Source organism: Notolepis coatsorum (assembly GCF_963971535.1).
Source record: "Notolepis coatsorum genome assembly, chromosome: 14".
NCBI classification, from domain to species: Eukaryota; Metazoa; Chordata; class Actinopteri; order Aulopiformes; family Paralepididae; genus Notolepis; species Notolepis coatsorum.
The window spans coordinates 66,461,650-66,605,828 of NC_140178.1; the positions used below are offsets into that span (position 1 = coordinate 66,461,650).

The 144,179-nt window shown below is 42.6% G+C and overlaps 1 protein-coding gene across 2 annotated transcripts; it reads right to left on the reverse strand.

The window, feature by feature from the left end:
- Positions 1-12,501: 12,501 nt before the first annotated feature.
- Positions 12,502-118,818, reverse strand: abca3b (ATP-binding cassette, sub-family A (ABC1), member 3b). Of its 2 annotated transcripts, none has more exons than XM_084329446.1 (31): positions 118,582-118,818; positions 117,013-117,111; positions 103,899-104,157; positions 99,302-99,429; positions 95,940-96,105; positions 88,479-88,738; positions 87,996-88,112; positions 86,856-86,976; positions 70,587-70,760; positions 65,393-65,574; positions 55,227-55,373; positions 54,951-55,080; positions 54,014-54,168; positions 53,750-53,905; positions 52,997-53,207; positions 52,361-52,511; positions 51,417-51,515; positions 47,761-47,959; positions 45,586-45,892; positions 44,220-44,493; positions 36,972-37,176; positions 36,162-36,381; positions 35,311-35,469; positions 33,435-33,607; positions 31,040-31,174; positions 18,856-19,050; positions 18,402-18,589; positions 17,851-18,021; positions 16,604-16,800; positions 15,344-15,417; positions 12,502-15,107 (listed from the first exon to the last, which is right to left on the reverse strand). In XM_084329446.1, exons 2-31 carry the CDS (start codon positions 117,064-117,066, stop codon positions 14,976-14,978), a joined length of 5,139 nt encoding a protein of 1,712 aa, XP_084185572.1. In that variant the 5' UTR covers positions 117,067-117,111; positions 118,582-118,818; the 3' UTR covers positions 12,502-14,975. The 2 variants fall into 2 exon arrangements, with proteins under 2 accessions (XP_084185572.1, XP_084185571.1); XM_084329445.1 differs by having other exon boundaries at positions 118,577-118,818.
- Positions 118,819-144,179: the final 25,361 nt, after the last annotated feature.

Below are 144,179 nucleotides of genomic sequence, written 5' to 3' on the forward strand. Positions count from 1 at the left end.
ATAAAATCACAGACATGTTTGCTGCTTCAACGTCGTCATCCACAATAATACTAGTGCAGGTGCAGCAACAAGTTAAACACAGCCTCAGGTAGCCAGCCAGGCAGAAGGGCCGAGGAGGGACGGTGAGCTGGAGGAGGAACCTGAGGTAGTTTGTGTGTGCCATCTCTGCCATGGTGATGTCGATAATAATATTAATTATAATGTTATTTGGTCAGCATCGCGTTGGCTAAAATAAGCCCACGTACTGTGAGTGACCGTCACATCTAAGCTGATCAGCACTACTAATGAGACGCTGCCCCCTAGTGGCCGACTGTAACAAACAAGCACACCATTGATTTAATTGCCATATAAATTATACAAAGATCTAACTATTACTCCTCTCTGAGCATGAATATAAAACAAACAGGTGATAACTGTGTAAACCTTATGCAATATTCATCATTGATATTTGGATACTTGAAATCTGTATGAACTGAGTAGTTAGTACCAAATGAATGAATTAATGAATGAATGAAGTTAGTATAAAATGGAACAGCTCCATGCATTAATTGAATAAACAACTATTTGCTCATTACCAGTATGGTATTGTTTAAATTGTACAGCTTTTTGCACATCTTTGTCAGGGAATTCCAGCAATTCTGGACCTGAATGTACCAGTTCATTGTAATCATCTCTCTCTCTCCTTAATGTCTAGTCAAGCCAGAAATGGACCTCCCTAATTTCTAAACCCTGGCTGGGTGGTGTCCGACCGATTATAGTGGGCCGGTCTGGGCCAAAAAAAATAAATGGACCTCCCTAATTTCTAAACCCTGGCTACGGCCCTGCCGGTACTCACCTATCACCTAGACCTAGTCTTTGCATAACAATAGCATAACAAAGAAATACAAGCCCTGTACCAATTGGTGGGGGTTTGCTTGAGCTGTGGAACCTCTCACTATGTGACAAATGGTCCCGACTGGAAGGATGAGACATTTCGTTGTGCTTCAGAAGGAAACTGTCCTTCTGTAAACTGTAAGTTACATTGTTAATTTAGTTTGTATTTACTTTTCTAGTTTAAGTTAATTCAATTAAAGAAATTGTAACTACAATATTGTATCTACAATTACATTTAAAACATTGTTTGTTTTTCAACCATATCTGTTGACAATATAATTACTTTATGAATGAATGAATGAATGAATGAAAACTTTATTAACAGATTGCAGAATGGGTACAGTGCAGTACAGCTCAATACATACAATTGTTAAGGGGATGCAGACCAGAGAAAGACTTTCGTCTTGTTTCCACCAGGGTCCCCCATTTCCAATTCATCGTAACATATATGACATACATGACATACAGATAGACAGTACTGCTACATCTATACATTTATGACATACCAGATTTGCAATTACAGTACTGTATTTGTGATACAAAAAGAGTCCAGAAAGAAAAGAGTATATACATTAGGCGTAGAAACTGTACATTGGATTGGGTAGGTGGGGGTGGGACTGTACATTGGAGGTGGTTGGGGGGGGGGGGGGGGGGGGGGGGGGAGGGGTAGGAGTGGGGGGGGGGGGGGGGTGTTGGGTAGGAGTGGGGGGGGGGGGGGTTGGGTAGGAGGGGTGGGTGGGGGACACTGTACAACTGTACAAACAACACTGTACATTGGATTATGGGACTGTACATTGGACTGTACATTGGAGGTGGTTGGGTGGGGGGGGGGGGGGTGGGTAGGAGGGGTGGGTGGGGGACACTGTACAACTGTACAAACAACACTGTACATTGGATTATTGACAAGACCATACTTGGTAATTTACTGTACATTGGCGGGGGTTGTGTTCGGACATTTACAGGGGCCAGTTTCGAGTTGCAGTCTCCCTTAGGTGTTTTTTGAGAGTGTTTTTGAAAGTGGGTAGTGATTCACATTCCTTTACAGCTTTGGGTAGGGCGTTCCACATTGATGTGGCATAATTGCGAAACGTGTTTAGTCCCTTGTTTGAGCCGAATCTGGGTTTAACATGATTTGTGGAGCTCCCTCTGGTGTTGTGATCGTGGTATTCACTGACCTTTGGGAAGTATTTAGTCATGTACATGGGTACCTTGGTCGTGTAGTGTATCTTGTAGACCAGGCCCATTGCAAGTTGCTGTACTCTGTCGTCTACTCTAAGCCATCCTAGGTTGTCAAAGTGGGCAGGGGTGAGGTGGGTTCTAGGAGTAAGGTCAAGCAGTAGTCTGACCAGTTTGTTTTGAGATGTTTGTAATTTTGTTTTTAGCGCCTTTGAGGTGCTTTGGTACCATGAGGTGCAAGCATAGTCGTAGTACCCTTGAATGAGTGCTCCTGCTAGAGTCTTCAGGGTATTCTTGTTTACCAGTGAGGAGATCCGGTACAAGAAACGAGTTCGTTGGTTGACTTTTTTTATTACATTGGATGCCATTTTGTCACAGGAAAGATTTGCCTCTAGGATGGAACCCAGGTAGGTAATATCTTCTTTCCTTGTGACAATATTGTCACCCACTGTAACTGAGAAGCCGTCGGTCTTGCTGAGTTTGTTATTTGAGCCGAAGAGAATGGACTCTGTTTTGCCCATGTGTAATGATAGTTTGTTATCAGCGAGCCATATGCAGATTTTGCTTAGTTCTGAGCTGAGGGTTTTTTCAACCTGTAATTTGTTCTTGTCAGAGACCAGCAGGGCTGAGTCGTCCGCAAACAGGAACAAGTTGCAGTCACAAGCTGACGACATGTCATTTGCATAAATTAGGAACAGTAGCGGACCTAGTATGCTTCCTTGTGGAACACCACAGTTTACTGTGAGGGGGGGGGATAGGGTACCGTTTACCTCCACCATCTGCTCTCTCCCCTCCAGGTAGGATTGCATCCAGCTCACTGATAGACTATCAAAACCAATTGCTTTTAGCTTGTCAATCAGAATGGTGTGATTGACAGTGTCGAAGGCCTTTTGTAGGTCCAGCATGACCATGCCGCAGTATTTGCCCGCGTCCACCTCTTGTTTGATGTGGTCGTTTAAATAGAGAAGGCATGTGTCAGTGGAGTGGGATGTTCTGAAGCCAGATTGGAATTCGTAGATTAGATTTTTTTCCGCAAGGTATTTTTCGACCTGTTCGTATACAATTTTTTCCATGACTTTCGAGATGGAGGTAAGGATAGAAACAGGGCGGTAGTTGCCTGGGTCTAATTTACTGCCTTTTTTGTGCAGAGGGGTCACTCTCGCAATTTTGAAGTCCTTGGGGACGTGTCCCTGTTTTATAGAGAGGTTTATTATGTGTGTGATGACTGGGGTGATGGCGGCTGCTGAGTCTCTGAGGAATTTGGAGGGGATGTTGTCATGGCCAGTGGCCTTGTTAGGTTGGAGGGCGCTCAGTTTTTTGAGTACCTCATCTGTTGTTACCATTTCCAGTTTGAAGTCGTCTTTGTGGACCCCTAGGTTTTTGTAGTAAGCTACTATGTGTTCTACCCCATAATGCCCTGAGTGGGAGGGTAGTTTGTTTACCAGTGTTGTGGCTATGTTTGTGAAGAAACTATTTAAGTAATTGGCTACATCCAGCTTTTCTGTGATGAGCGTGTTGTCCGTCTTTATGTTTATGTTTGAGAATCTGGTTTTAAGTTTTTTACTGCAGCCTAGTTGGTTATTGAGTAATTTCCAAAGTTCACGCGGTTTGTTTTTGTTTTCCTCGGTTTTGTCATTGATGAATTTTTTCTTTGCTGTTTTGATCATGGAGTTTACATCATTTCTTAGTCTGTTTCTTTGCAGTTTGAGTTCAGTCACGTGGGCTTGGAGTTCACTGCTCGTGCTTATGTTAAGCTTTGACTGACTTTTACGAAACTCAGAGCATTTTTTGTCTCTGGTTTTCATAGCGGTCAGTATTTCAGCGTGCATCCACGGCTCAGCGCGATTTTTTACCCTGGTGGTTCTTAGGGGGGCCATGTTGTTTAGTATCGTTGAAAATTTGGTTTTGAAGCCAAGCCATGTTTCTTCAACCAGTGTACCATTGAGCTCATCTGACCAGTCCAGACCCTCCAGTTCAAGGTTAAAGGCCTCGCTAGAGTAGGTTTTTAGGTCTCTAGATGTGACTGTTTTGTGACAGCCAGCCTTTTGTTTTAGCTTTTTGCGGGTACAGAATATCATATAATGATCACTTAACCCGCATGCTATAACCCCTTTATTGGCGATCTTGGACTTGTCAGAGGTCAGGATGAGGTCAATGGTAGTCTGAGTTGACTCACACACACGTGTGGGTTGTGTGATTAGTTGGCTGAGGCCGTGCAGATCACAAAACCTATTGTAGGATTTGAAGACGGGTGCATCTTTTTGTTGCATATCCGTGTTCCAATCCCCAATAAGAATCATTTCTGTATCCTCAACTCCAGCTAAGCACTCATCCAACACGTCATAAAAGCCATTTTGGTCTGGCGGTCTGTAAATTGTGCCGACTAGAACAGATTTAGCCCTTTCAAATAGAATTTCTACAAAAACAGTTTCAATAGCCTCATGATCTAGGTCTGTACGGTTAATATATATTGAATGCTACATCCTGCTACCTTTTTCAGCATCTCTATTTCAAGGCAATATTTACAAAAACTAAACTAAAACTAGTAATTTCCTATACAAACATGTTTACTACTATTTAAGCATAATAATCATCTGTTCTGTGCGCACGCAAGGGAACATGTATGCACACGGGAGCGCGCATGCATGTGGCGTCATTAAAACAGAGTACAACCACTTCTGATATTACCACTGCATTGAAGGATTGAACACCCCTCCAGTCAGCCCTGCTGCTCCAGTCAGTCCAGAAGTTCCAGTCAGACCAGAATCTCGAGTCAGCTCTCAACCTGGGACTTCAAGGTCAGGACATAAATTTAGGTCATTGAGGATTATATTTAAGTAAAGAAAGGTGAATTAACTTCATCTGTAGAATTTTTATTTAACCTTTATTTTATAAAATATCAAATATCTCTTTTTCGAGCAAGACCTGGCCAAAATGGCAGCAAAACAAAAACAAACATACAAATACACAAAACACAGACAGAGACATAAAAGGCAAAGTGGGGCATGGGGATGCATTTGAGCTGCAGCAAACTAGATTGAATGGGATTGGGGGAGATTGGAGAGTAGGGTAAAAAGGCAGAAAGAGGATGGAAGGTGAATATCTTTCTTTTAGGCAACTTTCAGAGGGAGAAGAAAATTGAGGGCTACCAAAGCAAAGTTAAACAGGGAGTTCCAGAAAGTACAGGATATGTTGAGGAAAGCTGAACAGAGGGCAGCAAAATACAGAAAGCGACTCCAACGTTTGAAAAAGAACAATCCATCTCCAAGATCCAAAGTCAACAAGTTGATTCGGCACATCTCGGGCACAACCCTAAGGAGAACCCTGTTGTTCCACACAGCTGTAGCTGAGGAAGTACGTGACAAGTATGCACATTCAAAGAGAGAGAGTGACAAACAGGTCATTGCAGGAATCATCATCAATCATCAAACCTTTATTTGAATAGGCAGGTTAATTAAGAACAAGTTCTTATTTTCAATAACGGCCTATTTGGGGGTAAAAAGCCCCCTAGGGGAAAGGGGATGGGGGATCAAATAAAATAAATAAAAATAAAACACAAAGGAACATTATTAAAAAGGCAGGACATACATACAGAGCAACAACTGAACTGAACAACAACTGGCGGACAACAGAAAAATAGTGGCAGCATGGTAATAGTCACCAACAAAGTCCTGAAGAAATACAGGCTGCACAGGAGGTTTATGGTTTTTCAAGGAGGTGGTGGACAAAACTGGCAAATGAAAATGTCTGCAAGTACCAGAGTAAGAAACACAAGGGTAAAGCTGCCACACTGAGGTCAACGGTGCGATTGTTCTTTTCACGTGACGATGTCAGCTGGAAAAAAGCAAACGCTGACAAAAGAAAAAAAGAAAATGCAGAAAAGGTTACTGATGGATTCAATGAAGAACCTCCATTTGAAGTTCCTGGCTGAGCACACCAACCTCTGTCTATCATATTCACTGTTCTGCACGCTGGATTGTGCATCCAACATTGGCAGATCGTGAAACCTGCATGTGCAAACAACATGAAAATCTAGGCTTTATTGCCAAAAGGCTTCACCAGATGCACATCATTGACACATTCAATTTGGAGAGCCTGACACAAGCCATCACGTGTGACACCACAAGCAAGCAATGTATGTATGGGGAATGTGAGAACTGCAGCAACAATACCTATACACTCACAAGCCACTCCAGAGCTACCAATCATGTCTCCTACCTTCAGTGGGCCACTGTGGACAAAAAGCACAAAAATGATCCTGGAGCAGATTCAAAGGTGACTTTGAAAAAATAATTTGAATGCTCACAAGAAGAGCTGGTGGAACATTTTCAGATTTTGCTCCAGAAGTTCAGGCGCCATCTCTACAACATCAGGCAGCAATATGTTTTCTTACGGGCCCTGAAGCTGAACCTCCCTGCAAATGAATGTGCAGTCCATATCGACTTCTCTGAGAACTACAGCTGCAAGTACAGCACTGAAGTACAGGCTGTCCATTTTGGTGCATCACACCAAACCGGCCACTTTGCACACTGGGGTTTACTATGTGGGGGAGGCATCTGCCCCTACCTCCTTCTGCACTGTATCAACATCCACCTGCCATATGGCAACACCTGCAGCCCATCCTGAGGGAAATCAGAGAGAAACTCCCAGATGTGACAACCATCGATTTCTTTAGCGACAGACCCTGCACACAGTACAAGCAGCGTGGTCATTTCGACCTCTTGTACTGAAATCTTCAAAAGGGGGTTTACAAGAGGATCATGGAACTACTTTGAAGCCAGACATGGAAAAGGTGCCCCAGATGGTGTGGGTGGCACAGTGGCACATTGAAGAGGGCCGACAGGCTTGTCGCCCAAGGAGTTGATATCCCAACGGCACTGTCCCTGTACCAAGCTCTGAGTAAGGAACAATCAAAAGTGAAATTGTTTTACATTCAGGAGCAAGCTGTGGATAATGCAGTGAAAGAAATGCCAGCGGACCTTCCAGCCGTACCGTCCACTATGAGGCTCCACCAGGTGGTCACTCTTTCACCTGGGAAAATGCTCTAGCGCGATGTCAGCTGCATATGTTCTGCAACAGGGAATCTGGTGTGATTGCCAAAAAACCAAGAGCTTCAGCTTTAATCCCACAGATGACCACACAGAAGACCCCATACACAGCACACGTGTATGTGAAGAAGTGCAGTGGCTCAGTCCAGGCGTTGTGGGGAAATGGTGTGCCCTGCTGTACGATCACACTATCTACCCTGGGATCATCCAGGAGGTGACTGAGACCCACTGCCAGGTGAAATGTATGCATAGAGTGGGGGCAAACCGTTTTTTCTGGCCATTGAGGGATGATCTCCACTGGTATCCCTCAAGAGGATATGCTGACCCTCATTCCTCCCCCAGAGAACGTTACCTCGCGCCACATGCCTATAGCAAGAGAGGTAGGAGAGCAGTAATAGAGGCAAAACGGCGTTACAGGGATAAAGTTGAACTTCAGTTTGAACAGGCTGACTCTAGAGGCATGTGGCAGGGCCTCAGAACAATGACAGACTACAAAGGCACCCCCCTCAAACTGAACAGTGACATCTCCTTAGCAAATGATCTCAATTCCTTCTATGCGAGGTTTGAGGCTGTGAATAACAACACCAGCCTACAAACCACGGCAATGGGGGGGGGGGGGGTCTGCTGATGGAGACTCAGTGTTCAGGGTAACAGAGCATGAGGTGAGACGGATCTTTAAAAAAGTGAATATCAGGAAGGCAGCAGGACCGGACGGCATCCCCGGCCGCGTCCTAAAAGTCTGTGCCGACCAACTGGCCCCGGTATTCACTGACATCTTCAACCTGTCCTTGGAACAGGCTGTCATCCCCACCTGTCTGAAGAAGTCCACCATCATCCCTGTACCCAAAAAATCTACACCCGCTTGCCTCAACGACTACCGCCCTGTAGCCCTCACCTCCATAGCCATGAAGTGCTTTGAGAAGCTAGTGAAGGGCTACATCTGTTCCTCCCTCCCCATCAACCTGGACCCTCTGCAATTTGCATATCGCCCCAACAGGTCCACGGAGGACGCCATAGCCCATGTGCTGCACACAGCAGCATCACACCTGGACAAGAGGAAGGGGAACTATGTGAGAATGCTGTTCATCGACTACAGCTCAGCATTCAATACCATAGTCCCCTCCAAACTCATAGCCAAGCTCAGGGACCTGGGCTTGAACTATGACCTCTGCCAGTGGGTCTTGGACTTCCTGACGGGCAGACCCCAGGTGGTAAGAGCCGGCAACTGCACCTCCTCATCCATCACGCTCAACATAGGGGCCCCCCAGGGCTGTGTTCTGAGCCCCCTCCTCTACTCCCTGTACACACATGACTGCGTAGCACAGCGGAACAACAACACCATCATCAAATTTGCTGATGACACAGTAGTGGTGGGCCTGATCTCTGCCAACGACGAAAGGGCCTACCTGGAAGAGGTAGAGAACCTGTCACAGTGGTGTCAGGAGAACTGCCTCTCCCTGAATGTCAGCAAAACAAAAGAGATGATTGTGGACTTCAGGAGGTCGGGGGTCAAGGACTACAGCCCCCTCAGCATCGACGGGGCACCGGTTGAGAGAGTGAACAGTTTCAAGTACCTCGGAGCCCACATATCCGAGGACTTGACATGGACCACACACATTGACAGTGTTGTGAAGAAGGCACGACAACGCCTCTACTTCCTCAGGCGCCTGAGGAAGTTCCAAGTCAGTCAGAAGATCCTTAGGAACTTCTACTCATGTACAATAGAGAGCATCCTGACCGGCAACATCACCTCCTGGTTTGGGAATAGCACTGCACAAGACCGTAGCAGACTACAAAGAGTGACACGTTCAGCCGAACGCACAATTGGAGGGGGGCTTCCCACCCTCCAGAACATTTACAACAAGCGGTGCAAGGGGAAGGCTAAGAGAATTATTAAGGACTCGAGCCACCCGAACAACTGCCTCTTTGAACTGCTGCGGTCAGGCAAGCGATACCGGAGTCTTAAGGCGAGCACAGAAAGACTCAGAAGAAGCTTCTATCCCCAGGCCATCAGGCTGCTAAACGAACAATAATCGCTAAACGAACAATAATCACTATGCAACAACCATCAAATGCACACAGCACACACACCCACACTCACTCAAACAAACAACACACTGCAGCACCCACTCTCCACACTTTAGATCACACAAACACACTTACACTTTATATTTATTGATAAAGGATTTGCACTACAACTCGTACACCTACTGTGAATTGTACCTAAATTGCACCTCGTCCCATTTCTCCATTTCTGCCTTGCACTATATAGTATTGCATTAGTACACTGCACAGTATTGTATATTGTATGGTAACTATGTCTATTCTGCATCGAACATTGTACATATGTCTAAACTGAACACTGTGACCTCATTTTTTTACTTCTAATTTTACTATGTTATTTTATTTCATACTTATCTTGTCTTGCACAGTCTCTGGAGCGCAACAGTAAGAAGCATTTTGTATAAAAGTATTCTGTACTTCTGTATGACAACTATTAAAGAAACTTGAAACAACTTGAAACTTGTATGGGATACTCTGGCCAGCCACGAAAAATGAAATCTGAACATAAAATCAGCTTTCTAAAAGATTGATCAGTTCATTACTATTTTTGATATTATCATTCAAGTGAGGACTGCAGCAAGAATGCCAGGTTGTTGGCCTGTTCTGATCCAGTTTGTGGTTTTGTTGACATGTTTATTTTGTATCATTCCTACTCATCCTGTTGAGTCCAAATATAAAATAATATTAAACAACATTCCGGTGGTCCTGAGTATGTATTTGTCACATATATGTCATGATCTACAATCAAAAGTAATGTATCCATTCAACTGTTACTTAGCGCAACCCTGTTACTCTAATTTGAAGGCTAACCGTCTGTAGTGTGGTAGTGGAAGGGTTAACCTTCTGTAGTGCGGTTGTGAAAGGGTTGACCTGTTGTCACGTGGCAGTGAAAGGGTTAACCTTCTGTATTGTCGCAGTGAAAGGGTTAACCATTTGGTACTGTGGTACAGTGGTAGTGAAAGGGGTAAAACAAGTCACAGAGCCGAACTGTTTACTCTGGTCAGTATAATTCATCAATGCAATAAACACTGGCCTGGAACTATGTGATGTGACAACAATTGCTTCAGAAGTAGTTCTGGTTCAAGTAGACTGGAAGCAATGGCTGTCACCACATAAAGTAGTTCTGGGAAAAGGTACACTGCCTGTGTTCATCACAATGATAGAGTACAATGACCAAAGCAAATGGTACGGCTCTGACGTTTTTATCCGTATTTGGACAACAATGGAGTTCTATAACTTCTGGATATGAGCTATACTCTGGTGTTAGCTGGATGGACCATGCTTGTAAGCAGAAGAAATGCATGGTTAAAAAAAATAATAATTATAAGCTATGTTGACAATAAGAAGAAAATGACACCAGCCTCATCCTTTATCCACACATAGCCCAGAACAAATAGACTGTAAGGTGAACAGTGCATCAGTTCCCCACAGAAATGGGTAATTAATTGGTAAGCAGAATTATCTATATAATATACTGTAAGAAAATAAGACACTAGTTATGTTGTATGCTACTGTTGGTTGTTGTAGCCTGACTGGACTAAAAGTCTAAGTTGTGATTTCTGCTTGATATCGTTAGGTGGATCATATTGCCATCTGTGTACCATAGCAGTAGGGTACAGCCTATTATGCCTATCATTGACACAAGATGGCTTAGCAAGTTCTGTGCAAAGAATTTAATTATATATCGGGTTCTGTCTTGCTTCCAAGATGAGCCCCACACTGGAGGGTGCAGTTGACATGACTCAGGAAAAGCAAGGATGTGGCCAGGTTGCTGGGAATGGGATCATAACTCCATTTTACATGCAATTAAAACTGGAAAATTATCATCATAACAAAATGTTAGGTATTTAAAAAGAAAATCTCCTAAATGTCTATATGGCTGCTGCTCACCTGCAGCATGAATCTCCACCAGGAGCTCCACGGGAATGCAGCTCTCGACTAGGTGGTTTATATAATGTTGAAATATACATTTGACTATGTGTATACTAGTAAACTACCCTAGACAATACAATTATCATGTTCTTGCTTTCTCTATCCATTACTCTATCACATACTCTCCCTTCCCTTCTGCCTCTCTCTTTAACCATGTAGCTCCAAGATTCTATTCTGCCATCTGTCTGTCCACAGTAAATCTGCATGCTCCTCAAAGTGAGTTACTCATTCACACATTGGTTTTGAAATACAAGTTATACTTTGTTTACACTAGCATAGTAGCATAATTAACACGATTGCCATGTTCTCTCTCCCTCCCTTCCCTTCGGTCTGTTCCTCCTTAGCCGTGTAGTTCTGGAATTGTACAATTCTGCAGTCATAAATCTCTTCTCAAAGTGAGTGAGTCAGATTTCACATGTTGGTTTGGTCAGTATAATTCATCACTGTGATGAACACAAGCATCATAGTTTTTCCCATAATTACTTTACGAGGTGACAGTGATTGCCTCGGAAGTAGTTCCGGTTCATGTAGACTCAATGCAATCACTGTTACTTTATACAGTTGTGACGGAAATGTTATCCATGTCCATCTGTGTTAAATCTCTGTACAGCTTTGACTAGGTGACAGTCTTAACAGTCTCTTAAACAGCCAAGACGGCCAGGAGATATGAGAGGTCCAAGGTTATTTTCCCCTCCAGTTCATGTGTGAAGACATAACAAACCCATAGACCCATTCTTTGTTTTCATTTCTGTCATATCTGGTATCTTATGTATGTCATCTCGATTATGTATTTAATGTATGTCTGACCAAAGTTCTTTCTCACTTTCTGGTCAGACATTTAGTATGTCTGATTGTAAACTGAGCTCTGTTGGCCGCAGAAATAAACTATGTTCTATATTTTATATATACAAATTGACTCGTCTGAAATTCCTACAGCTTACTGTCTTGGCTCATTTGAATATTCCACAACACAGTAATTCAGTAAAGTACAGCTCTATGACTCGTTTAATTTTTTTTGTTTGTTCTGGAAATAAAATGACACTGGTCTTATCCTTTTAATGTGATATGATCTTATGTTGAGTAACATTATAATTGACTGCATTTTGAGGGGGGGGGGGGTGCATGTTCATATTTTACTTGGTGGCACTAGTGAGAGTGGGGAGAGAATTGCATGATTAATTTAAACAAAGCTGCAGTCTTTTAATCTATTTTATTGTCAGATTATGGAGGCTACTGGCTAATTTACGTAGTCTTAAAAAAAGGTTGTCCTCAGTCGAGGAAACAGAACACGCGGATCAGAGCTGAAATTACTCATAGTAGTCTCATTGTGAAGACTATCACCTACTCAACTCATTCAAGCAATCAGGTGCCAAAAGTAAGCGGTCTACATTTTCAGAAGAAAAATAAGGGAGGGGGCTGTATAAAGGATGCATCCGTGTAATCTGACAACATCGGGTCTAGTTTAAATATAATACATAGTATTTCATAACCATTATTAATTATCATCAGCACAAACTTTTCAGATGTCTTTTTACTCAATCTCAGAATGACATTTTCATTGATTCTCCTGTCGTAAGCGGTATGAGACATGAATTGTGCAAATACATTTACAAATGTAACAGAGTTCAAGAGGTCAGATAGCTGTTAGATAGCCAATAAGCCCCATTACGGTGTGTGAGGGCCTCCTGACCTGAACCAGCTGTCTCTTCCAACTGCTAGTGCCGATAAACTCTCTAGAGTGCTTTTTGCTTATGTCAAAAATAATAAATACATTCAACTCACTTCAATGCGGGTGGGCCTTGTGGGTAGGAATATCACTTAACCTTGTACACTGGAGTCAGGTAACAATCCACATGTTCGCTGATCAACGATTACAGATGGCGACTCTTATACAGGGATAAAAGGACAAGGATGAAGGAGTATTGTCATGTTCCCCAAGGTATGTGGGGCTGTTGTGTTGATCAATTATCAATAATCAGGAACATTCCTTTACAAAGCATGTCAGTCTTCTTGTGGGTTCCCCAAACAAAATATACATCATTATAGCATTGACCATATTCACACAGTGGCCATTTTGCTCTTATGTCATGCTCAGGTTGGAATTATTTTCCACAGGAATCCCAACCTGAGCATGACATAAGAGAAAATGGCCACCGTGTGAATATAGTCAATTGGTTTGGGTAAATAAACATTAAAATAAAAAAAGATTCCACATACAAGAAAATCGAACATTGCACTAATCATTTTCCATAGAACATGGCATGTCTTTTTAAGCAGAGGGTTTTTGTCTCAATTAAGGTGTCACAATTAGGCCTTACATTTCTGACCGAGTTTAGTTAACTTGATTAGACCTGCTATGATCTAAGTAACTTAGTGACAGAGTGATGAATGGCTTTCCTTGATGTAAAAGCACCACAGTGAAAATAAGATACCCGTCCATTGGTCCATAGCTGTAGTAGTGCATCTTCATGATATGACAATTTCTAGCTATGTATTTAATGAACATCGCAGCACAGTTGTAGAATAGTCCAGATGAGTTCCAGGATGACACACGCTCATGTACCGTGTGAAATTATTAGCTCCAACAAAAATAGTAAGTAACAGTACTTAAACATAATATTGTGCCATGAACACAGAAACACATTTAAATAAATTTAAAAAGAAATCTGCACTGATGATGACATTTCTCAATATATTCCATATAAACTGGACAAACACATTCTGATGGCTGGGTATGGTAACATGACCACGCACTGTTGTTGTGAGTTGTTTGACAGCAAGAACATAGGAGATGCAAACAATTGTTGCGTCATTAGACAAACAATCAGACATCCTGTAATGCTTTACTTAATGCTTTGGATCAATCTTCAGGATGGTCTACAAATGTTCTGTATGTATGTAGCTTCATATGTTTTGCCTATGTCATGCAACACTAGGAATTGGAATTCAGGCATGTGTTGGTTAATGCACCCATGAATAAGTGGTTTTAGTACCATGAATACATTACATTATTTACATCTAGCAAAAAAAGATTTAGTGGAATAACCAGGCATTTGGGCAATGAAGAAAAACAAAAACCTCAGCAGTTAGATAAGGCTATAAGGTGTGCAACTGTTTCACAATCATAACTGTATGAATTGGAGCGGTTCATTCTTGGTTATGTCAACAATTCTCGGGAACAAACTTATCAAGTGATGAAACAAAAATAATAAATAATGAAAAATATACACACACGACATAATGCACACACAGATAAACCCTGTCCATCACACACACACACACACACAATCAATCAATCAAACAAACAAATGATAACAAAGCAAAGTAGGATGTACTTCTTTTCATATCCAGTGGCATGTGCAGTGGTCTTCTAACACACATTAAAAAGGTGCAACATTTAGGACGTCTTACTTGGTTCATCAAACCCATCTCCACCCAATCCAGATCCTAAGTGCCATACTTTGTCTCACAAACAAGAATGGCCCAACAAAGACACACCAAAATGATGTAAGAGAGGAAGGGGTGGAGGCCCAGGTTTGGGTACTGGCCCAGTGTGTACAGGGCGGTCCGAGTCCCAGCAGAGGTTAGATGGAGGCTGGGGAAACATGGCCGCCCAACAGCCTGAGGACTGCGCCTGTGCTCCTGCCCCGCACAGTGGTGGAGGCCTCTGCATGTCCATACCTGCATGTGAGTAGTATATACTATATATATATATATATATATATATATATATATATATATATTTACAGCATGTTGAGGGGTTATGTACATAACCCCCATCCCACCCTGTATCACTGCAGGCTGTCCCACAAACAGTGGAAGATTTGACATTGGATGGACGACAGATGGATGGACGGATGGACAGAGACCCAACTCTTCCTCTCATTTTCTCCTGCTCTCTGAACAGTGCTGGAACTGAGCAAAGCTGAGGAACACTTGCTCCAGTGAGATCTGGCTCACACAGTAGTCTTCAATACAATACTTCTCTTTGGCCGCCTCCAGAGTGCCAAACACCTGAGTGGTAACGGAACAAGAGATAGGTGTGGCGTGAATCAGTCTTAGGCATTACCCAAAGCTTTGAGGCAAAGGCAGAATTTATGGCAAATAAATACACACTTTCTCCACTAGAGGGGGATGTGACTCAGGACAGAAGAGGGGATGTGCGTACATGGTTGATTTGGTTCCCCCTCTACTGTATAATATAGCCTGGCAAATATCATGGAGAAGAGATGTGTGTGAAACTCAGTTACCTGTGCCCAGGTGAGAGTCTTGTCAGTCAAGTGGTAGTGCACCATGCCCTGGTGCTCATCTTTCAGTAGACTTCCTGTGAAGAGAGAAAGGTAATTTAGTTAAAGCAGCAATAATTATTTTCTGACAGTATTTCACTTTTTAATTGTATTCAATGCAGCAAGATTACATACAAAATACATTAAATAAAGTTCACTTTTATTAAAATTAAAATGAAAAAACAAACAATAATTCAAAATATACAATACAGACATACATAAGTAGAGGGGAAAAAGAAGAACCCACTGAGAACCCATCCTCCACCCACCCCCCTGAGGTCCAAGCTACCACCACTATCTTATCTTAACTTTATTACAGATTATTACATATAATAATTGACTCCTTTTCTCCATGTACGCAAGCTGTCAAAAATGGCTGCTTATTTTGTTCTTTTTCTTCATTATATACTTCATATGTTATTCTCCTCTCCTTTGCCTTGTACTCTTTCAAATATCTTTTCTTGTTATTGGCTCTTGTTTCTGTGTTTTGAATCCATCTGTGTCTATCTTCCATTTTATCGTTATAGTGTTTGCCATATATCTCTGATCTTGTTTTGAGTTTATTTTCTAGACCATGTTTACATGTATTTCATTCATATATGATTATGGACATTGATGGGATGGGAGTGGAACTTTGTACAAGCCCTTTGGGCTTCGTTCCCTCCTAGCACTGTTTTTTTTTTTTTTAATAATGTGCTAAATAAATAATAATAATAATAATATAATAATAATTCATTTATTTTGTATAGCGCTTTTCAAAGACCCAAAGTCGCTGACAATAGGCAAAAAAGAAACAAAGAAAACAAAGAAACATAGAACCACAGGGAAACGGAGAACAATAAGAATACACAGGAACATAAAACCATGAGTAACGGATAACAAATACGGGAGTGAGTAGGGGAGACAGTCGGGAAGAGAGTAAGGGGAAACCAAGGGGCGTGGGGGGGGCAGGAGAGGAGAGAACATAGGGCAGGGTAAAATGGTGGTGGGTTGGAGGAGGGTGGTTATGGGTAAGGAAGGTTGAATGCTAGGGAGAACAGGTAGGTTTTGAGTCTGGATTTGAAGGTGGAGAGTGAGGAAGAGTCTCTGATGAAATAAACTAAACACTCATAGTACTGTAAGGTGATTTAAATAAAAGCACCCACTGTCAAAACTCTACATCTTGCATTGAAAACTGGGTTGGAACATTAGACTATTAATCTTCCCGAATGATGCGTCTCTGACCTGGGAAAGTGCTTTCGATGAAGTCTTTGAAGAGCTGCAGATCGCTGTCCTCCAATTCAGCCTCTACGTGTACTTTAGCCAGCAGGGTGTAGCCGCTGCCAAATTTACTCTTGAGGTGTTGTGGGCTGCCCAGGCACTTAAACTGACCATTGACCATCACAGCCAGCCTGGTGCACAGAGCCTCACACTCCTCCATACTGGAAAAGTGAGTGAGTGAAAGAGAGACAGAGAGAGATATTATAATTGAGAGTGGGGAAAGTGAAAACAAGTCTTATGTTAAAAGGGCAAAATACAATGCTGCTTTATTTTGCACATAATCTCACACACATCCGAAAACTGTAAAACTGTTTTGCACACATGAATTTTGTTTTACAGTTATTGAGAGTAAATTACTTTGAATATGGCCACTAGTAACATCCTCTGGGACATTGAATCCTTGTGTTGCGTTAATTACAGCTCCATTAAATAGCAATATCTTGCCTTAGGGACTGCTTGGAGTGTTTGGTGTGTGTGATATTACGTGCAAAATAAAGCAGCATTGTTTATTGGTGAAATGCCCCTTTAAGAGTATCCTTCTCGCTCTTCCTTCTATAGGGAGCTGTAGTCTGACGTCACTTTAGTTTCCCGCGCGGTCCACCCGTATTAGGTCCACAGAATCAGTCTCCCATTCATTGTCAATGGAGCAGCTCCAGACTTTATACCTGATGACATCACAAGTTGGATTCTTACTTCTCTGGTTTAAGGAGAGAGAGTAGCTCATGTTCAAATATAGTCTTTGACCATGGAAATAACATATTATAATTTTTCATTTGAGTGTTGTTCGCCTTTAAGCTGGGCTGGAACTCATGGGACTCTAGTACAAGGGTTCTCAAACTTTTTCATACCGCAACCCCATTTTATTTAGGATTTTTTTTGGGGACCCCACACTTAACTCATTCTGCGCCAAACCCGAGATTTGTCGTGTTTCAAATCCAAGCGTTGAGCGCCAAACCCGAGATTTCTCGGGTTTAGATCCTTTTTTCTTTTTTTTTCTTTTCCCATTCTAAACACTCACACGGACCTGCCTGTATCTCCCTGGCACCACTGCCTACGTTATAATTGCAATGACGATCGAATCCCGACAGGTGGAAGTATCGCCAATACGCGAACCCCCTGTCCCCTGACCCCAATTTGGTTTTGAGAACCACTGCTCTAGTAAATTGACTGTTTTCCAGGCACGTACAACAGTCCACACACTCAATACTGACCTATGTGAGGTGATAATTATGGCCTTGCCAGACTCCCTGGTGCGTGTGACGGCATCCCACAGCAGCCGTCTGGCAACAGGGTCCATTCCAGTGGACGGTTCATCCAGAAAGATGACCGGAGGCCCACCAATCAGTGCCATACCTGCACTCAGCTTCCTCTTGTTGCCTCCACTGTCAACCAATCACAGGGAGAAGAGAGACAGACGGATATAAACTGACACTCGAAAAGTGATAAATTTTTTATAAAGGAGACAAAACTACCCAGGAAAATATGCCTGTGACGTAATTAGGGCTGACCCCGATTAGTCGACTAATCGATCGAAAGGAGACGTAGTCGAATGCAAATTATTATTTTTTTAAATAAAATAAATAAATTATACTTTATTTTTTTCATTCAGGGGGGTAGTCGACTATCTGCAAATTTTGGCCAATCAAAGTAGACTATCCAAATCCTTAGTCGGGGACAGCCCTAGACGTAATACAATATCAGCTGGAGAATGAGATGGTCCTCTAATTTCACTCTGCGCACACACACACCTCTCCCTGCCTACCTGTAGCTGCGCACCAGTTTATCAGCGTGTGGCTCCAGCAGCAGTGACCTCAGGACGTTTTCCACACAGCCAGACACATACTTCTCTGGGATTCCTCTTAGCCGCGCGTACATACTTAAAGTCTCTCTTCCTGTCATGTGATCCAACAGTGCATCAAACTGGGGACAGTAGCCAATACGCTGCTGTACCTACAGTGCAGAGAATAAAATGGGGGGGGGGGGGGGGGGGTGTATTGCTTTTTAAAACTGTTATATAAAATGTGTCTTTAACTGGTATTTGTGTATGGTCACTGGAGCCAGTCTCAAAGAATAGATTTATGTTTGAATTTATGTTTTTTTTCTGAAATACCTGCTATGGACAATAGAGGGTTGCCAGGTGCCCAAGATTTGAATGCCGAATTTGGAGGAGCAACTGCAGGTATGCTGGGAAAGAAAGACATAAAGAGTGTATCTACCTTCTTGATGTCCCTCAGGATGCTGTATCCGTCAATGTAGGCATCCCCGGAGGTTACGCTCTCGTCCCCGGTCAGCATTTTAAAAGTGGTGGTCTTCCCGGCTCCGTTGAAACCCAGGAGCCCAAAACACTCTCCTTTACCCACAGCTAGAGACAGCCGGTCCACAGCCAGCAGAGTCTCACCGCTGCTATACACCTGGAAGACACAGATAATAATTAATCTGCACCTTTGATTACACCGTTTACTTTCTCATATTCAGTTAATTATATTGTTTACACTGTTTATTTGTATCTTTACTATAATTGTATTGCCTATATTTATGTCTTTCTACTATTACCCTGCCCATACCTGTACATCCCCTCCCCCTCCCCCAGCTGCTATGATGCCCGAATTTCCAGAAAGGGGATCAATAAATGAATATCTTATCTTAAAGGTCCACTATCTTATAAATGGCCTTTTCCAGTGGTTTGCATTGTTTTCTAGCAATGTGGGGTTGTACCAACACTGACTAGATGTGAAATCTCTAGCCAGTCCTGTTTCTTCAGTTCAGCTCAGACAAGAACCTCCCCCACTGAACCAAGCCATTCAGAATTTACTCGCTCTCCTACGTAGCAAGGCGCTGATCTGCCACCGCCCGCCCACAATCAACTGTGATACGTTGAAATTATGATCAAAACGGAGCGAGTGGAAATAATGCAGAAGCGGTTTCCCTGTCAGTCGGCACTTCCTCAAAAGAGAGAAAAAGAGAGAGAGGGAGAGAGAGAGAGACAGATAGAGAGTCTCGGAGCGCACTGCATTGAGAGAGGGGATGTATGTCTCTCTCTCTCTGTCAAGAGAGCACTTGCTGTATCACTGTCAACCTGTTGCAAAATATCATAGCGCACGCTCCTACGTGCGTGCCCGTATTCCGATTCGTGCAATAATATTCACGGAGGTATATCTTGTCATGCGAAACTGGGATTATGCCCCCCCCCCCCCCCCCCCCCCGCGGCAAAATGTATTAGTCCCACAGAACCATGCGTCAGCACACACACACACACACACACACACACACTGGTCAGGCCTTTAATGAACACCAACACTACATGTATTCAAGTAATTTATTCTTGTCAAGCTTCCCCCTTACTGCACCTACTCATTTGCATTTCCTCTAGACTAGGCTGCGGTTACACCTTAGTTTCGTTTTCTGATGAGTTTCGCTTTTCCAGGTCGCAACGTAGCGGTAGCCGAGTGAGACATACGTTTTGCAACCTGAGTACAGTGATGTAGTACACTGCCAAAGCAGTAGGTGGCGAACATGAAGGCAATTTTCAACCAATCAGAACTTGAATGTGCCAATACACTTCCTGCAAAGAAAATGTCAACAAGGCGGGCGCCGCCATCTTTAAATGCCTATTTACCCAATGCAGCACTTATTTTTCAGCAAAGTGTAATAAAAGTGCAATAAACAAAACGGATACATTCACTGTGTGTTCTGCCTCTCATTTGTTGATGAAACAAAACTAACATCAACACAAGTGACCACCAAGAGCGGATAGTTTAGTCTCAAAAAGGATCGGCAATGTTGTTAGCTACATTGTTAGCTACATGCTAACTTGACTGGAATATGCCAGTATAACAGTATAGCATTGTGGCTAGAAGCTAACGCTAGCTCACGTTAACCAGCCAGCACCAAACTGATGATATCGGGAGCTATCAGTAGCTAGATAACATTAGAGACAACGCTGTGTGTATTAAACAAAGGTGAATAGATGACTGGGCCATTTTGTTTAATGCTTGTTAAGATTGAAAGAGGAGCTTGAGCTAACAGGGTCTGATAGCTAACGCTAGCTCACGTTAGCCAGCGGCAGTGCTCATGCAATCGGTAATGCTAGCAGAATGAATGGATGTAAACTTTATTTAACATATTGCATAATGGATACAATACAATACGGCTCAATACAAACAATTGTTAAGGGAATGCAGACTGTTGTAGCTTGGACTGGGGTCCTTATAACAATAACTTGACAACACATGGTAGCTGCAGCTATTTGGGACAGCTCTGTTGTCACCGGAAGGGCACGCAGATGGTATCTACTGCGCATGGGCGTTGAGCAACAACGGCTCTGCGCAGATTACACGACATGTTGTCGGCGAGTTTTGGCGCTACTCCAAAACGGAAAACACGATTTAGCGTTTTCAGTAGGGCCACAACGTATCCGGTAAAAACGGCATTTCTATGTAATACTAATAGGGACAGCAAACGTATTCAAAAACGTATAAAAACGAGTACAAAAACACTGTGTGTAACAAGGGCCTAAATGACTGGTTTGAATGCATACAGTGTAGCTCAAAGATGAGAATGTGGTTAGTTAACTTTATATTTAATGGTTCCATGTCAAATATGGTAACACTCCAGTGTGGTATTCCCCAAGGAAGTTGTCTTGGACCCCTCCTTTACTCTATATTTGTAAATGATATGCCTTATGTATTGGAAAGTGCAGGTACAGCGATTTATGCTTATGATACAACTATATATGCATCCGCTGAGAGCACAGAACAAGTGAATAAGATACTTCATTTTTTTTTTTTTTATACTTTATTGTGTCAAACAAAAACATTTTACATTTAGGTATAGTAAGTGTACCCACATACACATCTGCACCTGTCCATACTTACATACGTACATACCCACACAAATGTACATACGCATATTCCAAATCTTGACACTTTTTTTTTTTTTTTAACCCATCACCCATACAAAAAACAGGAGACGAAAACACAAACAAAGGGGCGAGCACCAGCATAGATCCCGGACCGGCACACATCCAACATCCATCCCTACCCGTCCCCACACACACACAAGAAAAACAACAAACAACAACAACAATAATAGCAAACAAATAAGAAATTAATAGAAAAAAGAAACCAACCAAAAAACTAAAAATTTAAATAAAATAATAATAATAAGTAAAAAGGCTTGAATTTTCATTGTAGGTATACAGTAGCTGTAGGCCTAAGGGGTGTTCCCCAACAATTGATCAGTAGATCATCACTGTTTCCTGTTACTTAAAATCTTCCTTAAAGACTGATCTGTCTGTCAACTAGTACCCCTCCATAGTTTAAAGAGACCCCATCTTTTTCCCAGCATATTTTCATTCTTATTGATTTTGTAGGTTACCTTTTCCATACTATATATGTCCTCTACAGTTTCTAACCATTTGTTTACTTTCGGGGGTTCAAGTTTTTTCCAAGCTCTTGTAATTTGTTTAAGTGCTGCAGCTCTCAAAATAAAAAAAAAGGGTATAGTTCTTCTTTTTGTAGGTTTTTGGGGCGTGTTCCTAAGAGTATATCATGTTTTTCTATACCCACTTCCTTAAACATCTGTTCCATTATGTCTAGAATATCTGACCAGTAGATTTGAATTTTTTTACATGTAAAGAAAATATGTGTATGGTCTGCATTCTTCTCCCCACACTCCCTCCAGCAGCCGGGATCATTTTGTGCGTATTTGGACATACTCGATGGTGTTCTAAAGTACCTCATATTTATTTTCCAAGCATACTCCTGCCAAAAGGGTGATTTTATGTAATGGAAGATATCTTTAAAGCTTTGATTCCACTCCTTATCTGGTATGTTTGTTTTCAGTTCCTTCTCCCATTTATTTTTAATATAGCTTAAATCTTCAATTTTGTTTTCTTGGAGCATTTTGTAAATTTGTCCAGTTGTATTTTTGAGGTTATGGCTTTGTTGAGTCTTTATCATGTATTTCAGTAGGGGGTGGAGATCTTCAAGAGTTTTAATTTGGACTTTTTCTCTTAAGTAGCTTCTTACTTGCAGGTATCGGTGAAAGTGATTACTAGGACAGGCATATTTATTAGCTACATTTTCAAAAGAATCCACTCCTTCATTGTACATTTGATAGAAACGTATGAGGCCCTTAGCTTCCCATGTCTTAAAAAAACCGTCAATACTGTTTGGAGAAAAATCTGGGTCCCATGCTATTTGTCTTAAGCAGATCATTTCTTGTTCCTTAATTTTATTTATTTTACATATTTCCCTCCAGATTTTAAATGTGTTATATATAGAGTAATTGTGTATTTTGATCTGTGCTTTTTTATATCTGGAGAAGATCAATGTGCTGAGTGATTCCACTAGATTCAACTCAATTGACTTCCATTTGGGTCTCATCTCGTTTTTCATCCATATTAGAATCGGTTTTACCTGTGCTGCGTAATAATAATTAATTAAATTTGGTAATGCTAGTCCCCCTCCTTCTTTTTTTTGTTGCAAGATTTTGAGTTTGACTCTAGGTTTCTTTTCATCCCATATAAATTTTCTCAGCAGCCCCTCCCAAACGTTGAAACATTTAGGTGTTATGTATAATGGCATGTTTTGGAATAAAAATAGAAAACGTGGCAAGATGTTCATTTTAATAATATTAATTTTTTCAAATAAAGTGAGGTACAATTTTCCACCTATTCAGATCTTCCTTTACAGAGTTCTCCAAACTTCCATAATTACACTGATGTAGATTGTCTAGGTTATTAGGTATAGTTATTCCCAGATATCTCACTTTGTTTCGGTCCCATTTAAAGTTAAACTGTTTTTTGAAGTCTTTCTCCAAGTGGTCACCTACTTCCATAGCTTCAGTTTTATTTAAATTAAGCTTATATCCAGACAGAACTCCATAGTTTGTAATTTCATCGAGTAACTCCGGTAGTGAAATATATATATCTGTAAGATACACTATGATGTCGTCCGCGTACAGTGCTAGTTTATGTTCATCTTCCTTTATTGTGAGACCTTTTATCCTCATATTTTTCCTTATGCTTTCGGCTAAGGGTTCTATGCATAAGGCAAATATTTGGGGCGATAATGGGTCCCCTTGTCTTGTCCCCCTTTTTAAAATAAATTTCGTAGAGAGTGTCCCATTCACTCTTACTCTTGCGTTAGGTTCTTTATATATTCCCTTAATCAATTTAATAAAAGTTTGGTGGAATCCAAAATTCTCACATACTCCAAATATGAAGGGCCATGACACCCGATCAAAGGCTTTTTCAGCATCTAATGTCAATGTCAGCATTTGTTGCTTTGTTTGTACTGCATAATCAATGATATTAAGAGTACGCCGCACATTGTCGCTTAGGAGACGATCTTTAACGAATCCTGTTTGGTCCAAGTTAATTATATTAGGTAGTATATGTGAGAGTCTGGTTGCTATAATTGATGTGAATAATTTTTGATCTACATTTAAGAGCGATATTGGTCTATACGATGCACAGTCTGTCGGGTCTTTTCCTTCTTTAGGTATAACAGTAATGATGGCAGAATTCCATGTGTCCGGCCAGTTTCCTGTTTGTAGGATCTCATTAAAAACTCTACATAAGATGGGAGTAACTAGGTATCTAAACTCCCTGTAGAATTCGTAAGTAAATCCATCACTTCCAGGACTTTTTCCCGGTTTACCCTTCTGGATGACCTTTAGGATTTCTGTCTCTACTATTGGTTGTACTAATTCATTATTTTGTTTAACGGACACTGTGGGAAGGTTTAAAATATCTAGGTATTGTTTAATTTTCTGTGGGTCCACACCTATTACTTCTGGAGTGTAGAGGTTTTGATAATAATCCTTAAAACATAATGCTATTTTCGATTTCCCCCTCTTATATGTGGAGTTGTTATCCATAATAGTGGCTATTGCAGTTTTTTCTTTCTGTTTCTTTAGTTTAAATGCTAATATTTTCAGTGCTTTTGGGCTGTTGTCATAATATGTTTGCCTACAGAGCATGAGATTCTTTTCAATGTCATGTATTTCTATAGTTTCCAATGCTTTTTTAGCTATGTTCAATTTTATCTGTACTTCTTTGTTCCTCCCTTTCTCATGTTCTTCTTGTAGTTTTTTTACTTTGTTTTCCAGTACCATCTTTTCTCTATCTCTTTGCTTCTTTTTCCAGGATGAATATGCTATGATTTCTCCTCGTATTGTTGCTTTTGCAGCTTCCCACAGTATTGTGGATGTCACTTCTCCATTGTCATTGATCTCAAAGTAAGACTTCATGCTATGTTTTATTTTCTCCTTGAAGTCCTGGTCGCCAAATAGGGAGTTGTTTAACCTCCAAATCGTTTCCCCTCGTTCCATCTTCAAGTTTAATTCCATTATGATTGGTGCATGGTCTGCTATAGTTATAGGTAATATTTCACATTTTGTGACCTTTGAAATCTCATTTTTAAACATAAAGAAGTAATCTAGTCTTGAATAGACCTTATGTGCATTGGAATAAAAGGTGAAGGCCTTGCCTTGGGGATGTAGACAACGCCAAACATCCAAAAGTCCCAACTCTATTTGGGTTTTTCTTAATAACACTGCTGCTTGTTCCGATTTATGTTTTATTCTACTTTGGGTGTCTACCTTCTGATTCATCACCAAGTTGAGGTCTCCCCCCATTATGAGTGTTCCCTTCACCTCTGTCATTATCAAGGATACGATTATTTTCATTAGATCTGCTCCTTTTCCAGGCGGATTGTAGACATTAATCAAAGTTATTTGTTGTTCTTCTATTTCCCCCGTAACCAAAACATATCTTCCTTCCTTATCTCTAATACATTTTTCTTTATTAAAAGTGAGGTTATTTTTTATGAGGATTGCCACTCCTCTTTTTGCTGATGTGTGAGAGGAGAAGAATACTTGGGCTGAGGCTAATTTCTCCAACTTTGCATGTTCCACTTTGGTCAAGTGTGTTTCCTGAAGGAAGATTATTTCTCCTCCTTCCTTCTTAAGTTTTTGCAGTATCCTCTTCCTTTTTATTGGGTTATTTAGGCCATTTGTATTGAGAGAGATTAATTTAAGTGTCCCCATTGCACTGCTTTTGAGGCTCTTTTCTTATATATGTATTCAAAACCTTTAACCAAAAAAATAAAAATAAAAAAAACATAGATAACTGAAACTTTGTGTACAAGAACACAAACATAAAACACAAACATAACACCCAACAGTGAACTTCCAATTTCTGCAACCTCTAACCGGTTACAGGAGATATTCCACATTATTAAGGTTATGTGGAAAGAGGGGTTATCATTAAGTAACCCCTGCCACAAGGTGGTGAGTGTGGCTATAGTTATGGGACAAAAGGTTGCCCATATCTGCATGGTAGACGGCATGCGGGTGCACAGTCCCTCCAATAATTTCTCTATAGCTAATTTGTGTAACTCAAGTATATCTCCAATACAATTCAAAGAATAGATTATAATAATAGTCATAGTATATGCAGGTATGCATACATATACACGATACTACGCATACATACATACATACACACACAACAATCAACAGCACCCTCCCCTCCAGACATGTCTCTAATCTCTATAGCTCACATAGATCTCTAATACCATTCAAAGCATAGATTATAATAATAGTCGTAGTATATACCGGCATGCATACATATACACAAAACTACATACATACCGACTCACACACACACACACAGCAACTAACACCAATACGGGGAAGGGTAACCATATGTCATACCTACACTCATATGTGCATATGCTCACATGCATTGCACCCACATGTGAGCACACATAACACATACCCCCCATACCAACACCAATCACTATTATGTGCATGTATAGTGTCCCTAAACTGCCGTTTTAGCCTCTTTTTTTTTTTTTTTTTTTTTTTTTTTATTAAAATGACAAGTCTCTATTGGTAGCCAAGCACTCTTGTGCGTTGAGTGAAAGTACCTATATGCTCAAGAAAAGAAGAGAGAAGGAAAAACAATAATAGTATAAATATATCTTCTTAACGTTCAGGGGGCCCCATACAACTTTTTTTTTAGGGCCCCCAAAAAGCCAGAACCGGCCCTGTCTGCTTGCATGCATGCAGGTATGCATGCCCACACACCACGCACGTATGACAATGCTACACACATCACCACACTATACCCACATAAACCTGTGCATATATATACACATACATATGCATGCACACATGCACCCATTCCTAATTATAAAAATGTAATAAAAAAAGATATATATACATAAACATGCCTACACACACTACTCATACTCAAGAGAATAATGAGGACTTTTCTTTTCTTTTTTCATAATAATAATAATAATAATAATAATAATAATAATAATAATAATAATAATAATAATAATAATAATAATAATAATAATAATAATAATAATAATATAACTTGTATTTGTTATCATCCATAGATCATTTCTCATCCTTCTGGCTCTTAGTTTAATATTTAATAATAAAAAAAAAAAAAAAAAAAGAAAAAACACTGTTTGCGGTCTACAAGGTATAGGCTATTAATTAAATAATACATCATTCATAATAATAATAATAATAATAATAATAATAATAATAATAATAATAATAATAATAATATATATATATATATATTGTATTTGTTATCATCCATAGATCATTTAAGCCTTCACCTTGTTCTCATCCTTCTGGCTCTTAGTTTAATATTTAATAATTGAGAAAAATAAAAAATTAAAATAAACACCGTTTGCGGTCTACAAGGTATAGGCTAATAATTAAATAATACATCATTTTTAGAGTAACAAAACGAAAATCCCTTCACAATAATTTTTCGTTTGTTGTCCGTGTGTATACAAGTTCACATCTTCTAATGAGAGTCGGGGAAGGTAGACGCAAGAGAGAGGGCTGGGGGGGGGAAACTACAATTGTCTTATAAAGTTCAATATTCCATATTGCCCGGATAATCATGAAAAAAAGGAGAGGGAGATGTGGTGGGAATTGTCACTGGATTCCAGTAGATCTATTCTCTTATGTAGTCGTCTCATTTACAGTACCTTAGTCTCTCAGAGGTGAGCCAACAGTCTCACCGTCTGCTCCGTGCCTCTGGTCGCGCGCCCTCTGGAAAGCGGTGGATTGGGCATCTGCGCTGCGCACCGGGGCCTGATATATCCTCGGGTGTGTAGTAAAGATAATTCCCTGCTCCCTTAAGCGCGCATCTGCCTCTTCTGGAGAGTCATACGTTGTAGTTGTTCCACCATCTCCAAACACCTTAAGTTTGGCTGGGTATATGATGTGTGATTTCACTCCTTTTTCTTTCAGTTGTTTTCTTATTGGGGCGTACCTGCTTCTTTCGTTTTGAATCTTGCTTGAGAAATCCTGAGAGAAGTAGATTCGATTGTCTCCTACTTTTATCTCTTTCTTAGACCAGGCTGCTTGTAGGACTTGTCGCCGGGTGTTCCACTGTAGGAAACTCACCACAAAGGACCGAGGGGGGGCATTTTCTTGTGTCGGCTTCTTACTGAGCGCGCGGTGCGCTGCGACAATATGCAGTGTATCCGCGGGGATCTGCAGCTTTTCCAAAAGTAGTGCACTAATGAAATCCACTGCATTGTCCCCCTCTGCGCCTTCTTTTACTTGGTAAATCCGTATGTTGTTCTGCCGAGATTTATTTTCTAGGTATTCTACTTTTTCGTTAGTCTTTTTTTGTTCTTGTAGCAGGTGTTTCAGGGCCGCGTTTGTAGTCGACTCTCTCTCTTCAAGCTGATGTATTCTTTGCTCGGCCTCTATAATTTTAGTTGCAGCCTCTCCTACTTCAGAGTGGATTTCGTTAACTTCCTTTTTTATTTGTTTAATCTCCGACGTAAAATTCCCAAACTCGGATCGGAGATCCCCAATTTGTTTGGAAATGTCTTCTTTGAAGTCTGTCAACATCATCTTGATACTTTGTTCGAGCTTTTCCATTTCTGGTTCTGATTTGTTTGTCCCGTGAGCCGGCTTCTTTGTCTTGCTCTTTGTCGTGTTCGTCTGAGTAACCGCTCCTGATCTCAGATCCATTGGCACGACATGATTTGATTTATATTTATATTTCGAGTTGAGTTACGTTAATTTCAACACATTTTGGAGGTTTGTGAGGAGACACTCACAGCGACATGAACACGCGTGCCGTCAACCGGAAGTGAGAATCACAGATAACCGAATAAGATACTTCAGAGTGAATTATTTATGATTTCGAATTGGATAACTGAAAACAGACTAAAACTAAATGTAGCAAAAACAAAATGTCTTATACTCGGCTCTAAATATGCCTTAAGGTCGGAGCATAGACTGAGTCTCTCATTACAAGACGCTGGTATTGAACAAGTGAAGGAGGCCAAATTGTTGGGTGTAACTATTGACGAGGCACTACTTTGGTCTACCCAGATTAACAATATGGTTACCAGGATGAGTAGAAACATCTCCATAATAAGAAGAAATGCCTACCTCCTAACGAATACAACAATTAAAATGGTAGTACAATCTTTAGTCTTGTCCCATCTTGACTACTGCCCAGCAATTTGGTCTAGCGCGTCAAAGCAAGAGCTTAGTAAACTCCAGCTCACTCAAAATAGAGCTGCCCGACTCACTCTTCACTGCTCTATAAGGAATAGTGTGGAGGGAATGCATGCTAGACTGTCGTGGATGAGGGTGGAGGAGAGACTAGCATGCAGTTTGATTAGGTTTTTAAAGAACATTTGTACCTTGGGTAAACCCACTCAATTGTATTCTATGCTTTTATCCACCAATGATAGACATGACCATAATACCAGACATGCTTCAAGTAGTCGCTTCACCCTACCTCTGCCTAGAACCAACGCTCTAAAGAAAACTGCAATGTATAGAGCCATAACATACTGGAATAGGATCCCATTACATATTATACGGACGGAAAACAAGGACAGTTTCAAAAAGAGACTCAAAGGAGCCATAATCCGGAAGGAGATTAATATATGTCATGCATGAGTGTAGCTGCAGCCATGTTATCCAAAACTTCTTCTGATTACTTTGTGTTTTCTTTTCTTTTTAAAGGTATGGTGAAATTGATGTTTTAGTAACACAACATGAGCATTCTAAAAGCAATTCTTAAAAATATTCAATTTTAAAAACAATCTTAAATTGTATTTAACACTGTATTTTGTAATTTGTTTTGTTTTTTTGTTTTCTGTTTCTTTGCTTGCATGTAATTTTAGCCATCTTAATTGTTAGTTTCATTGTGTATTGTATGTGGAGTACTGGCTTTTAATAATTAGTAACATTGATGAGCATTCTAAAAGCAATTCTAAAAAATACTCAATTTTAAAAACAATCTTAAATTGTATTCAACACTGTATTTTGTATTTTGTGTTGTTTTGTTTTTTTTGTTTTCTGTTTCTTTGCTTGCATGTAATTTTAGCCATCTTAATTGTTAGTTTTATTGTGTATTGTATGTTGAGTACTGGCTTTTAATAATTCTGTTTTGCAATAATTGTTTTGTATGTTTTTTTGTGTGGACCCCAGGAAGATTAGCTGGTTGCCATGGCACCAGCTAATGGGGATCCGTAATAAAATAAAATCAAACTCACGTTACCATGGAGCTTTTACATGAGGAACTCCATCTGTCCCTCCTGGATTCCCAACTCAATCAAAGACTGCAAGGAGTTGAGATAACTGACTGCTGGTCACTTTTGCCCTGTCTGCTTTGATTCCTGGACAATGCTGTGGTTTTCTAAGACGATTTGGGTGAGTGAGATTAACATCTTTGTTCTCAGTACTCTTTGTTTACAGCTACTGCCTGCTAACTGTATGCATGAAGAGTAGCTACACATGATGCTGGCAGTGGCTAACTTCACCTAAACTACCTTCAGTTCCCTCTCTCATCTCTCTGGTGTGACAAGCAGTATTGTGGCGATTTGTAGTTTATTGACATTGACATTGAATGTTTAGTTAGGCCACTTCTACATTAGGCCCCTTCTCTAGCTTTACCAAGTGGGGTAAAAACAATTCTATGGCAGTGCAGTGGCTAGAATACATTGCAGATGGAGACAGCATTGTGTGTGGTGTGTGATTAAAGCCTCGGGTCTCATTCATGGCTCAGTAATACAGTCTAACACTATAGCCCAATATGTTTTTACAGCACATATATATATATAGTTCCAACGTGCCTGCAAAGGAGTGAGACTATTTTGTTTGTTTCAATACATTCAGCATTTCAAGAATTTTTTGACAAGTGGAGTGATTTGGCTCACAAAGTTGATTGAGTTCAACTGCACTGAAACATGTGGAATTGTGTCGCCCCTTACACCCACACACACCCCCACCCCCACCCCCACACCCACACCCACACACACACACACACCTCCTATCACATCAAAATACATGCAGTCCTCCCAGGGGCCACACACAGTGTACCTTGCTCAGCTCCTGCAGTATGAGCGGGCTGCCCACCATGGACTCCACTATGGGCTGACACTCCACAACCCTCTTCCTCTCATCAGCCACGTCCCAGTCCTCTGGAAGCAACGCTGCATCCCCCACCACAGGGAGCTAACACACACGCGCACACACACACACACACACACACTCAAAGTGAGTGAGTTACACACACCGTTTTTGGAAACTCAACAGAATGTGAAATAGGTTGCCATTTGATCTATCAAGGCTATTCCCTGATGAAGGAAACAAAGAATCGCTTTGCTGGTGAGTCTTCCATCTCTACAGCAGCATGGTCTGGTAGTGAGAGAGATGTTACGTAAACTGGAAGGTCACAGATTCGTATGATACAAGTTTCAAGTTTCTTTAATAGTTGTCATACAGAAGTACAGAATACTTTCATACAAAATGCTTCTTACTGTTACACTCCAGAGACTGTGCTAGACAAGATAGTATCAAATAACATAGTATAGCATGTAAATTAGAAGTAGAAAAAGGTCACAGTGTTCAGTATAGACATATGTACAATGTTCGATGCAGAATAGACGTAACTGAGTTACCATATAATATACAATACTATGCAGTGTACTAATGTACAATACTATATAGTGCAAAGCAGAAATGGGATGAGGTACAATTTAGGTACAATTTACAGTAAGGTGTACGAGTTGTAGTGCAATCCTTCATCAATAAATATAAAGTGTGGGGAGTGGGTGCTACAGTGTGTTTGTTTAAAGTGAGTGTGTGCTATAAAGTGTGTGGAGTGGGTGCTACAGTGTGTTTGTTTAAAGTGAGTGTGTGCGTGTGGATGTGTGTGCTATGTGCGTTTGATGGTTGTTGTTGTGTAGTGTTCATTGTTCGTTGAGCAGCCTGATGGCCTGGGGATAGAAGCTTCTTCTGAGTCTTTCTGTGCTCGATAGTATGTAAAATAGTGCTGTATATACATATATATATACGTTCATATATTTACATTTACAGCATATATATATATATATATCTGAATATACCTGCATATAATCCTTCTATATACCTACTTATACACCCACATATAACCCATAACTCTGTATGATAGCATGTACAATAATGCTGTATATACCGCATATATATTTATCCACATCTGTCTGTACATACCTGCATATAGGCTTAGCCCTTATTACATATCTGTGGATACTAAATCTATATCTGTACAGTACATCACCCTTATCTACTCTTACTAGTTACACCGCTGGCCACTATGACTTATTACCATAGTGTCTTTATACCTGTATCACTGGACAAAATACTACAACTCTATACATACATCTGATTAGCACTATTACTCAGTAGTAGTAGTAGGGGCAACAGTGGCTCTGGAGGTAGAGCAGTCGTCTGGTAATCCGGAGGTTCCCGGTTCGATTCCCGCTCCTCCCGGGCAACGTGTCGATGTGTCCTTGAGCAAGACACTTAACCCCTAATTGCTCCCGATCAGCAGGTTGGCACCTTGCATGGTTGCCTCCGCCATCGGTGTGTGAATGTGTGAGTGAATGGGTAAAATGTGAGTAACAAATTGTAAAGCGATGATGATGATGATGGATTCAATTTGTACCGCGCTCTACATTCGTGAGAATCTCAGAGTGCTACAGGAGATAGACAAAAGTTAAATGAATAAAACAATTTAAAATGAATAAAAACAATTAAAAAGACTAACAACCAGTGAAATGGAAGAACCTAAGAGTAAAATAAAAAAAAAATAATAGTAAAATGAATAGAAGTAAAAAGAAAAGTAAAAGAAAATTCAGGCAAAAGCCTTGTTAAAAAGAAATGTTTTTAGGCCCCTTTTAAAAACCTCGACGGATTGTGGTGCTCTCAGGTGGATGGGGAGAGCATTCCACAGTCTGGGTGCGGCAGAGCAGAAGGCTCGATCGCCCATGGAGTGCAGCTTAGTCCTGGGGGCTTTGAGGAGGTAGGCTGTGCCGGAGCGGAGGGAACGTGAGGAGGACTGGGGGGTGAGGAGTTTTGGATGAAAGCGCTTTGGATAAAAGCGCTATATAAAAAAGAAAGCAGCCATTTACCATTTAGTAGTACTAATTTACATATTTTATACCAAGTTTAATCATCTGTACATTGTATATTACTATTGCACTTTACTCTTACATTTGTTGTATTTTGTATGTCCTATTGTTTTAATGTATTTTCGTGGAAATAAACACAATCATTAAAAAAGGCGCTAAGTGTCCTTGAACTGAACCCCTACCTGCTCCAGGGAGCACCACAATGGCCAACCCTGTGCTCTAAGCCCTCTGGTGAGACGTCTAACGTTACTTGTCTAAATGTATGTTGTTCTCGATTCACATGGCAACATCAGGGATCTAAAGGTAAATCCAAAGCCGCTCACCTTTTTGTGTCTCCTGCCCAGGGACCCGAGGAATCGGCGAAGGGTGCGGACACACTGCAGCTCGATGACGAAGAGCAGCACGATGAAGACCACGCCCTGCACAGAGAAGGCCACCAGGTAGCGGCCGATGCCTGGTTCCGACATGGAGAAGTAGTTCTCCTGAAATGTAATATCTGAGGAATACAGATCAACATGAATATAGACACTGACATTCACCTTCCTACAGAACTCTGCATCATAATGAGCACCGTCTTCCTCTGTACGTCTCTCGGACCTCGTCCCCAGGCCAATGTCTCTCGAACCTCGTCCCCAGGCCAATGTCTCTCTAACCTCGTCCCCAGGCGAATGTCTCTCGAACCTCGTCCCCAGGCAAATGTCTCTCTAACCTCGTCCCCAGGCAAATGTCTCTCGAACCTCGTCCCCAGGCGAATGTCTCTCTATCCTCGTCCCCAGGCAAATCTCTCTAACCTCGTCTCCAGGCAAATGTCTCTCTAACCTCGTCCCCAGGCGAATGTCACTCTAACCTCGTCCCCAGGCCAATGTCTCTTTAACCTCGTCCCCAGGCAAATGTTCAACGCTGCACAAAAAGAACAGTGTGTCCCACGTTAGTCTTCACCATTTTTTGTGAATTCCTATTATTTTGTACCACTTTCACAACTAATGTACAGCAACTACTACTTCCTCAATAGTTAGTCGACAACCCAAGAATTGAGGATTTTCCACTGAAGGTCTGACTCGCCACTGTGGTGTAACATCTTTGTTGCGTTAACACTTTGGATGCCACGCCCGAGATTTCTCTGGTTTACCCCCCGACCGTTAAATGCCCATCACGAGATTTCTCAGGTTTTTATTTTTATTTTTTTTATTAGCGATCTGAAATCATATTGCATCAAGCGAGCCTACCGTTGGATATCCAGTCACCCCACGCTCTCAGATGTGAAAAAAGCGCCCCCTATCGTCTCCCAGATGGTAAATCACCCTTTTGGATTGGACTCAATGAAAGTGAATGGGAGAAAGGATTTCTGACTCCACATTTTACATCTCACTGATGCAGCCGGGGTTACCAGAGTTCATTCTGGAGCCGCTGAGCCGCGGGGAATCATGTGTTCTACTGTATACACCGTTTTTTTTTTTTTATCCTTTATTTATCCAGGAATGTCCCATTGAGATACAAGATCTCTTCTTCCAGGGAGTCCTTGACCGTTGATCAATACAATTATTGATTTTTTCGAATGGTGATCAGGAATTGGAATATACCATTTGGATACCATCTGATGTCAGGTAAGGAATCTATGTTATCAGTCTTAGGATAATCAGACTCGTTTTCACGGATATATAAGCGTTTCCACTATATGTGATATTGCTGTTTCACTGTAAAAGCCATCAGGAAATAAGAGCAGCGATTATCAGCGCGCGGCACGATCGTGCGTGCGCACACATATACTATCGATCATCTAGCGTTTATTTGAAAACGATTCATAAATAGGCAGACAAATGACAACGTTCTGGAATATTCCAGTAAAAGGCGATTATCATAGAATGGGTAGTTTTTTCCACGAAAACTAGTGATTTTCAAAATGCTATCAAACGGAAATGAAGCGATAAAAAAACAATCTGCCTTGACAATGTTGACTGGAAAATGAGTCTTTGATAAGCGACGGGCAGATTAGACACATAGCCATAATTTAAAACATAGATTAGGCGATATTAAGTTAACATTGGAGTGGGTTTGGGCATCAAGGGGGTAAAAAGGAAAACACGGCGTGGCATCCAAAGTGTTAATATACCTAGTGGCTCAACAGTGGAAATATTGAGAACAAAATAATAAAAGCTAAGTAAATGATCTTATCTTAGTCACATGCAGTAGGCTACTCACTGTAGATCTTGCAGATGGTCTCCGCGATGGGGTTGGAGGTGCAGAAGGTGATGAGTTCATAGTTCTGGTAGAACTGGCTGAAGGACATGCCCAGACAGTAGTTAGGGAAGATGAGGAACACCTTGTCCAGCAGGTGAGACAGCTCCTGGAGCTTCAGCTCTGGAGGGAGGAGACAAGAGAAGGACCTGGGAGATTAGTTCATAGATGAGTGGATATAGAGGATGAAAGCTAGGGAAGGTTGGTGTTAAGAGTTAAAGAGGATGACCAACATTGGTGTGGTGTGAGTTGCTGGTTTTAACTGCTATCTATGGTATCCATTGTCTCCACTAAAGTCCCCATGTCACCTGGTGCTCTGACCTCTCTGATGAAATGTATACAGATTATGTGTAAACAGGCGGGATATGCGTCAAGAAGAATTTCAGAATTTTAAAATCTTGATGATTCTATGACCTACAGTCTAATTTGAACGCGGTGCAGGAAAGTCTACCGGCACGGCATCATTCGTTTTCACAACCCTGCCTATTCCAGGCACTTTAAGATACCCAGGGGTGCTACACATGTTCCATAAAAACATTCCAGACCTTCATTTCTTGAGCAGAACGAAGAATTTTTGTGTTCCATATGCGGTGTGCCAATTGAAGCTGGGTAACAGTTGACTATAGGCCACATCACTCTAGCTGAGCATTGTTCATTATGTAAGGATTGAGACTGAACAACAATATTATTCTGCACTACTCCATTTGTATTTGAGCAATTCCCAAACGTTTGCCCATTTCAAATCCATTTCTAGATACTTCCCAAACCTGCACAAGAACCCTGTATACCCCAAGCTAACACCCCCCTCACCTCACCTGGGATGGTCATAATGGTAACGGCCAGGAAGGTGGCAGTGCCGGAGATGATGTTGAAGACGGTGAGGCGTGTGTAGGCGGTGGCGGCGGTAGAGAACAGGAAGCTCAGCAGGTACATGAGAGGCACTACGGCCCAGCCGTACAGCAGGAGGATCAGCAGCACGTCCACCAGGTGGTTGTCCACCACAAAGGCCTTGACCGCAAACGCTTGGAACACCACCTGAGAGGCAAGTGGGGAGGAGTAGAGGGAGGATGGTGAGGGAGGGACGTTAAATTTATCAAAGCCTATCATTGTTGAGTTGAGTTGAGTTTATTTTATCTCGAACAATCAACCATATAAAAACACAATAAAAATGATAAACTAAAGAAACAAATTTAAAATGAAATCTTATTCTTCATTAAATGATAAACAAATGAGTTTGAGAAGGAGCAGAAGGAAGAACATGCTTATCTAGTCCTGCCCCTTCTCACAATATCATACATAAACAAAATCTCTTACAAACCTAAAACAACAAACAAATATTTAAAAAAGAACCCAAATAGAAATTAAAATATATAAAATTAAGATTTTAGAGCTCCTCATTTTTGTACTGATCAATGAGAGTTTTCCTATATCTATTTTTGAACTGTACAATGTTCTTGCTCATTTTTGTTTCTTCATCTAAGCTATTCCACAGGAATACACCACAAACTGAAATACACAAACCTTTAAGAGTAGTGTGGACTTAAGTTTCATGAGTTATTAATTGGCTTGAAGGCGCTAGAATAAATACATTCTGTATGTAATATATAACCAGATGTCTCACTGACCAGCATGAGCAGACAGGGCAGCAGGAAGTTGACCAGGTCCCAGAGCAGGGCAGAGAACCAGAAGTTGGAGAGATAGACCCCGCTGACCTGCTGCACATGTTTGGACTTGACGGAGCGCTCCGTGACCAGCAGCAGGGCAAAGGTGCTGGACAGGGAGGCCATGCCGTACATCAGGTTGATGGCTATGGCGAAGCCCGTCTGACCCCTGGGGACGGGAGGAGGGCAGGAGTGAAGGTTCAGAATTAGGCAAAGTCACATATTTTTAACACTACACACTAGCACATGTCCTTGTAGTAATGACGGTAGTCTTGCATTAACTAATTTAATGTCAGTATGTCACCAAGCCATGTGAGGCCGAGGCAAATTCCTTATACTAGGTACCTCATACCAGGCAGTAAAATGTTTCTAATTCTGGGGGAAGAGGAGAGGTTGAAATAATAATAATAAACTTTATTTGTATAGCACCTTTCACGCAAGAATTGCAGCCCACTGTGTATTCAGGAGTTAATTCAATGTGGTGCACAAATAAAGGACAAGTTGTGGAGCAGCTGATATTCTGACTTATTATCCAGCATTCATTTAGTTCCATTGTGTATTATTACCCTGTTCTTTTCGCCAACCCTTTTCTAACGCATAACAGGAATAATTAATCATTGACTGGGAAAAACAGTACAAAAGGGAGGATGAGTAAGAGGGAAAAGACACAAGAGTGAGAGTGAGCAAGAGAGGGAGAGAGAATTGAGAGAGTGAACACCATTGTGGTCCTTAGTAGCTAAATGTATAGAGAGCAATGCTGTAACACTGACAGGGTTAAGAGTTGATTTCCACCCATACAAAACCTCAAGCACTCGTGGTACTGTAAGACGCGTTTGATTAAGTCTTGGATGGATCTGGTTAAAGGAAGTGTGATGTAATATAACATATGTTACATCACACTTCCTTTAACCAGATCCATCCAAGTACACCCACTGAGTCACCTGTGCCCGCCGTGGCTGGATGAGCCTCCACCGCCAAAGTGGGCGTGTTGGACTAGCCAAATGTAATTATGGATATTAGTGCAGATGGTCCATAATGTTGTTGAAGGAAGACTCAGACTGTTGCCTGTGTTGTTGAGTCCAGTTAAATAAATATATAGCTATATCCGATTCAGTCTTTGTTTTTGTATAAGTGAATGTTCTTAAGAGAGCGGGAAATTACACTTTTTTTGTATCCATTTTTTCTCCTTATTTTTTTTTCTATTTTTCTCCCATCCCAATTTCATAATTCCAATTCTCCCCTCCCCTGTCTTGAACGTTGCTAGACTATGCCTCCCACTGGTCGGCTGTAGTGAGGATAGAAGCCTTGCATCACGTGTCCCCTCCGGTACACGAGGAGGCAGCCTGTCGCATCTTTTCACCAGACAGCGCGGACTCTCAGTGGCGAGGAGTAACGCATGGGAGGCTCACACTACCCCCGATACACTTCCTGTTTCCACCGCACCGGCGTCACCCAACCGACCTGTAGGAGTCGCTGTCCACAACTTCCAATCCCCACCCACCAGCTTTCCCACCCTCTAACACTGCCAATTGTAATAATAAATAATAGATTGAATTTGTAAAGCACTTTTTGTTCGCTGGGATCCCAAAGTGCTACACTACAGGGTTAAATTTAAAAGTTAAAAAAATAAAATAGTTATTAGTAAAACAAATAAAATAAAATACAGAATAAAAATAAGATAAAAATAGAACATAGTTAATTAAAAACATAGTATAAACAGAACATTTTAAAACAACAGCACAAGAAAATAAAAATAAAAAGCTAACAGTCAAAGGCCTTTTTGAACAGGTAGGTTTTCAGGCCTGCTTTAAAAGAGTCCAGGCTCTGTGGTGCACTCAGCTGGATGGGGAGGCTGTTCCACAGGTGTGGTGCAGCCGTGCAGAAGGCTCGGTCACCCATGGTGCAGAGCCGGGTATTTGGGACCTGAAGGAGCAGGCTACCTGAATTTCCCCAAGGGGATCAATAAAGGAATATCTTATCTTACCTGCGGATCCGAGGGTGCGGGTGGAGGATTGTGGAGTGATGAGTTCCTGAAGGTAGAGGGGTGCGTGTCCGTTTATGCAGTTATGGGTGAGCATCAGGATTTTGTAATTGGTCCGGGATGAGACGGGGAGCCAGTGTAGTGAGTGGAGGATGGGGGTTATGTGATCGTGTTTACGGACTCTCATCAGGATCCTGGCAGCGCTGTTCTGGATGTATTGCAGCTTTTGGATGCTCTTGCCAGGAATCCCGATGAAGAGTCCGTTGCAGTAGTCCAGTCTTGAGGAGATAAAGGCAAGCTTCTCTGCATCTGACAGGGTTAGAGTGGGACAGAGTTTTGATATATTTTTTAGGTGATAGAATGAGGTCTTGCAGAGGTGTTTTATGTGGTGAGGGGTGCCAATTAGAAGTGCCTCGGTTTTCTTGCTGTTTAGTTGGAGGAAGTTGCTGTTCATCCATGCCTTTATCTCCCCAAGACAGGTGGTGAGGCATGACAGAGCTGTGTGTCATCGGCATAACAGTGGAAGGACATTCCATGTCTGCCGATGACACGACCGAGGGGGAGCATGAAGGTGATGAATAGGATGGGACCAAGAACCGACCCCTGCGGAACACCACAGGTGACATCGAGCAGCCTGGACTTGTGTCCTCCCAGTGAGACATATTCAGTCCTGCCTAAGAGGTAGGACTGGAACCACTGTAGTGCATGGTCCGACAGTCCAACAGTGTTGTGGAGGCGCTCCAGGAGGATGGTGTGGTCCACAGTGTCAAACGCCGCTGTCAGATCGAGGAGGCTGAGGAGTGATGGTGATCCTGCGTCAGCGGTCATTAGAAGGTCATTCGTCACCCTGAGCAGAGCTGTTTCCGTGCTGTGGGATGAGCGAAAGCCTGAGTGGAACTTCTCGAACAAGGTGTTATTTTTGAGGTGGTCCTGGAGCTGGGAGGCAACTACCTTTTCCAAAACCTTGGATAGGAAGGCAAGGTTTGAAATAGGCCTGTAGTTGGCAAGAACCTCCGGGTCCAGGGTGGGCTTCTTTAGGAGGGGGCGGATGATGGCAACTTTGAGGGCAGATGGGATATGGCCAGTTTGAAGGGAGAGGTTAACAGCTTGGGTGATGATTGGGCTGATGCTGGGGATGTTTGACTTGAGCAGGGCAGTTGGAATGGGATCCAGGGTGCAGGTGGATGGTTTCATTCCTCTGAGGGTTTTTTCAATGTGGCTCTGCTGAACCTCAGTGAAACATGGGAGAGATGGCAAGCTCTCAGGTGGTGGGTTAGAGGCAGGGGGAAACAGAGAGGAAGAGCTGGGCATCAAAGAGCGGATGTTGTTTACCTTAGATCTGAAGAAATTAGGGATGCTCGATATTGGCTTTTTTACCGATACCGATATTCCGATATTGTCCAACTCTTAATTTCCGATACCGATATCAACCGATACCGATATATGCAGGGTTTCCCCCCCAAAAAACTGAATAATTTCAGGTAACTAATAATTTCACTGGATATATATATAACAAATATTGTTATTGTTTTTTTCTTTTTTTAAACCGATACCGATATTTTCCGATATCACATTTTACTGCCGATATCGGCCGATAATATCGGTCGGCCGATAATATCGGACATCCCTAGAAGAAATCTATAAAGTTATTACATCGCTGTTCTGTAGCTTTAGTGGATGAGGATGGTTGTGGCTTCAGTAGGTGATTTATGGTGGAAAAAAGCTGCTTAGAGTTGCCAGTGTTTTTATTGATGAGGTGAGAGTAGAAGTTTGACCGAGCATCTTTCAGGGACTTGCAGTACGCCTTTTGATGGTCACGGAAAGCCAGTTTGTGGACAGTGAGTCCAGAGTGTCTGAGTCGACGTTCCAGGGCACGGCCAGCTCTTTTCATTTTCCGCAGTTCCTGTGTGAACCAGGGGGCGGAGCGTTCAAAATTGACCTCACGTGTCTTGACAGGGGCATGAAGGTCAAAGACACTGCTCAGGGATGAGTTGTAGTGCTCCACTAGTTCATCCATTGTTGCAGAGGCTGGGCAGGCGATGTGTTGGAGGTCTGTGGTCATGGTGGCTGGGTCAATGGATTTCCGATTTCGGAAGGACATTTGACGTTTTTGTCTAGTAGAGGGCAGCATCGATGACAGGGTCATTGAGACCCTTATGGTCGGACACACCGAGGCCATAGACCTCTAGGCTGTTTAAGGGGGCTGATATAATGACCAGATCTAGGGTGTGGCCCCTGTTGTGCGTGGGAACCTCAACATGCTTGTTGTGAAGGGCCAGATTAAAGCTGAGAATCTACATTTATTGTTTTATATACCTTGTATATTATTTATATATACACGTTATATCCCTTTAAGCCTGCGTGTAAATCCTAGTAATATTCACTTTCCTTATGCCCCCTGACAGCAGCGCCAGGCAGTCTCGTCCTCAAGACAGGTTCAAGGGCGAGTCTGGGCTAGTCAGGACATGCCCTTGGCAGCGCATTGATTCCGGGCAAGTGGTTAGGTTTGGGCACTAGAAAGCCACTTAAGTATATATAGCGCGGCAGGTGCGAACACCAGTAGAGTTGTTCATCACGTTCAGTGTGATTCTAGTGAAGTGAGAAGCAGTGCGTCTAACAGAGCGTTGAGAACCACGTGCGTAGTGAATAGTAAAAGTGTCAGATTTAATGCAGTAACGTCAAGTTCGACTTAGCTTAATGTGAAGTAAAGAGTCGTTAATTATTGTGTATCGTGCCAACAGCAGTTCGTTCGTGTGTAGCATTACCCAGCAGTTCGTTCGTTTAGCTAGTGGACCTTAGCCAGTGCGCGTGGACTAAATACATTGGTACCAGCACACGAGGAGGCCTAGTCGGAGAACCTACTGGACATGTGCACAGGAGAACCGATGGCGGCGATTGCAGAACCAGTATTGGTTGGATTATATTGATTGTGGAACGTACTACCCGGAGAAGAGCATCGTTAATCTCCACTGTCGTTTGGATTTAACACCGTGAGGATCTACATTCGGGCTGGCCTCATGGACCGAGGCTAGCTGGCTATTATCATTGCTATTGGGCAATTGGATTACAGTTATTGCTTTTGATGCTGAGCTTTGGATTACAAGGACTGGCTTCTGTACGTGAATCCCCTTCTTCTTCAATTGATCAGACTGAGTATCCGAACATTCCTCTCTCCTCCAGACCTTACAACTCTGGGAGGAACCCATTGTCTCCAAGCGGTACCAGCGTTGCCCTCTATAATTGCCATTCTACGCCAGGCGGCGTTAGCCTAGTACCCCATCGTAGGAATTATTCTATTCCCATTGACTTATGCTACTGACTGACTTTATGCCTATTCTTCGCCATACAAGCGCAACCCTAATTCTCATATCTGTAACCAATTACTGCATAATAATAAATACCCTCAAATGATATTTCTTTGTCAGTGCCGTGTTATTATGAGTGTCTACCATATATTAGATTAGATATTTTGTAACCCCTCAGTTACATGCTGCTGCAGGCCAAGACACTCAAGCAGACTCAGGAACTCTGTTGCAAGGTGACAGGAGGGGTTGTCAACATGGATATTTAAATCACCAATGATGACAATATTGGCTGACATAGCGGAGAGTGATGTGAGTAGATCGTGTATTTCAGGGAGGAATGAGGGATTTGATTTTGGGGGCCGGTATATGAGAAGCACTGTCATGGGGTAAGGAGGTTTGCATTTGAAGGCCAGACACTCCATGGAGGTAAAATCAGGCATCGGTAAGGAAGAGAGCTTCAGCTCAGCCCGATGGATGATGGCTAGGCCACCACCAGCATGGCCAGAGCTGCAAGCTTTCTCCATGTAATTATAGCCAGGGGGGCAGGCCTCATTTAGAACAAAGTAATCCCCTGATTTGTGCCAAGTTTCAACTAGACACATAAAATCAAGTCCTTTGTCCAGAATATGGCGGGGAATGAGGAGGGATTTGTTTGTGAGGGATTGTGTGTTGAAGAGTTCCATAGTGGCAGGAGATAGAGCTAATGGTGGAGGTCTCAGCACACTCCGCAGTACACTGTGATCCACTCCACGTTTCCCATCTGTCCTAGTGCCGTTTTCTCAGGGGGGAGGGGTAACTACAAATCCCAGGTGCGCCAGTGCCCTGATGACGTTGCACAGGTCAAAACGCCCCTTTTCATGATATTTGACGGCTCTGATTGGCTAAATGTTGTTTCAATCTGTATGCATCTACAAATCATATTATACCAGGTAGCCAATTCCGTCAGACTCCAAATCAAATTGACAAAAAAAAGAGAAAAAAATACTGAAATCCGTACTGAACGCTTTAATGCATGCACATAGGGCACACGTTGATATCTCTGTGAAAAAAGATCTGATTATCCTAAGACTGGTCAAATAGATTCCTTACCTCAGATCAGATGCTGGATTGCACCCCCCCCCCCCCCCCCCCCCCCCCCATGTGTTTAGTTTCAATCCATTCCAAAGGGGTGCAGTACCACAGGGAGACGGTAGGGGCGGTATTTTCCCAATGGAGCTCAGAGAGAGTTTGCAGCACTAACGTGAGACTAGATTGATGAAATATGAATTAAAATCGCTAATAAAAAAAAAGCGAGATCTCTCGTCGTTGGCAATGAACGGTCGGCATGAACAAACGACATATCTCGTTGTTGGCATTGAAAGTGTTAAACAGAAGGTTTTGTAGATACAGTACTGAATTCTGCCATCCGGACACATGCAATTTGAAATATGATTATAGAATATCAGGCATAAAATGGTTATGTGATTAAAATGCGATTAATTTAAAAAAAAATTATATCGCCAAACAGCCCTACCCCCTTCCTCTCCCTAGTGGCAGAAAAACACTACTAAACCTGCTTGTGATTATTCACCATGGAGTGCTAGGCAGAAACGGGCATGAGTCGGGCACTCATCTCAACTCATCTGTGAGTTTGTCTGAACTAACTCACACATTTTGACTTTATGTGAAAAAGCTCGCCGGCTTCTGGCCAGAGTTGACCAACTACCGATGCCAATTCTACACGTTGAAATCAGATATTGAGCGCTGAAAGAACTACCCATGGTACAGACTGGCCGAGATGGATGACCACAAACTGTTGGTGACATTTTGACCAACTGTTGGGAGCGGAATGGCGAGTGTTTTCTTCTCTACACACTCAGTGTTTCCTTCTCTACACACTCTTCTTCTTCTTCTTCTTCTTCCCACTACTCCCTTCCCATCACTCACTCAGTCAGCTGGCTCTGGGCGATCTCGGAGAGGTTGCGTGGCATGGGGTTGTTGCCGATCTGGATGGAAGCGTTGGGGCCCGCCAGGAGCTTGAACAGGGCATTGTCGATCATCATCAGGGAAATGGCCGGGGTGTGGTAGCCCTGGTTGTTGAAGTAGGCTGTGGCTTCTGCAAAGTGCCTGCCGCGGCCACGGAAGGCAGCGCCTACTACACAGTGTTCGTTGAAGGCCCCGCCCTCCTTCTCAGCCTGGGTCAGGACGTAGTCAGTAAAGTCTAAAGTGAGAGAAGAGAGGAAAAGAAGTGGTCATCCTCAGTAGTTGATCATGGTTTCCTCCAAGAAATCCCACCTGACCTACTATAATATAACAACAATAATAATAATATTTGTACAGCATTCATCTAAACACTGTTCACAAAGTTCTTCAAACTAAATCAAGAATAAATAGTACATTTATTTTAGTAAAAGGATTTTATGAGGATAGAAATGTTAATATAAAAGGCAGACTTCCATACACAGATCCATGGAACCGGCATTTACGGCATCATAAGTTTCCACGATTTAGCGTGTTTCCAAATGCAAATGCAGGTCGATTTGATTGACGTTTTTTTTTTTTTTTTGCTTTTTTTGTATCCTCTCTTTCTCCGATTTTTCTCTGTTTTCTCCCCGTCCCAATTTTTTGTCGTTGTGCCAATTCCCCCCCTCCCCTACCTGGTTGTTGTGCGCATCTACTGGTCGGTACAAGGGAACCCTTAAGTCATCCGCACGCTTCCTCCGACACGCTCGGCGACAGCCAGTGACTCTTTTTTCACCTGGCAGCGAGGACTCTCATTGGTGAAGTGTAACGCGTGGGAGGTCACACTGCCTTCATCAAGTCCTGCCTCCGCTGAGCAAGCGTCCACAACGCCAGATTCCCACCCATGACTTGCCCTCCCCCTAACCCAGCCAAACGGGTTAGTATAGCGATCAGCCCAAGCAATGCTGACTCCGGGAGTCGAGACCGCAGCCTCTTGCATTGGTGACGAGCGCAATCTCCGCTACGCGACCTGACCGCTCGATTTGATTGACATCCTAAAGTACCAGTGCAATGAAGGGTGTGGTTCAAAATCGAATTGGACATATTTTTTGGTGTTCTCCCTCCAGTGCAGTGACATCACTCACAGATTAGGTACTTTTTCCAGGAAGAGAAAACAATGAATTTCTTTATTTTTGTGAATTTTTTGGCACATAAGATAACATAGACCTAGGTGGAGACAAAAGGGGTAAATTGGAGGGGAATTTTTTATTTTTTTTTTCATGGGATCTCTAAAAATAGGAGTTTTAAAAGATAGAAATAAAAAAAGGCAGGCAAATGTCATTAGACTTGCCGGTGATGTTGATGAGCTGGGCGAGCTGGGAGGAGAGCTGGGAGCTGTACGCCTCCGCCAGGACCGCAGCCAGGGGACCGGCCCCCGGCTCCAGGGCCACAGGCACCCTGGTGTGGCCATAGCGACTGAGCGCCAGCCTGAGCTGGGGAGCACTTTTGTGGCCGGGGAAGGAGCGGGCCACCGCCAGGGACACCACGGTGAAAACCAGAGGCACCAGGAACTGAGCCACCATCACCTTCCAGTTCCTCCAGCTGTACAGCGCCCTCTTCAGGAACATGGCGTAGAACTGCTGCATGTACAGTCTCGCCTGGAGGGGGGAAGAGGGGGATGGGAATATTAGCAAGAACACTGCTTTTCAGAATGGAATTTTACATCCTTCCATACCACTGCAAATATATCTCCTCTACTTTTACCCTTTCACTATCACACTACCAAAGGGTTAACCCTTTCACTGCGACAATACAGAAGGTTTTCACTGCCACACGACAACCTTTTACAACAACACTACACGATTACAGTGTGGTTTCTCCTGTTGCACCGAAGTCACCCTAACTTTGTAGCTATCTATTGGATTCAGGACCCCCCCCCCTTTTTTTCTGAGCCCTTGATACCTATGATACCGAGTTTGTAAAAGGTTTGCTTGAATTTTATAAAACTGAATAGTGGAGTAAAACAGAACAATAGTTTATGTTATGATGGATTATGGAAAGGGTTTATTTATTATTATTTATATGTACAAGTCAAACAAAAGATTAAATGTGAATATACCACAAACTTAGATACCTAAAATGTACAGATGGTACCTTTAAAGGCGCTATAGATAAACTAATATTTATTTTTTAAATAATACATCCACAGAGCTTTTAGAAAGGTTCAGAATAAAAATATTGCTTTCCCCCAAAGACATTATTGATTTATGGATTTATCATTTAAACATCTTAAGCCCTAGCATTATTTTCAGAACATTTGCCTAAAAGTACATACCCAAGTAAATGGAAGATTGCTCCACTTCTACAAGGTCATTTGCATGTTCTTGTATCTATGGACCTCAGGGAATATATTCCCAGTGTCAGAAATATTGTGTCTGTTATTACTATGCTTGAGTAAATTGTAATGAACCAAAAGAGAATATACATTTTCTTTTTCATCTTTGACGGTGAATATCACCATGCTAACATTGACCAGTCATGAAAAAATCTAAGCAAATGAATAAAGGGAAGATGATTTACAGGTGGTTTTGTAGATACAGTACTGAATTTTGCCATCCGGACACATGCTATTTTAAATGAATATAGAATATCAGGCCTATAAATGACCTTATTATGGCCAAGTCATAAATCTATGGATCGGGCCAAATTTCCTGTTTCCAATGGAAAGTTAAATCTGGATTTAGTACCACCAGGCGCCCGTTACAGGGCAGCAAAGACCGTGAATGAATGTCTACTGTAAGTACAGTTACTTTTGTATAATGTCCATAGCTCCGCCATCTTTCACCAAATTGTGACGTGTTTTTTCAGTTCACCGAAAGGTAAAGAAACAATATATGTTGTATTTTATGGCAATAGCGTTAAGGTTTGTTCGACCCGTGAGATATAATCACAAAAATAACGTCAATATTATTTTCCATGTCAGCCGGCTGCAGCTTTGACAGCGGCTGGTGTGAGCTGGGTAGTGTAGTTTTATGGAATTTCGACGTCCATCGTAAGCCCCGGGTCTCCTCTTTCTTAGGACTACAACGATTTCATGATGGCATCATTTCCTCGCGTCTAAATCATCCGGTTTCCGATGCAATGCGCAGAGATTTCATATTTAGCTAAAAACACTTAAAAACAAACGGTGCTGAAAATATACACGTTGACTGCTGTTTTGATAGGGTTAGGGTCTTTACTCTTGGCCACATTTGAAAAAGAAACGCAACATTAATTAATACAGACTGTATTGATCCATTTATAACGTGAAATAAATCTCAATCCGTTACCGGGCCGATCGGGCTTAAACATTTTGGTGGGTCCAAAATAAATGTTATTTACTTCTCATTCCCCCACATGGAATGCACCCGATTGTATAAGCATGCTGCTAGTTGAGACATTCCGACATGCTGGTGCTCTAGTGGGACATCTAGTGGCTGAATGTTACCTGTAGAACCTTTTAAAACACCTCCTCTCCCTGTCTTACCCCGGTGTTGAGCTTGATGTTGGAGCAGTCCTCCGAGATCAGGGTGCCGCTGTCGGTGAAGTCGGTGATGTCGGTCATGCCGCTGATGCTGCTGGCGTCGTCGGTGGTCCAGTCGTGGGAGCGTCTCTCATGTTGGTACTGCAGAGCCGGCAGCTGGATGGCCTGGATGTCCAGACTGGAATCTACCAGCTTCCCCACTCTAAACACATACACAAAGTAACCTACAGTTAAGCCATGGCACAGGCTACTGAACACATACGGTGTAAGTTTGGTATGACCAATGACTTCTTTTCTCTTATTTTTTTTTGTTTTTCTACTTTCTCTCCCATTCCCCAATTTAGTTGTTACGCCAATTCCTTTCCTGGTGGTTGTTGCGCTGCCCTACTATCGGTCTTGGGTGAGTGTAGAACTACCACATGCTTCCTCCGATACATGTGGAGTCGCCAGCCGTTTCTTTTCACCGAAGAGTTTCACTGGGAGGGTGTAACGTGCACAGAGGTTCACACTTATCTCCCCCGGATCTCAACAGGCTCCCTGACCGACCAGTAGGAGTCGCTATTGCAATGACCACAACACATACTTAATGTGATGCGGATTAATTATGCTCATAATTTCATACATATCCCATATCCCCTTCTAAAAATGCATTTGGTTTGATAGTTGTTGAATTCAACAGTGTGATGTCATTATAATTATTATTTGTTATTATTATAGTATTCCAACAAGTAATAGATACACCTCAGTGAAATGATGAAAATGAAAGAATATATAGTATATCAAGGACTCTGCAAGGTATTTCCAGGAAATGTTAATCACTCCTTGATATTCTTAATTTTAATCATTTCCCTGACATCCATTTATTACTTCCTGGAATAATATACATCATAACGACATCATACATCTTTAACTCAATAACTTAAATGTATAAGCATTGAGGTTATGGGTCTTTTGAAGTTGGCAATGCTGTTTGGGGGCCATTATGCAATACATTGGTAGTGTGGAATTCCATGGTATAAGTATTTATAGGCATGTTCGACTTTCTTTTGGCAATGGGAGTGGGTTTCTTCATTTAATGAAAACTTTCTTTTAGCTACAAGAACATCCTTACTATTTGTGCGTTTTGATCTCACACAAGGCTAGTGCACAATGTTCTTGCACAGCATGTGTGGACTCCTTCACTGGAATACACCCCACAAGGTCATCCCAATACAAAGAACCCTGTCTGACAAATAGAGTCGATTTCTGGGTAAGGAAATCCATGTGCAGTTCCTGTCCTCGACTCCTCGCCATCCTTCCCTCCCTCGGCCCTTTGTCTTGAGGTGAAGAAACTCAACTGTGAGAGAGACATCGCTGGCATTTCTATAGTCAATGGAACTTTCCACTCAGACCCACCCCAGGAGGCCACTTCCACCCACATTCAGCCCCATTCATACCGCTAGATGGAAGTCTGATCTTTCAATGGCTCACAAAGAAACCAGCCTTTTGGAAATCGATGGCAGAAAATATGATTGCGTCTAAAAAATTCTGAAGTGGAGATAATGCCTTTTATGTTAGGCTATTTGTGTTTGAGCTCCAATTGACAGAGTGGCCAAGGGAAGCAACTATGGCAACGAAATAATTCTAGAATTAGTCTAATGCTCGATGGCCACCTGATGTTATGTGGACCTATGAAAAAGACCAACTTGATGCTGGCAATAACCATGAAAATGGACGCCCTTCATCAGGGACTGAACAGAAGAGGAACATTTGCTTTTAAATGGTATTCATTTTAATACTGTATCCCAGCAGTGTGTATCCTTATGTTTTAGTTGGGCACAAATGAATAACTTAAAAGCCTTAAAAGGCAGAGACTGAAAGGGCAGTCAGTCACGATCTGTAAAACTTTCTTTGTATAAAGAATATTAATATGGTGCACTGATGGATTCTCAGTGTGATGTGAAGATAATGATGCTGAAACACGTGTTTTCTTGGTGGTAACGTCAGTGTAGCACAACGCAAGGCCCCGAGCGGTGTCTGCTCTCTCTAATGGAAGCAACACACAGTCAGTCCACACTCACATACCCACAGTCCACAAGGAGGCGGAGCTAACTGCTCTGGAAGCAGCAGGCAGCTCGGTGGAGATGGGGAGTAATTGAGCGAAGATAGATGAGGATAAGATTTGCTTGTGTGTGTGTGTGTGGGGGGGGGGGCTGCTTCTTTAGAGAAAAGCTTTCTCATGCTAATTAAAGTGATTCGTTTTACTTGTCGTGGTGGGCGATGTTACCGGTGTTACTAGTTCACCGTTCACCACCCCCACCGTTGCTGTTTTTTTATATAGAGAAATAAAACCCATTTAGTACATTTTGATATATATCAAAATCAGTTTCATTAATGATGCGAATGACGTGCGTTGAGATGTCAGTGAGCACATCGCTACCCATTCATTTTCCCACCCATCTTCCCTCTTCCTATATCCAGCTTATTTTTTTTATCAATTTTTTCTCCCATTTTCTATTTTTCTCCCATCCCAATTTCGTATCGTCCAATTCAACCCTCCCCTGTCTCGAACGCTGTTTCTTGCCTCCCACAAGCCGGCTGCAATGTGGACGAAGCCATACATAGCACGAGTCCCCTCCGATACTCGAGGTAGCAGCCGTCGCATCTTTTCACCTGCACGGCGTGATCTTTCAGAGTCAGGGGTCTGCGCTTTGGAGGGGCGCCGCCCCCATAGCTTCTTGATTCTACTGCGCAGGCGCACCAACCGACCTGTAGGAGTCGCTGTCCACAACGTCCGATCCCCACCCCTCAGTTTTCCCTCCCCCTAATACTGCCAATTGTATTAGTACGGACGACCAGCCAAACTGAAAACAATGTGGAGAGCTGGGCTCGAACCCAGCGTCTCCAGCATTGGTGGTGAGTGCCTTGCCCACTGCACCACCTAGCCGCCCTTATATCGAGCTTATTTGAAATAGCTACTAGCTACAATTCAGGAAGTGCATGCCACTTCTAAACTACAGTGGCTCTATAGTGTCAGACAGAACGGCCAGTAAAAAAGGCACACCCCCACTGTAAATTTTGCATTTAACAAATGTGATCAACACTTGTGGACATTCAGTTCCTGATCTATTAGGTACCAAGTATGTGGTGGAACCAGAGAGGTTAATCATGTGTGTGGTCAAATCTGCATAGTTGATACACATTTATTGTTAAAACAATACATCAAGTACAATTTAGGTTAGGAGTTCAGTAGAGGACTCGACTTTCTCTGGCCAGGAAAAAGGGTCACGCACACGTCACTTTCTTGGTTCTTAAGGCATTACTGGGGAAAGGGGGAGGGATGACCAGGTAAGGGGAGTAGACAAGGAGGATACAGGGGGGGGGGGGGGGGGGGGTGAATAAAAGGCATTGAAGTGATACTAAACTTGGTATTGGTATTAAAATAAAAATGTTGGTCACTAGTCTTAGGCCACCTGAGAAAATTAGGTTTAAAGCTACAGTAGTCATCTAGGCAGTAAGTGCTTTTGAGCAAGGCAATTATACCCCAACACAGTGGCCAACAGTGTCAGTCCTGGGTTGTTTCCAGGTGTGAATGTGTGTAACATTGCGAGTGTGAAGCAGAGCATTACTTCAGAAAGAGCATACATGCTTTGTTGCTCAGTGGATCTGGTAAACAGTACCTGAGGAAGACTTCTTCCATGGTGGTGACTGAAGCGCCATAGCTGGCGATGCCCAACTCCTCTCTATTCATCTCTAGCTCTGAAAACAGTAGCTCAAACCTGGAAACACACCAAAACAAACATGAATTTTACACAACTTTCCCACAGAAGGTTAAAAGAATCAGTCAGTTTGTAAACATTTGTATAAATAAAATACCAAAGCGATGTAATCTCACTCACTGGGGCACCATTGTTTCAAAATAGAAAAATCTATATTCATATAATGCCTGATATTTTAACCCGGCTTGAGGCTCATATCAAACCATGTTGCAGTAATAAGTGTCCGATGTGGATGATGCCAAGTCCTATTTGGGAAAAATATAATTCAGTATTGATTTCTAGGACAGAAGAGAGAAGGTCAAGGGGTGACAGGGGGTCAAGGGGGGTGACAGAGTGTGAGAAAGAAAGAGAGAGTAGGAAAAAGATGGGATGAAGAGGGCAATAGCAGGCAGTATGAGGGAGTGATCATGAGAATGATGAAGCGAGAGGGAGAGAGAGAGAGAGAGACAGAGAAAGGGAAACAGATAGAGACAGAGAGACAAAGAGAGAGAGGCATTGATTCCAGCCTCCCTGTAACAGCAGATTGTGTATCAATCTGTCTCAGACGCAACACGTAATTCTATGAAGTGTGTGTGTGTGTGTTTCTAGGCACCACATTTTATTTGTAGCTACTTATTCTTAGGCTACTTACTGGACCCTGTTAATTTACCTCAGTACTCATATTTGGCTACTTGCTATACTGACAATTTGGGCTGAAAGATTTGGATTCTTTATAGTGTTGGACTTGTTGCAATTCGATCTCTGGATAACAGTGTTTGCTAAAAGCCTGAAATAGATGTGATGTAATGTAATGTTAGTGCATCCTGTATTCATGAATGCCCTATATTTACTCGAGTGCCCCTCACCGGCTGGTGCTCTCCTTGGGCAGAATGTAGGCCAGCTCCGCCCCTGCGCTGCTCTCCAGCGTGGCGTTGGGAACGTACATGTGGACCAGACGGGTGATCTCGGACACGTTACACAGAGCATCCTTCACTATCACCATGTGGTAGCCGGCACCTGGTGGGAGGGAGAGGGACCAGCGAGGGGACGGGAGGGTTAGAGCCTTGAACCTGCACACAATTCATCACACTGTAGTGTCCATTGATGAGCTTTGTATGCATTACATATATACAACGCTTTATAATGTTATACTGTATTTAGCAGCACCTTGTGTTTTCACTCCACCAGTCTCTGTCGAGACTCTTTGAGCTTTATGTTGATCCCTTCGAAAACACAATGCAAACTTGCAATAATTAGTTAGAACGAGTTTTGACTTAACCCTCAGAATCCGTTATAGAGCTTATGTAACGCAGTCAAAGCTTGTCAATAGAGCTAACTGTAGTGTAGTCTCTCTCTCTCTTTCTCTCCTCCCTCATTCTATTAACCCCTCCATTTCCTTCCTCTTATTGCTATTTTCCACCCCATCTCTCCTTCACAACTCCTCCTCCACCACCTCTCTTTCTCTATCTTTCTCTCTTTCTCACTCCCTCTCTTTTTCTCACCATATTTATTCTTGAGGAAGAGAGGCGACCCGCAGCACTGCAGCTCTCCCCCGGCCATGATGGCGATGCGGTCTCCCAGCAGGTCGGCCTCGTCCATGAAGTGTGTGGTGAGCAGGATGGTGCGGCCTCGCTTCTCGCCCTGCAGCAGGTCCCAGGTGGCGCGGCGCGCAGACGGATCCATGCCCGACGTGGGCTCATCCAGAATCACCACCTGGCCATGAAGAGAGATCCAGGGAGGGAGGGAGGGAGGGAATGGTGGGTGGATGGGCGGGAGGAGGGCAGGGATGGATAGGCAAGAGGGGATGGGGGTGGAGGATCGTGGGCAGATGACACATTACAACGCATGAAAATGGTCACAGTTCCTGTACCGTAAGCATGCATGATCTACATGACGTGGGCACTGCCCTGGATGCTCTGAGAGAGCTCTCACTTTATGAAAGGTCTCTGGTCTTGATAAAGGCTCAGATATAAATATGTTGGTGGGTGTCCTTGTGGCTAAGCAGACTAGGGTGCATACCACAGAAGGGATGAAATCAAACCATATGCACCCTGTTAATATGAATCAATCCATAAATCAACAACCTTTGTTATACAGCCATATTCATACTGCTGTAACCATGATTCATCACCTTTTCTTCCAAATTACTAAACTACTAGATTTGACTAGAATCAACAAGTAAAAAATTAAAAAATAAAACGGAACTATAAAATATGAGAAAAACATTTAAAGAGGATTTAATGTGTAATCCTGACCTTGCAGTCCCCGATGAGGGCAATGCCAATAGATAATTTCCTCTTCATGCCACCAGAGAGGGTCTTGGAAAGGGCCTGGCGCTTGTCCTCCAGGTTCAAAATCCTGATGATCCGGTCCACCTCGGCTGGTATCTTGTCCCGGGAGAAACCTTTCAGCTGGACGCAACGAATGGGAAGAAATGAGGGGCGACAAGATCAAGCAGAAGAAAAAAGAATGGACGTCATCAGAACAACATGAACAAGAAGAATAATGCATGCGTGTACCTGCGCATAGAAGAGCAGGTGTTCCCGTACGGTGAGGTTATCAAACAGTACGTCGTGCTGCGGACAGAGGCCCAGACTGCGGCGGATCAGAACCATATCCTGGCAGATGTCGTAGCCATTGATGTAGGCCCTGCCGCTGGAGGGCGGAAACAGACCTGGAGGATGGAAAGAGACCGGCTTTTTTTGTACATGCTCAAGCTAGAATTCAGTGTGTAAAAGTCAGTGCAACAGTGTGTGTTTGTGTGTGTGCTAGGCCTGTCCCCGACTAAGGATTTGTATAGTCGACTTTGATTGGCCAAAATGTTCCGATCCCCCCCAAATGCAAAAAAAAACTAAATATATATATATATATATATATATTTTTTTTTTGAATCATTACATTTGGGCTGTGGGGGGTGCTTAATGTCTGAAGGAGTTGACTGAAGGCTTCTGCGAAAGCATGCAATTAGTCCACTGATAGATACATCTTGATATTTGTGTAGTGTGTTCATTAGACGGGTGAAATCCTCTTTCAGTGCCTGTTTTCTTAGGCAGTTAGCCCCGCTGGTATGCCATTAGCGCCAGCCACGCTTTTAGGCCTCTTTGCTTTTGGAAAGAATGATACAAATTTTTTATTAAAAAAATATATATATTATACTTAATTTTTTTTAGCATTCGGCTCCTTTTGATCGATTAGTCGATTATTCGACTAGTCGAGGTCAGTCCTAGTGCGCGCAAATGAGAATAGGAAATATACAGAGCCAAAAGGGAAAGATTTACCATATATTGTCCTCACATTTGTAGGGACAAGGGCAAGATATAATTCAGTCATATCTTGCAAACCGAATAACCCATTAGACAAACCATAACGACATCCCAATGTCGTTGTTCATATAGTATTCTATTGCAGACATCTTGGCCAGCAAACAGGTGATTGCGATACGTTTATATCAGTCACCTGTCAGCATGGACAATGTGGTGGTCTTCCCAGCCCCGTTATGTCCCAGCAACACAGTGATCTGTCCCTCAAACATGTTCACTGTCAGGTCCCGGACAGCCTGCCGCGTCTTGTTGCCAACTTTGAATTCCTGCAAGGCGGAGTGACAACCACAACCAAAAAAAACTCAAACAATCAACATCCAATTTCCTGTGACAAAACAGGTACAGGGTCAGATTGACCTTGGTGAAGAAGCACGTTGACCTTCTGGGTCTTAGTGACCGCCCCGGTTCCCACCTTGTTCAGATGTTTGATCTTGACCCCAGAGACAAGACCAGATGGCTCCTCCTCTATAAACTCTCCCTTCAGAGCCTTCTCTGCGTCCTCCTCCTCCTCCTTCTCATTGACCAGGGCCATGCGAGGGCTGCTGCACCAGTAGGAAGGCTTGGTAGACAGAGGGAGGGGAGTGGGAAGAAAGGTATATGAGCGCTTTGTGAAACAGCTGTACGAGTTCAAACAACAGAGAACACGATCAAAGACCTTTAACTGAAACATATGACCATTGTTTAAAGCTCAAGACAAGACAAGGCAAGTGATGACTGTCAGCAAGCGTGCAATCAATACCTACTAGTATGGAGCTTTGAGTGGATGAAACATGAATCCTCCTAACTCACCATAACAGGTTAATTTAAGGCCTCATTACTGTAACATCAACAAAGCTGCACATCTTGCTGCACAACAGCTCTTGTGAGCCTGCAGCTGTGACACAGAGGAAAAGTTGCATAATAATAATAATAATAATAATAATAATAATAATAATAATAATAATAATAATAATAATAATAATAATAATAATAATAATAATAATATTTGTATAGCACCTTTCATACAAGGATTGCAGCGCCGATCACATGATTTTCAGAAGATCGGGGGGGGGGAATCGGGAGTAAAGAAAAAATAATTTTTATTTTTATTTTATTCAACAAACATGACCATGTTCACGTCTTAAACTCATACTGAGGCCTTAGTTTTGGTTTTAAATTACATATCATCATTCATTTATTTATTGTCGCACAGAGCAGAAGAATTTGCCAAAACAAACGCATTTCCTTTGATTTACACCGTCGCACGACAGTGACGTATGCCGAAAATAGCAGACCTACAAGCTCACAACGCGTCGCTCCCGCAACACCGGCAGGTTATGTCCACCTGATGACTCGGAGCAGCTAGACAAAATGTCAGAAGTTTGGAAGCATTTTAAAATTGAAACCGAAGCCAGTCCAATAGCCAGTTGCAATGTTTGCAAGGCGGACGTGCCGGTTTATGGCTCGATCATCACACATAATATAGACAATTTAAAAAGAATAGAAGCAAAATAGTGCGACTTCCGGTTTGACAGCAATATGTAGCAGGCGCGTTTGGTTACAGCTCCGCTCCCGTCAACGTTAATTTCGTTTAAAAACCTTATTTGAACAACACTAATGAAATTAAACCACATCGTATATTAAATAAGACCTTCTACTAACTATATCAAAAGAAACAAAGATTCAACATGGAACCTAAGGACAAGAAAAAGAGTGGAAAGAGACTCGGAATAGACAGTACAACGGCGCAAGTCATGACACGCTCTCATGATACAGCAGCCGCCAGTACAACAGTACCGTTGTTGACTAGCCCCGTCGGGGAGACAGTAGCGGATAACATACCGGTACCGACGACGACTAGCCCCGAGAGGGTGACAGCAGACGACGATATAACGGTAACGACGGGGAAAAACAACGTGAGAGAGAAAGCAGTAGAATTTGAGAAGAACATTTCCGTTAAATCCACCGTGACCCCCAATGCTCCTACAACCTCAACTGATACAAGCAGGGAAGTTACACAACCCGACTTCAGGTCTCTGACTAGCCTGATAAAGGATCAGATGGACGCTTTCAAATGACACATCGACGAATTCAAAGTACACATCGATGCTAAATTCGAAGAGGTTAAAAAAGCGGCCGCGGAACAGGCCGGGCGAATCACTGCAGTGGAGAACACGGTGCTAGGAATTACATTGAAAGTACAAGAGAACGAGAAGACTGTTAACGATGGATTCACAGAGGTAGCGGAGGAGATACAACAGGTGGAAAAAGCGCTTCTGAAGAAAATACAAGACATGGAAAAGGAAGCAATGGAGAGGCGGCTAGAGATCGAACGCTACTACCGTAGAAATAATATCCGTATTGTGGGATTGGATGAATCAGTCAATTGCACAGACGACTTATTTCCAACGGTGTTAGCAGGAATTCTAGGTACACATATCCTACCCGCAGCGCCGTTAGTGGACCAATGTTACAGAGACCAAAAAGGCAACGGGCCGAGGGTTATCATTGCTACTCTGCACAAGACAGAAATAAGAGATGCGATCATCAGAGGGGCACGCAATCAATGGGGGAAACTGAAATATGGTGACAAACCAGTGTTTTTCTACGAGGATCTATGCAAGGAGGCCATCGCTCTACGTGTCCCCTACAAAGATGTGCTGCAGAGATTATACAAGAGAAATCTTAAGCCAAGCCTTCGGTACCCGGCCCTCCTATCCATCTTGGGGGGAAATGGTAATAGGCTCGGATTACACTCGCCTAAAGACGCAGATGAATACATGAAGAAACATGAAACTGGTTCCCCGGGGCCGGTCGCAACATAGGCTCGAATCAGAAGATAAACCTAATCATCTCTCTCTTTTTCTCAATTTTCTTACTCTTTGTATTTTATTATTTTTATTAGAATGACTATCACGGCTCAACAAAAGCAACAGCTGATATGCATGTTGGCAACACTGAGGCACAAAGTGTTTAATACGGATCGATAGGCATTATATTTATAGACTTCTGGTCTCTGAGGAGGCAATAATCCAATATTGACATTGGGAACACTGGAATATTCTGGACTCTTCTCTCGACTACTCTGGGCACAATGGAATATGCTGGAAAACACTAGTAGGTCATAACTCCTGGGTAGGAAGATCATTCTGGAACATAACAGCAGTGGTTACGAATTTACAAGGGTATTCTACAACCTTCTAGAATATACTGCACTCATACAAATGAAGGCCTGTAACTTTAACATCCGGTATTTATATGCATATGATCCAGTGACGGAAGCTCAATAAGGTTTTAACAACATCAGCCACATCTAAAGGTATAAGCATGACAAGGTTATTCTAATATTTTAAACAATTACTCCACTGCTTTAAGGATTTGCATAATTTAGCTCTAAATTTTTTTTTTCTTACTTATTTTTTCTCTGTTGAGTCTTATTTTAATTCTCACTTTTTTATGGTGTTAGTATTTTTCTCCACTCTTTTCTCTTTTCTGATGGTTCCAACATAAGTTAGTAGAAGGTTCAAATGAATATATCAATGAAGGTATATTTTTCATTTTTCACACTATTGTTATTACATTAATGGGAAGGCGCAAGACCAAAAGTGTCTATTGAATTAGAATGAAAGTTTTAGATCCTATGGCAATTAGCATAGGAAGATTAGGGTTAGTAAGCTCATTTTGGGCAACCCGGTGGCTTAAGGGAGGGAGTCATACGCGTAGGATGCGTCTATGGAACACAGTCCTGTACGACTCCTGGAGGGAGGGGGAATTAGGGGATTATCATTTGTATATATGCATGTTTTTAAGCTCGGCTCTCAACGGGACCTCAATAGTTGAATGTATATCTATTGTAGCTTCGCACTCCAGAAGCATTACCAACAACTACACAACAACATGTATAGATTATGGCTAGTTTGAATATAATGATCTGGAACACTGGGGGAATAAATAATCAACACAAACGCAAAAGCGTGCTCACACTGATGAAAAAAGAACAGGTTGACGTGGCTCTGCTAAGCGAAACGCACATTTTAGAGAAAGACATAGATACGTTAGCGGACAACACATATCATAACATTAGTCACTCTTCCTTTGGAACGAGAACTCGTGGAGTTGCCATAGTCGTTAGACGAAGTTGAATATTGAATTGAAGGGAGTATGGTCTGATGCAGATGGTCGGATAACTATAGCTAAGATTGTACACAAGAACAGGAAAATAGCGTTGGTAGCGGTATACGCCCCAAATTTGTACGAAGTTAGTTTCTTCACTACACTTACCAGAGCAATGTTAGACCTTCCTGAATACTCATTTATAATTGGTGCGGATTTTAATGCCATTTGGAATCCAAGGATGGACAAATCTTACCCCTCCTTTTCCAACGAACAAAAAAATTCATCTAATGCTTTAAAGGATTGGTCGAAGATTACAGGTGTAAATCACTTATGGCGATCACTCAACCCCACGACCGGGAAGTACTCTTGTCGATCTGCGAGACATAACACATTATCCAGAATAGATTATGTTTTTGCATCCCCGAGACTATTTGATAACTATGATGTGGAAATGATACCCAATGCATTATCAGATCACTGTTACTTACTCCTAGAAGGAACATTTGGTATACTATCATCCCGAGCCCCAAGATGGCGATTTAACTCGATGCTGCTTAATAACAAGGAATTCATTACACAAATCAAAGAAGCTCTTACAGTATTCCTATGGAGGAACGCGAACTCGGTGCAGGACCCTAGAATATTATGGATGTCGGTAAAGGGAATGATCAAGGATTTCACTGATAGCTTTTCCTCCAAAATACGCAAGAATCGATGCTCAAAACTGGCCGAACTGGAAACGCTTTACTCAACGTTATTTAATTCTTTACAATGCAACAACTCGGTTCGACTGGAAAATCAAGTTAATGTACTAAAAAAAGAGATTAACGCCATATACAGACAACAATCTGAAATACAAATACGCAGCGCAAGACAACAGCAGTACTCTCAAGGTTCCAAACCAAGTCACCTATTAGCTATGCGATTAAGAGTTAACGCAAAATTTCCAGATATAACTACCATTAAAGCACAACAAGGACTTGTTACAGACCCCAAAAAAATAAACGCGACATTCAAAGAATTCTACTCCAACTTGTATAAATCAGAAACGACCTTCGATCAAAACAAAATGGACACATATCTCAATCAAATTAACCTCCCTAAACTTTCAGAGGATGACGCTAAACAGTTAGAAACACCGATCACACTAGAGGAACTCAAGAAGGCCATATCCGAAATGCAAAGTGGTAAGGCTCCTGGAAGAGACGGTATCCCACCATTGATTGATTGATTGATTGATTGAAAAGTTTATTAACAGATTGCAGAATGGGTACAGTACAGTACAGCTCAATACATACAATTGTTAAGGGGATGCAGACCAGAGAAAGACTTTCGTCTTGTTTACATCAGGGTCCCCCATTTTCAATTCATCATAACATATATGACATACATGACATACAGATAGACAGTACTGCTACATCTATACATTTATGACATATCAGATTTGCAAATACAGTACTGTTTGTGATACAAAAGTGTCCAGAAAAGGAGTGTATATACATTTGGCATAGAAACTGTACATTGGAGGAGGTTGGTTGGGTGGGGTGGGGTTGGGTGAGGGCTGTACATTGGAGGTGGGGGGGGGGGGGGGGGGTTGGGAAGGGGACACACACACATTTTACACTGTACATTGGAATATTGACAAAGCCTTACTTGGTCATTTACTGTACAACTAGGTTAGGACATTTGTAGGGGCCAGTTTCGAATTGCAGTCTCACGTAGGTGTTTTTTGAGAGTGTTTTTGAAGGTGGGTAGTGATTCACATTCCTTTACAGCTTTAGGTAGGGCGTTCCACATTGATGTGGCATAATTGCGAAACGTGTTTAGTCCCTTGTTTGAGCCGAATCTGGGTTTTACATGATTTGTGGAGCTCCCTCTGGTGTTGTGATCGTGGTATTCACTGACCTTTGGGAAGTATTTTGACATGTACATGGGTACCTTGGTCGCGTAGTGTATCTTGTAGACCAGGCCCATTGCAAGTTGCTGTACTCTGTCGTCTACTCTAAGCCATCCTAGGTTGTCAAAGTGGGCAGGGGTGAGGTGGGTTCTAGGAGTCAGGTCAAGTAGTAGTCTGACTAGCTTGTTTTGAGATGTTTGTAATTTGTTTTTTAGTGCCTTTGAGGTGCTTTGGTACCATGAGGTGCAAGCATAGTCGTAGTACCCTTGAATGAGTGCTCCTGCTAGAGTCTTCAGGGTATTCTTGTTTACCAGAGAGGAGATCCGGTACAAGAATCGCGTTCGTTGGTTGACTTTTTTTATTACATTGGATGCCATTTTGTCACAGGAAAGATTAGCCTCTAGGATGGAACCCAGGTAGGTAATTTCATCTTTCCTTGTGATAATATTGTCACCCACTGTAACCGAGAAGCCGTCGGTCTTGCTGAGTTTGTTATTTGAACCGAAGAGAATGGACTCTGTTTTGCCCATGTGTAATGATAGTTTGTTGTCGGCGAGCCATATGCAGATTTTGCCTAGTTCCGAGCTGAGGGCTTTTTCAACCTGTAACTTGTTCTTGTCAGAGACCAGCAGGGCTGAGTCGTCCGCAAACAGGAACAAGTTGCAGTCACAAGCAGAAATGTACCTCTCTTGTTGGGACATAATTGGACCCTTATTACTAAATATGATTTTATACTCGGTCAAGGAGGGGAACTTCCATAAGAACGACAATATTGCACTCATAACAGTCCTCCTTAAAAAAGACAAAGACCCCACTGAGTGCGGTAGTTATAGACCCTTAAGCCTCCTCGGAACCGATATCAAACTGTACTCTAAGGTATTAGCCATCAGACTACAAAAGCATATGACGTCTTTAGTTCATCCGGACCAAACTGGCTTCATAAGAGGCCGCTTGATCACTGATAACATAAAGACGATTACTACACGTACTAGATGCTAACAAGGACGACACCACACCTAAGGCGATGCTGTCCCTGGATGCAATGAAAGCTTTTGACGGGTTGGAATGGTCGTATCTATGGGCAGTATTAGAAAGGATGGGGTTAGGAAAAGGTTTCATTGATATGATTAAAGTATTATACAAAGACCCATCGGCCATGATTACAACAGGTATAATCACCTCTGGAATCTTTCCGGTATCACGCTCATCTAGACAGGGTTGCCCTCTTAGTCCCGGACTATTCGATCTATCATTAGAGCCTTTAGCACAATATATAAGACAATCCCAATCCATAGAACCAATCGTAATCAAGGGCACAGCCACACAACATAAAATTTGTTTATATGCGGACGACGTAATACTGTTCATGCAAAACCCCAACACCACATTGCCTCATCTGCTCAAGTTGATTGAGGACTTGAGATTTATCGGGATTTAAGATAAATTGGCCGAAGTCGGCTTTCCTTCCACTTAACGCCCCTGCAAAAAAAATATAACCCTCCCAGAAGAGATACCTATGGTAAAACACTTTAGATGTTTGGGAGTTGAAATATTCCCTACCATAAGCCAAACGGTGAAGCACAATTACATAAAAATCCAAAACAAAATCAAAGACGACCTTGACAGGTGGTCAAAACTTAAAAACTCAGTACAGGCACGGGTATCAATAATTAAGATGGACGTCCTACCTAGAATCAACTTCTTCAGCTCAATGCTACAGTTACCCCCTCCAGAGGGTTACTGGAAAAAATTACACTCCTCCACATACAAATTTATTTGGAATAACAAATCACCACGTATAAAAAGATCCACCGCACAGAGAAACAAAGCAGACGGTTGTATGGCATTTCCAGATTTTTTCCACTATTTTAAGGCGTACACTTTAAGACCACTGACAACATGGTTTGATCCCCAAGCATTAGTATCCTGGAGAAATTTAGAAGAAAATATAGTAGCTCCACATAGACTGAAGGACATAGCATACACCAAATGATCAATTAAGCAATGCGAACGGAAATTTGGCCCCATAATTACTCATGTGATCCGGATATGGCGTGAAACACACAAAAAATATTCGAACCCACATAAATGGCATAATCATACTCCCTTATTCAATAACAATGCACTCTTGATTGGAAAACGACCTATAAGATTCCCTATATGGGAAAAGCAAGGCATACACTCATTAGGAGATGTTTTCAACAAACAGGGTTTTTGTAGCTATGAAGAAATACGCAAAAAAATTTATCTCACCGATTCCACATATTATTTTTACGCAGTTATTGTTATGTTTGAAGGCAGTGTTCCATTAAAGATACCAATTGTACACCACAGATACCACAAATTATTCTATGAAAGAGAGACATCGAGAGGTTTTGTTTCAGATTTTTATCATCAATTACTAACGTCCTCGTATGAAACCCTCCACCTAGACTCTGTCTGGAGGAGGGATATACCAGACCTGGAAACAGATTTTGATTGGCAAGAAGCCTGGGCAAATGTTCGATTTACATCAAGGAACCCGGACCATCAACAAATCAATCTTAACTATATTCACAGGACATACTTGACTCCTATAAGACTGAACAGAATGGGTCTTAAACAAGACTCCAAATGCTCCTTATGTACAAATGGGGACGAGGGGACATTTATGCACATATACTGGGACTGCCCACCAGTTAAGATATTCTGGAAAGAAGTGACCCAGCAATTATCAAATCTCTTAACTCTGAATATACCTGTACACCCCTCTGTATTACTGCTGAATGATGTTTTTGAGTGTGCAGTACACCCACAGCTAAAGAGATTGGTTTTATCGGGTATCACAGTGGCTAAAAAGCTGATAGCATCACAATGGTTTCAACCGGAAAAAATTTGCCGGAAGATCTGGATTATTACATATCTCGATGTGATTTATCAAGAAATATCCACAGCAAGAATTTTGGGTCTCAATGAATCCAAAATGACAATGTGGTTAGAAGTGGTGGAGAGAATAAAAGCTAGCATATAATGGTAGTGTCTGGTTAGGAGCGAGGGATAATGGATGGATTATCCAATGGGGGGTCCGGGAGGGGGGGGTACGAGCTAGAGCATACGTGTGTAGGGTATTAGATAGCAGGTATTAGGGGTATATCCTGTATAAGACATTTAACTAATTGGTGATTTCATTGGATGTGCACGGTTAATTAATGCTTGTATATCTTATCGTGTGTTGTCATGTTTGTTTATAAAATAATAAAAAAAGAAAATACAAAAAAAAAGAAGCAAAATAGTGCAATAGTGCAGTGCAATAAAACAGTTAGTAAAATAGAATAGACAGAGTAAAACGATGCAATAGTGCAGTTCTGAATTACTGTTGTACTCTCTCACACACACACACACACACAGACACACACACACTTGTCAAACAGACAGGAGTATTATAGTCACCAAAAATGAAAGCCAACTAAAAAAACAATGGCACCCATATTATAATGAATAGGCCTATATATCATCAGTCAGAATTGTTGCATGCACGCAAAATCACGTCAGTGACGGTTTGGGGTCAAATTGGGATGGCAAGGCCATCATTATCAAAATAAATCATAATCCTATTGACCCTGTGTTCTGGTGGGGACATTCTCAAGCTCCCCTCCCTGATAAGCATTTGTCCTTCTCTGGAAGCTCACTCTGGATTCCTGACACTATAGAGTGACCACCTCACGCCCACACACACACACACACAATGAGCCTACAGGGAAGTGTGTCTGCAATACACCCACACCCTGCTGGCAGTTCCTGGAAGTCCTGGGAAATGGGCTAGTATGTGCTTATTTGTGTGCGTGTGCGTGTGTGTGCGTGTGTGTGCGTGTGTGTGTGTGTGTAAGCACTTCCTTTCTTGAGCATGCACCCTCGTTATCAAGATAAGACTAATTAGTCTTGGCTGGAGAGACCTGGGCATCCCGTCTGGTCAGCCAGCTGAACCCAAAGACTTCCTCTGACAGACCCGTCGCAACGTTCACCCTTCCAGCTGTCACTCTCACCGCTCCCACCAAGACCCGCTTCCTGATAATAAACAAAACTGATATCGCTCTGCATTCCTCGAGACCCTACCGCCCTGACCTCCCTAGCAGGTGGGTGAGTGTGTTTGTGTCTGGGTCAGCAAGGTTGTCTGGTAGTTTGAGCACAACCAGAAGCTCACAGGTTCGATCCCCTCCTATGACAGCCATGTGTGCCGTGTGTCCATCCCCATCGCTTTGCACTCTGATCGCCCCAGTGACAAGTGCCCATGTACATGTATACATACATACAGTATGTGTTATATGGTAATTGGAGGACTCTAAACTATAATAAAAGCAAACTTGAACTTGTGTTAAATTGTATCTTAAATCGGGAGATTATCTTCCCTCTGTCAAAATTGAAAGTGTATCTCTCCGTCGCATAAAGGCTAAAGAGAGACACGTGTGGAGAGAGCTATGGAGGGGCTGTGTGTGTGTGTGTGTGTGTGTGTGTGTGTGTGTGTGTGTGTGTGTGTGTGTGTGTGTGTGTGTGTGTGTGTGTGTGTGTGTGTGTGTGTGTGTGTCTGTCTGTCTGAGTTTGTAGCGTACCAACAGGAAGAAGTAGTAGGGCAGCGGCACTCCGTACTCCCCAGGGAAGACTGCCTCCACGTACCAGGCCACCAGGCCATAGAGCAAGGCATCCAGCAGCAGCAGTCCAATGACCTGGGCCAGGGAGAAGTCGTCATCCACCGTCACTGCATCGAACAGGTTACACCACTGGATCCCCGTGCCTGAGGGATGGGAGGGAGATGGATGAGGAGAGGGAAGGAACAAGGGGTGATTATAGAAACGATAGGTACAGTATATAGAATAACAAATGAAAAGAGGATCAGAACAAATCTAATGTTGGGCGTGTGGAATGTATATGGGCTATTAGTGGATTCATTGGTCATTAGGATCTTCATCGATTGAGATATTTTTAGATGAGTCACTAACTCACAACTTGTCCAAGGGGAGCAACAGTTGTGATTATAGGATGAAGAAAGGAGAGCAGGGTTTGAGATAGATCAATTTAATATTAGCTACTGATTTGTACGTTGACGCTTATGGTTAGTTTAAGGTAACAGTGTGGTTAAGGTTAGGGTGTGTATAGTCTTCAGGTAAAGACACTTGCCTCCAATGCGAGCGCCCCGGGTTCATGCCCAGCAGGCGACCTCAAGCGTTTTCTAAAAACGTTAAAAGCTTAATTATTTTTAACATGTACTATATGGCGGGCGGTCAGGTGGCGTAGCGGAGATTGTGCTCGTCACCAATGCAAGAGGCTGCAGTCTCGACTCCCGAAGAGTCAGCATTGCCTTGGCTCTGGCTGATCGCTATACTAACTCGTTTGGCTGAGTTAGGGGGAGGGGAGCCGTGGGTGGGTCCTGGGCGTTGTGGACAGCGACCCCTACAGTTCGGTCGGGGCGCCTGCTCAGCAAGGGTAGGATCTGGAGAGAGGTAGTGCGACCTTCCACACGTTACACTCTCCCGGTGAGAATCTGTGCGGCCAGGCTGGCTGCCGGCAGGCTGCACATGCGTCGGAGGAAAGCATGCGACAGTCTCCGGCCTCTCGGACCAACAGTAGGGGAAAGTGCGCAACAACCAGGAAAGGGGTTGGGAATTGGCATAACGACTAACAGTGGGATGGGAGAAAAATCGGAAAAAGAAGGAGGGGGAAAAAGATAATAAAAAAAAAAAAAAATGTACTATATGTACTTATTTGTAATACATACTGTACACACCATAAATACGACAATTAAATACCTCAAAATATTACTTGTGGCTATAACATAACGTACAATATGTACCTTTTTCCTGTGGTCGATTAGTACTTTATTTACACATTTTAACTCAATCAGCGCCAGACCCGAGGATAGTCGGGTTAACTCGCCAACCGTTCAGCGACAAACCCGAGTATAGTCTGGTTTTCATCGTTATTTCTTTTATTCGATATTTTTATTCATCTCTCTCACACGGACCTCTGGGTTACCATAGGGAATCACTCTGAGATTGCTAGAGTGCAATGCCGGCCGCATCCTGGTAGGTGGCAGTATCACCCACCAGGGTTTCCGTTAGAAAGAATTGTTGCCGGCCTCAAATGAGAGAAATTCCGGTCAGAGTTTATTGAGCTTAAAAACAATTGATAGGCAAAAGAATGACAACAAAACAAAAGAATGACATCATCAAGACATGTAGATTTATAATATTTTTACTTAAAACTAGGCTACTTTTGCGTATAAAGCTATTATATTCCAAATAAAATAAGTCCCGAGACTCCATGCTGCTGCCGACTTTAAATCAAATAGGTGTCTGTGGGCAGTCGCCCGACAATAATAAACAGCAGTCTGTTATAATCACATTTTTATGAGCTAACGAATTCCGTTATATTGGACATTTGTATTAATTATATCAAGCGAAGAACTGAGAAATTTGGCAGAGAGAGACGACAACATTATCGTGGGTTTGCGTGACGACTCTCTCTCTCTCCACCTCCCAACGACTTATTTGCAAGAGTATGTCGATGCAGAGCAGCAGATTCAGCTGTTATTGGCTCTTTTCTGGCTCTATCTGGGGACCGCACAGCAGCGCCCCCCCACCCAACATTGAATTGCCAATGGCTGAATTGGAGTACTGCAATGGCCGCTGTAATGGCCGCTGCTGCTCCGGCTCTGCAGCTACACATGCACTCGCAAAACCCAGCACTAAGCTCTCGCTGACAACATTATTATACCTGCTTGGTGAAGCAACGATGAAACAAATGTAATGATTGTTTCGTTCACCGCATAGGCTATTTAATTTTAGCCTATTTTAATACAATTCAAATAATCAAATTGTGCTTAGACTCAGGGAATTATTTTCACCGGACATTAAGACCGGAGAGATTAAATATGTCGGACTTCAACAGATTTTGCCGGTCAAATACCGGTAATTACCGGCTAACGGAAAAGCTGTCACCCACCCTTCGAAACTTTTTTTCACACCTGGTGTTACGTTTAATTCACTCCGGGCGCAGTTTTTTTGGTCAGGCGAGTCTAGCAGTTCACTCGATGACATTGAAACGCGTCCACTGCCTCCGATGCATGTGTTGTGGTGGATTATGTTGGCGACACGATGGACACCAATACTGGAAATCGCGATCAGACAATTGGAATATTCTTTTTGGGGTACCTCCTAGTGAAGGTAAGAACTATATGACATCAATCCTGCTTTGATCCAACCATGATTTCACATCGATCGCAACGACCATGTATAACATACTCCAGAACGTATGCCGTTGGTGATGATCAAAGCATCAAAAAACGACCCCCCCCCCCCCCCCCACCTTTCATGCATTCATGATGAAACATAATACCTATTATATACATTTGATTTGGAAATAGTAGCGTGTCCAGGTGAGCAACGCCAACGCTTTTAGTAAAATTCACGTATTCCTCCATAGCGCCGTTTTCTGGAATTAGCCAGGATCACTCTGAAACTATACTTATATTCACCACGGTATAACATGAAAAAAATTATTCTTTTTCACATATTGAACAATGGATAGTTTATGTCAAATGAGCCATAGTATTGTCTCCATAGCTATAATATAGAATATAGATCAACCGGAAAAAATTTGCCGGAAGATCTGGATTATTACATATCTTGATGTGATCTATCAAGAAATATCAACAGCAAGAATTTTGGGTCTCAATGAATCCAAAATGACATTGTGGTTAGAAGTGGTGGAGAAAATAAAAGCTAGCATATAATGGTAATGTCTGGTTAGGAGCGAGGGAAAATGGATGGATTATCCAATGGGGGGTCCGGGAGGGGGGGGTACGAGCTGGAGCATATGTGTGTAGGTTTTTAGATAACAGGTATTAAGGGTATATCCTATATATGACAATTAACTAAAATGTGATTTCATTGGATGTGCACTGTCAACTAATGCTTGTATATCTTATCGTGTGTTGTCATGTTATATATAGAATATAGATATAGCCCTGCAAACACCACCATTATCTCTTAGAGCGGTGGCGCAGTAGGAACAAACCCTATCTGATCAGATTGGGATTTTGGGTAGTTCAAAACCAAAAAACAGGATCAGGATCACTTTGATATCCGATCAGATCAGGAAATCAAATCCAAGCTTTAATCTGGATCAAATCTTCAAAACGGGTAGTTTGATCCCAAAACACTGGATTATCGTGATTCCACCAGAGGGGTGGATTTCCAGTGGATTACCAGAGCTAAATGTACTATACAATTTATAAAAAAAATATGTTTCAATATAAATAAGATGGCATAGTTTGTTAACTGAAATAATACAAAATGTTTGCCTTCATGGCAAATACATTTTATTTAAAAAAAGTTTGGTCACATTAATGGTGGCCTATTTTGTTTTTCAACCAAATGCTGATGACATAAATGTTTATGCTCATAAAAGTATCACAACAAAGATTGTCAATCACAAATGTAATTTAGATTAACGAAAAAATATCTTCAACAAAAAAACTTTTATCACTCATCAACTGAAAACTCACTTAGAATTCAGCTCCTCAAAGCACGTCTCGATGATCAGCTGCCTTTGAATGAATGTTTTTTTGTTGTTACCCTAGTGGGAGTATTTTTTTTATTACAATTCCATTATGAGTTTATGTCCTTTATGTATTTAACAATATAATTAGACATTATAGATGTCTCTGCAATGTGGTCCTTGTCTTCCTTTTTTCCATATCCACTAGATGGAGTTCGGTAGGATTAAAGCACTGATATTAAGGATCTAGTAATCTTGAAAAGTCTGAATCTGGATCAGGGTGATCCTATCCTGGATTGCTTTGAAATACCAGGACAAAATCTGACCGAGTTGTCTGATCCTGGATCACAAAAAATGGGATTTAAAAATCTGATCGGATCAGATAGGGATTAAAAGTTTTGAACTCCTGGGCCCAGGTAATCAGAAGGTTCCTGGTTCGATTCAGACTCCTCTCGGCAGTGTGTCGAAGTGTTCTTGAGCAAGAAACTTAACCCCTGACTGCTCCCGATGAGCAGGTTGGCACCATTCCACCATCAGAGTGTGAATGTGTGAGTGAATGGGTGAATGTGAGGCATAAAAAGGCATTGTAAAGCGCTTTGGATAATGTATAGCTACGAGGTCATTGTCGCAAAATAATTGACCGACAATGCGTTCTGGAACACAGAGGCGCCGCGCCGAGGTGTTCTAAACGCAGTGAAGGTCAATTATTTTGCGACAATGACCGAGTATAGCTATACATTATCCCGCTTATTACAGGGCTAACTTACTAACAATATACGTAATTCATTTTACACCATCGACAAGACGAGATCAAATGCAGACGCGGTTGTTCCGTTGCTCCTCTGGCGTGTGTGTGTGGGCTTGATTGCACCTGATGCAGTGCAGCTGTGCATGGTATAACGCTGCGAGAGTCCGGCTGCAAGGCTATCTTTCCCTGTTGCCCCTAACAGCGGTCATTATTGCACGTTGGCCCTAGCAGCGGGGAATTGTCGAGAAATAATTTACCGCTGCTAGGGGCAACAGAGCGCTATTGACCAATCACAATCAAGCATTTTGGCAAATTTTTAAACGCCATGTAATAAATGCAGTTATTTGGTGATTACAATAATATGGTCAAATCTGCTTTAGTCTTTCACAAGCACTAGATTTAAAGATGTCCCTCTCTGCATGACTGCATTCATTTGAAGAGCAACAATAATGTTAGAAACACGATTTTGTCTATTGAAACGGACACCCCGCGGGTCTCACCTTTGCCTTCGAACATGCCTATCAACTGGGCTCCCATAGCCATGGCCACGTTGGAGATGAGACAGGCCGACACCTTCTGGGCGTGGCTCAGCAGGTCGTAGCGTGGCCACAGGAACAGGTAAGGCAGGTAGCTCAGGAAATAGATGAAGCCGCCTGCTGCCGCCGCCACGTTGGCTGGAGACAGAAATAGAAAGCAGAGTCAGGAGGGGAGAGGAGGCCAACATGCCTGTATGAGCCTACATCTCATCAAACACCTGACAATTCATGAACACGTTAACATCATGAGGTTATCTACATGCACACTATATGCGACTGTCAAACGTCTATTTTGTCACAGTCTGAGCCTGGTATCCCACCTCTTTGTCTACACACAGAAACAAAAATGCACTTACACACTTACTCGCACAGTGATACAGAGACAAAGATGAGATGAGATGAGATGTTCCTTTATTAACCCCAAATGCAGGTGTCATAGAAGCATGGGGGGGGTACAGTCAGGGTAATAAAGTGACAATGAAATATATAGAGAATAAAAACATCAGATAGAAGGTCAGTGAATTCAGTGAATTCCACGACCACAACACCAGAGGGAGTTCCACAAATCATGTTCAACCCAGATTCGGCTCAAACAAGGGATTAAACACGTTTAGCTTATTATGCCACAACAATGTGGAACGCCTTACCAACAGCTATAAAGGAATGTGAATCACTACCCACCTTCAAAACCACTCTCAAAGAGCACCTACGGGTGGCTGCAATTAGAAACTGGCCCGGTAAATGTCCAAACACCCACCCAACCCCCTCCAATTTACAGTTTCTTCCCCTTCGAATGTATATATTTTTTTATGATCTCTTTCTCGTAAACACTACTGTATATTTGTATGTCTTGCATGTCATAAATGGCTTGATGAAACAGTACTGTATATCTGTATGTCATAAATGTCTTGATGAAACCGTACTGTATATCTGTATGTCATAAATGTCTTGAATTGAAAATGGGGGACCCTGACCGAAAGTCTTTTTCTGGTCTGCATCCCCTTAACAATTGTTTGTATTGAGCCGTACTGTATTGTACCCATTCTGCAATCTGTTAATAAAGTTTTCAATCAATCAATCAAAACAAGATAAACTACAAGTAAAAAGCATAAAAAATAAAGGTAAGGTCTGGTCAGCTGGCAGGTGAGACACATGTATACTCTATAGATAATAATAATAACACAATGTGCCAGAGTCCGTATAGGGTTCAGTAGTCAAGAGTCCAACAGATTTGAACAGTTCTCATGTTCTCCAGCCATTAGCCAGGTCAGTCCTTGCCCACAGTTGTAGAGCCTGATGGGACTGACCCTGGCGATGTGTATGTCGGGAGGGGATGAGTCTATGGCTGAATGTGCTCCTCATCTTACAGTAGCATCATAGAGGGGTGGGACTGGGAATGGTTCTCCAGGATAATGTCCAACTTCTTTCTCATCCTTCTCTCTGACACCACCTCTAGTTTGTCCAGTTCAACTCCCGCTACGGAGTTCTTCTCCAACTTGTTCAAGTTTGTTAGTGTCTCTTGCGTTGATGTTAACTCCCCATACCATGGCGAAAAAGAGGACAACTGCAGCAGCCTCTTCTGCATATAACTCCCATCACTCCCATCATCAAGAAGCCCGGCCTCGACCCAGATGAGCTAAACAACTACCGTCCGATCTCCAACCTTCCTTTCCTTAGTAAAATCTTAGAAAGAGCAGTGGCCGCCCAACTCCAACAATACATGTCCAACCATGAACTCTATGAGCCTTTTCAATCGGGCTTCAGAACTCAACACAGCACAGAGACCGCCCTCATCAAAATCACCAACGACCTCCTCCTTGCAGCTGACTCTGGCCACATTAGCATCCTCATCCTCCTGGACCTTTCTGCAGCCTTCGACACAGTCTCCCATTCTATCCTCCTCAACCGCCTATCAGACAACCTCTGCATCACTGGCTGAGCACTCTCCTGGTTTAAATCCTACCTCACCACCCAGACACAGTTTATCACCATCGGCGATTCCAGTTCCACCACGGCCCCAGTCAACCAAGGCGTCCCCCAAGGCTCTGTACTTGGCCCAATTATGTTCACCATTTACATGCTCCCCCTCGGTCAGATCATCCGCCGCCATGGCCTCAGCTTCCACTCCTACGCCGACGACATACAACTCTACCTCTCCACCAAACCATCCCCCCAGCTCCCCCCATGCTCCCTTGTCAACTGCCTTCATGAAATAAAAACCTGGATGTCATCTAATCTTCTCAAACTCAACAACAATAAAACTGAGCTCATGGTTGTGGCACCCAAGGCCCTGCTCCAGAAGGTTGTGGATGTTCAAAATTCAGCTGCCAGGGTTCTAACCCGCAACAAACCCTGGCAGCACATCACCCCCAACCTCATCCACCTCCACTGGCTCCCCATCAAATCCTGCATCACCTACAAAACCCTCCTGCTCACCTACAAATCCCTTCACGCTCTGGCACCTCAGTACCTCACTGACCTCCTCCACCCCTACACTCAGTCACGGTCCCTGCGATCCACAGACACTGATCAGCTCTCCATCCCCCGAACCAGACTGCAGACCTTCTGGGACAGAGCTTTCAGTGTGGCAGCTCCCACCCTCTGGAACTCCCTCCCTGCAGAACTCCGCACCGCCCCAACTCTGGACTCATTCAAAAAACTGCTCAAAACCCACCTCTTCAACTTGGCCTTTAACCCCTAATTTCTTCAGGGATTCAGATATCTTGGTGTTGTTCTTACACCCAAGACTACACAACTATTCTCCTCAAACCACGATAAACTGATTAAAGAAATAAAAAAATATCTAGATAGATGGGATTTACTACCCCCGTCCTTTTTTGGCACGATAGAGTCAGTGAGGATGAATATCCTACCAAGACTACTCTTCCTATTTCAATCCATCCCTATACGAGTAACACAATCCACATTTAAGATGTTGGAAAAACTGAAAAAATTTATCTGGCAAAAAAAGAGGGCAAGAATACGACAAAAAATATTGAAGTCAACAAAAGAGAGAGGTGGCCTGGGCTTACCCAACCTGAGACTGTATTACTGGGCTGCTCAGCTTCGAGCAGTGGTGGCCTGGATGGTAAAGGATATGGAAACCGGTTGGGTCTCTATTGAGCAAAACTCCATACCAGGAATATCAATATCCACCCTCCCATTTATGAGTAAAAAAGCGCAGGGAAAAATTAGAATAACTAATATATGGATCAAACATACACTGAAAATCTGGAACACAGTTAAAAAACACATAAAAGGTACCGTAGCTTTGTCAAGGGCTATGCCCATAGTAGGAAACATAAGAGTTTCTCCCATCCATGTGGGATAACACAGAAAAAGTGGGCTGATAAGGGATTAATTACAATTGACCGACTATTTGATGGGAATACATTTAAATTAGGGATGTCCGATATTATCGGCCGACCAATATTATCGGCCGATATCGGCAGTAAAATGTGATATCGGAAAATATCGGTATCGGTTTAAAAAAAGAAAAAAACAATAACAATATTTGTTATATAATATCCAGTGAAATTATTAGTTACCTGAAATTATTCAGTTTTTTTGGGGGGGAAACCCTGCATATATCGGTATCGGTTTATATCGGTTGATATCGGTATCGGAAATTAAGAGTTGGACAATATCGGAATATCGGTATCGGTAAAAAAGCCAATATCGAGCATCCCTAATTTAAATCCTTCTCACAATTACAAAACAGATTTTCTCTACCATCAAGTGACTTATACAGATATCTACAAATTAGAAATTATGTCACTAAACACACAGATTGGGATACTATTAACACTTTGAATGCCCATCACGAGATTTCTCGGGTTATCAGCCCGCGGGTTGAATGCCCATCACGAGAATTCTCTGATTTCTTTTTATTAGCGATCTGAATTCATATTTCATCACCGAGTCTACCGTTGGTAATCCTGCCCCGCCAGGCGCTCAGATGTGAAAAAAGCGCCCCCTATCGTCTCCCAGATGGTAATGCACCATTTTGGATTGGACTCGATGAAAATGGATGAGAAAAAAAAACTCTGGAATCCACATTTTACTTCTCACGCATGTAACCGGAGCCGATCAGATTCATTCTGGACCCTCAGCACAGCGTGTAATATGTGTTTTACAGTATACGCGTGGGATCACTAAAAGGATACATTTTTGGAATGGCGATCAGGAATTGGAATAATCCATTTGGATACCATCTGATCTCAGGTAAGGAATCTATTTTACCAGTCTTAGGATAATCAGACCCGTTTTCACGGAGATATAAGCTTTTCCCCTATAATGTGATATGGCTGTTTGACTGTAAGAGCGATCAGGAACTGAGAGAATCGATTTTCAGCAGCGTGCACACGTACACATATACTATCGATAATCTAGCGTTTATTTGAAAACTATTCATAAATAGGCCGAAAAATGACGAATATTACAGTACAGGGCGATTATCATGGAATCTTTTATTTTTCCATGAAAACGAGGGCTTTTCAAAATGCTATAAAACGGAAATGAACCGGACTTCCGGTATGAGAGCAGACGGGTAACACACGTGCGAAAGAGCTCCTGGTCAAATGAGTGAAAAAACGGATAAAAAAAGACCCGAAAAGTAATTAAAAAGGAAAATGCTCACGAGAAGTAAGGAAGAGACAACGATTGTGAAGGAAATAGAAATGGAGAACATACGAGAAGGAGAGAATCCGAAGAAACAGAATCCCCGGAGCGAAGCCGAGAAAAGCCAGGCGAAAGAAGGGGGAGGTACCGCTGAGGCAGACACGGTAATGCCAGGATGGGCCGTGAACATGCAGGCCGGGATACTGGAGAACATAACAGCAGCGATAAAACTGAACACGGACACGATAAGGAATGATATTGGGAAGCTACGGGAGGAATTGAGGAAGGAACAGGAGGACTTCAGAGGTGAAATGAATACAGAAATCAAAAGGGTGGAGGAGAAGATGGCGGAACAGAACAGAAACGTGACCGAGTTACAGACTAGGACGGCTCACGCGGAGGAATGGAACACGGAGATACACGAGGTATTAACATGTGTGATTCAGAAACAAGAACAGATGGAGACAAAGATGTCGGACATGGAGGGGAGGTCACAGAGAAATAACATCAGAATATGGGGACTGAAAGAAGGAGTCGAAGGGGAATCGGTGACCCTATATGTGGAAAAACTTATCAAAGAACAAATGAAGGAAACGGGACTGGAAAAAATGGAGATACAGAGGGCCCACAGGGCGTTGGCTCCGAGACCACAACCGGACAGACCTCCGAGGGCGGTGATTATTAACTTTCTGAGATTCGAGGTTAAGGAATTGGTACTCAGAACCGCGTGGACCAAGAAGATTGAAATCGAAGGGAAAAGACTATCATTTGATCACGACTACTCGACAGCGGTAGCGATAACACGCAGGTCCTACGCGGGACTGAAGAAAACCCTGAAAGAAAACGGAATGAGATTCCAGTCACCCATGACCTCGCTAAGGATTCACTGGGAGGAAGGAGCGGCGATGTACGAGAAGCGGAGCGAGAGATGAGACGGCGAGGGATGAGGATGTCGGAGGACGGAGAAGGAAGGAGGCGGGAGGAACAGACGCGGAGCCTGCAGCAGAGATTGGAAGGAGCCCGCAGGTGGATCAGAGTGGAAGACCGAAACCGGAGGGAGGAGAGAGGAGAAGGCGGAGGTGAAACGTGACGGAGCGAGGACGGAGACGGATGAGGAGGCCAGACGGAGAGGAGGCGGGAGGAGGCGAACGGATGAGTACACACACAAGAGATTGAAAAAACTATTCAAATAGAGACAAAGTATAGAAACTGAAATAACATATGCATAAGCACACATTCCCAGGTAGAGGCAGGATATAGAAATGAACGTAACGTATACATGGACACATAATACACAAGCTGATGGAGGAAATAAATGGAAATATAACTAGGTTTGATAGGCGAGACACAGACCATACTGAAACAGATACATAGAAACACGCTGTGAGTAACACAGTTGGGAGGGATTAAGGGGATAAATGGACATCACATAGAAAATAGAGGAGAGGAAAAGAAAATAATAAGGGGTACACGGTAGACACCGCACACGGATATGGGAGGAAGGAGGGACAATGAAACATATGAGTCACATTGAGAGGGAACAAGAAAAGAGGGTCTTTGATCAAAAGGAAGGACAGAGCGCTTTTTGACCAGGAGCTCGAAAGCAAAAAAAAAAAACAGTAAGAAAGCTGGACAAATATGACGAGCGATTGGGGGCAAGGGTTTCAAACCCCCAAGCCGTCAGGAGGGGGCCCCTCGCTAGGAGGGCAATTACCCCTCACCCACCAGCAGGGGACAGGGGGGGACACAGGGACCCCCCGAACGCCTTGGGAGCACTTTATGTAAAGTTTATGTTTTTTATTTATGTTAATCATTATATGTATTCGGTGAAGAGAGCGGAGGCTCCAACCGGAGGGGGGAATGAGTGTGACATGGGGGGGACTGACAGACGAAAGAAGAAGAAAGATGACAAGGGTTAAAGGTATAAAAATGATGTCATTAAACGTTAATGGAATGAATAATGCGATAAAAAGGGGCAAAGTGATGTTGAAATGTAAAAAAAGTGAGATGGAAGTGATTTTTCTGCAGGAGACACATTTGGTAGCACAGGGTCATGAGAAACTGAAGAGATTTGGATATGAAAATGCATACTATAGTTCCTTTGAACAAAACCCGAGGAGAGGAGTAATCACGTTAATCAAAAACACAGTCAAATTTGAATTGATCAAGGAAGTAAGAGACAAGGAGGGAAGGTTTGTTTTGGTGAAGGGGAAAATGGAGGGCCAAATGGTTACGTTAGTAAATGTTTATGCACCCCCAGAGAGTGAGAGAGATTTATATGAGACCATTTTTGACATGATAGTGATGGAACTAGAAGGGATATTGATATGTACGGGAGATTTTAACGTGGTACTGAATCACGACCTAGACACCACGAGTACTAGAAAAGGACGGGCGCCCATCAGTAGATATATGAATATTCAGATGACGGAAATGGGAATTACAGACGTTTGGAGGGAGATGCACGCCATGGACAGGGAATACACACATTACTCACACCCACACGTGACGTATGCAAGAATAGACTACTTTTTGATGACGACGGGGGACAGTTACAGGGCACGGGAGAGCAGTATAGGAGTGGCGGACATATCGGATCACAGTGCCATATATCTGACAGTAGATCTAGAAGGGAGACGGAGGAACACGATTTGGAGACTAAATGTAGGAATATTAAATAACAAAGGGGTGGTGAGTCAGATCAAGGAGGAGATAGCCAGATATAAGGAAGAAAATGACAACGGGGCGGTAGACCCGAACATTCTATGGGACACACTGAAGGTAGTGATAAGGGGGAAATTGATGGAAAAAACAGCAATGCTGAAGAAGGCCAGAACGAAGACATATCACAATCTGATAGGGAAGCTAAAGAAGCTAGAGGGGAGACACCAGATATCAAAAGAACAGGAAACGCTCGGAGAAATCAAAGAAGTAAAGGCCAGGATAAATAGGGAATTATTGACGGAAATAGAAAAGAAAGCGAGGTTCATGAAACAAACGTACTATGAAGGGGGACCAAAAGCGACCAGACTGTTGGCTAGGAGAATTAGAACGCAACAGAAGTTGAACACGATACACACAATAAGGGATACCAAGACTAATGAAATATTGAGGGACCCAGCTGAAATAGAGGACATTTAGAGAATACTATGAGAAATTATACACACAGCCAAAAGCAGCGGGAGAAGAGGAAATAGAAACATATCTGGAGAAGCTAGAGTTACCATCGATAGGGAAAGAACAGAATGAAGAGTTAAATAAAATAATTACGGAACAAGAACTGGAAGATGCAATTAGTAGAGCTAAAAACAACAAGTCTCCGGGGAGCGACGGATTCCCATCGGAATTCTACAAGACATTTAGAACTGAATTAGCACCCATGTTAGGGGCGGCGTTCAGACACACGATGGAAGAGGGGAAAATGCCCCCCTCGTGGAAGGAAGCCATAATCACCACGATACCGAAGGAAGGGAAGGATAGGGAATTATGTAGTAGTTTCAGACCTGTGTCCATACTCAACGTAGATTACAAGATGTATACATCGATAATATCAAAAAGATTTGAGACGTTTATGCCAGACATTATAGATGAAGATCAAACTGGATTTATTAAAGGGAGACAGACACAGGACAACGTGAGAAAGACATTACACATAGTAGAGGAGATACAAAAACAAGGGGGTAGCGCGGTACTGATTAGCCTAGATGCAGAAAAAGCGTTCGACAGTGTGAGCTGGACATTTTTATATAAAACATTGATGAGGTTCGGACTGAACGGGAGGGCGATGAAGATGATCAAGGCGCTATATCAAGAGCCGACAGCGAGGGTTAAGGTGAATGGCAGCTTGACGGATAGAATCAGATTAGAGAGGGCTACCAGACAGGGATGTTGTCTCTCACCGACGCTCTTCGCCGTTTTCATAGAACCACTGGCACAACTGATCAGGCAGACCGAGGACATCAAGGGAGTAAGGATAAAGGGAACGGAATATAAACTAGGCTTATTTGCAGACGACGTGATAGTATACATGAGGCAACCAGAAAAGAGCTTCCCGGCACTGATGGATCTACTGAAGGAATATGGTCACTACTCAGGATACAAACTAAACGTGACAAAGACACAGACCTTAGCATGGAACTACTCTCCAATGACGGAAATTAGAGAACAGTACGGGATAAGATGGGACATGGACAAGATTAAATACTTAGGGGTGAACATCACGAGAGGGGTGGAGAAACTGTTTGAGGCGAATTATACACAGATAAATCAGAACATCAAGAGAGACCTAGAGAGATGGACAGTAATGCCCTTGGACTTCAATTCAAGAATAGAGGTCATTAAAATGAACATACTATCAAGGTTACTGTACCTATTCCAGTCACTACCGATACAAATACCACAGAATCAATTCAGGGAGTGGGACAGACTGATATCGAGGTTCATATGGGCGGGGAGAAGACCACGGGTCAGATATAAAACACTACAACTACCAAAGGAAGAGGGAGGGATGGCAGTACCCAGCCTACAAGATTATTACTATGCAGCACAACTGAGAGCAGTGACGTGCTGGTGTAACGACAGATATGAGGCAAGATGGAAAGACATTGAAAAAGAAGGGGAGGGATACAAGGTACAAGCTCTGATGGGGGATAGGGAACTATTTAAAGAAAAAGAGGGACTATTAGATCCAATCACCAAATACACCTTGACCATATGGAACAGAGTAGTAAAAACACACAAATTGGAGAAGCAGTCAGGGGTCCTGAGATGGGTAGCACATGACAAGAGATTCAAACCAGGGAGGTTAGACCATGGATTCAGAAGGTGGGAGAGGGGGGGGCAACAGCAATATGCAAAATGATAGAGAAGGGAGAAATGCAGACACTACAAAAATTAAAGGAGAAATTTGGACTAGAAAACAGGGACCACTTCAGATATCTACAGGTTAGAGACTACTACAACAAAGAAATAAGGGGGGCCAAAGACGAGGAACAGAATGGAATAATAAAGATGATAGTATGGGCATACGAAGGGGGGCAAGGAAGAGTAATATCAGCAATATACCGGGCTATAATGACCAGCAAGGGACACACAACCGATTACATAAGGGAGAAATGGGAGAGAGAGCTAGAGATAGAAATAACAGGGAAGGAATGGGGGAACATATGCGAGGTACAACATTCAACAACAGGATCGAGAATATGGAAAGAATTTGGATGGAAAAACATAATCAGATTCTTTATAACCCCAGAGCTGAAGGGAAAATATGCACCAACACAAAAAGCATGCTGGAGGATGTGTGGGAAGGAGGGGGCAAATCACACGCACATATTCTGGGGATGTCAGAAGCTGAAGGGGTATTGGGAGGAGATAGGGGAAGCAATGATCAGAATATTAGGATACGGGATACCACAAACAGGACTGGTGCTTTACTTAGGAGACCTGACACACGAGGGAATACAAGGGGGGGACAAATATTTAATAAAGATAATGTTGATAGCGGCCAGAAAAGCAATAACGAGACTGTGGTATAAGGAAGACCCACCGACAATAGCAAAATGGGTAGGAATAGTGGAAGAAATACAGGATATGGAAAGGATAACACACATGCTGAGGTTACAGGAAGAGAAATTTGGGGAAAGATGGGGAAAGTGGGAGGATTATAAAAGGAACGAGAACGACATCACAGAGGAAGAACCAAATGCAACACAAGAGAGCGAAGGGTAAAGGAGGAAAGATGTTCAAGCAGGGTCTATGAACCCATGTCACACACCTGTACTTTAGTTAATATTATCTATTTTGTTTTTGGGATATTACAAGTGCTGAATGCTTTTATACCTTATTATTTATGTCTGTTTAACGGTGTGATATTAAATATTCAGGGATGATGTGGTTTGTGTACGGGTGAAACAAAAGGCAAAGTGAAAGTTAATAAACAAGAGAAAAAAAAAGAAAGGACGAAGGAGAAGGGAAGAAAGAAACTCAAGGAGGGTCTCTGGACCCAGATCACACATACAAACCTTAGTCAGCATTTATTGTCTTTGAGTAGGAATTACCTGTTTATGCCTGTTTAAGGGAGATACACAATCAGCCTTTGTATCAAATACCTAGAAAACAACAGTAGGGGAACCAGACAACTAACCATGTGATACCCATGTAAATATTTATGTGCACTGTTTTTTCTTTTTGTTTTTATTGTGATACTAGTCTCTTCATTTTTTATTATTTATTTTTTGTAAGTGCTGTCTGTCTAAATAAATGTTAATAAAAAATTTAAGTTTAAAAAAAAAAAAAAAACGGAAATGAACCGATAAAAAAACAATCCGCTTCGACAATGTTGACTGGAAATGAGTCATTGATAATGCAACGGGCAGATTAGACACAGCCATAATTTAAAACATAGATTAGGCGATATTAATGCTAACATTGCAGTGGATGGTGGGCATTCAATTACTAAATGTGCGCCCCCTGCTGGGCACTGAAAGTGTTAAGAAAGAACCATCTAATATTGAATTCCATTTTATACGACTGTGTGAACGCCCGATATTGACAAGAAAACAAATATCCCTTATGTACCAAAATCTAAGGCTAGACATGTCTGATGACACTCTACATATTAAAGAAAAATGGGAACTAGAGATGAATACAATAGTGGAGGATGAAGATTGGGAGGCCATGTGTTTTAACTGTCACAGGGGGATTGGAAGCCAGTTATGGAAAGAATTTGATTGGAAGGTCAAAATGAGATTCTTCAGAACTCCATTGACAGCATGTGTCTTCAAAAAGGACTCTACCAACAAATGCTGGAGGGAATGTGGTATGGTTGGGGATCATACGCACATATTCTGGGACTGCCCAGAAATACAGACGTTTTGGAAGGATATAAAAGAAGAAAGAGAAAATATTGGAAAGGGACATCCCCATGGACCCAATGTTGTTTCTGTTAGAAATACAGAGTGAACGAGTGTTGGATACGGATCAGTACTATATATTACACATCTTATTGATGATTGCAAAAAAAAATCATACTATTAACTGGATGAAACCTGAGCCCCCTACGACTGCTCAATGGAAACAGAAAGTTAAACATGTACATATGATGGAACACATGACAGCCCAGCTACAGCTGAAGATGCCTCTCTTTGAGAAGAGATGGAGGTCAATTACTAGCTATCTCGGGTAGGCTTGGGACACACTGCTTTGAGACAGGATGGAGGGAAATGTACAAGTGTGTATTGTGGGTATGTATATACAGAGAGGGAAAAGTGTAGGTATATTTGTGTAGGCAGGAATGTTTTGGAGGAGGGACCCAATCAAGGTTAGTTATTTGTAAATGTTTACTTTATTTTATTTATTTTCTCCCTTTTTTTGTTGTTGTCTGTATTGTCATTTGTACTGTACTGTCATTGTATTGCTGTTGGCAATAAAGTAAGAAAAAAAAGAAAAAAGAAAAGTAGGTAACCCCTAATTTCTCACTTTATATGTATATGTTGTGTCTGTCCACTATGTTTGTTACTTTGTTATTTCCCCCCCCTATGTAAAGCGATCTTGGGTCTTTTGAAAGGCGCTATATAAAATGAAGCTATTATTATTATTGAAATAGCACTGTTTTTGCAGCACAAAATTCAACTGCCACCCTCAAGATCAACTGAGCAATTCTGTATGTGCTTCTTGAAAAGCCAACGCAAACACACAAGACTGGAGAAAGACAGTAAAAGGGGGGAAGACATAAAAATAGATAGTTGAGCATTGTGCACGAGAAAGAAACCAAATGACTCCACGGGTTATTTTTACGATTCCATTTCTGAGGCAAAATTAGAAAGACTTGTAAGACACAATGTGTCAATTGGGGCCTGAATGGACCATATATTGATTAAGCACCATTATCGATTCCTAAAAAGAGTAGCGGTGTGTGGAAGAAGGAAATTAGTAGGAAAGAGGGCAAATCTCTCCAGTGTTGGCTGGAAGTCTTGAATGCTCAAGACAGCCCCTTGCACAAAGACTAGAGAAAAATATATTTTCTTTATTAGAAGATGCTCTGTCTGGGTGCTCAGACATGCCTATAGCCTTGGTGCTTGGCCTGTTTTCAACAAGAGTACCTTATCTGCACTCCTCTGCTCAACAAAATAAATGATCCTTTCCTAGGCGAGATGGGTAGCAGCCTATGACTAAATTAAATATCTATATTATACTGGACCTGGCCCTCTTCTTCACCGAACCCAATGCCTTTAAACTAAGCCGTCTCTGTCACCTGTAAACACAGGCCATGAATCATTCATGGACCCAAGAGAGACCGGAGTATGAGGAAGAAAGCGAGAGGAGGGCTAAGTGAAAAGAAGGAGGTAAATAAGCCCCTGGGCTATTCTCTTTATGTCAGAGTAAGAGGAGAAATGCTGGAGGCAGGTGACAGATGGAGGCCAACACCTAGTTCTGACTGAACTAAAGCAACACAATATGACCCAGTGTTAGAAATATAACTCTACAATTTGTGAGTTGCAAATTACAAGCAGTATCACTTTCTCTGGTTATAGCTAAACTGAGTCATATTGCAATTGACACACCGACACCATTATCAAGTTTGCAGGCGACACAGCGGTGGTGGGCCTCATCAAAAACAACGATGAGTCTGCCTACAGGGAGGAGGTCCAGCACCTGGCAGTGTTGTGCGCCCGGTAGGCGGGGTGGAGGGGGGGGGGGGGGGGGAACTGTACATTGGAGGGAGTTGGGTTTGGACATTTACAGGGGCCAGTTTCGAATTGCAGTCTCCCGTAGGTGCTCTTTGCGAGTGGTTTTGAAGGTGGGTAGTGATTCACATTCCTTTACAGCTGTGGGTAGGGCGTTCCACATTGATGCATTGTGGCATAATTGCGAAACGTGTTCAGTCCCTTGTTTGAGCCAAATCTGGGTTTAACATAATTTGTGGAGCTCCCTCTGGTGTTGTGGTCGTGGTATTCACTGACCTTTGGGAAGTATTTTGACATGTACATGGGTACCTTAGTGGTGTAGTGTATCTTGTAGACCAGGCCCATTGCAAGTTTCTGTACTCTGTCGTCTACTCTAAGCCATCCTAGGTTGTCAAAGTGGGCAGGGGTGAGGTGGGTTCTAGGAGTAAGGTCAAGCAGTAGTCTGACCAGTATGTTTTGTGATGTTTGTAATCTTGTTTTTAGCGCCTTTGAGGTGCTTTGGTACCATGAGGTGCAAGCATAGTCGTAGTACCCTTGAATGAGAGCTCCTGCCAGAGTCTTCAGGGTATTCTTGTTTACTAGAGAGGAGATCCGGTACAAGAATCTAGTTCGTTGGTTGACTTTTTTTATTACATTGGATGCCATTTTGTCACAGGAAAGATTTGCCTCTAGGATGGAACCTAGGTATGTAATTTCATCTTTCCTTGTGACAATATTGTCACCCACTGTAACTGAGAAGCTGTCGGTCTTGCTGAGTTTTTTATTTGATCCGGTGGTGAAAACCGCCCAACACATCACTGGTACATCACTCCCTGCAAAGTCTATCCATCACAAACGATGTCTGAGGAAGGCATGCAGCATTGTCAAGGACACGTCTCATCCCAATCATGGACCGTTTGCCCTCCTCCCCTCCGGGAGACGCTACAGGAACCTCCGCTCCAAGTCAAGCAGACTCAGGAACAGTATCTTTCCCTCAGCTGCCATCTCCCTGAACTCCATTGCCTATACCCTAGTCTGTTACACATACTGTATGAACTTTGAACTCTGTTGCCTATACTCAACGTATACCTACCTACTGCTTTCACTGTTTACAACTGCCTTAAACTGTAATCATAGTAATCATATAATCTCTGTATGATAGAATGTACAATAGTGCTGTATATACCATTATGTGAACCCCTTTGGAATAGTCAGTTTTCCAAATATTTCACACATTAATCTTTATTATATCTTCATCTAAGATACATTTTGTGATAAAGCATGTCATGATTGAAGGAAAACACAAATAGTTTTGGATTATATTTGAATAATTTACTAAATACAATGATTAAACATGAAATATCCTTGTGTGCATAAGTATGTGAACGCTTGGGATCCAGCAGCTGCTGGCACCTATGGCCTCAACTACGACCAAAATCGGTTTCGTCTGGACATGGCCTAAACCTTTCCTAGACCTTCCCTAGAGTTGAATACTAGTCTCTTGCATGTGCTTTGATGTATTTTGGTTAGTTTATCATCATTGAACTCCCTCAATTCAATGACATTTTAGGGATTCCTTGCATGAAGAACTCACTACAACTTCTACAGTATTTCCAAGTGTCCCAAAGTTCCTAGTGTCATCTCAGACCATCCATAGTGGTACATGTCTTCTCATTTAACCACTATTACAGTATTACATCCAAAGTACATCATGGGAAATTATCACAATCTGAGTTTGGAATCTGATATTGTTACATGGAGGTACAACTGAACTGACACAGTAAAGTGTGGGTGTGTTTGATTTAGGGACTGGGGCAGGCCAATCCTCATTTAGGCAGCCTGAGGATGTGTTTTAAAGAGTGCATAGGGAGCAACTGTTGAGGTGGAATCAGGGAAATGCATATTTTCTAGGGAAATATGTAGAACTAGTAGTAGTAACTACTGAGTACTACTAGTAGTACTGCAAACAGTTATACAGTTTTGGTTTGGCGCCTATTTTGATGTAAATTAGGTCCTGCCTGCTCCGAATGTAAATGAGATAGGTCTCAATAAAAGCCCATTCCTGGGACGATGTAGAACAGAAACCAGACACCTGCCATGGAAATTATTTTAAAATGAGCCAAGAGGGATCACTGGTTAGACGGTAAAAGTAGGGGGACAAAGAATCTCAGTGTCCTCCTATTTCCGGTGCCAGTTGATATTACTGATAACAGAGAAGTAGGAATTACAGTACAATAAACCAACAAAGTCAATACAGTAACTATACTGTAGGTCTCAAAATGTATCCTTTGTCTTGACAAAAAGATCAGCACTATGTAACAGAAACAGCAGCAGTTCCAGATGAAGGCTACCGTCTCATGCATGTCAATTAGTCAATACTGATCGTTTCATATTATTATGTCCAAGGAGTTGGTGTATATATAGCTCTGTCTAGTCAGCACAATTGTATATCTAGGCCTAGTTTGTACATTGGATGAATACAAATTAGATTTGCTCTCATGTAATGTATTGTTGATAGCCCGCGATGAATAACAAACTATTTTGAAAGTTGACACATACGAAACCATGCACACACACACACATTTGCACGTACACATGACATGCATGTGCGTGTACATGCAAACACACACACGCACACACAAGCATACACACATGCACCTGTCTTAATCTTTTTCTTCTGCTGTGTTGTTCTGAACTTTGATTGCTTGTGAAACTGATGGGTGTTTTTCATCACAGTGTTTATTCTTCAGGTGAGCTCCGAGAGGCAGAGCAAACAACACTGGGGAATGAAATACTCTGAGTCTGACCAATATCTAACTAAACACACAGCATGGAACATCTCTCAGCTGGCATGAAACACACACGTACAGTACAGGTGTAAACAAACTGAAAAAGACACACTCATATAAAACTCCCCTTTTCCCTCTCACAAAGACACACACACACAGACCTCGTGAGAAGAAGACACTGATCATGAAGCTGAAGTTGATGGTGGCCACAGCGAAGGCTAGCAGGAAGAAGAAGACCAGGGTGGGGTCGCTGTAGGTCAGCACAGCTCCTTGAGGACTCACCTACAAACGCCATTTACAGTAGGTCAGTTAGAACAGTGGTTCTCAAAGTGGGGTCCGGGGACTCCCAGGAGTCCTTGAGGGAGTTCCAGGGGGTCACTAGCTCTATTGAGCTTTGTATGCATTACATACTGTATATACAAAGCGAATGAACCGTCGCAGATTCTACATTTGTTTTCCTGTCAGCTCTTGACATTAGCAAAACACTGCGACAGGAAATAAACTTGAGTCCAAGCTGTTACCTTGCAATGCAATTTCACTGAAACCTTCTCGACAACAATAACAAACCCTGGGTTCACAAATTGACTATAGCTGTTTTGTGGTCAGCTGGGGAAAGATGTGGAGCCACTATTATTTGCGACTTCCATATAGAGAGAAAAAGTTAAGTTATCTTGCTAAAATATATAATAACTGTTCATCTCTTGGCCGTGTTTTGATCTTAGCAAACACAACAAGAAACATTCCACTGAAATAATGTATACAATAAAACACATTAAAGCAGAAGTCAACATTTAAAAAAGAAAAACTAATTTGGCAAAATGGGGAATCTTTTTAATCAATCAAAAAAAACGACTTGCACCAGTATATTTGTTTCTGAGATATCACATCAAAAGAGTCTTCACTTACAATAGACACAGTTTGTCAGAGGGAAGCAACAGTTGTGATTGGAGGATTAAGAAAAAGAGACTCATGTGCTTTTTGGACGGACTGATGGGACTTTTTTTTTATCCTTTATTTATCCAGGAATGTCCCATTGAGATACAAGATCTCTTCTTCCAGGGAGTCCTGGAATACCCCTTTAACAATGATTTAAATCTTGAATGTACACAATCCTTTCCTTTACTTGACTGTGTGTCCTGCTGGCCCCAGCCTGAAAATAACTTGCAAGAAACTGTGAATGACACCCTACTGGAGGTACGTATGCTCCATCATGCCAGTTTATCTGTGGCTTTATTTGACTGCTTGGTGTTTGCATAACTATCTGGAATTTTACATCGAGAGGTTAGAGATGTGTGACTGACCTGGATGCAGAAGAGCAGAGTGACGAAGAAGAGGGAGATGGAGAGGAAGAGGAAGAACATGAGGAACCAGGCGCTCCAGTGGAGCCAGTTACTGAGACCCATCATTCTCATGTACTCCTGAAACAGAGAGAGAGAGAGAGAGAGAGAGAGAGAGAGAGAGAGAGAGAGAGAGAGAGAGAGAGAGGGGGAGAGACAAGGAGACAGAGAGAGAGGGGGAGGGAGACAGACAGACAGACAGACAGACAGACAGACAGACAGACAGACAGACACAGAGAAAGATAGACAGAGAGAGAGAGAAACAGAGAGAGAGGCAGAGAAAGAGAGACAGAGAGAGGCACAGAGGGAGAGAGAGAGAGAAGTGCACACACACAATGAAAAAGGTTAGGAACGTCACTCATTCATAACCACCAACCTGCTACAAAACACTACGCGCACACACACACACACACACACACACACACACACACACACACACACACACACCTTGAGCTTCCTCTCCTTCTCCTGCACCACAGCCCTGACTATATTGAGTGATGTGTATGTGAAGCTGAGGACTAGCAGCAGGGGCAGCTGGTTCTGGATGGCCAGGATGAACACGTCGTATATGAAGGCTGGGTAGGGGAACCGAGACAGAACCACCCTGGTCTGGGCCAGCAGGGCAGAGGCCTCCATTCTGTTGTAAGAGCGCATGATGGCCCTGTCCACCGCATGCTGCACCGCCAGGAAGCCCTCCCTGAAATAACCTGGAGGATGTGAAGAGAGAGAGAGAGAGAGAGAGAGAGAGAGAGAGAGATAATCACAAATTGGCTTCCTACCAAATCATTGTATGACAGACCACATTTTCACCCTCAGCACCCTAATTGACAACCAAATAGACAAAAACAAAAGCAAATAATACTCCTGCTTTGTTGACTTCCAAAAAGCATTTGATTCAATTGGCATGAGGGTCTGCTGTACAAACTGTTAAACCTATGACATGATAAAATCAATGTACACCAACAACAAATGGTCTGTGAGCTGTGAATTACATGAGATAAAGCAAGAAGGGCTTTTTACCCTATCAAAAGGAACATCAAGCTAGACATTCCAATTAAAATCTGGCTCAAAATATTAGTCATAGAACCAATTTCCCTGTATGGTTGCAAGGTCTGGGGCCCACTTGCTAACCAAGATTTTGCTAAATTGGACAAACCAAATTGAGATTCTGCATGCAGAATTTTGCAACTCCTTTCTCTACACCCAATGGAAAATACCAAATAATGCATGCAGAGCAGAATTAGGAAGATACCCACTAATCATCTAAATCCAAAACAGAGTATTTACATTTTATGACCACCTAAAAGAAAGTGACCCAGACACGCTCCATAACAAAGCCCTCACCTACAGAGACCCTAGACTCTTTCAAGCCTTCATGGAGTTCGCTAAGCAGAGCAAACTACCCCTCCATAAACTCATCTCTATTACAACCGATGGGGCACCAGCCATGGTTGGCTGTAATAATGGGTTCATCGGACTGTGCAAAAAAGGCTTTGTCAGTATTCCAATGTACAGTGTACAGTGTCCCCCCCCCACCTCCAATGTACAGTCCCCACCCACCCACCCAACCCCACGCCACCCACCCAACCTCCTCCAATGTACAGTTTCTACGTCAAATGTATATACACTCTTTTTCTGGACACTTTTGTATCACAAACAGTACTGTATTTGCAAATCTGATATGTCATAAATGTATAGCTGTAGCAGTACTGTCTATCTGTATGTCATGTATGTCATATATGTTATGATGAATTGAAAATGGGGGACCCTGATGTAAACAAGACGAAAGTCTTTCTCTGGTCTGCATCCCCTTAACAATTGTATGTATTGAGCTGTACTGTACTGTACTGTACCCATTCTGCAATCAATCAATCCATAGCTATAATACAGAACACACGATGGGTCCGCAAACATCGCGAAAATGGTCAATAACGCTGGCGCCATTGAGTAGAGATGGGAAAACAGCGTGGCGGTCAATGAGTTAAGAGGACACTTTAGTCCCCTAATGGTAAGAGTGTAACACTTTAGTTTTCAGACACAAGGGTTAAACACTTTAACATCATATTTATCTATTTATTAAAGAGATTTGCACTACATCCATACCTCATTTGCACCTTGCCTTTTAAAAAAAGGTTTTTGTACCTCATTGTCTGCATTTTTACTTCATTGTACTTAGGTTGTACTTTAGTTTGTATATTCTATATTATATAGTGTTGGGACTTCCTTTTTTTTACTGTATGAAGCACATTCTCAGGGGCTCATACAGATCCAAGCATCACTGTAATGTACATGTACTTTATACGTGACAAATAAAAGCAAACTTGAACTTGTGTTAAATTGTATCTTAAATCGGGAGATTAAGAACCTGGCGTGTGGGTCTGATCCAAACTTCCTGGGTTACAAGAAGAAAGCTAGTGGAAAGCTGGACAGCCACGCCCCCGGATTCGGGGTGTGGTCTGACTGGCCAGACCTGAATGACCTATGCGGCTGGTCCAACGTGGCCCTGGAGTGGGTGGGGCCGGACTCAGACGCTGTTAACGTTTCTGAGGAGATCATCTCTGACCCTACCATCTCTGTGAAGGCCACCATTGACATCTGTGGAACGTGGCATGAACTGCCACTTACCAATGCCCGTGGCCATCTCATGTCGGCACAACAACAACGCCAACGTCAACACTGGACTGAGCTTAAACTGCAAGGGAAGCTTGCTTGTCTCCCTGCCGCTGACCACTCTGTCTCGCACGCAGTTTTTAAAAATGTAGCTATTGATGAGAGCATCATCATTTTTACTTTAAAAGCTAGGCTACAGGTTTTACCATCAATGCTCAACCTTTCCATCTGGTTCCCTGGCAGTCATAGCCCACACTGCATACACCATGGTCATGAACAGACAACAGAAACCATGTCTCACATACTCAATGGCTGTCATGCATACAAAGGGCTCTACATTTGTAGGCATGATAGGATCGTGAACCTGATTGCAGACAGTGTCAGTTCCACACTCGGGTCACCTGCAACATATAAGCTGTATAAACACACCAGTGTGAAGCCATATATGCTCAATCTGTGTAGGGACAATTCACTGTTCTCTGACATTTCAGCAAACACCCCCGATGTTGTTATTGTTAATGAGAATAACAGAGAGGTTCTCATCCTGGAAGTTGGTTGCACGTTTGACTACAGTCTAGAGGAAGCATTTACAACCAAAATGTTAAAATATCAACTGTTAGACCATACCATTTCACAACTCGGCTACAACTGTAAACTTTTAGTCTTCATATTTGGAAGCCTGGGTCATGTCCATAAGTTGGGTGTTAGAGGCCTTCAGTTGGCCGGTCTTCCGAAGAGAAGAGCCAAACAATTAAATATTGCTCAGTGTCAGCAATTATTGGCAGCCGGGCAATTTGGAGAAGACGCTGCTATCTGTACCCATGAGCTGTGTGTTGATTGTCAGGTTCATCATCCGTGCGAGTCTGTAACTTTGATTGCCACTGTGGCACGATTGTATCCGAATAATCCCACAATGTACAAGTGCACTGTTAATATTTGTGTCCTTTAAACCTTGTTTTTATGTGGACATAAATAAAATATTCTAAATGTGTGTATCATAATAACAAAGCCACATCTCTGCTCCCTGCAGAACACCTGGAAGGTGTATGTGTATTGCAATGGCCCTTGGGTAAAATAGTTCAGCATGCAAAAACAGCTCCAAGCTTTTGAAGGTCTCTGGCTCAAAACGAGCTCATCCAAAATCATCATGGTTAATAAGACAGATTGAAAAGTATCCGCCCAATTTGTACAAGTGATGGCTAAAAAAAATCAAGATTGCTCAACAAGACCCTAAAGTCTGTCACATATGTTACGTCCAATATCTAATGTCTGTCTGTGTGCCGTCTTTGCATTATGTGTGATGTCCTCTGTCATGTACCTGGGCCCTATTCCCCGTACCTGGCTAACTGAGTTAGCCGGATAATTTTCATCATAGCTTGACTTAAGCCCGACATTTCCGTTCCCCGACGTCGGATTTTCTAAGTCGCTATGGCAACAGATCGAAAAGTTTGAACCTGCTCCGGAGCAGGGTTTAGTTCAGTTAGCTGGATGAACCATGGCCACACCCTCGCAAAGAAATGCCAGCTCGCTTCCTGAAATAATTATCACAGTGTAGATCCCATTATACCATTCTGAATTATGTTTTTGTGCTTCGTTTTCCTAGAGGGGGCTTTTGAAATGTAAAATAATATACCTAAAATGCTGATACTAAATTTACTTTGTCCTAAATAATGCACGTCATAGTTATACGGATACGGCGCTCGCGACACAGTTATTTTAATAACAGACTAAACAGATCATTGCAAATGTGAATCCCGCGGGATATTTTTAATGAATGAAACCTATCGGGCGTTTGGCTCTGATTAGTTTAATATTCTTCACTGTGTATTTGCTTAACGGAGCGCCCGGATTGTGTTTCATTCAAGCATACATGAAGCGTCTATGCGTGGATTGTGGATATGAATTATGAGGAATCTGAATCTGTGGAGTGTTTAATTGTATCACTGTCACTGTGACAGTGTCACACGTTATTGTGATATTGTAACTGGGTTTAAAATATATGAGGAGATGCGCTGTTTGATGGATTTGATGACGTGACGTGACTTGATCAATTGAATGAGCCTTTGACGTTTTTGATGAATGAAATTTGAGAAAATGCATTTATCTTTTCAAGCACCGTTATCTGATGATGAACATGAGGTGTCACTGGTATAAACCAAAGGGTAATCAATTCAATGCATGTATGGATTATGTCCGAAACAGATTAAAACCTGATTAATAGTGTAACTGCAAGCCTCCCTCCAAGCCTCTCTTTGGGAACCATGTATTTATATAGTACATAATACCTAAGCACATACAGTACAGATATCCTCATAATATAATTCGTATCAATTAGATATACTATTTGGGCTTGTTTTTATCCTTATTCTGAAAGAGTTGAACTAATTATTTTTGCTAGCAAGATCTCATTTGATTATTCATTCCATTAAGCCTACTGCCAGCAGCACATTTAAAGAAATATAATCTGATTGATTGGGGTAATGAGGGACTTAACATTAGCCTATAGATTATGCATTTAACTTGTCGGCGAGGCTGAGCCGTACTGTATTGTACCCATTCTGCAATCTTTTAATAAAGTTTTAAATCAATCAATCAATGCCGTTAGAAAATCAGGATTTCTGTGATCGACATCTGCTGTCTTTTCAAGTGAGGCGGCCGCGCGCAATTATCCTGAGTATCAAGTCTGGTTCGAATTAACGAGACTGAATCAGCGTTCGAGGAACAGAGAAAGCGCGGATTCAAACATCGGGTTAATTGAATCTGGATAATGGGACTTTTGATCGACTTAGTTGAACCAGGTACGGGGAATAGGGCCCAGGTGTGTTGTCCTGGAACAACGATTGTTCTGTGTTTTTCATGCACAGATAACCAAGTTTTGTAGCCTTGACAACTGGCACCACTCGCCACCTTTAACCCGATCCCAATTAATATCCTTAAAGGCCCAATCGTGTTTGGATCCGCGATTGCCTTTAAGGATATTAATTGGGATGGGGTTAAAGGTGGCGAGTGGTGCCAGTTGTCAAGGCTACAAAACTCTGATCAGGCAAAAGCTGTACACCTCCATGGTTACCATGGGAACACAGTCTGAGGGAGGGTTCTCTCTCCAGGGAATGAGGAAGAGAAGCACTTTCCATCAAGCGTGATCTCTGTATAACTGGGTGTTACATTACAGTATGTGGTTGTTGTATTTTGTTTCTTTTTTTGTCTCTCTCTCTCTCTCTCTCTCTCTACTTTGCTACTATGATCCAGGTTCCTGTCACTCATGGAGACACCAATAGGAAGACAACCAGTGCTCAACCAATCCACCAGTTGGCCAATCAGAAGCCCTCCTGCCGTTTATAATGGCATTTTCTGTTCCATCCTTTTTCTGTTTTGCTTTTGGCCTGAAACTGGGTTGTGATTTCTGGTCACTAGTTTTTGGTATCGGTGTTGGTTATAAGTCTTCCAAACTAAAAGTGTGTGGCATTTGGCTTTTTGTAGTATGAATGCTCATTTGTAATTTTTTCTATATTATTTGAGTCTCCTTTTTTCCACGAGAGACAGGCTGCGGTTACACTATAGCCAAAACGAAGCGTTTCATTCCGCTTTTCAGAACGCTGCGTATTGGCAGGCAAGTTAGACGTTGTTTTGTCTCGTGAGCACCGAGTGATGTATATACATGTAGTACAATGCCAAAGCAGTAGGTGGCGATGTAGTTCAAACATGAAGGCCATTTTCAACCAATCAGAAAGGTTGAACGCGTCACTACACTTCCTGCTCAAAAACAAGAAAAGCCACCATCTTTAAATACCTCGCGTGGCCATTTAGCAACATAGCATTTATTTTTCAGCAAGAAACAAAAACGGATACATTCACTGTGTTCTGCCTCATTTGTTGATGAAACAAAAAAGAGCGGAGAGTTTAGTCTCACAAAAAGATCTCTGATGTTGTTAGCTACATGCTAATGTGATTGGCGTTTTCCATGTATATAGTTAGCATTGACGCTATCGTACATTAACGTAGTAACGTTATCGCTAGTAGAATAAATGGATGAAAACGCTATTTAACAGATTGCAGAATGGGTACAATACAATACGGCTAAATACAAACAATTGTTAAGGGGATGCAGACTGTTGTAGTTTGGACTGGGCTCCTTATAACAATAACTTGACAACACATGAAATAACCGTGCGTGTGGACACCCTTACATTAGAGTTAGCCCTACCACTGTAGATATAATTCACCTCTTGGTTTTGGGTTTAAACGGGGAAGATCAATGGAAAACAGTTGTAATGATCTAATTAATTATGGCTAAATTAAAAGCAAGTACAAAATCAATCAGTGACGGTGTCTGGGAGGATGGAGTCAAATGGTTATCCATCTGCTCCGTTATAAAGCACATGAATAAGCAATCTGAGGAGGACGCAGCTGATATCCTGTATAGCCTCCCCATATGGCCGGTTGGTGTCGGGAGACAGCAAATTATATTAATTATAGCGCGATATTGCAAGTGACTCCCAGAAATAGTTCTGATGTTTGGACTAATGGACGGAGTCGAGGTCCAGCCAGGGGAGAATTTGGCGTCGGTGTCTACTACTGCGCATGGGCGTTGGGTATGAACGGCTCCGTATCGCGCAAATTACATGGCACTGTTGTCGGGGAGTTTTCAAAACGAAAACACTCTTTGAGTGTTGCCGCTAGGAAAACGCGTTTTCCTGCCAAAACAGCGTTGCCCTTTAACTTGGACATGCAAACGAAATAATTCGAAAATGAAACGTTGTAAGTGTAACCATGGCCTAAGCTGTAGTTGAACTCTCTCTCACCTAGGCGTGGCATCATTTGCATAGCTGCCCAGAGTAAACACGAGCTCACCATATCAGGAGAGGGATGAAAGAGCCTCTATTGTGTGTGTTTTTGTGTGTATGTGTGTGTGTGCATGTGCGTGCGTGTGCGTGTGTGTGTGTTCCACTTCAAGGAGGGGATGGTGTGAGTGCTACAGCAATATAAATGGTATTTTGAGTCATTTCCACATCTTGTTTGTTGTACAGGTATCGCTTTGAACTTTTTGGAAATGTTTTGACATTTACCTGTTTACTACATCACTTGTGGCTTTTATAAGCGTGTGTGTGTGTGTGTGTGTGTGTGTGTGTGTGTGTGTGTGTGTGTGTGTGTGTGTGTGTGTGTGTGTGTGTGTGTGTGTGTGTGTGTGTGTGTGTGTGTGTGTGTGTGTGTGTGTGTGTGTGTGTGTGTGTGTGTGTGTGTGTGTGTGTGTGTGTGTGTGTGTGTGTGTGTGTGTGTGTGTGTGTGTGTATTGCTCACCAGGCGTGCCCCCCTCTTTGTCGTACTGCTCTCTGGGCCCGGGTAACTGGAAGAGGGGGTAGAGGCTGAGCGTGTGCCAGTCCAGGTCATTGTTGGGGTTAAGCTCAGACTTCTCCCTGACCGGGGCATTCCGAGGGGTGTAGGTGAAACGCAGGTGGTACTTCACCTGTAAGGGCAAGAAGGAAGAAGAGCAAAGACAGAGTTAAAGGAGACATATTATATATTTCAACAAATTTAGGTCACTTCCTTGAATCTGCGGAACATGTTTGATACTAGTGCCTTGTCTCCAATAGCCAGGGTTTAGCCGGGATGTGGCCTGCATGGCTTACAGTGAGCATAGAGCTTTAGAACCAAAGCTGGCTGGACCCCGGCTGAGACAGACACCTTTCACATCCTGGCTGGGACTGTTGTATCATCATGGTTTAGCAGTACAGTACCACCATTGGTGGTGTGCATTTTGAAAGGTTGCCTAGGAACCAGAGTGTTTACAACAAATGCAATGGAGACACAACCCCAACCATACTAGACCATGGCTAGCCCCAGCAAGGCTGAACATTGATTGATTGATTGAAAACTTTAACAGATTGCAGAATGGGTACAATACAGTACGGCTCAATACAAAACAACTGCTAAGAGGATGCAGACCAGAACAAGACTTTCGTCTTGTTTACATCGGGGTCCCCCATTTTCAATTCATCAGGACATTTGACATACAGAACTGTGTAGTAAAAAGAGATCATAAAAAATATATACATCTGAAGGGGAAGAAACTGTACATTGGTAATGGAGACACAAACCCAACCATTATCATACCATGCTAGACCAGGCTGAATATACTGTAGCTAATGGAGACGAGAGAGAGAGCGAGAGAGCGAGAGCGAGAGCGAGAGCGAGAGCGAGAGAGAGAGAGAGAGAGAAAAATACAGAGAGAGAGAGAGAGAGAGAGAGAGAGAGAGAGAGAGAGAGAGAGAGAGAGAAAGATAACCCAGATAAGAGTCCCCTCTGCCAGCTAGTCAGAAATCTCTGCCCACAAACGCTTCAGGACAGACACCAAGAAATCTGGCCCAACCAAATAATTTCAAAACAAAAAGAAAATTATATAGAATATTGGAACAAATCAACCAAATCTCAAAGTAAATTAGAATTCTATTTGACCCTAAACAGAGAGTACACGGTGGTAGAATACCTGACCACTGTGAATGAGATAAAATTAAGAAAAACATTGACACGGTACAGACTGAGTGGACATAGTCTAGCCATAGAAACAGGCCGTCACAGGCCAGGCTTTGCCATCAGGGGGATGTTGAGACAGAACCTCACTTCCTGCTATACTGTGAGAAATACAAGGATCTAAGAGAAGTCTTCTTTGATCAAATAAATCAAATTGATGCACAGTTTATCCATCTCCCTGATCACCAAAAGCTGCTATACATGTGTGGGGAGAAAAGTCAGTGTACAGCATTAGCTGCAAAATATGTAGATGGTTGTCACACAATAAGAGAACAAGCTCTGTAAATGTATCTGAGTGGCCACACTTGAAAAATGACTACCCGATTGAGTGACTATTTTGTAAATTAATATGTTTCTTGTTGATTGTCTTTACTGTTATTACTAATATTATGATATTTTATTGCTTAATATATATGTTATTGTTTGTATGTTGAACTTGCTTTGGCAATAAGTATGTTAATATTTCATGCCAATAAAGCCTATTTGAATTTGAATTTGAAATTTGATAGAACACTGGCGAGTGCAGGAGAGAAAAACAGAGTGAATAAGATGGAGAGAGAAGGGAATGAGATGAATGATTCACTCCAGCGTGTTTAGCTTCAGCAGGCCTTTGGATTGCCTAGGTGGGCTTTAGGCTGTCCAAGGCCTTTCCAGTCTATTCATCCTACCAGGGAACACTGTTCCTCCCATAGAAGACCGCACAGTATCACCCCTATTTGTGCAGTCTTTATCCATCCTCATTCTCTTTCAAAGAGCTGCTTCCTGGTTACACCGGTTAAGTGGCGGTAATGATCAGAGGTTAGCGTTTAAATAGGCTAATTGTTTTCATTGTCAGCTGGGTGTATTCTAGGGGGTTTTACATACTACTTGAACAGTTCTTGTAGCTGGTTGACAGGGTTCAGGGTTGAGGTGAACAAGCGGCTGAGCCAGTGTGATGAGTCACACACAGACTGTAGAATGCACTGCCTTATCTGTACAGACAGTTATTTCCTCTTAAACTGACCCATATTTTAAGGAACAGCAACAACATTATAGCCTAGGGGATATGGGTGGAAAACGCAGCAACAGACTGTCGATAAGTACACTCATCCCCTCTTGTGCCAAGACAAGTACACTCATCCCTTCTCATACCAAGACAAGTACACTCATCCCCTCTCATACCAAGACAAATACACTCGTCATCCCCTCTCATACCAAGACAAGTACACTCATCCCCTCTCGTGCCAAGACAAGTACACTCATCCCCTCTCGTGCCAAGACAAGTACACTCATCCCCTCTCGTGCCAAGACAAGTACACTCATCCCCTCTCATGCCAAATTAAATGTTACATTTAAAATGTCAACACAATACCTATAATTTTTTTGTATCCTAATACAATAAATACTGGGATTAAGAATTCCCTCAATTTCGACCCGCTGTCTGGCTACCCCAATCGCCTGCCAATTGCAGCTCTGTATTCAAAGTAGTGTGAACGCTCTCTTAACCTCGTTCCCAGCTTTATCTCAAGAGATAAAGCCTGGTAAAGCACTACGGCCGAAAGTGGGAATCAGGTAGGAAGTCCCGCCCCTGAAATCACGACACGGTGCTCATGAAAATGTATTCCCCCCAGAAACAACCTCGTTATCGCCTCCCTCGACAGGCTGACAGACCTGCTTGTTGTTTGTTTCGCTGGGGACTATAAACAGATCAGGGGGTGCCCGGAAACCAGAAAGCCTGTAGCCGGTATTTCTGTATTTCCGATTCACATTTTAGGAGGCATAGCTTTACCAGCCTAACGCTCTCTGCACTTTCTCTGAGGGAAGCAACAGTTGTGATTGGAGGATCAAGAAAAGAGGGCAGGGCTTGAGACTGGTCAATTGGAAAGCCCAGACAGAAGAATGACAGCCAGAATTCCCTGGTTATAGCATGAACAAGAACTAATGAAAAATTATGTTCCAGACCAGAACTATTACTCCTACTACGCTACTTTGAAAAATTATCATAGCTTTTTGTACCCCCACTTTCCTCAGCATTTCTATGCAAAAACATGCATGGTGGGAAATAGGGCCAGGGGTCCCAAATTATGAATTTACCCTTTGAATGTAACTGAAAAATAATATACATGAAACTAATAGAAACTACTATCTTTTACCTGTAGAGGCAGAGGTTCATCATCGTGGCTGAAAGGGTGTTCAAACACAACAGCAGCCAGCACCTTGCCCGACAGAGGGTCATGCCTCACGTAGTCTTCAAACTGCTGCTCTGTCTCAAAACCACGCACTGTGGGGGGAATACACACACAAACACGCAAAAGAGAATGTGAGCTGAGGTGTGAATTCATCTCACGTACAGCTGCTTTAAGATTCGCCTCATCCTCTAACCTTGATGCTTCCTGTTCTCTCGACAGGCAGCTGCTGGCTTGAGACACTGACCGCATACTGAGTACTATAGCCAATACTTTAAACACACAGGTTAAATACAGACAATACCAGAGGTGCACTCTCTCTCTCTCTCTCTCTCTCTCTCTCTCTCTCTCACACACACATGTTTGTCAAGTCTAATATCAAGAAGCATTTCAGTCATGAGTAAAGAAAAGCACATTCTGGATAAAAAATCACTCTACACTCTCTACTGTTCACAATTTTTTTGTATCTAATTAATTCGAGACTTTATAGTTAATTAATCGAAATGAATCACATTTTACTCGCATATCAATATTTGATGCGAAAAGTTAAAATGTTCTATTCAAATGGTTTTTGGTATACGAGTGAATCAATGAATATACATTATACATACGTTTAAGCAGCAAAATCCTGTATTAGCTACTACACAGTCACAGACCAACAGATCATTGCAATTTTAGGAATAATATATATATAGCAAAGGACCTTTTGTAAACTCAAGCACTTTCGAGGTAAAAGTAAAATGCAGTACTTTCAAGTACATTCCAGAACAGTTGATAATATAAATAAAAAAAAAAAAAAAAACTCTTGATCGATCTCAATTTCTCTTATTTTTTCAGTATTCTGTATGAATAAACCAGACTAAGAAAAAAAGTTATTTGCGATTTATTATACTTTATACGTATAGCACATGCATGAGTTTGGTCTCCTTTGAAAGGTATCATATTTCAATTACTGCGCTGAAGTCTGAGGAAACACTTATAATTCTACACTACAACCACTTTTTATACTCCAAAAAAGAGCCATAAGGATAGTTCACAATGCAGGATATCGTGATCACACAAACATACTATTTTTAAAGTCAAAAACATTAAAGTTGACTGATCTTGTGGAATTTAAAACAGCACAAATAATGTATAAAGAAAAAGGTAATGTACTTCCAGGAAACGTTCAAAAACTGTTCTTTGAAAGAGAGGGGGGTATAATCTGAGGGGAGAAGACATACCAGGGGAAGACATTGCATTTCCATATGTGGAGTGAAACTGTGGAACAGTCTGAATATTGTGCTAAAGCAATGTCCAAACATAAGACAATTCAAACGGAGTTATAAAGAAATAATTTTCACGAGGTACAGGGATGAGGAAGGGATTTGACATTCATGGGTGTTTACATTTTCTTTTCTTCATGTTTTGCATATTTCTTTTATGTTTTGAATATATTGTATATATATTTGTTTTGTAAGGTTTTAAATTTGTAAGAAATTACATTCATTTTGAGTAGTGGAAAAGGGGTAGGATTAAATAAGTGTATACTTCTTCCTACTCCTTTTCGAACATGTAAATTGAGTTATGTTCTCTTTTTTAGTTTTGTTTTTAGTTTTTTTTCCATTTCATTGCTAGGGATTAGCGATTTGTTTTTGTTTGTATTTACATGTTCGAAATAAAGATTTAAAATCAAATCAAATCAAAAGGACCTTGAGACATCCAAGATAAAAGAGTGGAACAATAGAATCTAAAGCAATTGAATGGAGTGAGCAGAGAGAACATTTCCTGTTTGACTGATTTTCCTCGTAAAAAAGGATTTCCAAATGTGGTACAACATGGAGACTGGAAGGGTTGAGGTTTCACCCGTGATGGTCGTGAGCTTTTCCACGGCAGCTTTGCAACAAGACTTCCCATCCCAACCATATTTCAACCAAAATATCCGCCTGTCAACAAACACAGTGATCCTTCAAAGATGGCACCTTGCTCCAGAAATGACGTGGCGCCAGCTTCCCAAGCCTGATAAAATCAGCGGAGGAGACATATATAGCCCATCCACACACCAATACAAACTAGTGTTGTCACAATACCAAAATTATGGTTTTGATACCGATACACATATTTTGATTCTGAAAAAGGGGGAAGCCCTGTCAAATGATGGCGATATATCATAGTAAAAGCTACTAGTTTGTGAAATACCACACCTAGAACACGTTTAATGAGATTGATTAGTTCAGATGTATCATAATCTCTAGGACTAAGCTATGGCATATTATAGGCTAAATGTTGAATAGCCCGGTGCATAGTCGCAATTTCAACACAAAAGCCATGTGCTTTTTATGGCCGTCAACAGAATCTTGAGAACAAAGGTGGCTGGCGATTAGCCAACAAAACCACTAATGTGATTCTAATATAAATGACACTCTGCCCCCAAACTCAGACTTAAAAACTGCCTTTTTTAAACAAAGCTTTTGACTATTTAGAGATACTATAACTGTACCAAAATGAACCGTGAACCATGACTTCAAAACCAAGGTACGTACCGAACCATGGTTTTTGTGTACCGTTACAACCCCAGTAGCTAGTGATGCACGTATTTTTTTCATTTCAACCTTTATTTAAAATCGTAAGCATCTGAGGTTTCCCTCATTTACAGAAACGACGATTGTACAGTACATAATAAAAACAATATTCACAGAAATTTAAACACCAGAGTAAAACAAATTAAAAACGTTTAAAAATAATTTTAAAATATCAACTAAAACAGTTACAGGTAGTCACACAATGGTCTGAAATCATACATTTAAACATTCCAAGGGAAGGGAGAACCTCCAATTTTAGCGTGAGTTGAAGGACATTCCGTTAGAGGCATCAAAGGAAAAGGCTGACTTCCCTAGCTCAGAACAAATCTGAGGAACCCTAAGAACCATCCAGTCATTCGATCGAGTTGAATAGGTTCCAATATTCCAATCTAACAGTGAGGAGATATAAACAGGTTGTTTACCAATAAGGGCTTTAAAAATAAATAAATACCAGTGTTTGTTGCGCCTTTCTGCAAGAGAAGGCCAACCCACCCTATCATACAGGACACAATGGTGAGTATCATATCTGTCACCAGTTATAAATCTGAGAGCTGAGTGATATGCAGAATCCAGAGGTTTAAGAGTTGATGCCACAGCATGCCTATAAATTACATCACCATAGTCCAAAACTGATAAGAATACTGATTCCACAATTCTTTTTCTACTAAATAGAGGAAAATTTGATCTGTTTCTGTACAGGAAACCAATTTTCTGTCGCAGTTTAGTGGCAAGATTTTCCACATGGAACTTAAATGTTAATTTCTCGTCGAGCCACAGGCCAAGATATTTATACTCAGTGACTCTCTCTATACAAGAGCCACTGACAGTAGATATCCTCACATCATCAAAGTTAATATTCCTTGCTCTTGAAAATAACATAAACTTTGTCTTACTAGCATTAAGATTAATGTATAAGGTTCTATATAATTCTATGCTCTCACACTTCCCACTTGCTTTGGCTCACAAAAGTATGACGTCACGTCACCTATGTCAGTGTTCTTAAAGAGACGGATGCCCGTTAGCCTTTTTTCATCGTTTCCAATTGAGTCGTTATGCCAATTGGTTGTTGCGCTGCCCTACTGTCGGTCTGGGGAGGGTGTAGACTACCACATTCTAAGCATATGAAACATATGTCAACCCACTCTATAATGTTTCCTCACACACTGCATCCTCCTGTCTTGTGTGTGTGTGTGTGTGTGTGTGTGTGTGTGTGTGTGTGTGTGTGTGTGTGTGTGTGTGTGTGCCATTCTAAACCTCTGTCCTTACAGCTCTGTGGCCTCTCCTCCTCTGACCGCAGAGATCATCTAAATTATTCAGGGCTGGTGGAGCTGGGATCTCACAGGCTTACTGGCCTTACAGGACAACCTGTGGTTACACCCACCTGCCTACTTAATCTTATATCTCTTCCATTCTGGAGAAACCAGTCTTCCTGGGTGTTGATAAATATTTTAGCCTACCACAACAGTGGCACTTGTTACACTGGTTCTAGTGTTACAATAGCCACAGTAACATCCATTAGGAACATTCACTAGTGTTTAAGCAGCCAATGAGAGTGAGTTGAGTTGAGTGGCACTTGCAGAATGGATCTATGAGGTGTCGTAAAATGTACTATGGGCTTATTAGGAGAAAGGCTGGTCTTCTCAGCATTTCAGCAGCCACGTGTTTCCCCCCTGTTCGTCTTTATAATTGACTCGATGGACGCCGCTAATGCTGTTACCCCGGCTACAGTTCTCCCTGTATCATTGCTAATCATCGGTTCAGCATCTAATGACCATCACACCTGACCATCCTGGTTGGGGAGGCGATGGGTCTCTCTTTGAAGTGCCCTCCTGAGGTTTCTTCAATTTATTTCTTATTTTAAAGTTTTGCAGGAGTCTTCACAGAGAGTCAAAGTCAGGGGGCTGTAATGAGGGCCTATGAAGCTCTTTGAGACATAGAACTATGAATAAGAGCAAACGCTGACTTGACTGACTGCCCTCCTCTCCGTGCCACGTCTCACTCACCCGAGGCGATGGCACTGAGGCCAAGGCTGTGCTGCACATCCTCCGCCACCCGATGCACCACGCTGGAGTTCCCCGGGACGTAGGCCAGCTGGTAGCGTCCGAAGAACAGCTGAGGGGGCAGGGAGTCGACAGAGAAGCTCTGGTAGACGGTGGCGTTAGGGAAGTTCTTGAAGGGCACCTTCTGCCGCAGCACAATGAGGATGCCGGAGAAGAGCAGGGGCAGAGCTATCTCTACCAGGGTCACCAGGAGCTGACGCTTCTGCAGACAGAGAGAAGAAGAGTCAGGGGCAGAGCTATCTCCACCAGGGTCACCAGGAGCTGACGCTTCTGCAGACAGAGAGAAGAAGAGTCAGCCATGAAGAGAAAGACCAAGATTCAAGAGGTTTATTCATCACATACACACACAAGACATATAGTGAAATGAAGATGGCCATGCCCGCTTCGATTGTGAAAAAATACAAATAGAATAAAATAGAATAGATAATCAAATAGACATGATAAAAGTACTAAAATAAAATACAATACAATGCTAAGCTTACGAATTAAAAAGGTAATGAGTCCTATGTACACTACTATACAATATACAGTTATACTATATGTCTATACTAACTATACAAAAACATCCAGTTATGTTTTTCTTTCCTTTAAAGTGACCTTTTCTTATGTGTTTAAAGTGACCTGTGGTGTGTTTGTATGAGAGAGTGCAGAATGTGTGGTGTGTGTGTGTGTGTGTGTGTGTGTGTGCGTGTCCACAGAATAACTCACAATGTCCAATTGCACTGATAATATTTGTGTCATTTAAACATTGTATTTATGTGGACATAAATAAAGATTCTGTGTGTGTGTGTGTGTGTGTGTGTGTGTGTGTGTGTGTGTGCTAGATAGATAGATAGATAGATAGATAGATAGATAGATAGATAGATAGATAGATAGATAGATAGATAGATAGATAGATAGATAGATAGATAGATAGATAGATAGATCACTGTATCAATGTAATATTGGCGTGCAGAATATCACAATATATCGCTGCAACGATTTCCCCCCACCCCTAGAGCCAGCTGTGCTGTGCCAGACAGTGTTGTGGTGTGCATCACCTAAGGTAAATCACAACCCCATGAAAATCTGATGGCAACTTCCATATTTCAGCGACATCTGACATTCTGACTTATGAAAAAGAGAGACATCTCAGTTGGGAGGTCCTCTGACACACAGGAGAGAGAAAACTCTGCAGTCACTCAGGATTCATAGGCTTCTTAAAAATGGTTATTATATTAAACAATTGAATGGAGGCGAGACAGGCCATCATTTTAGTTCTTGAGCGCTGGCATATGTTGCAGATCCTCAGACACAAAGTGTGATTTATGTGACGTGTCCCGTGTGCCGAGTGATTGGAGGAGAAAGTAAGTCAGACAGTTTGAGGACAGTGCGCCGTCATCTCAGAGGAGCGCCAATTTCTGAGATGATCCACTCCCTACACAGACTCTGGCACACTTTGTCTATTCTTATTTTAACCTCCACTGTATTTTAACCTCCAATGTATTATTTTTTTTAATAGCATTAGCGTTTTAAGGGAGCCTACTTGTAGAGCCTACTGTCCTGACTGTGACTATAGACCCTACTGTTGTGGTTGTTGTGCCAGGCAGGGAGGCTGTGTGCTGGAGAGCGTGAATGCAAGTCTTTGTGGCTAGCTTCTGATTGATGGCGAGCTAGCACCCCTTTTCCATTACTTTGAACCATGAACTAAAAGGCTTGTTATCATACAAACAAACAATGTGGAACGCCCTACCCACAGCCGTAAAAAAAATTTAATCCTCAGTGTTTCCCACAGGATTTAGTGAGACTGTGGTGGTGGGTGAACCTCTGCCCCTCTAGGGGGGTCCTGGGCATGCCCCCTCGGAACTTTTTTTTTTTTTCAGTTTTAAAGTTAAATGCATCAATCTGGTGCAAAATTAACACTTTGGCTGCCATGGGTTAAATTAATGATATACCATAGATTGCCAGCGCTATTTGTCTATGGAGAAAGTCCCCTTCTTTGCAGGGCTATAACTTTTTAAATTCTATTGCTACATTGCCATTATTAGGGCCCATTCAAAGTCCTATATGTATTGTTCATTGTGTAGCAACGTTAAACTTTTTCATTCACATATTCATAGTAAAGTATGGTCTAATGTATAAGTATGTTTTCATCTCTTTCTGCAACTTTCTCCAGAACGTGATATATAGCCCCAAATGCATTATATTGATGATGAAATACAGTTTGATGGCAATCAGCGCGATATAAAAAATTCCAACTAGACGTACTTCTAGAAGTTACTACACGTCATCTGATGTTGACCGGATGGGCGAGGGGGCGTTTATAATTCCGTGGGCAGCGTTATACCAATCATCTAATGTGGGTCAAATGTTGATAAAAGCAGTTAGTATCGAAGATGGTAACGTTACACGCTGAAACTCACCCCAGTCTCCGCGCGCCGTTGGGCGATCATCGTCGAGTAGAAATTTTATCATTATGGGATATATTATTACCCGGTCCATCTCCAGCTTGTATAATGGTATATACGTCCAAATCATGTTGTTTATCGAGTTATTGGCAATCGATCGCTATGTAGAGTGACGAGCTAGAATGCCGGAACCTATCCCGAGTGGCCGGAAGCAATACGGACATGTAGCACAACCTCCACTGTGCTTCCTGTTAAGCGGTTGCGCGATCGGCCACCAGATGGCGCTCCTGAACCGCCAGAGAGCTCAGTGGGTCCTGCTGGTGGTTCTCAGACCAGCGGAGGGACATTATGGATCAGATCGCAGATTTTTGAAATATTGATATAAGGACGCTGTACAGCGTCCCCCGGCAACTTTAGCATCGCCAGCAATGACGCTGTAAAGCGTTTTTAGGCAGTCAAGAAGAGGCTAGATCTATGATGATCTTTGTGCTCAAAACACAAAATTTTCTAGACACTAGAGCATACATTTGAGCCATCAAAGAAATTAAGCAAAAGTGGTTACCTGTGTTGAACTAGTTTTTTTTTTTTTTTTTTTTTTAATAAAATAGACTGGATTACTATTATAACTACTACCACTGCCAATACTACTAATACATCCCTATTGGCAAACTTTATATAAATTTTTTTTTAAGAAAAATAAATATATATATATATATTTTTTTATATAAATCAAAATATTATATAAATATAATCAAATAGACGGAAATCCGTCTCAAGACGGAACGCTTTAATGCCTGCTCAGTCATTAATTTATTCACATATTAAATCTTATTGTATACACACACATTTATATTTATTGCTGGATGCATGCACGTACACGTTTGCAGCTATAGACCACTACACTTCCGCGTTACATTGAAATCGGGGAGGAGATTGCGGGGGGGGGAAATGAATGAATGTGGATGAGAGCCTTGACATTAAGTGATTGCAGATACGGCTGTGGGGGTGCTAGAGACATGATCGAATAGACTTGTATGCGCCTGAATCTCCTGAACACGACGCAAGACATTCCTAATCGATCATAACTAAATTGGCAGCGAAAAAGACCGTTTTTTAAGCATCGATTCCCCATGCACATGCGCAGATTGGCCACGGAGTGTGATGCAACGCACATCCACCCTGGAATGTTCCATTAGAGGGGGTGTTGTGTTGTGAGAATGATAAGATAGAATTAAATATACAGTAAAAGGAATACAGTACAAATATACAGAAGTCTACAGTAAGTGTAATATTGCACAGTGTTGTGCATTTATAATCAGTAGCTTAGGCTACATAGTAGGCTAATGACAGCCTATTCTAGTCTAGCAGGTGCTGGTATAGACTAGTAATGTTGATTTTCAGTCATCTATGAAATTTTCTGCCTAAATATACCGTATATCTAGGCAAAAAATGTCATATATGTCATATACGTCATATATTATACGTCTATACCAGCACCTGCTAGACTAGAATAGGCTGTCATTAGCCTACTATGTAGCCGGCCGTCATACTGGCTCAATTGGCAGAGTCAGCGGGTGGAGGTCGATGGGTGGTAATCTGGACGTTGTGGACAGCGACTCCTACAGGTCGGTTGGGGACGCCTGCACAGCAGAGACAGGAAATGGCGGGGGTAGTGTGAGCCTCCCACACGTTACACCTCGCCAATCAGAGTCTGCGCTGGCAGGTGAAAAGATGCGACAGGCTGCCTCCTCGTGTACCGGCGGGGACACGTGATGCAAGGCTTCTATCCTCCCTACAACCAACCAGTGGGGGGCATATGCGAGCAACGTTCAAGACAGGGGAGGGGAGAATTGGAAAACACAAAATTGGGATGGGAGAAAAATAGAAAATAAGGAAAAAAAATTGATAACAAAAAATAAAAAAAACGGCAGGTTATTAGACCTGGGGAGTCACATGATCGTTTTAAGACCCGCCTGGTTCCAGACTAATTATTTTATATGGTATTTTATCATAAAGGTTTTTCATGGCAGCAGGTTTATATGGTTCCACTTATTCATAAAATGTGTCTGATATTTGATGGGACCAGAGTTGAACCTAATTAAATGATATCTAAAAAAAATTATTTAACAAAAACAAGAAAAAGGTCATGGATACAAGACTGTTCCATTTTTACTTTTATCCATGGTAACTACTACAGTACCCATATGCCTCGGCATTTGAAGACCAGTCGCGAGCGAACGCTGTGGAGCTGAGAGGATGACATTACGAAGTTAGTAGTTGTGCTCTTGTGATTGACCAATCACAAGAGCACAACTACTCTGACCAATCACAAGAGCACAACTACTCTGACCAAAGTTTGCAGAGGCATGCTGAGGCTTAAGGGTACTGTAGTAGTTACCATGGAAACGAGTAAAGATTACGATACAAAACACAGCCACTCAAAGATTATGTTACCTTTATTAGTTGTATAATTATTAAATGGCTGTAATACTTAATAGTTTTGAACTTCAATGGGTGGAAATCCCAGTGGAATCTCACTGCACAGGTCTATCGCTAGAAAAAGGGTTACCTATTTGTAACACAAAATCATCATCCTCCAGCACTTTGGATTCTACTATCACTCTGCACAATTATTTTCCTTGAAAAAAAAGTGTATACAATTCTGGAGGACGCTCATTTTGTGTTAGAAATACAAAGCCTTTTGCCATTTAATACCTGGCTAAATCTTCCCAGTTCACTCAGAACCTGGGCCAGAACTACCGACCACAGGACTTGGGGTAAGTAAGCTCATAGTTTTGCTTTGACTACAATACAAGGCAAGTATTTAATACAACTCCAAATGTCCACAAATCTGATCTATCCCTTCAAAAAGGGTCAAATAGACTAACATTATCAAGGTCTAACATCTCAAATATAATAGTAGTATAAAATAGTCCTCTTTACCTACATAGCCTACATTAAGGGGTGACAAGTATTCCTGCTATGGTCAGTTATAACCAACTATACTATAGCCTACTACTGTGGAATAATATATCCATTCCCCAACCCATGTAAAGACAACCCCCTCCCCTCCCCTTTGTCCCCTATCCTATGCCCCCCCCCCCCCCCCACCCATGGTGTTTGATAGAGTTGAGGACCAATCATTGATATAGGTATTTGAGCGGTTAAATCATATTATTTTTAATAAAAGAAAAGGGTGATATCTATTCCCACATCTCTGATATCAAAATAACACACAGACCTCAGTCCAGTCAATCATGTCATGAATCATGTATGTAAATATTTCTATTTTAGACTGTTATGCCAACCATCAGATCAAGGTTTTAAAATGATTTTCATTCAATAAGCTGGTAAACCAACAGATCACATTGGCCAAAATTCTCATTATTTTAATTGTTTTCTATTTCATTCAGTATCTGATAACCGATGGATTACATCAATCCCATTCTTTTACCATGTATATTCACTTTTCAATATTTTACTCGTTCCAAATAATCCTGGTATATTATATATATTAATCTCACCCACATTATGAAGAGAAAAGTGAGTAACTGTGGAATAATATATCCATTCCCCAACTCATGTAAAGACAACCCCCTCCCCTCCCCTTTGTCCCCTATCCTATGTCCCCCTCCTCCCCCTTTTTCACTATAAAGAGCTCCTCCCGACAGCATTCGAGGTCTCTTTACCTGGGTCATTTCAGCTGATCACCTGGGGCAAGAGCCTCAGCCATTCTCTCTCTAAATACTATGTGTATATTTCTATCTGTCTGGATAATAAACCTTATTATCTTGATCTCGGTTGACTGAGTACATTCTTCAGGATATCCAAGAATATCCCACACTACATTTTGGACATCTCGCAGGCAAAGTCTCTTCAAGTCAGATGTTGGTCACCTCATGTGACCCTGTATCCCCTCCGGTGTCTGTGTAGTGTACTGCAGCCAATCAGAAAAAATATATAACGCACATCCTCCGTTTGTTGGTGCTGAGCCAAACTGTAAAAACAGTAATACATAAGAACAAAGCGGGGCTCGCAACTCACTTGTAGTTCCAAGGTGATTTTAATAAACAAAAAAGGCAGTAGATGCAACATTTCGACCTTGCCGGTCTTCCTCAAGCATGCATACAACACAAGCATGTACGCATGCTTGAGGAAGACCGGTAAGGTCGAAACGTTGCATCTACAGCCTTTTTTGTTTATTAAAATCACCTTGGAACTACAAGTGAGTTGCGAGCCCCGCTTTGTTCTTGTGTACTGCAGCCAAGACACACAGGACCCATTCCTTTCCCTGACACACTGCTCCAAATGGAGTCTCCTAGCAACCACAACTGGAGCAGCAGGGAGTGAGTGATGGGGTGACGGAGCAACAATCTCCCAAGCACATGGTCAATCTAGTTAGCAGGCAGCCCGGCACCTCCCTTTCTGAATCTTGGGAGCATTGAGCAATCGCCGCTATTTTTATTCAAATTCACTCAAGAGGAATACAACACAACCACTAATGGATCTAGATCAATGAAATACTAGAAGACTTGAAATCAACTAAAGAATTAGGAAGTACAAGCAGTGTTATGTTAAGACCAGAACAACAGGACCATTAAACCTCAAAATTATCTGGCCAGAACCTGGTGGTGTGGTAGAAGCGCAAGTGTTAAGCAGTATAGATCTATTACTGACAATATATAATTAACAAGTAGTAAAAGGGGCACTTAAAATCAATGTGGATTTATTATTTACTTTTAACAAATCTTGAAAAACTGTAAAACTGCACAAATGTATTTGGTTACTTTGAATTCTATTAGAGATAAATGGATATTTTATTTAGTAGAACACAAATCAGCCTCTATCTAAACTTAAAGTAATCGACAAGTAAGCTAGTAGTGACTACTACTGTCCCTGGCATCCGCTGTTAACACCACCATTCCACAGTAAAGGAACTATTTCTCAAAGGAGGCGTAGTTTGACCAAGTGTCAACTTTTCACAGAATGTTTGGAATATTTCTTCCAGCGAGACAGCGTGTAACCATGGTAACCACTCTCCAAACATTTCATGCAAGGCAAAGATACACAGAACATTCAAACTAACAACAAATGTACTTGATCTTCTTTCAATGGTAATAAATCTGTAAAGACATCAAATTCCAAAACACAAACATACCTTTGACTAATTGTCTGTTTTATTTAAATCTGCACTGCATCAGTTTGTTTGCACTTCAGAAGTATGATTTAGATTTGGTCCCCAAAATTAATGGAAGTGAATGAGGAGCCCGACACCTGGGAGGAATGGTGGTGTTGACAGCGGACAACAGGGACAGCAGTGGTCACTTGCTTACTAGTAGTAGATGACTTTAGATAGAAACATAAGTTCTACTAAAGGGCAATTCCATGCAAATGTCAACCTCACCATGAAAAAATTTAAATAACATGATCATAACCAAACCAATTTCAAATGTATCATCAAGGTCTATATTTTGAAGTACAAAATAGATTTGATCGTAATATTTATGAGAATGCATGTTTTTTCACACTACAGGAGGAGACACAATGATGTAAAAATTTATTTTTCGATTAACCTAATTGTATGACTTTCTGAATGGCCAGAATGGCAAAAAAATAAATCAACAGATATTTTTCTAACCTCACCTTTGGTCATGAAGGGCTGTTGTATCAATATGTGAATCAATTATGTACTTTGTGTCTTTCCATTGGCAGGTGAAGCATGCTGTTATAATGCCCCTTTATGGGACAGCGAATGTAACATCCATAACGTTTTCCAGGAAAAGTTGTCATAAAACATGCATCTGGAATGCAATGTCAACCAAACTTCCTAAGCAAAGCTAACTTTTATAAAGATGACATATTAGCAACAATTAGTCATTCTGGTCTTATTTTTTGTATTCTTTAAAAGTGTTATGGATGTTACCGTTATGGATGTTACATTGCAAGTGACGGATGTTACATTGTGAATGTGTGTTGTTAAGTCCGATTATGACCCCTTTGTTTGAAGTATAATTTACACATTTTAGTTACACTTATTGAGATAAAGATGAGCCTGCAATAAGAAATGTTTTGACCTTTTGGATTTTGAGATAGGTGACAAAATACACAGCGTTATGGATGTTACGGAAATTGACAAGCTTTTCGGACTCACTGAACACATGATGAAAACTCTGTGAATATCTTTTTCAAAGAATAACATGTTTACTATCACTTTGTAGGGAAGGGTTTGAGGTACCCAAAAAGCACATTCAGGAAAACCTGGCATTTCCTCTCAAGGAATGAATCGCAAAAAAGTGCCGTTATGGATGTTACATTTTTGCGTTATGGATGTTACACGTCTGAAATAGACAAAAAACACTATCAAAAATGTGTGTTGTTAAGTCCGATTATGACCCCTTTGTTTGATTTAAATCAGAAGTATTTTATGACTCCTTGTTTGATTAAAATCCAACATATTTCCAGACACAACTTTTTCACACATTGTTGGTCTAGGCAGAGCAGTGTCCACGTTAGCCTACTGCTAATCGGCTGCTGTCAGCCATCTCCCCCTCGCGTCTGCTCAGCCTACATGTGTATTTGTTATTGTTTTGCAGAGTATCGTGACAAGAAACCCACCCCAAAAAACACAGAAACCCCAAATGAAACCAAACAGAAAGTAAATTAGTATTATTACAGGGACGACATTTCAAGACAGGCCCCAGGAATGAAGGATGGAGTGACCATAAGAGAAGGAGTCAAGCAGCGGCGGCTACGTGGCGTAGTGGGCAAGGCACTCACCACGAAATGCTGGAGACGCTGGGCTCGTCAGTTCGAGCCCAGCGCTCCACATTTGCTTTCAGTTTAGCTGGTCGTCTGTACTAATACACATTGGCCGTATTAGGGGGTGGGAAACTGATGGGTGGGGATCGGGCGTTGTGGACAGCGACTCCTACAGGTCGGTTGGTGCGCCTGCGCAGTAGAATCAGGAAGTGTCTGGGGCAGCGTGAGCCTCCCATGCGTTACTCCTCGCCACTGAGAGATCGAGCTGCGCAGGTGAAAAGATGCGACTGCTGTTACCTCAAGTACCGGAGGGGACTTGTGCTATGTATGACTTAGTCCACATTGCAGCCGGCTTGTGGGAGGCAAGAAACAGCGTCCGTGACAGGGGAGGGTTGAATTGGATGATACGAAATTGGGATGGGAGAAAATATAGAAAATGGGAGAAAAAGTGGATCAAAAAAAAAGAGAAGGAGTCAAGCAGAGGGTTCAGAAACGCCACATGTCCATGTCCCTTATGGAGGCTTACCGCTGCACTTCCAACCAAAGAGGACAAGTCCTGGGTCAGTTTTGATCAGATTCGTGAACACCTCAATCCTCACATGGATAACAGAGGGAGATACCATTTCTCTGAACCAGTCCAGGCAGAGTGAATTGGACTTTCTTTTTCATGGTGAGGTTGACATTTTCATGGAATTGCTCCAAAACTCATTTTCTGATTTAACCGATATTAATATTGCTGTTCTCTGTATAGAAAACACTTTTTTATGTTAATAAAATAAAGAGCTATTTTCCAAAAACTTTGTAATTTATTTTCAGAAGTGAAAAAAATTATGATTTTTTTTTTGTGATGTCACAGTATGATGGCATAATAGAACATTCTAGAACATTTGTGATGTCACAGTATGATGTCATAATAGACCATTCTAGAACATTTGTGATGTCACAGTATGATGTCATAATCGAACATTCTAGAACATTTGTGTTCTATATATATTCAACAATGGATATATATTCTACACTGCCGGAAATTCAAATAAGAAGAAGAAGAAGAAGATAGGGTGAAGATGTGTAGACTGAGGCTGGGGCACTGTGGGTTGAACAGTAGCTTGTTCATTGTGGGCAAACATCCAGATGGGGTGTGTGAATGTGGAGAGACTGAAACTGTCGGGCATGTCTTCCTAAAATGTGAAAGGTATAGGAAAGAGAGGGAAATCTTTTATAAAAGTCTGGTAGAGCTGGGAGTATCTTCCTTCTCTCTTAAATCATTCTTTGGCATGGATAATGAGAACCACCAGTTGATCACAGAGGCAGTGCTGACATTTCTGCATGCTTCAGAGTTGTACCAGAGGATATAGCGTTAGTGTATGTATTAGTATTGGACAGGCAAGAGGAGCAGAGAAGAAGGAGAAAGTGTGAGTTGAAGAGGCCTAAAGATGGAACACCACTAGTGTAGTATAAGAAATGAGGAGGGAAGAAATACGCCAAGAAAGAAGAAGAAGAAGAAGAAGAAGAAGAAGAGATCATCAAAAGAAGTGCGGAGGGCAGTAATACGCCACGATGCGTCTACTCTGCCGGAAATTCAAAAGAAGAAGAAGAAGAAGAAGATGCGGAAGTAGCAGCAGTAGCTGCACTCCAATGGACAATGTAGGTGATGACGGGGTCCAGTAGAAGAAGAAAAAGAAGGTGAAGAAGGAGAAGAAGGAGAAGAAGAAGAGCCCATAAAAAGAATTGCGGAGGGCAGTAATACGCCTCGATGCGTCTACTCTGCCGGAAATTCAAATAAGAAGAAGAAGAAGATGCGGCGATGAGATGGAGGGTTCCCCCTCTTGGGGGGGCCCTCCAAGAGAGGAGATGATGTTTGTATTGTGATTGTATGACAAGAGGAGCAGAGAAGAAGGAGACAGAGACGATAGAAATGTGTTTTGAAGATGAGAAGAAGAAGAGGAGTGTAAACTTTCTCAAGTGTGGGCGAAGCAAGAATTGTGGAGGGCAGTAATACGCCACGATGCGTCTACACTGCCGGAAATTCAAAAAAGAAGAAGAAGAAGCATTTCCTGGCATTTTTTCAGACTACAACATGAATCTAGAGCCATATGAAATCCGCGTTCACGGAATCGCGGACGGAATCGCGGAATTGACCAATAAAAATGGAATCAACTGCAAAACGTGGAATATTGCAGAATTTGGCCTAATCTGGACTGAAATTCCGTTTTTGGGTGGAACGCTTGGTGCACACGCGACCGGGGAGACGGACGCTAGAGCGGGTTACACACAACACAGGCAGTCTCCCAAGCGTCTCGCTGCTTCGGTGTTTACATCGTCAAGAAGCTAATAAATTCCCCAATAAGCCCTCAATTCAGAGCAGAGCAGTATCCTAATGACTTTTATGCCTCCGGCGATAAGGTGTTTTGCTAATTCTGTCAACGTTCCGTGGACTGGAGCCACAAAAACACTTGCGACACTATTGTGATTAAATAGCTATAACGTTAGGACATGATCGCTTCTTGCTAAATCTAGTGCACCCATCCATTTGTTTAATGCAAACGAGTCATTATACACTGCCCTTTATAATCGAAATAAACTTAAATAGCTATGAAACGTTTTACAGTACATAGGACTATAGATGGAAATGATAGCTTCTTGCTAAATCTGGTGCAATCCATTTGTTTAATGCAAACGATTGTCATTATACACAGTCCTTTATAAACGAAATAAACTAAACTAAAGGTGCCTAAATTATGCATTACTATATTTCATCACAATAAAATAGATATAGCTAGGCTACTGACATTGTGATAATGTCAGTAGTAGCTAGCTGTATCTATTGTTTACACTTGAAATGTGTATTTTTATTTTGTCACAATATTATTTGAAAAGTATTGTGTAAAATGTAACTGTATTTCTGAGTTGCAGCACTTAAAAACATTAAATGGACTGTCATATTCAATTGTAGACATTTATTCATTCCCACTTATTAGACACTATTTCTGATGGTAAAATGAGCATAAAAAGCAAAATACAGAATTCTGAAATATTAAAACGGAAAAAACTGAATTTGGGAAAAAATAAAATGGAATTTGGAAAATAATAAAACGGATTTCATATGGCTCTACATGAATCCAGACTGGTTTGACCCTCAAAATGGTCCACTGAAGTCAAACACATGTGGGTAAAGCCCTATTTGTGTTTTTTGTCTATTTCAGACGTGTAACATCCATAACACAAAAATGTAACATCCATAACGGCACTTTTTTGTGATTCATTCCTTGAGAGGAAATGCCAGGTTTTGCTGAATGTGCTTTTTGGGTACCTCAAACCCTTCCCTACAAAGTGATAGTAAACATGTTATTCTTTGAAAAAGATATTCACAGAGTTTTCATCATGTGTTCAGTGAGTCCGAAAAGCTTGTCAATTTCCGTAACATCCATAACGCTGTGTATCTCAAAATCCAAAAGGTCAAAACATTTCTTACTGCAGGCTCATCTTTATCTCAATAAGTGTAACTAAAATGTGTAAATTATACTTCCAATTCAAATCGATGCCTTGTCAATATTAAGTTAAGTTTCCAATGTTCTCTCTGAATGTAACATCCATAACGCTGGAATTGCCCTCAAGTGAAATATCCCTTTAATGAGTTTGAAGTTGTCTTCCAGTGACATCATCAGTAAAATAATGTTGCGTTTCTTTTCAGTTTTTTCTTTGTTTCCATTATTATCATCATTATTATTTTCTTTGTATCCTTGTGTTTATCTTATCTACTGTGTTTTATCTGCTTTGTTCTCCCTGAAGCGTTCTGAAAATGTTTCAGAAAGGTGCTAATATACATGTTTATTATTAGTATCATTATAAGCTGCGACTAACTAGATCAATTAAATATTATGTAGCCATGAATCTGCATCCCTCTGACACACCTGCTGGACGTAGTTCTTCCACAGAAGTAATCCAAACTGTCGTATGATGGCCATATTGAAAAGGACAACGGACACAGTCCTGTAGTCCTTCTGCAGTAGCTGGAGGAGAGACGAGAGAGAGAGTTACATTTAGGTTTGGATTCAGGTCTAAATGAACCATTTGTTCAAGGTGGTCATCCAGAAGCTACACATTGAGCAATACTACAATACAGCATTCAACTCCTCTTTGCCTTTCACGTCATGATAACAACTCTAAGCTCTCTCTTGTACCAAATGTTACATGTCCAGTGCTGGTTTGATGTTTTGAAGCCTGTAACTTGGGACTTATTGTGAAATAATAGAAACTCCTCAATCTGAGAGTGGAAATAAGGCATATGAGCTTCTGGAAGCATGAAGAAGATTCTAGAATGGAGAGGGGCCCTGGGGGTCACGGAGGAGTAAAAACAACATGCACACAAAGGAATGGTAAGACTGTTGACACAGACCTACATGGTAAACCAGTTACACAAGGCACTGGGAAAATGCAACCTTGTTTGTATTAGAAAAAGTTCAAGAGCTTCTAATCTCACTCAAAATACCCCCCCCCCCTTCCTTGACCATGTCCTTCCTTGTACAGTATAACAATAAACATTAAACAATGCCCTGCCCTAGATCCACTTCTAATAAAAAATCATTGCGCCTACGTGTCAGGTAATAATATTCAGGCATTCTACTACAGCCAGAGGAATTCACATCCTCAATAATTCCATAATGATCCAGACTGTCCATTTTCAGAAAGTAGTTACCTTTTCCATAACCGTTACTAACTAGTCGAGGTTAAAACATATGGTGCCCTGTGGATGGGTGAGCTGAGCTCCATGTTTATATATAAAAGCCGTGTGAGCTTTTGCCAATGGTCAGTCATAAAGTCACCTTACGTGGAGCTTAATGTTTGCAATAATAAAAAATTAAAAACGTTAGACAAACCATCACTGTCTCAGGGGAGTCTAGAGTACAACAGGGTGTTTCTTCAAATCCTAGTTCACAGATCTAATAAACTAAATAATTCTGGTCCAACCCTTACATTTGCAACTAGTGTCTTTCAGTTGAATGCATCCCTTTCATGACATTTCACATTAGAGGGGACATTGATGAGCAGGGGAGTGCTTCTTATCTATGTAGGCTAATGGCATTCACGAATATAGAGGCAAGGTCCAACTACGTCCTACGTTGCATCATACATAACAATGAAAGAAACAAAAGCGATGTTGCCATCGCTAAGGTATGAACACAAGACATGTCTTCATTATTATACACGGGAAATTAGAGATACATAGATATTACTTATAGCCTATAGGCCGCCTATCTTCTCCCTAATTCGTCCAACACAGCGTCTTGGCCATAGTGGTTGTTGGACACTCGACCCGCTTGTCATTCCCCACAATTCTGAGATGATGGGGCGAGATGACAGAAACCAAAACGCTACTAAATGTGCTGTTATTTAATTAAATTTCAATACATGGCAATAACGCATCGCCAGTCAAATGAGTAAGTGGTTTTTATTCGCACAAATATGTCAAATTACCTTACAAAAGCAGGGTTCGGCACATGAGGTTCATCGGCTGCCGTCCTTTGTGTCGGCGGAAATAATTCCTTTTTATGGCGATAATAACATTGAATTGCATCGGTGCGTCTTCCTTCACTGATACTACCGAGGTTCAGGCTCCAGCAGGCATTAGTGTGGAGCTAAGGACGTTTGTACTCAAGGCCAGGTCGAATTCTGCTTTTTAAATGTATGTTTACGGATGCAATGACATTGCACCAGCTGCTGGATAAGCCCGTGTTCATTGTGCGAAATGAATCTACAATCGTCAACAAAACCGGTCACGTGATCACCATGTATCGTCGGACCGTGATCTCAACACCTGTACACCCTGTAACGTTTGCTGTTGTCTGTCATTCAAAATATTTAAAAAAATAAATATATTATTATTATTATTATATATGTTATTTTATATTATATATAAATATACGAATAATTTCAAAAAATATATTCTTGACTAAAAATAAAGATGTTGGAACATGCTTTTCTAATCAACTTCAGTCTGGACATGATCAAATACGTTGTTTTGATAATTTCCACACGTGTAGAAACTCTGCAGTCATGAAAAAAGCAGGCACGCACGTGCACACATAGAGCCCAAGGGGTGCTTGAGCACCTGCCCTCTTGAGCCTCATAAAAAAAGTGCCCTTTTAAAAAAAAATAGATATATATTTTTCATATAGACTGCCCTTCCAACTGAAAAATGTCAGGATAGAATCAAAATATTAGGTAAAGAGAGAGAGATGCCCCATATTCCATTGCAGTTTGCACGGCCTCCTCAGCGTGCCTCTATATATTTTATGCATGGGTGGTGATGATGATGATTGTTGACAGAGTCAGCTATGGGGCGACAATAATATGTTCATGAGACATGGTTTCTCTCTTTAGCCATTAAACGGCATGGTTTATTTCACATTGGTACACAGCAGTACATGAGAGTCCTTCTCCTATGAGAGCGACGGTGGAAGAGACAGAGGGGGAGTTAACAACTCCTTGTATACCCATTACCTGGCGGCAGCATTAGCAGCTCCGCCTATAGCGCCCTCTTGTGGAAACAGTTAGACACAGTTAGACAGTTACTTGCAATCATACATAACATCTAACTTTAACACTCCCACTTATGGTTGTCTAGTTCAGTGGTTCCCAAAGTCGGGGTCGCGACCCAAAGGTGGGCCGCGAGCAGCCACGGGTGGGCCGCGAGATGATTTATAAAAAAAATAAAAAAAATAAAAAAAAAGATTTTTTTTATTTTTTATTTTTTTATTTTTTATTTTTTATTTTTTTATTTTTTTTGTCAGGCCACTGAACTTAGAAGCAGGCCAGGACAGTGTTTCTAGTTGTATTCTAAAATTCTATTCTATTCTATTCTAAAATGTGACTATATGGTTTTATATTAACTTAATAAATAAACAAAAACGAAAAATCTACTTATTTCAACAAACATTTCAAACTAAATAACAGATTATGCACATAAAACGCTGAAAACAACCGAAGCAACAATAGTATTTTAATGAGGCTATGATTATTATCATTATTATTTTGCAACAAGTTAGCCCTCTCATAAATAGCACATATAAATGAATAACTAACTTGAACTAACTTAATAGGATTGAAGTGATATTTGGCTTAAAAAATCGGTCGTCTGGCAAAAAAAAAAAAAAAAAAAGCCTGACGATGTGCATTGGGCCGCGGCTCTCTGACGCCTTATTTTCTGGGCCCTGGCCTGAAAAGTTTGGGAACCCCTGGTCTAGTTAGTACACTGTACAACTCCTTCAAAAACAATTTACAAAGGAAATAATACAGTTCAGAGCATCAAATAGGATATGGCAGTCAATACTACATAACAGTCAATATTTCTCAATCTTCTCAATTTCAGTTTGGAAACAGGCTTCGTCATAGCGTCTGCTACCATGTCGTCTGTTGGACAATAAATCAGTGTCATTCTTTCTTCTCTGATGACAGATCTGATGAAATGATATTTTATATCCACATGTTTACACCTCTGTCGGCACACAGGGTTTCTAGCAATTGCAATGGTTCCCTGGTTGTCTTCATAAACAACAGTCTTCTTATATACATAGGTATCCATTCCTTCGAGCAGTTGTTCTAGATAAATACATTCCTGTATTGTCATAGCTAGAGCCATGTATTCGGCTTCACAAGTTGACAGTGCCTTTGTTTTCCACGAAACCAGTGAGCTGTTTGTGTTCAAACTCACACAATACCCTGTGGTACTTCTTCTGTCTGTGGTGTCTGCCGCCCAGTCTGCATCACTGTAGGCTTTAAGCCCTAAGCCTTCGCTGCTCTTTCTGAAACAAAGCTGTTTATCTGCTGTACCTTTGAGATAACGAAAAACATGTTTTGATGTAATCCAGTGCTCCTCTGTGGGGTCAGCAAAATGCTGTGACAATTTACTCACTACAAAACATAGGTCAGGGCGAGTACATGTTGTCAAATAAATGAGGCTACCTACAGCTTCTCTGTACATTTTTACATCTGTAAATTTTTGAGCATCCTCTTGGTAGTCTAGTTTTTGATCACATGGTGTTTCCCTTGTTCTACATTCTTGCATGTCAAAACGTTTCAGGATCTTTTCCACATAATTAAATCATCCACCTCTGTATTTAAACATAGAATCCACTTCTGTATTTAAACCTGGAATCCACTCCTGTATTTAAACATCCATATTTAAACATGTAGCCACCCTCCTTCTGTATTTAAACATGGAGTACCCTCCTTCAGTATTTAAACATTTAGCTACGAACCTGGCTTTGTACTTGTCGTGGCCTTCAATACCCTCCTTGATTGAGTACACCCATTTCCCTCCCACTGTCTGTCTGCCCTCTGGTAACTTGGTTAGAGTAAAGGTGTGGTTGTCCTCTAGGGACCTCATCTCCTCATCCATTGCTCTCTCCCATTTACTTGATTCAGGGGACACTATGGCCTCTTTAAAGGTCTGAGGTACTCCACTTACTACTCTGTAGCAGTAATCAATGCTGGTAAGTGTACTGTCATCCTCGTCACTTTCTCTCCGGGCATAGTCTGTCAGATACTTTGGGGGTTTGTGTTCCCGTGAGGGATACCTCCCACTGCTTGGGGCACGTGACGTCACCCTCGGGTGCTCCTCGTCATCGTCCTCTGGGGGTTGCTGACTGTCTGTCTGCACGACCGTGCTAAGTACACTAGGCTGAGGTGTCTCTGTTCTTTTACACCTTACTCTGGAGTCCAGCTCTGGCTCCTCTGTCTGTGTCTCGTTCTCACATGTTGTCTTTGTGACAAATTTGAGTAGCCTGTGTTCTGCACTTTCCCTTTACCGGGATAATAGACTAGGAAAGCGGGGCTTCCTTTGTCGTGCCCTACAAAGAGTCCTTTTTCACATCTGGACTCGAGCTTTCCTCTGTCCTGCTGGTAAGCATAACACACTGATCCAAATTTGTGCATTCTAGCTAGATTACATTTCTTTCCTGTGTGCTTATTAAAGCACCTGTTTCTGGTGTAAGCGGCTTCTTGCACCACATAATGCCATAGGCTCATAGGTAGGTTACCAGCTATTAGCTTACACCAAGCCATTTCGAAAAGAGTACGTCCTTCCCTCTCTGCCACTCCGTTCTGGTGTGGGGAGTATGGACATGACGTCTCGTGTCTTATCTTGTTCCTTCTCAACAGTGATTGGAACTCTCTATTTGTGAACTCGGTTCCGTTGTCGGACCTCAAGCATCTTATGTTACCATAAGGGGCTACGTCTGCCAGATATTTCTCCGTGGCCTGGAGTGTGTCACTCTTTGCTTTGAGAAAGTAAACAAACACTGCCCCTGTACACACATCTGTAAAAGGCTGTACATATCTAAAGCCTCCTATGGACTCGTTGCTTACTGGACCGGCTAGATCTGTGTTAACTAGCGCAAGTGGTACCTTTACTTTTTCTGTGGGATTTTTGTTTCTCGATTGAGTGAACTTCCCCTTTATGCACACTACACATTCTTTGTCAGGTCTACGCTTTTCACCTTCAATGTGCATGCCTTCTGTCACTGCTTGCAGTTTCAGTAAATCCTCGTAATTACAATGACCCATAATCTCATGCCATGTCTGAATATCATGACTGACAGTCACATTACACATATCATTATTATTACACTTGTCGTTGTCATTACACTCTGTTTGTAGATAATATGTAGAGAGCGTTCTTTAACGTCACTGTACACCGGCGCCCCTCACTGTCTATGAGGCATACCTGTGCGTCTCCTCTCCCTTGCGCCAACCCGTAGGTGCACTTCCCGTCTGCCAGCTCCATGCTGTGTCTCTCCGGGTCGAAGGTGTTGTCAAAGTTCTTGAATCAATTCCTGTCGTTGATGACGTGGGACGACGCACCTGTGTCCACGATCAGTCCCTTCCTTTGGGCCTGCTGCAGCTGCGTTGGCCGGGTGACGTATGCTGTCTGCGCCCCGAAGATGAAGTCCTCTTGTCCCGCTACTCTCCGGGCGTCGTCTCGATCCGTCTCACGTCGACCGCCGTCGCCATCTTGTCCACTGCCACCATCTTGTCCATGCGCGTACCGCGCGCTCTGGTCGCGTTTCTTCCTGCACACTTTGTCTGTGTGCCCCGTGGATTTGCAGAAGCTACACCAAACAGTCTTTGTGCAGTTATCTTTCTGATGGCCTTTTTCTCCGCATCGCAAACACGCCAGCTCCGTCGTGGGCCTGGTCTTCTCTCTCTGCGTCGCTCGGGCCTTCAGCACCCTCTCTCCCGCCTCCGCGGCGGCTGGGTGGGTATCTTCTGAGGCCTCGAAATTTCGCAACTTGGCCTTGAACTCTCCCAGCGTCATGTCCGCTGAACCGTGTGTTACCAGTAGTGTTACGAAGGATCAGATTAAACCGAATATATATATTTATTTATTGATATATATTGAATAGTATTTGTATATCGTTTGATATCCCTTGTATATTCCTTGTACATATACACGGAATATCCCTTTAGCCTACTATAGCCCATAATAGTTCATTCTCCTATTGGACAAAGGACCAGGCGCCAGGGGACCAGCCCCCGGAGCCAAGTTCAAAGTTACCGACAAGACATGTCTGTACTAGCCCCGGCCCTGCGCAGGGATACGGCGACAGAAATGAGAGTGGCACTATTTGTTCACCGTGCATATAAATATGGCGTAAGTGAATACAGAGGCACTTAGTCAGAAACTTAGTAACCAACGTGAAGCCTCACCCACGATACGACGTGCGGTGAAGTATGGCCTGTTTGGCCCCGGAATAGCATTGAGACCGCGTGCGAATTAATAACTGAATTGTCAGAGTTTGGCACTGTACCGTCGAGTGCGACGTATTTCTATTAAGTTAATAATAGTCTATTGTGTATGGTGCATCGTGCGGTTAGAGTTCTAAAGTGACCAGCATCTCCAACGCTTCCTCGTGTTAGCTAGATTCTTATCCAGGCTGGGCCGACCACATGGCGCTTTCATCCGAGGAGATCTAGGCGAGGACCGAATGGACATGTACACTGGATTACCTACCCGACGTCTGCATAGCCCTGTGCGGCTGGAATATATATTTGCTTTGGTACTGTGATTTGTGGAGCAGATAATCGCCGACGCCTGTGAGTGTAGGATTTACCCCGAGAGGAGTCAAGGTCGAGTCGGCGCTCAGAGAGACTGAGGCCGCCTAGCTTTCTTCACTGTGGAGCTACAGCCTACAAGAGAACCAAGCTGTATTCGTCTGCGGATCAAGAGTCTATCGCACTGTCTTCTGTACTCGAAGTCTCCCTAGATATCGTTGACCAGACGTTCTACTACCGACAGCTCTCCTACCCCCCCTGCCGGCTTACAACCGGGAGGACCCCTTCCAGTATATCCCGCTATATCATTAAGTGTACCATAGATATAATTCCCTAAGAGCCAGGTTGTATACTTGCCTCCTGCGTAACCAGAGAATGGACATTCAGTGTTGATTTGCCTACGAATACTCATTTGCCTTACAAGTGCAATCAAATGTAATATAAGTATCATATGTACCTTTTGCTCCATTAAATACTTGATTAATACCTTTGACTGGAACCGATTTCATTGTGGGAAGTGTTCATCATATTCATATATTGTGTACTGTATGGCCAGTAGTTAAAGTACATAAAGCGGTAGTGGTTTAATGATACCATACTTATCAATACAGTCAGGGAATTGTACCCCTCAGTTACAATTGGTCCTTCGAGCCGGATGAATAACTAGTGTAATATTAATATAGTGGTATTAATATTAAAATGGCCTATGATGAACACTCCACAAAACGGTCCTCCTAAAGTAGATCGCCCGCAGCGTAGACGGCAGCCACCTCAGTACTTAGAGGATTACGCTGCCAGTATACTACCTAGCCTTCTACAGACGGTAAACGCGGTAAAAGTAGAAAGTAAAATTATGTCCGACCCTATCAACCAGGCTACCCCGCCAACAGAGGCCCTAGTGGGTTCTAATGTAACTGACCAAGCTCACGGTAGGGACCAGGAGGGAACTGACACGACTTTACCCCCCGCCAAGACCGAAGAAGTAGTCCCCGGAGAGCTCCAGGAGAAAGATAACCCTCCAGAGATGGAACTCTGCCCGGTACAAGAAGAGGAGAGCGCCCAGGAGATAGAGCTCCAGGACTCCCCGCAGGAGAACGCATCTCCAACGAGTACTGCCAGGAGCGGATCACCTCAACCAGCGTCTTCCCCCAGCGAGGCGGACAAGATGCTGGCACAGGCGTTCCTCGCCAGCCTAGCAGCCTCAACAGAGCGCGATCGACTCCAAGCACAGACGCTTAGTGAGCGCGAACATTCTTCCATGGAAAGAGAACGCCTCCAAGCGCAGCAACGGAGCGACGAAGATCGTATACGTCAGAGATTAGACGCCTTCAGACGGAAGAGAATATGGTAAGAGACCACGCCGAAGCCCAGCGCGCCGCCGCCGAAGCCCAGCGTGCCGCTGCCGGTGCCCAAAGAGAAGCAGAGCGCGACATCGCTCTCACCAAGCGCGAAGCCGAGCGCGACCGATTACAAGCGCAGCTAATGGAGCAGCTGATCGCCAGGGCAACACCCCCTCCCTCCGCACGGGGTTCCAGGGCCTCGTCAAGACACGGGTCAAGGGCACCCTCCCCTAACCGATTAAGCGACCCTGAACTCGACCACCAGAGAGAGCCTATACCCCCCTCCGAACCCCTTCCCCGACCGGTCCCAGTGAGACCCAGCTACAAGGAAGGAACGGTGTACACCGCGGAGAGGCTAAATAGACGACTACAGGATCTAGATGACCTGACAGAAGAAGAAGAGGGAGAGGAGGAGAGTCAAGCCCGACAGCAGCACAGTACTCCACAGGACCAGGAGGTCCAGTACAGCCCAGGCTCTACCCCCGCGGCTCTGCGCTACAGACCCCCGACTCTATTCACGGGTGAGCATGACGCACGACCAGTCCCGAGGAATAGCACCTGGATACGCGGGCCATGGTACCCTGCCGGTACCAGCCCACTGAGAGGCGTAAGAGGAGACTCGCCTAGGAGGCCTCTCTTCCAACGCTCACCGATGTGCCAGCCATCTACGGCGTCATACATTGGCACACCGACGTTTCCAGACTTCACCCATGAGAACCGAGCACAGTACACGGAGTTACGGATGTGCTTAGAGACAATGATGGTTGACATAGCTGATGAACGCCACAAGTATGCTATCCTATTGAAGCACCTCAAGGTGCCCCGAGCGCACAACATAGCGCTGGCCTATGCCACCTCTACTACCCCATACACAGCGGCTCTAGCAGCGCTCGACCAAAGATATGGGATTACGTAATACAAGAGATAAGGCATATTGACCGCCTACCCCCAGCAACAGACAATCGCTCACTAGACGACCTGTCTATCAAAGTACAATCCCTGGTAGGGATGCTGGGGGCGCAACGAGAAAAGGGTATGCACGAACTATACGCAAACTCTAATGTCGAGAGGATTTTAGAGAAGCTGCCGCCCGCCCGACAAGAGCGCTTCAGGCGGCAAAGAGACCACCGTGATCCTAACGGTCCCGAGTCATCCCTCCTAGACCTAGCCGACTTCCTGGCGAGAGAAGTCAGCAGCCTGAATGAATGAATGAATGAAAACTTTATTTAACAGATTGCAGAATGGGTACAATACAGTACGGCTCAATACATACAATTGTTAAGGGGATGCAGACCTGAGAAAGACGTTTGTCTTGTTTCCATCAGGGTCCCCCATTTTCAATTCATATAGACATATATGACATACATGACATACAGATAGTCAGTACTGCTACATCTATACATTTATGACATACCAGATTTGCAAATACAGTACTGTTTGTGATACAGAAGGAGTCAAGAAAAGGGAGTATATACATTTGACGTAGAAACTGTACATTGGAGGAGGTTGGGTGGGGGGGGTTGGGTACATTGGGATATTGACAACCATACTGGGTAATTTACATTGGAGGTGGTTGGGGGGGGGGGGGCCGGGGGGCACACTGTATAAACAAGTAACACTGTACATTGAGGGGGGGGGGGGAGGAGACACTGTACAAACAAACACAATTGTACATTGAACTATTGACAAAACCATACTAGGTAAATGACTGTACATTGGAGGGGGTTGGGTTAGGATATTTACAGGGGCCAGTGTTGAATTGCAGTCTCCCGTAGGTGTCCCTTGAGAGAGGTTTTGAAAGTGGGTAGTGATCCACATTCCTTTACAGCTTTGGGTAGGGCGTTCCACATTGATGTGGCATAATTGCGAAACGTGTTTAGTCCCTTATTTGAGCCGAATCTGGGTTTAACATGATTTGTGGAGCTCCCTCTGGTGTTGTGATCATGGTATTCACTGACCTTTGGGAAGTATTTTGACATGTACATGGGTACCTTGGTCGTGTAGTGTATCTTGTAGACCAGGCCCATTGCAAGTTGTTGTACTCTGTCGTCTACTCTAAGCCATCCTAGGTTGTCAAAGTGGGCAGGGGTGAGGTGGGTTCTAGGAGTAAGGTCAAGCAGTAGTCTGACCAGTTTGTTTTGAGATGTTTGTAATTTTGTTTTTAGCGCCTTTGAGGTGCTTTGGTACCATGAGGTGCAAGCATAGTCGTAGTACCCCTGAATGAGTGCTCCTGCCAGAGTCTTCAGGGTGTTCTTGTTTACCAGAGAGGAGATCCGGTACAAGAATCGAGTTCGTTGGTTGACTTTTTTTATTACATTGGATGCCATTTTGTCACAGGAGAGATTAGCCTCTAGGATGGAACCCAGGTAGGTAATTTCATCTTTCCTTGTGACAATATTGTCACCCACTGTAACTGAGAAGCCGTCGGTCTTGCTGAGTTTGTTATTTGAACCGAAGAGAATGGACTCTGTTTTGCCCATGTGTAATGATAGTTTGTTATCAGCGAGCCATATGCAGATTTTGCCTAGTTCCGAGCTGAGGGTTTTTTCAACCTGTAACTTGTTCTTGTCAGAGACCAGCAGGGCTGAGTCGTCCGCAAACAGGAACAAGTTGCAGTCACAAGCTGACGACATGTCATTTGCATAAATTAGGAACAGTAGCGGTCCTAGTATGCTTCCTTGTGGAACACCACAGCTCACTGTGAGGGGGGGGGATAGGGTACCGTTTACCTCCACCATCTGTTCCCTCCCCTCAAGGTAGGATTGCATCCAGCTCACTGATAGACTATCAAAACCAATTGCTTTTAGCTTGTCAATCAGAATGGAGTGATTGACCGTGTCAAAGGCCTTTTGTAGGTCCAGCATGACCATGCCGCAGTATTTGCCTGCGTCCACCTCTTGTTTGATGTGGTCATTCAAATAGAGAAGGCATGTGTCAGTGGAGTGGGATGTTCTGAAGCCAGATTGGAATTCGTAGATTAGATTTTTTTCCGCTAGGTACTTTTCGACCTGTTCGTAGACTATTTTTTCCATGACTTTCGAGATGGAGGTGAGAATAGAAACAGGGCGGTAGTTGCCTGGGTCTAATTTGCTGCCCTTTTTGTGCAGAGGGGTCACCCTCGCAATTTTGAAGTCCTTGGGGACGTGTCCCTGTTTTATGGAGAGGTTTATTATGTGTGTGATGATTGGTGTGATGGCGGCTGCTGAGTCTCTGAGGAATTTGGAGGGGATGTTGTCATGGCCAGTGGCCTTGTTAGGTTGGAGGGCGCTCAGTTTATTGAGTACCTCATCTGTTGTTACCATTTCCAGCTTGAAGTCGTCCTTGCGGACCCCTAGGTTTTTGTAGTAAGCTACTATGTGTTCTACCCCATAAAGCCCTGAGTGGGAGGGTAGTTTGTTTACCAGTGTTGTGGCTATGTTTGTGAAGAAAATGTTTAAGTAATTGGCTACATCCAGCTTGTCTGTGATGAGCGTGTTGTCCGTTTTTATGTTTATGTTTGAGAATCTGGTTTTAAGTTTTTTACTGCATCCTAGTTGATTATTGAGTAATTTCCAAAGTTCACGTGGTTTGTTTTTGTTTTCCTCAGTTTTGTCATTGATGAAATTCTTTTTTGCAGTTTTGATCATGGAGTTTACGTCGTTTCTTAGTCTGTTTCTTTCTAGTTTGAGTTCAGTCACGTGGGCTTGGAGTTCACTGCTCGTGCTTTTAGTAAGCTTTGACTGACTTTTACGAAACTCAGAGCATTTTTTGTCTCTGGTTTTCATAGCGGCCAGTATTTCGGAGTGCATCCACGGCTCAGCGCGATTTTTTACCCTGGTGGTTCTTAGGGGGGCCATGTCGTTTAGTATTGCTGAGAATTTGGTTTTGAAACCAAGCCATGTTTCGTCAACCAGTGTACCATTGGATACGTTCGTGCGGAGCACACCAAGCTCCAGAGAGGGACCTAGGAGAGCAAACGATGGCCGAAGATTGGTGACTGTCATGCACCAATCAGAATCAGTACCGAGCAGCAAGAACCACAGTACCCCCTCGATGAAAGAGAAGTGGAAGATGGTGTGCCCGTACTGCGAAAAGGAACACTGGTTGTCACAATGTGACATGTTCAAGAAGATGACCGCTGAAGAAGTGAGTCAATGGATAAAGTCCAACCGACGCTGTTACCGATGTGCGCGCAGTCACATGGCAGCCGACTGCCGCTTAAAGAAGAGGTGTAGTCGGTGTGACGGAGCCCACCTAGATGTCCTACACGACAGTAACAGAAGAAAGCCTGCACCCTCAAGCAGCACAAAGGCAAGTGTTATTTACATTGACCCCGCTAGCAGCGGGGGCGCCCAGGTGCTCTTAAAGGTGGTCCGCGTAACACTGAGTTACCAAGATAAGGTCATGGACACTTACGCCGTCCTTGACGACGGGTCAGAGAAGACCCTTCTCCTCGCGTCCGCTGCGGCCCAGCTGGGGCTGCGGGGGAGCGAAAACCATATGACGATTCGGACAATAAGAAGAGATCTAAAGACGATAAAGGGCGAGAATGTCTCCTTCACTATCGCAGCAAGCGGGCAGCCAGAGAGACGGTATAGGATTACTAATGCTTTCACCAGCCAAGAAATAGGCCTATCACAGTACACCTACCCCATCGCCAAGCTGATGGATAAATATGTGCACCTGCGCCAACTACCTATCCCGCTCATAGACGGTGCCACCCCGACCCTGCTGATAGGCTCCGACCATGCAGACCTCATAGTCCCGATAGACCGGGTCCACACAGGACCCAGAGGCTGTCCTGCAGCAGTCGAGACCCGCCTAGGATGGACATTACAAGGCCCCCTCGCTAAGTCTCTTAACCGAACAGCAGCCACTAACTGCCTCCACTCCAGAGTGACAGAAGAAGACACCACTCTCCTGCAGCATGTCGAGAGGCTATGGACACTAGAGACAATGCCCTTTAAGAACGAAAAGAAAGACATTCGTTCCAAGGAAGACATTTACGCTATAGCCCTCCTCGAGCAAGGGACAAAGAGAGTCAACGTCAACGGAGTGATGAGATACGCAACTCCACTCCTGAGGCGAGAGGGTATGCCTACCTTTCACGCCACAAAAGAAGCGACGGAGCGGTATCTATTGAACACAGAGCGGCGCCTAGCCAGAGACCCCGCTCAAGAGACTGTGTACCGCGCTGAGATTAACAAGCTAATCACAGCGGGACACATAACGAAAATTGACATTAAAGAGGCCGATCAGACGACCGAATCATGGTACGTGCCGCACCACAAGGTCCACCACAACGGCAAGGATCGTATTGTGTTCAACTGCAGCTACCAGATCGGATCACGAAATCTGAATAAAGAGCTCTTGCCCGGCCCAACACTCGGCCCCTCTCTACTAGGCGTGTTACTACGTTTCCGCCAGGACAAGGTGGCCATCAGCGGAGATATCAAAGGGATGTTCCTGCAGGTGAGACTAGTGGAGGAGGACAAGCCCCTGCTGCGGTTCCTATGGAGAGAGAGGATCGGGGATGAGCAACCAGCCATCTATCAATGGGAAGTCCTCCCTTTCGGAACCACATGCAGCCCATGCTGTGCTACGTTTGCACTGCAGAAACACGTCGCAGAGGACCCAGCAGCAGATGAAGAGGTCCGACAAAGTGTAGGAAATAGTTTCTATGTGGACAACTGTTTGCAAAGCGTCTCGACGCCAGAAGAAGCCGAGGCTCTTCTACTCAAGCTCCGCGCCTCCCTGATCAAAAGCGGCTTTGATCTCAGGCAGTGGGCCAGCAGCGACCCGCAAGTATTGCGCAGCCTCTCCCCCGAGGACAAGGCAGCGAGCAGCGAGACCTGGATGGCGACCATCCCAGGAGAAGCCCAAGAAATGACACTAGGACTAGTCTGGCGCTTCAAAACAGACTCGCTCCATTATAGACACAAACCCCTGACCAAGGAGCAGGGAAGGTTGACGGCAATACCGACCACCAGACGGAGTGTATACAGAACACTCGCCAGACAATATGACCCGTTGGGATGTATTCTACCTTACACCACCAGGGCAAAGATGATTGTAAGAGCGTTATGGGACAAGGACCAGGGCTGGGACGACCCCATACCCGAACACCTTGCATCCACATGGAGAGAGTGGGAGACGGAACTCCGCTCACTCCCAGGTGTTAACATACGCCGCAGCTACTTCCCACCCACAGTGAGGCCAGAGACATGCAAGATGGATCTACACGTCTTCAGCGACGCCTCCGAAGTAGCCTACGGTTCGGTGGCTTACTTGCGTGCCCGAGAGGAGGGAGGAGAAATACATACTGCTTTCATCCTGGCTCGCTCAAGAATAGCCCCACGAAAGCAACAATCTATCCCGCGTCTAGAGCTCTGCGCAGCCCTAGCAGGAGCGCAGCTCGCCACGTTAATCCAACGTGAACTCACCATTCCGGTGCAAAGAACAATCTTGTCGTCAGACTCCACGACAGTACTCACATGGATCCGGTCTGATTCGTGCAGATACAAGGTCTTCGTGGGAGTCAGAGTCACAGAGATTCAAGAGTTAACAGAAGTAGCGAGCTGGAGGTATGTGGACACAAAACACAACCCAGCTGACGTCATCACCCGGGGAATGTCCCTGGATGACCTCACCCGTCACAACCTATACAGTGATGGACCAGAGTTTCTCAAGCTCCCGGAAGAAGAGTGGCCTACACCCACCCCACGGGAGGCGAGTAAAGAGGAGGCCGAAAACAAGAAATCTATGTTCTGTGGATTGAACACACTCGTCTCCACAGACCCCGACATAGACGATTGCCTCACCCTAGAGAGTGCGCAGCTAAAGACATTTCTGTGGCACCACCCAGAGGTTCAGCCCACTACTGACATTTCAGCAGCTGACTACGAAGAAGCAGAACTTCTTCTACTACAACGAGCCCAGAGAGACTCGTTCCCCGACGAGCTAGACTGTCTACAGGGAGCAAAGCCCGTCCCATCAGACAGCAGACTGCTCCACCTAGCCCCCGAGAGCGGCGCCCATGGTCTCATCAGAGTGGGTGGTCGTCTGCGGAGAGCCCCAGACTTACCGGATGACGTCAAGTACCCGATAGTCTTGAACAGCCGACACAAGGTCACAGAGCTGATCATAAAGAAATACGACGAGGATGTGCACCACGCAGGGGCAGAGAGAGTCTTCGCGGAGATCAGACGTCGTTATTGGATACTGCAAGGGAGAGAAGCAGTGCGGCGCTTCCAGCGAACCTGTCTAGACTGTCGTAAGTGGCGAGCACAGCCCAGTATACCCCGGATGGCTGACCTACCTCCCTGTCGCCTCCGACTCGGCGACAAGCCCTTTCACTCCACCGGTATGGACTGTTTCGGCCCGCTGTATATAAAGAAAGGAAGAGGAACCGAGAAGCGGTGGGGTATTGTATTCAAATGCATGACCACCAGAGCGATACATATCGAACTCCTTCCAACCATGGGCACAGACTCATTCCTTATGGCCTTCCGAAGATTCACATCACGGAAAGGAAAACCGTCTACATTATTGTCTGATCACGGGACAAACTTCAAAGGCGGAGAAAGAGAGCTGAGAGAGAGCTTCCAAGCTATGGGCCCAGAACTTAAGACCCACCTCGCTCCATCCCAGATTGACTTCCAGTTTAATCCCCCGAACGCACCTCACTTCGGTGGAACCTGGGAACGAGAAGTACGTTCCATCAAGACAGCCCTGTACGCCGTGCTTGGGGCCCAGACCGTGGCGGAAGAAGTCTTAATGACAGTCCTCACGGAGATCGAGGGAGTATTGAACTCAAAGCCCCTCGGTTACGTCTCAAGTGATGTAGCAGATGTCGACCCAGTCACCCCCAACACACTCTTGATGGGGCGGCTGGACCCCGCGCTACCCCAGACAATGTACAGGCCTGAAGAAGCGAACGGCCGAAGAATGTGGAGGTACAGTCAAGTATTGGCTGACAAGTTTTGGAACAGCTTCCTACTCCACTATCTACCGTCTCTACAGACCCGCCAGAAATGGGTAAAAGAGAGAGACAATTTGACAGAAGGAACAGTCGTCATGATTATCGACCAGTCACTACCCCGAGCTATGTGGCCGGCTGGCCGCGTAAGCAAAGTGATCACCGGTGCCGACGGAAAGGTCCGAGCAGCTGAAGTGCTCGTCCAAGGGCGGACCTACACCCGACCCGTGGCGAGGCTAATAGAACTGCCAAGGCTCCCCGATACTATCGATGACGACCATGACCCCATGACTTTGTGAATTGACTGACCCTCACAGCAGACATTGAGTAGTGGACAGTGCAGTTAATCTGTCTCTGCTTAGCTAATTAGGTGGGACTAATTAGGGGGCGGCTGTTACGAAGGATCAGATTAAACCGAATATATATATTTATTTATTGATATATATTGAATAGTATTTGTATATCGTTTGATATCCCTTGTATATTCCTTGTACATATACACGGAATATCCCTTTAGCCTACTATAGCCCATAATAGTTCATTCTCCTATTGGACAAAGGACCAGGCGCCAGGGGACCAGCCCCCGGAGCCAAGTTCAAAGTTACCGACAAGACATGTCTGTACTAGCCCGTATTTCTATTAAGTTAATAATAGTCTATTGTGTATGGTGCATCGTGCGGTTAGAGTTCTAAAGTGACCAGCATCTCCAACGCTTCCTCGTGTTAGCTAGATTCTTATCCAGGCTGGGCCGACCACATGGCGCTTTCATCCGAGGAGATCTAGGCGAGGACCGAATGGACATGTACACTGGATTACCTACCCGACGTCTGCATAGCCCTGTGCGGCTGGAATATATATTTGCTTTGGTACTGTGATTTGTGGAGCGGATAATCGCCGACGCCTGTGAGTGTTGGATTTACCCCGAGAGGAGTCAAGGTCGAGTCGGCGCTCAGAGAGACTGAGGCCGCCTAGCTTTCTTCACTGTGGAGCTACAGCCTACAAGAGAACCAAGCTGTATTCGTCTGCGGATCAAGAGTCTATCGCACTGTCTTCTGTACTCGAAGTCTCCCTAGATATCGTTGACCAGACGTTCTACTACCGACAGCTCTCCTACCCCCCCTGCCGGCTTACAACCGGGAGGACCCCTTCCAGTATATCCCGCTATATCATTAAGTGTACCATAGATATAATTCCCTAAGAGCCAGGTTGTATACTTGCCTCCTGCGTAACCAGAGAATGGACATTCAGTGTTGATTTGCCTACGAATACTCATTTGCCTTACAAGTGCAATCAAATGTAATATAAGTATCATATCGCTGCTGTCGGGACAAAACCTCATAACTCCATTTTTAGAATTTTTATTATTATTATATAAATCAACTCTGTAGATCATCCTCCATATGTGTGTGTGGGTTTTACAAAGTTTAAACAATGGGAAAGCATTAAACCGATCATCTGTCTAAACCTCCTAACTCTATTCACCCTCAAATCTGTGTTAGTTTTTTTCATCTGCTGAAAAGTTGGGTTTTTGGAGTTATGAGGTTTTGTCCCGACAGCAGCGATATGTACCTTTTGCTCCATTAAATACTTGATTAATACCTTTGACTGGAACCGATTTCATTGTGGGAAGTGTTCATCATATTCATATATTGTGTACTGTATGGCCAGTAGTTAAAGTACATAAAGCGGTAGTGGTTTAATGATACCATACTTATCAATACAGTCAGGGAATTGTACCCCTCAGTTACAAGTAGTGTGAACGGTTTGTACAGCTCCGGTAGTCCTCTCATCATCATCGCCATCATTAGTCCATCGCTTGGTGCTTCTCCTGCACTCTTCAGCGCCGTAATGATCTGCTCAGCTCTGATGACGTATTCGGTCGCAGTCTCGGTGTGCCCCTTCTTCAGTGCTGTTAGTGTTATGTAGAGGGATACAATTCGGGGTCTTCCTTGTCCGATATAATGTTCTCTCAACACTTTCAGGCTTTCTCTGCCTTTGTCCTTAGTGTCGCGGAATATCAGCCCCAAGCTTGTGTCGTCTAGCAGTGGTGCTAACTCACAGTATGCATCTGCATTATGCTTGTTGTCCAGGGCTCGTGCGGCCACCGTTACTTCTCCCGTGGGGGCTGTCAAGATCGTCGTCTTCAGTCCCACACCGTGCATGCAGCACAACATGCGCTCTTCCCAGAGCTCATAGTCCTCTGCTCTTCCGTTGAACGAGGGCCATTTGCTCTTTCCTTTTGTCGCCATCCTCTTGTTGATGGTAGGCGTAGCTTTAGCTCTTGTTGGCCTAGCCTTTAGCCACGCGGTGCTCCCGGTGCTAACCTAGCCTATACTTCAGCTAAACTTGCTACTCCTTTTTTTTCTTTTTTTTATTGGTCTTTTTCCCCCTCCATTTTCCTCCGATTTTCTCCCATCCCAATGTTAGTTGTATGCCAATTCCCAGTCCCTTCCTGGTCGCTGCGCACTTACCCCCCACAGTCAGATCATCTGGGAGAGTGGAGGCTACCACGTGCTTCCTCCGACACACGTCCAGCCAATCACCGCTTCTTTTCACCTGGCAGCGCAGATTCTCATCGAGAGGGCGTAGCGTGTGGGAGGACCACACTATCCCCCTCAAGTCCTATCCGCGCTTAGCAGGCGCCCCGACCGAACTGTAGGAGTCGCTGTTTACAACGACCCGGACCCACCCCGCCAGCTTCTCCCACCCTCCAATACAGCCAATTGTATTGGTGCAGACGGCCAGCCAAGCTGGTGACAACCCCGGAGCTGTGAGCTGGATTCGAACAGGCGAATCCAGCTCACAGCTCCGGGGTTGGTGACGAACGCAATCTCCGCTCGGCCACCTAACCGCTAAACTTGCTACTCTTTATTATTTCGCCCCTGCGTGATCTGGGCCCATAACCTGTTGACAGAGTCAGCTATGGGGCGACAATAATATGTTCATGAGACATGGTTTCTCTCTTTAGCCATTAAACGGCGTGGTTTATTTCACATTGGTACACAGCAGTACATGAGAGTCCTTCTCCTATGAGAGCGACGGTGGAAGAGACAGAGGGGGAGTTAACAACTCCTTTTATACCCATTACCTGGCGGCAGCATTAGCAGCTCCGCCTATAGCGCCCTCTTGTGGAAACAGTTAGACACAGTTAGACAGTTACTTGCAATCATACATAACATCTAACTTTAACAATGATGATAGAAACCGCTGTGGCGCATACAGTTGAATGCTGGTATTACACTCATTGAGGGACACGAAGAAGTTAAGTCCGATGGGATTTGGGAATCTCAAATACAAATCGGGATTGGAATAAAAAATTCATTCTCAGGCGCGATACAGTGACGTCAATAGATCGCTAAGATCGCAATCGCTAAGCCACGCCCCCTTTGAAACCTCGGACAAACAAAGCCAACCGTGAATGACTCTCGTTGACGATGGCCGCAGGCAGCCCCTTTCCTGACTGTGATGCAAGCCTTGCTTCACAGTCACGAAAGGGGCTAGGCCGCGGGAGATTTACCACAGCAGGTAATAGACCTGTTTTTTAAAGATAACACAAATATTTCATCTAGAAGCAGACAGAGAGGGTTACAATATGCAGTGGAAAAGTATGTTCATGAGATACATGTGGTAACATTGACTGTGAATTTCATAACTAATATGTGTGAATATTAGAAAGCCATAAATGCAAAAGGAGGTGTACCTTTTTAACAGCAAAATGGATTTTCAGTGCTAAAGAAAAGGAGCTGACACTAGGGTGACAGAATCTGTTTGAGTCCACATGAAACCCCCGCTGGGGTTGGAACTGTATTTAGACAGCCATTCCCAACCCCCCCACTCAAGCAATGACTAATCTAGAGAACAAACAACACCTTCTCGAGTTGACTGTATGTAAATGTAGGAGCAGAGACAGCTGGTCTAACAGAGATCAGAGGTCACAGACTGGCTAAGGAAAATATAATTACATTATACTAGATTAGAATGAAAAACAATATTGGAATAATAACTATATCATATTAATCTATCTGAGGTATTAGAGCAAATTAGATTTGAATATCATATAGAACGTCAAACTGGTTATTTAAGTAATAATGCTACTTCACTCTTGTTGCCAACCATATATAGAAAATAAGTCTCACAAAGGTTTAGTCTGGTAAAATACACGTATCAAGTTATTCTTTATCACTGTTTGATATCAAAATGTAAGCCAAGAGTAAAACTGTGATAATACTGGAAGAGAGTAATTCATAATACACTAGAGACTTGGTAAAATGTTTAAGTGGAATACCCCCTGGACTGAGGAGACCTGAGCAGCAAAGGAGGGTACGTGGGCCTCCTGAGGTCCCCCGCTGTTGACATACTGGAAGAAGACCCCCACACAGGAGATCGATTGGGTATCGCCTCCCAGAAGACCAACCGGATTGGACCAAACGTATTATTAGAATGTGCTAGGATTGGTGGAAATTATAGTATTTAAGAGTGAACACAGTGTTAATTCAGGAGCCCAGACAACCCAGAAGGTCTGCGGCTCCCGCTCCCATCCAGACTGCTGATTATACGTGAGTAAATCATGGACCCAATGGTTGGTTAGAGTAACATGTACACTGTACAGATCCCTGATCTGTAAACCAGATTTACTCATGTGTAATGCTTACAGTAGATTCTATTTTCATTGATGTTAACATGACTGTTGTATGTACATGTTGGGGTTTGATGTGCAAACCTTATTAATCCTTTGTACAAACATATGTTAATGTACTCTGAATGATCCTTGTATGAGAAAGCAACCTTCTAATTCACTCTGAGCCCCGAGGCAAATAAATACTGAGTTTGAACCATAGTTTCCTTTTTTGCCTGGCATGCACAGTCTATTTCTCTATCAGTAGAGAAAAGACCATTTGAATCATGGTGACCTTTCCTCCTTCTAGATAACAACCTCATTGTACTGTAAAATAACCTTAGATATTGATTAAGAATATACCACATACACATTTACCTCCTCCATGGTGATGCAAGCATTAGCTATAGATAACGTCTCAAGCATTACTTACAGTTGACTTGATTGAAGATTACAAGAACTATGACGATAATCCATGATTACTACTATTGCTGATACATTTAGTTTAGGCTAGTGGTCCAACGCAGTATACGAGCTAGACCCGACAGTTGTGTCACTAGTCACTAGAATGAGGAAAAAAGTGAGAGCTGTCACTTGCCCAACAATCCTCCTCCATAAAGGGGTGAGACGTCAGAGAATGGTATGCTGCACATTCTAGTGTACATCAGGTCAAATGATTGATTACACTAACTATAAATGTATAGTGATAGAGACCAAAGTAAAAATACCTAATAATAAAATAGAACTAGTAATAGGGGGCGACAGTGGCTTGGGAGTAGAGCAGTCGTCTGGTAATCCGGAGGTTCCCGGTTTGATTCTCGCTCCTCCCGGGCAGCGTGTCGAAGTGTCCTTGAGCAAGACACTGATGAGCAGGTTGGCACCTTGCATGGTTGCCTCCACCGTCGGTGTGTGAATGTGTGAGTGAATGGGTAAGATGTGAGAAACAAATTGTAAAGCGCTTTGGATAAAAGCGCTATATAAATACAGCCATTTACCATTTACCAAAATACCTGTAAATCACAGTATATGGGTACAGGGCATGGGCATGGCTTTTCTTATAACACTAAGTATAAGTTATATTTAATATAAATAAATGCATATACAACACATTCTCAAGATAGATCACTCTGATTAGAAAAGAAAACCCACAACTAAAGTGTACATAAATAGCCACTATTTTTAATATATACAATAAATATACATGGATTTACAGTTACACAAATGGATATATGATATAAAATACAAACAGTGCTGGAATAGCGAACAATATCATGTGTTGTTGTGATACATCTATGGTAATTTAACATTATATTCTTGTAGCCAAATGAATGCTGTGACGAGGCTTAAAATGTATTTTGTCCCAACCCCAGACCCATAGTTCACAAATCAAATTAAAATGTTATCGCTGGATGCACATCCTCTACATTGTCAATCTCCTGACCCGTTAGTCATAGTCACAACATTTTCTGTGATTATTGATGACCCTTGGAAGGAGAAACATGTTGATTTTGGTTACCTGTAACCTTTCTTCTAGTACCTCCATTATGGATTAATAGCCTGGTCTGTTGACATTTGCAATATCAGCAACTGTTGATGAAGATTAAGTACTTTAACATTTTAAACCAGCAATCTGAGGGACACAGAGCAGCATAACTGGACCACTTTAACAACCTTCAGGTCAATATATCGAGGGTTGAATGCACTGAAATACAAGAACACCCTATAGAACACTTTATATTTATTGATGAAGGATTGCACTACAACTCGTACACCTTACTGTAAATTGTACCTAAATTGTACCTCATCCCATTTCTGCTTTGCACTATATAGTACTGTACATTAGTACACTGCATAGTATTGTATATTATATGGTAACTCAGAACATTGTACATATGTCTATACCGAACACTGTGACGTCATTTTCTTCTTCTAAATTACATGCTATACTATGTTATTTGATACTATCTTGTCTAGCACAGTCTCTGGAGCGTAACAGTAAGAAGCATTTTGTATGAAAGTATTCTGTACTTCTGTATGACAACTATTAAAGAAACTTGAACTTGAGAATATGTACTGTACTTTTACTTTTGAAACTTAATACAGTACTGTAGTGCTTGTAATGGTACATAATTCACCCACGGACCTATTGTTAGGAACATTCTAGAAAATGTGTGCCGCCCAAACATTCTGGAACGTGTGTGATGATGTCATGGCAGTACATTCTAGAACCTTAGTTCTGCCCGATCATTCTGGAACGTTGGTGATGATGTCATAGTAGAACCTTCTAGAACCTCTAACATTCCTTAAGCATTCTGTTTAGCTTTCTAGTAATGTCCACCTTCCATTGGGGGAGCCTGCTCTACAGGCCGGCACTCCTCATCTGGAGTAAGAGGGGAGGAGAGAGGGGTGATGGATAAGGAGAGAGGGATGATGGATAAGGGGAGAGGGGTGAGGGGGAGAGGTGAATGAGGAGAGAGGGATGAGGGGGAGAGGTGAATGAGGAGAGAGGGATATTATTCAGTTCATATATTCAGTTCATCAATGACATGATTGTAAAGCTGCACACATTCCATGATGCTCACTTTAGTCCAAAAACATAAATCAGACCTCTTTCATTGTCACTCATGTCCTGTCTTGGGTTGACCTGTGTCGTCTCTGTGAGGGCAGTAACATCTCCAGCACACCTCATTCTGTGAAAAAAGCACAAAAAGCTGAGTATTAGCTAAGCATAGACAGATAATAATAATAGTTCATTTATGGAGCATCTTTCATACATAAAATGCAGCTCAAAGTGGATTTTATTGACAACAAACATAACAACTTTGACAGATCAACATTTGTATTTGCCTTGTCAGGGATAAAACGAAAAGTCCAGGACTTATTTACATTGTTGTCCCTGTTGTTACTGGTTTCAAGTGGCACTATGGCATCTGAAGTGCATAGAGCATTCTTAGTGCATGAAGTATCTCTCTGTTCTTCATTTATCTCTATCTAAGTTCATTGATCGTATAGTTTTCTATATCACCCTTCTCCTGCATTGGTTAGGTAGTTCTCAGATGTTCGGTTCAAGTAAGGAGAGACTGCTGATAAAGTGGTCAAAATACAACTGCGGTGTTTATTAATACCACAGCTTAGGAATCAACAAGTACATCGTCTCTTTGGTTCAATCTAATTGTCTCTTTCATGTGGCTGTTGTCCATGAGTTTTCTTCTTCCGGTGCGGTTCTCTGGTTGTTGTCTTGGTTTCCAGGCCAACACGCGCCTTCTCTCTCGTGGTTCGCTGGTCTGGTTGTCAAGGCAACCTGGTCTCCTCGCCGATCAGGCAGGGAGCGCTCGATTTCGTATCGGCGGAGTCTGCTATGAACCTCGGCTCGGTCATCTGGTCTCAAATGGCTCTCTGTGTCATCGGCTCTTCAGTAGCCGGCTTGGCGAGTCTCCCTCTGTCGGTGGAGGTTTTCAGCGCTCCAGCTGCGATGCGATCTCTGTCATCGTCTGTCTCCATGGCTCTGTGTCTCCATGCTCCAGGTCCCTTCTCGCTGTGTCTCAGGCTCGGCTCTCCAGGGATCCTCTCTTGTCTCCTCGCTCCCGTCACCGGGTGTGTGTGTCTGTCCGTCGCCATCAGCCCTTTTTATCAGGGGGAGAGAGAGAGAGAGAGAGAGAGAGAGAGAGAGGGGGGGAGGGGGAGAGAGAGAGAGCGTCCCTGCCTGCCTATTCACGTCCATTTCTGGCTTCCTTATTTGGCCACCCCTTGTAGCCGGCTTGTCTGCGGGTCTTATGACAACATGTTACACAATTTTCTGCTGACACAACCGTTTCACCATAGAACCTTGCCGGGCTGTTTAATCATTGATTAGTTTAATGCGTGCCATCTCTTCATGCTTCTTGTGACAACAGTTTTTATAGTCTGAATCTGCTGACACTTTAATCATTACTTAATGAGAGGATAGTTTTTCACTGAGTAACACATCCTTATGCTTGTGACAAATGTTTACATAGTCTAGATAAGAAACAGACTACTCTGTGTCCTGACTTGCTAACCTTGATGCATTGAACACTTGGCCCAACTTGGGTGCTGCTGACTCATCCATCTTCAGTCTGAGGCTCTGTTTACAGTCCGATTCACTCTGTCCCCTGACCACTCTGCCATGTCGTAACCTGAAATTCCTTACTTAGGGTAAATATGACCTTTTGATCTCAACTGTTATTTTTAGTTTGGTTTAGTTCCTTCTAAGATAATGATCTCCTTCCTTGTCTCATACCACTTACTTTAAACAACCTCGCTTCCTGCCAGCTGGCCGGGTGAGGGGCCACTGTCTCTCAACCTCTTTAGCCTGGGGCCACAGAGATAACTTCACATGGTGTTCAAATCACCCTGTCTTTCAAATCAACTTCTCTGTTTTATCATTTGGTACATTTTTAGTTGCTTTATTCATGTTTCCATTTAGAAATATACGACAATCCACCCTTAGGGGGTTTAATAACCTCATATACAGCATCAATATTCTAAATTAAACATGTTTATCATAATCATAATATTTGCTAATATTTTTCAAAATTTCAAAAAAATTCAAAATTGACCCAAATCGAACTACAAAACCCCTTTCCATCTGTATAGTTACAAAATCATCATTTCACCTACCTTTTCCTCCTTTCACAGTTTATACACATTATCAGTTATTATTATGACATCCAGTCTAGGTCCGTGTCTTTATACAAAAAGAATCATCGTACCATTCTCAGCTTATTTCAATTATGACTATCCATTATCCGTGTAATTAGCTTCAATGTCTATTTTGTGTAATGGACTCTGCAAGAAAAGATTAATACATCACACCACTAAAATATTAACACTCTAAACATTTGAGGGAAATTCAAACAAGCAACATAAATTTTCTTCTCTTTGAGGCCTCAATTACCTCCCTGTCAGTTATCCCTATTTCAACCTCCTGAGGCCTTTACTGCTAACTTGTTTTTGACCGTTTTCTTCTTGTTGTATTTTGTGCTAATCACCGCCTCTTCTTCGTTGTATGCAGGTCTCGGTACTGCTCCGATTCTCCACAGAAGGAAACGATTTTCCCTCTGTCCTTTTTGCATTTTGGATTATTATTTACAAACACACAATAGATTGGAAACTTTTATTTTCGCAGATACATCTTTACTGTTCTGCATTTTGACAATACATTTTTCTCCAAATCCTTTATCTATGTATTTCACAGCTTCTTACGTTAGCATTCAATCAAATCACCTTTGTCTCATTTCCTTTTGTGCTGTACTGTTTTACTAGATTCAATATCTCAAGATCAACACAACTACCACTTCCACCCTTGAAAGTGGAATATCCATTATTTCACTATCAAATACCTTGTTCCCCGACAGCTCCTCGGTCCGGACAGTCAGCTCTAGACGAGGCCAATCACCAACAGAACCTATGTGCATGGTCAACAAACCACAGTCCCTTTAAACACACATCACACACACTCCGCCAGCTTCCAACAAGCCGGTGCAGAGTCCTCCATAAGTCAATCATCAAATTCACATGTCTGCACCCTACATGAACACTATTTCGGCCAATCTGCGACCAAAAACCTACAGAGCTTTCTATAGACAGAGAAATATGTTTCCCCAACCCTTACCATAACCCAAAAAGTGACACAACCGCCCAGATTCTACATCTGGACTCTTAATGAGCGGAAAACAAACCATGAACCAGCTCCCGTCCATTCTCAGTTTCCAGCTCATTATATCAGACCTCCTACCAGTCTCGCTGTGTCACCACCACCTGCTATCCCTGACCGGCGAGAGATCCCTCCCAGCCAGCCAGTTCCTAAAAAAATATAGTCAAACAAAAACAAAGAAAACTGTAAATAAACAAAAAAAATTTTAGTGCCTACATGCTACACACCCATCCAACAGAATTTAACTATTATCTAGAGGCATAAATACCCCCGCAAAAACTAAGACAGCAAAATTAAAAATCCAAAAAGAAATAAAATAAGTAATGAAATAATAATATTGTTTTTTTTTTTTTTTTTTTTTTTTCAACTTGACCACCCTTCGATCAGGTATGTAATCACTACTATAAATAGTCCTTTGTTTCTAACTCTGTCCAATATTA

Coding starts and splice junctions, on each gene's coding strand:
- abca3b (XM_084329446.1), bottom strand. CDS start 117,066: ATGGCCATCATACGACAGTTTGGATTACTTCTGTGGAAGAACTACGTC. Junction 104,158..117,012: donor GGAAGAACTACGTCCAGCAG/GTGTGTCAGAGG, acceptor CTCTGTCTGCAG/AAGCGTCAGCTCCTGGTGAC. Junction 51,516..52,360: donor CCCAAGGAGAGCACCAGCCG/GTGAGGGGCACT, acceptor GTGTGTTTCCAG/GTTTGAGCTACTGTTTTCAG.